This window comes from Crotalus tigris, unplaced genomic scaffold (assembly GCF_016545835.1).
Source record: "Crotalus tigris isolate CLP2741 ecotype Arizona unplaced genomic scaffold, ASM1654583v1 scf7180000018340.3345759, whole genome shotgun sequence".
Classification (NCBI taxonomy): Eukaryota; Metazoa; Chordata; class Lepidosauria; order Squamata; family Viperidae; genus Crotalus; species Crotalus tigris.
In genome coordinates, this window is record NW_024096953.1 from 2,830,879 (window position 1) to 2,973,207 (window position 142,329).

Here is a 142,329-nt window from a genome sequence, read left to right on the forward strand (position 1 = left end):
AAGCTCTCAGTGTACATACAAACAACAAAATGATAGGTCCTATATCATAGATCTTAGTTATAATTATTAATCATGCAACGGTTGTAAGTGTGAAAAATGGTCGTGTCACTTTTTTTCAGAGTGGTTACAACTTTGAACGGTCACTAAATGAACCATTCTTAAGTCGAGGACTACCTGTATCCCCACAGTCATGTGATCACAATTCAGGCAACCAGCATGTATTTCTGACCGTTACAGCATCCTGGGGTCGCCATTTGTGATCTTCCCAGCCAGCTTCCAACAAGGGGAAAAAAAAAAGACCAACGGGAGAAGCCAGCTTCACTGAAATGACCCTGTGATCCACAATGCCTGCAGTGATTCGCTTAACAACCCTGGCGAAAACGGTCGTAAAATTGGGCGCATCTCCCTGAATGGCCACCTTGCTCAGCAATGGAAATTCCAGCCGAGGACTCCCCGTCCTTCCTGGGTGCCAAAGCTCTCTTCCTTCCCGTTGCGTCAGACTGGCATTGGCAGTGCCGTCCTTTCCACAGGACCGGCATGTTGCTAAGAGATGCACATTCCAAGCGGCCCGTAGAATGATTGCAAAACCTTTCTGGTCTGTTCCTGAAAGCTGGGGACAAAGAGGTCATTGTTTGCCTGCTCAATTGCTTGGGAAAGAATGGACCCAAGTTTGTTTTTCAATGATTAATCCGCACCCTTGGCTGCCTTTGCCTCCCTAATCTTGCTACCGAGGTTAGTCCGCCTTTTGTAAGCCGGAGAGGCAATTAACTCAGTCAGGGTGTCCCGCCGGGAAGGATCAGGCGACTTCCAGGAAAGAGAAGAACGCCTAGCTCGTATCAGCGAGCCAAGCTGCAGGTGGCAAAGGCGATCGAGCCTCACTTCGGCTTTAGCCCAACCCTTAAGAAAGGTATAAAGTCACTTTCTCCGGGGATCATACAACACCACACAGCAACGAACAGGCTCCCAGAGGGGCCCCGACTTATGATCACACCTGAGCCCGTAAGTTCCATTGCTAAGCGAGAGAGTTAAGCGAACTTTGCCCCATTTTGTGACCTTTGTTGCCACAGCCGTTAAGTGGATCACTGCAGATGCTAAATTAGTCACACGATTGTTAAGTGATTTTTGGCTTCCCTGTTGTTTTTGCTTGTCAGGAGGTCGCAAAAGGGGATCGCGTGACCCTGGGAGGCTGCAACCGTCCAGGCTTCCAAATTTTGATCACGTGACCGTGAGGATGCTTGCAAAGGTCGTAAGTGTGAGGAACGGCCACAAGTTATCTTTTTCAGTGCCGCCATTTCTTTGAATGTTCACCTAAGGAATAGTTGTATGTCAAGGACTACCTCAATGCCATCACACTCTTTTTCCCCACTGTGCAAAAATGGAAGATGCATTTTGGAGCCCACACCTGTCCCCTCCCCACGTCCCAGAGCATCTAAAGCTCCTGGCTCCTCTCTTCAGCCACGGGAGGGCGTTACAGGGCACACTGGATGCCAAAACAACTAGACTGTTTTCTTCCCTTGTGCCATCACTCTGCTGAACACCTAATTCCCACAGTACTGTCTTCATCTAAGGTTATTTACTCATGTAGTATGGCTGTATTACTCTTATCCTTCTCTTTTGTTCTACCACCTTCTCTTATTGGTTTCATTATAACGACTACATTATTACTCTGCTGTTTTGCATGTACACGGAAAGCTTCTGCGCCGGAGATGATGATAATAATAATTAATAAAGTTGGAAGAGACCTTGGAGGTCATCTAGTCCAATCCCCTGCTCAGGCAGGAAACCCTATACCATTTCAGACAAATGGCTGTCCAATCTATAATAATAACAACAACAATAACAATAATAATAAAGTTGGAAGGGACTTTGGAGATCATCTAGTCTAGTGGTTCTCAACCTTTCTAATGCCGTGACCCCATAATACAGTTCCCCATGTTGTGGTGATCCCCAACCACTTATACATCACCAGGTGCCAGGGGCGTGGCCAAAGAAAAGGGGAAAAAATGGCGGATAGCCTTGTTTGGGGACCCCGTGAAATGGTCGTTCGACCCCAAATGGGGTCCCGACCCACAGGTTGAGAACCACTGATCTAGTCCAACCTCCTGCTCAGGCAGGAAACCCTATACCATTTCAGACAAATGGTTGTCCAGTCTCTTCTTCCAGTGATGGAGCACCCACAACTTCTGGAGGCAGGTTGTTCCACTGATTAATTGTTCTAACTCTCAGGAAATTTCTTTTTAGTTCTAGGTTACTTCTCTGTGTCTAATCACACCTGGTCAAATAAAGTATTCAATTCAATTCATATTTGAGCAAAGTGAGGCCCTCCTGTCCTGTAACACCTTCCTGCCTGTGAATAGACAGCAACGTTCTTCAGCTTTTCCTGCAGAAGTACAGCCTACATCTGTTGTGTCCAAGCCCCGAAGGAATCCTGAGGTCCACCAGCCGAGCCCTCCTCCTTCCGAGAAAATGCATTGGGTCCACCATCCAGATGCCTACCCCACTGATTGTGGCAAATCCAGCAGGAGTCAAAACCCCACAGCTCATCAGGGGCTGGGGGGCTTCTTACTGCATAGCCCACCCTTCCCATCAGAAAGACTTCTTGCCCACTATTTACAGACACTTGTGCACAAACGCGGTGGGTGTTCATCAAGTTACAATTTTATTTCTGTACAAGCCTCCTTCCTGAGCGACCACAGTCCCTCCCCCAGCCTTGCTTACACAGTAAACAAGCTGTTCAGTCCAAACTGATAAACCAAAAAAACAAACACACACAAAAAAACCCAAAACAAAACTACCTCGTCCCAAATCAAGCAAAATAGTAACACTGAGAAAGGCTGCGCTAGCAGGACCCTGGACATCTGGGTTACCCCTTCTGCCTTCCCCTGGGGTCCTGAGCATCTGCCCGCTTGAAATGGAGTGAAATATGCAAGGGGGGCATTTTTTTGGGGGGGGGAAGGCCGTGAGATTGGCAGAAAGGAGTCGAGCAGCATCCCTTGGGCTGCAAACCAAGATGCCCACTAAAACTGACCTCGATGCTCTGCTTAATTCAAAACTGGGGCGGCTGTCATTTAAAGTCGGCTTGGTGCTTTTTCAGAGCTTTGCGAGGGGCGGGGGATAAAAAGGGGAGGGAAATAAAACAGGGGAGGGGGATTTCTACCCAATGAAGGTTGTCTGGTTGCAAAACCATAAAGGTGCCTCTTAATTCCCAGCGCTTCAAATGTTCTTCGAATGTGGGCTGAAAGGTTGGCCGTGTGGGGTGGGACGGAGAATAAATAAGAGGATGAGGGAGTTTGCTGAGGCTGGTTAGCTGCCCCTCCAAGGCCATCGCTCCCAAACTGGCTCAAAAAACCCTCCAACGAGGTGCGTTTGGGCGACTCCCCGGCATGCACACCACGAGAACCAAAACGAAAACCGAACCCAAGCAATCCTCATTCCGGAAAGGCAGTGCAAACGGTCCAAAGCGTTCCTGAATGGCCTCCATCCCAGGACGAAGGAGGGAAATATCTACATGTGTGAATGGTGCAGTGAGGTAAAGCCGGGGTTGGGACAGCAGGAGAAGAAAGCCGAGGGAAAGGGTCAAATTTCTGCTGGTTGTGCCCTCGTGTCCCTTTTTGAAGGGCATTTGGATCCCCACTGAAATGCATCGTGTCTTTCGTCTGGAGGCATTAAGGCACGGTCGTGACAAGGAAACGGGTAGAACTTGACCCAGCGAGTCTCTGCTTTTGTGAATAAAGTCCATAAAATCCATCCACAGATGCTTCCAGTTTGTAAAAAAGAAGAAAAAAAGACACCAACAGCAGCCCCCACCTGACGCGAAGAGATAGGACTTGAAGTCCACGGTTCCTGCAGAGAAATCCCTTGCAACCCCTGTGGACAGTCGTGCAAGAGTTGTGCAAAAACTGTCCAGGAACTGACGCACCTCGCCTGGATCTAAGATGCAAAATCGGATTCCAGTAAACCTCATCTAGTTCTGCAACTTCCTGGATGAAGTGGGTGCCCGACTGGCATCGGACAGGGAGAAAACACCTCCGTGGCTCAGCTCCAACACCCCCAAGGGAACACAGGGGGAGAGGCAGGTTCCTGCTCCCCCCCAAAAGAGCAGCAGCTGTTTGTGGCTTACGGCACACCAAATGGTGAAAGAGGAGGAGTGTGCGCAGACGAGGAGAGAAAGGGAGAAGGAAAAGGGAGGGAAGGAAAACATAGGAAACCACCCCTGAGAACATTTTTGGAGCGACGTGGAACCTGCCCACCAAGGATGGTGTTTTCTTTCTGGTTTTCTCCATCTTTAGTCCCGTATGTGGGAGAAAGGTGTCCCCTTAAAGGCCAGCAACTTTAGTTAACGCTTTATTAGCATTTTCTCCCTCCCTCACTTTCTCTCTCTCTCTCTCTCTCTCTCTCTCTCTCTTTTTTTGCTTTTGCTTGTTTTTTAGGAAAAAAAGGGGGGGAAAACCCAACTTAGAAAAAAAATCCATCCAATCACCATTGTCCTGGGTCTGCACGTTCCCCACCCTCTCCCGAGCTGGTGCTTGGTTCGCGCCCTTCTTCCGGGATATTACAAGGATTCCTTTCCAGAGGGACCTGCGTGGTGGTGGTGGTGGTGGGGAGCGTGACCTGGAAGCTACATTCGGGAAGACGGGTTGGCCAGCTCGTAGAAGAGGAGATAGGCATCACTGCTGCGGAGGTGGCCCAGGGATATCGGCGTGACGCTGTGGGAGGAACAGAAAGCGAAACCGGCGTTAAGAGGAGGGTAGACCCATCTGGGATGGGGTGGGGTGTAAACAAAGAACAGAGGTAAGGAAAACTGGCAGGGGAAGACGCCTACTTTAATTTCTAACTGGTTCTGACCCACACTCCCTCCAGCCCTAAGGAGTAAAGATGGGGAGTACAGATAATCCTTGACTTATGACTACAATTCGGAGCAGATTTCTGCTCATACGTCACTGGGATCCTAAGTCCAGGCATCCATGTGATTGGACCTGATTCAAGGACAATTTTTCCGGTGGACCTTAAATGAATTACTGTGATTGTTAAGGGAATGCTTCGGTTGTAAGCATGAAGCCATTCTTCTGAATGGGTGGGTTTTGTTTTGCTGGAAATTGGTAAAATAGTCTCAAATCGTGGTCAGGTGACTGGAGGATGCTGCGACTGGTTGCAAAGATGGGCGTAGGTGTCATGAGACAATGTGCATGTGTGGGGCACATTTTACGATGGCCAGAAGTACTTTATGGGCTGTAAACCCATTCTGGGCTCACTGTAATTCCAAATGGTCGCTAAGCGACCAGTCGTAAACTGAGGACTACCTGAACGTTATACTGATTAGTTAAGAAAAGAAAAGAGAAAGGAAATGGAAGGAAAGAAAATGGAAGGAAAAGAAATGGAACATAAAGGAAAGGAAATGGAAAGGAAAGAAAAGGAAAGGGAAGATAAAGGAAAGGAAATGGAAGGTAAAGGAAAGGAAAAGAAATGGAAGATAAAGGAAAGGAAATGGAAAGGAAAGGAAAGGGAAGATAAAGGAAAGGAAATGGAAGATAAAGGAAAGGAAATGGAAGGAAAAGAAATGGAACACAAAGGAAAGGAAATGGAAAGGAAAGGGAAGATAAAGGAAAGGAAATGGAAGGAAAGGAAATGGAAGATAAAGGAAAGGAAATGGAAAGGAAAAGAAATGGAAGATAAAGGAAAGGAAATGGAAAGGAAATGGAAGGAAAGGAAATGGAAGATAAAGGAAAGGAAATGGAAAGGAAAAGAAATGGAAGATAAAGGAAAGGAAATGGAAAGGAAAGGGAAGGTAAAGGAAAGGAAAGGAAAGGGAAGGTAAAGGAAAGGAAAAGAAATGGAAGATAAAGGAAAGGAAATGGAAAGGAAAGGAAAGGGAAGGGAAGGTAAAGGAAATGGAAGGAAAAGAAATGGAAGGTAAAGGAAAAGAAATGGAAGGTAAAGGAAAGGAAATGGAAGGAAAAGAAATGGAAGATAACAAAAGGAAATAGAAGGAAAGGAAATGGGAGGAAAAGAAAGGAAATGGAAGGAAAGGAAAGGGAAGATAAAGGAAAGAAAATGGAAGGAAAAGAAATGGAAGGTAAAGGAAAGGAAATGGAAGGAAAGGAAACCTGGATTAGTAAGAGAGTTTGAGGACTAAAACTCTGCCTTTTGAAAGGGAGAATTTGTTTTCTGGGCTGAATGATGACAGGCAAACACAGAACCACATGCAGTCCTCAACTTACAGCCAGAATTGAGCTCAATATTTTTGTGGCTGAGCAAGATGGTTGACCTCTCCTGCTTGGGGAAAGAGTTGGGATCGTGGACGGAAAGGCCGGGTGCCTGCTTACCGTGAGTCGTTGAAGGCGTGCCATTCTCCGGAGACGGGACTCTTGCAGTAGGCCGTGTAGTGGCCACCCATCGTGGTCCCGCTGTGGTTGGAGATGGCGTAGAGGTTGTAGATCGCGTGATCTGAAAATGGAAGAAGCCAAATTGCAGTCTTGTGAGGCTTTCGTTCACCACTGGGTGTGCAAAAGCCTGAGGTGGCCTGGATCGGAAGCCTGCAATTGCACTCCCCAAATATCGCTAGCAGGATTTGCCCTGCTTTAATGTTCGTGGAAAGTCTGATTTTTGCAAAAAGATGAAATTAAAAAAAAAAATCCCTTCATCACAATCTTGGCTCCCAATAGGACTTTTGGAGGGAGAAGTTTTTAATCTTTATTTTTATCTCATTATTTTGTATTATTAATGTAGCCGCCCATTTCACAACGATGGTTCTGGAGAGGGTACCAGGGTGAAATATTGCTGCTCCCTCACAAATTTTGTAAGCCTTCCTCAAAACCGGTCGCTCAACTTCTTCATTTTTTCCTAAAACGTGGGAGGTGGGCGGAAGCCCTGAGAGAAAAGGACAGCCCCCATTTTTTTTTCAACAATTCTGAAAACTAGATTTAAATGGTGGCGCACGTATCGTCCACGTCAGTAGTTCTCAACCTTTCTAATGCTGCGACCCCATGATACAGTTCCCCATGTTGTGGTGACCCCCAACCACTTATACATCACCAGGTGCCAGGGGCGTGGCCAAAGAAAAGGGGGAAAAAATGGCGGACAGCCTTGTTTGGCGACCCCCGTGAAATGGTCGTTCGACCCCAAATGGGGTCCCGACCCATAGGTTGAGAACCACTGGTCCACGGGTTGTTTCATGGTGCAAGAGTCCCTCTTGGAGGGAACTGGCCTGTTGAGAAATGTGTAATACAAACAAATAACGAAATGGATCTCCCAGACTGGATCCACTCCTGCGGGGGGCTCATTTCAAACGTTTTCCAAAATTAACACCTCCTGAACAGGTCAAGGAAGTGAATCCCGCTTCAGGTTTCCTTTAAAATTCCAGGCAGAGGGTGGAATCAAACAACCAGGCTGTGTTTGTGTGCATTTGTTTAACTGGATTTGTGGGGAAGAAAGTTCAGAGGTCTGTCCTCAGTTACTCATCCTGCTTGGCCTGGATCAGGGGTCCCCAACTTCCGGGCTGTGGATCACCATCGGTCCACAGCCTTCCATGAACTGGTCTGTGCAAGCGAGCAAAGCCCCATACACACACGTGTGGGGGTGAGGCAGGGCTTGACACCACATCCCCCCCAGGTCCATGGAAAAACTCCCCTCCATGAAAGTGGTCTCTGGTGCCCAAAAGGTTGGGGGCTGCTGGCCTAGATGACCCCCCCCAACCACCTGGCTGGTTCTTCCAAAACCTACAGGAGATACTCACTGCAACTCTGGGAGGCAAATTCCCGTAGATCCAGATCCTTCAGCGGGAAATTGACGAAAGTGGTGAGTTTGCTGGATCGCATCCTGGCTTCGGAGAAACGTTTCAGGTCTGGGCGAGGAATTAAGGAAAAAGGGGGCGGGGCAAGCGGTTCAATGGAAGGATCTTTATTTATTTATTTTGTATTTTGTTATTTTTACAAATAATTCAAGGCAGCAAACATATCCAACACAACGTCCTCCTCCTATTTTCCCAATGAGAACCACCCTGTGAGGTGGGCTGGGCTGAGAGAGAGAAGGACTGATCCAAGGTCATCCAGTTGGCTTTCATGGCTAAGTCAGGACTTGAACGCATGATCTCCCGCTTTCTAGCCTTAGCTACAAGAAATGGAAAGCAAAAGGTTGAGGCTGTACTTTTCTTTTATATTCTACTGCATTGGAAAAAAAAAGCCCTGAGCATTCTCAAACCCAAGAGGACTAGGATCTTGAAATAATAGACTGTTCAAGCTAAGTCCTCCACTGGCTGGATTCTGGGTCCAGTAAAATTGTCTGCACCTGATGGATGCTGACAGAAACCCGTCACGTCACCGCTCATCTGCAGGTGAGGTCTCCTCACCAGGTAGCCTCCCATAGTAGTTGGATACGAGATGGGCGGCAAATCAATTTCATAATAAATAAGTCGGTCGGGCCACGTCCTCTGGCAAAAAGAAAGGATACGTAAAACCAGAATCTTGGGGAAGCGTTGGATGCTGAATTTCTTCATGCATTTCGTCCTCGCTTTGCAGTGGCTGCACGTCTGCAGGGACAAACAACAACCAGGGTTTAGGGGAGGACCTCTGAAGATGTGTGCGTGGGAGAGATATCGGACTTGTGGCACCAGTTGGGGGGAAAGAGTAGCAAGGATTGGCTAGATCAGCTGAAAGGGTCGGGTTAACCACAAGGGCGGCCAGTGGAAGACCAGCAGGGCCAAATTTGATTTCACAAAGAAAACCCCTTATTTTTAGAGGAAAACTGATATGGGCAGATTGATGGAAACCTTCAAGGCAGCCCTCCCATTATGGACTCAGCTCCTCCACAGGTCAAAAATCCTAAATTTAAGATTATCAACTAGGGGTGACATTTTATCAGTCTTCCAATAATGGAGGAGCTGCTATAAAGAAGAGGCAGTCAAGCTATTCTCCAAAGCACCAGAGGGCAGGACAAGAAGCAACGGATGGAAACTAATCCAGGAGAGAAGCAACTTGGAACTAAGGAGGAATTTTCTGACAGTTAGGACAATTAATCAGTGGAACAATTTGCTTTTAAAAGTTGTTCGTGCCTCATCACTGGAGGTTTTTAAGAGATTGGACAAGCATTTGTCTGAAATGGTATAGAGCAGTACTTCTCAACGTTTGTGTGACAGCGACCCCCGTCACACAAACGTTCTGCGCATGCGCCGGGCCGTGCGCATGGGGGCGGCCCCCCACGCGCGGCGCGCATGCGCCGGGCCACCCCCACGCGCAACGCGCATGCGCGACGCCCCCCACGCGCATGCGCGTGCACGGCGGCACCCCCATGTGCGACGCATATGCGCGGTGCTCCCCCATGCACGGCGCGCATGCGCGGCGGCGCCCCCATGCGCGGCGCGCGTGCACGGCACTGCGAAAAATGGCAGATTGCCGCCTTTGGCGACCCCCGAAAAATGGGCAATCGATCCCAAATGGGGTCGCGACCCATAGGTTGAGAACCGCTGGTATAGAGTCTCCTGCTTGAGCAGGAGGCTGGACTAGAAGACCTCCAAGGTCCCTTCCAAGTCTGTTTTTCTGTTATGTTCTGTTAAGCTTCACATGAGCCAGAGGCTGACATAGCCACCGCACGAAGCAACAGTTAAGAAGAAGAGTAGGCATGTCTGATGTTTCCCAACCCATTAATCTTGAAACGTAGATCCAGCTTTTGCAACAAGGTTTTCCAGAACCAAAGAAATAACTTCCAACGTTGGACTGGAAGACCTCCCAGGTTCCTTCCAACTTTATGATTCTTAAAATCATCATCATCATCATCACCACCATCTTGTGCAAAACTCCAAATCAGAAAATTTTAAAAAATCCACCCGGTGGCTGATTTTGAAATTGAGGACTCAGAAATATTTGGAATAAGAGACGTGAACTGGGTGCAGAAACCTGACTGATGAGTTTTTTTGCACTCCCCTCCCCATCTGGACTTACGGGTTTTTCGTCTCCATCCAGAACGTCCTCCTTGGTGAAGAGTCGCATGCAATCAATCAAATTCACCTCGCCGTAGCTTTTCTGCCGAAGGACGAAAAAGAGAGAGAGAGAGAGAAAGAAAGAAAGAGAGAGAGAGAGAGAGAGAGAGAGAGAGGGAGAGAGAGAGAGAAACCAAGGTCCAAGAGGTTAGGTTCCCAATACAAGAAGAGGCAGATCTGGGGGTCAAATGGGGGGGTCAAATAGGAGCCCCAGGGCGTGGAGGGTTACCTTGGCAATGGGCAGGGACAGGTCCCAGAAGGGATCAAAGGCGGTGGAGCAATAGCCACAAGAACTGCAGGTCAAGGAACTCTTCAGCTGCCCAACAAAGAGATCTAAAGAAAGAGAAGACGGGGAATATAAAGATGGGTGACCAAGCAGCTGGTACAGAGGGAAAAGATGGACCTTCTTCTGCCTGAATGCTTGCAGAGATGCTTCACGTCATCCAAGAACGAGAACAGAGGATCTGATCTCATGGCTGTGTCATCTCAATACCCTTAGTCACAAACCAGCCAACTTGCTTTTGACCTCATTTGTTGTGCAAGCTCAGGATAATGTTGTTCATTGATGCTTCTCTGCGTAGGAGTTACCCCCGGTCTAGTTACGTGGATAGGTATGATGTGCAACAGTGGCAGCAAAAGTCAGTGTTTTATTGTAAGTTTTAGAAAGAAGCTTCAAAGTCTTGACTGGGATTGGATCTCAACTCGATTTCTCAAGGCCTTTTGAGGCTTCTCTTCCCATGCCTAGATCTAAGCATGGTGGAGATCAGTTCCAAAATCAGCTGAGGAATTTCAGAGATTGTGAAATGCTCTTTGAACTTTGTGGCTCCTGATTCCCAACCTGGTGGGTTGCCAGTTTAATTGCTGGGAAGCAAACGTGTTAATTGCAGCCACAAATTTAACACAGCTTCTTCTGTGGCCTTGAATCACCAGGTAACTTAGAACTGAATGAACAAAGTTTGGTGGTTTGAAAGGTCAAAATGTTTTTCTAAAAAGTTAGCATGAGTTTAGTTTGTCAAATGGGGGGGGGGGTCCAGCGTTAGGAAGATTAATACAGTAAAAAGAGAAAAAGGTAATTTGAGTGGATTTGATAGCCAGGGTTAATTACTAAAATAAAAAATACCCACACTTCATTGCAATTGAAATGTTGCTTTGAAATACCTAAGGAAGTTTTTACAAAATGACATTGGATAAGTTCTGTTAACCATATTTAGTCAAGAGTTCTATAAATATCAACAGTTCAATGAACAAATTCAATGAAAATTGCTTTTCCTGGCTTTGATCCGAGAACATCAAGATCAAACCTGGCCTGGTATACAAATTTTAAAAGGAAACGAAACTGAAAGAAAGTGGCAAGCTTGAACAAAAAGGAACTATTCTTTAAACCAGTTTTTAAAGAGGTAGTTATGCTGATTAGGCTCATTAGGGTGTTTTTGAAGATTTAACCATCTTTGAAATCCACAAAGGACGCCGTTGATGGCCATGTCAATCTAAGCCAATATTTCTCAACCATGGCAACTTTAAGACATGTGGACTTCAACTCCCAGAATTCCCCGGCAGCACATCCTGGCCTTAAATTAGCTAGGGTTGAGTAACACAGATCTACAGCTAAGGGGAGCTGAGACTCTCCTGATAATTCTGTGAATCACCCCCAGTGCGTTTTGTCAATAAAAAAACCTGATGCTGCTAGTCCTTCTTATTCCTGTGTGACCAGCAACTCAATTGACAGAGAATTCCCAGGAGTGGGTGAAGGAAAGAAAGAGGCAGAGGGGCTGGTGGGGAGATCCTCTAGCCCAGTGGTTCTCAACCTGTGGGTCGGGACCCCATTTGGGGTCGAACGACCATTTCACGGGGGTCGCCAAACAATGCAGTCCGCCATTTTTTTCCCCCTTTTCCTTAGCTGTGCTACTCCCTTTTATTCTACTGGCTTTTGAAAGCCAATAGAATAGACTCTCTTGAATAGAGTCTAATTCTATTGGCTTTCAAAAGCCAATAGGAATTGTCCAGGCTGTCTCTGCCCTGCGGAGCCCGCCAAAAGTCCCATTCTGCAAACGGTGCTGCACCAGTTGAGTAGTCCTCGACTTACGACCGGTTGGGGGTCGCGGCATTAAAAAGGTTGAGAACCACTGCTCTAGTTGGAAATGGGGTTTGACCTTCCCCTCTCCTACAACAGACCTCTTTCTGAGACACTCCTCCAGACATGCTGTCCAAAGTCCAAATGGGTATTTCGGTCCAGAAAGTTAGCCAAACCACGATACATCTTAATTTGGTTTTTCTTAACCTTGGCAACTTGACGATGTCAAGGATTTAAGAATTCTGGCTGTGGGATTCTGGAAGGGGAAGTCCACCCCTCTTTAAAGCATGCCGACTAGGGAATCCTGGGAACTGAAGTCCACCCCTCTGAAAGTCGCCAAGGTTGAGGTGGACCTTTTGGCTCGGGTCCAGCAGCCCCCAAACTCCTTTTTGGGGGCTGCTGGGGGGGGGACTGCTCCACCAGATACTCACCCCCAATCCGGCTGTCTTCTCTTGCTAGGTATCTCATCCACATCTGCCTCCCCTTCTCGTCGTCCCTGCCAGAGACACGCAAGAGAGACGGTGAAGAGGTTTTCTCAGCTGAGATCCACATGGATGATTCTCCCAGAAGCCCCCGGGATGGAGGGAGGCTGCCCCAAAGACCATGGGCTTTGTAACCCCCCCCCTTGGCTATGACCTTTGCAAGGTCCCTGCTCTTTTTCAGCTAGCGGGTCGTGGGGAGTTCAGAATTAAATTAAATTAATTAAATTTTTCCACAGATCCTTATTCATACTTTGCTTTCTTCCTTTCTTAACTAATTTTCTGCAGGAGGAATGATTTGTGCCATTAGACCAGTGTTTCCCAAACTTGACAATTTTAAGGCATGTGGACTTCAACTCCCAGAATTCCACAGCCAGCATTGCTGGCTGTGGAATTCTGGGAGTTGAAGTCCACATGCCTTAAAATTGTCAAGTTTGGGAAACACTGCATTAGACGGAGGAGAAACAACGGAAGAAAAAACAGAAACGCCGCCATTGTTTTAGGTCAGGGGCATCAGCACCCAGTTGTCTCCAGCCCCCGCCCCCCAAAGCTTATCCCGGTGCTTTGCTTCTGCTGGGACTCACGGTAGATGGTCCAGGTTGTCACTGTGGCCTTTGGGACGGACCAGAACCCGGTTCACCTCACTGTGGAGCCCATCGAGAAGGAAACGCAGGAATTCCTGGGCGTCCTGCTGGCTGCGAGAGAGGAAGGACAGGGGTCAATCTAAGCCCCTGGAGTCAGGACTCAGCAAGGGAGCCGGGGAGAAGAAGCCTTGGGGAAGAAAAAAGCGACTCTCTCCTTCCCCCTCCTATCTTATGAGAGTCCTTCACTCTCAAGGGGGTGTGTTCATTTTTATTTGTTTCTTAAATATATAAGCCACCCATCTCACTATTCAAAGTGATTCTGGATGGTTAGGATAGATTACTGAGGAAGGAAACAGAATGGAAGGGAAGGGAGGGAAAGGGAAGTGAAAGGGAAGGAAAGGAAAGGGAAGGGAAGGGAAGAGAAGGAAAGGAAGGGAAAGGAAAGGGGAAGGGAAGGGAAGGAAAGGAAAAGAAAGGGAAGAGAAGGAAAGGAAGGGAAAGGAAAGGGGAAGGGAAGGGAAGGAAAAGGAAGGGAAGGGAAGAGAAGGGAAAGAAGGGAAAGGAAAGGAAAGGGAAGGAAAGGGAAGGGAAGGAAGGGAAAGGGGAAGGGAAGGAAAGGAAAAGGAAGGGAAGGGAAGAGAAGGGAAAGGGAAGGAAAGGGAAGGAAAAGGAAGGGAAGAAAAAGGAAAGGAAAGGAAAAAGGAAACTGATCAAACTAACTCTCTCTCTTCATCAGATTTGGAAAGATGGGGCACTGTGAAGCAGTGTTGGCTAGCTTTCGGTCTGCTAGAAGCATCCTTTATTCCCTACCAGCATGCTGAATGCCAAGGAATGGGAGTTGTAGTCCCAAAGATCTACAGAGCACTGGCTTGCTATGAAGGAATCCAGAGCTAGCAAATGCTAAAAGCACTACTACTGAGACTGAAGAAGAAGCAAGGGAGGAATGGCCACTCATGGAAAACAGAAGAGAAGGTACTAGATCCCACTCTTACTTGTATCCCACAAAGCGGGGAGCGTATCGTTGAATCTGCATCTTGAATTCGGAAGGACTCACGGATTCGTTGGGAGACGAGGTCCACAACATCTGGATGAGCTTGGCAAATTCTGGAAAGAGAGGGGGAAGCAAGGTGGTTGTAAACCCACAAGCACAGAAGAACCCAACTTGGCCATGAAGAACCAGATCTTATTCCATCCTTTCTAGACAAAGGTGGCTTCCTGTGGAGAGCCACAAGGTTTAGCTTACTTCCTAGCTGTGATCAACATTAAAGGAGACCTGTGGGGCCCTCGTGGCCAGCATCCATGTTGTTAACAACTGCCCAAAAGAGCAGGGAACTGAGAAAAAGAGGAGAGAAGAATTCAAGGGATTGAGGAGTCCTTGGTGCTCTCTGAGACTGGTTGTTTTCTTGCAGATGTTTCATGGCCCAAACTAGGTAACATAACTAGGACTAGCACTGATGATGTTACCTAGTTGGACAATGAAATGTCTGCAAGAAAACAACCAGGCTCAGAGAAAGCACCAAGGACCCTTCATTTCAACCCTGAGCTATAAATATTCTTTGATCTGAATTTTTTTATTAACTTTTATCAAAGTATAAAACTAATTCCCGACTCTCTTTAGCACAGTGGTTCTCAACCTATGGGTCGGGACCCCATTTGGGGTCGAACGACCATTTCATGGGGGTCGCCAAACAACACAGTCCGCCATTTTTCCCCCCTTTTCCTTAGCTGTGCTACTCCCTTTTATTCTATTGGCTTTTGAAAGCCAATAGAAGAGACTCTCTTGAATAGTCTAATTCTGTTGGCTTTCAAAAGCCAATAGGAATTGTTCAGGCTGTCTCTGTCCTGCTGAGCCCGCCAAAAGTCCCATTCTGCAAACGGTGCTGCACCAGTTGAGTAGTCCTCGACTTACAACCGGTTGAGTAGTCCTCGACTTACGACCGGTTGGGGGTCGCGGCATTAAAAAGGTTGAGAACCACTGCTTTAGCACAATAAAAGGTAACAACATTACAACCAGAACTTTTTGCTTTTGCTGTAAATATTCTTTATTGATTCAAGGGATCCTCCTCCTCCTCCCTCCCCCCCCCGCTTTTCCTTCCTTCTGAAAGTCATCTGATTCAGCTTTCTCCCCCTCCTTTCTAGCCCCCTCCCATGAAGTGTCTTCAGGAGAGGGAAGACCGATAGCTGCCTGCACTGTTCGCCATTGTGCACTTGTGCCCGGGCAAAACCTCGCCGCCTTTACCTGTCACGAGAGACATCTGCATGCGGCTGTTGTTGTTGAGATCGCGGACATATTGGCTCTGCAGGCAGTAATCTCGCAGCTCTTTGGTGTTGCTCAGGCACTGCAGGATGGAGTTCATAAAACACTACAAGGGGCAGGAAAGGGAGACGCAAATGAAGATCGCCAGGCCATCGTCCATTCCACCCCCCGTCCTTCCTCCAGGTGACATCCGCCCAGGTTCCTCCTCGCTAGAATTTTGGACCCCTTTGATGAGCTTGGCTCCAGGAACTGGTTTCAGAAAAAGAATTAGGCCCACCAGCCAGGCAGTGTGGAATGGGCAGCGCCAATCCTCTGGAGAGGAGCAGATTTGGAAAGTTTATCTGCTATGCAAGGTGTATTTCTTTACGCCCCCCGCAAACTAAAGGGGGTCGCTGACTATGACCTTCATTAAACTCTGTGTCAGGATGGACCCTGTATAAAAAATAAAATCTAGGCATCCCTCTGATTTCCTCCTTGGAAGATCAGGTTTTAGTTTAAAGAAACTTTAAAATATAAAATGGCAACGAGCCGTTACTATGGTGAAAAAATAATTAAAACGCCCAAGGAGAAGTAGAATGTTTTTTGTGGGTTTATTTTTTTCCTGCTCACCCACAGTGTTCCATTGCGTCTGTGATTGACTCATGCTATGATGCACTTGTGCACACAAGTCACACACAAACACACACACAGTTTGTCACTCCTGTGCAGAGATGCCCACCACTGGCTGGTGATGGGCTTTGTTGGTAGGCTTCTTAAAGTGAAGCTTTTAAGGTGGGGCTGTAAATGACTTTATGGAGCCCTCAGATCTTCCCTGCAAGGTCTTCCTCCATCCTTCAAGCCAGATCCCATCTTTGGGGTGCAGGTGGAGTAGCAACAATCACTACTACTACTACTACTACTACTGGCTCTGCTCCTTCTCTTCCTCCTCCATCAGCCACTGGGTGGGAGCAGATTATTTGGGGGGATGGTAGCAAGAAGGAAGTCAGACGCTGGTTCCTGTCTCTCTTCTTGCGGTTGGAACCCAGTAGATGTTTGCCCAAGAAGGAACTCCCTCCCTCCCTCCCATGGGCACCAAAGGGGAACCCACCTACACAGCCAATGCAAGCTCTAGAAGTGTGTGTGTTTGTGTGTGAACTTCAGTGCTCAATTCCCCCATGTTCATTTATTGTTTTATAAGATATCTTGACTCTCTCATTCCCAAAGAGCCTCTGATGGTAGAAGAGGCACATAAGGTTAGGTTACAGCCAAGGGAAGTGAGGTTAGCCATGTCAGATTTGTGGCATGAAAAGTTTGCTTTCTTTTTCTTTTCTCCTTTCCTTTCCTTTCCTCCCTCCCTCCCTCTTTTTTCCTTTTGTTTCCTTTCCTTCCCTTCCCTTTCTCTTCCCTCCCCTCCTCTCCCCAACTATATTGAGCCTAGTGGTGGGATTCAGCCAGTTCGCACCCCTTCGCAGAACCGGTAGCTAATTTTTTGTTGCCCAGGCCCAGAATGGACTTCCGGAAGTGGCATCCACACTGAGAAATGGCTTTTCATATGTTTGAATCCCACCACTGATTGAGCCTACTATGAGAAGGATAATTTACAGCAAATCTTCCTTGCTGAAAATGACAGAAAAGTGTGCTGATGTAGCTATCAAGGGAGGGTTCAGGGACCAGAAAAATTGTGTGCGTGTGTGTTGGAATGGAGAGGACTGGAGGCTTCCTGGCATTGCAGGCCACTACTTGCCTTTACCCTCTCTGGATGCAAATACATCTTCTTTGCCTTCGAGTTGTCACATCTGGGTGGGGCAGGGTGACACTGTTTTCTGAAATAGTTACACAACTCTTTTGGGGCTCTCCCCTTCCTTCTCTGCAAGTGAGAACAAACCTCCTCGCAGTGTCATCCGAGAAGCGGAAATGAGGTAAAACAGCCAGCGAAGGCAAGTCAGCTTCCTCAACCAGTCCCAACCAGCCCAGGTTGGAGAGCTTAGCTGCAGCTCTGGGAGGGAGGGAGGGAGGAAGGAAGGAGGGAAGGAAGGAATAAGGGAGGGAAGGAGGGAGGGAGGAAAGGAATGGAGGAAAGGAGGGAGACTTACGGTGTTCCCGAGGTTTCGGAGACCAGTCAGACCTTGTACCGTTTTTGAATTCTGTGGAGAAAGAAGAGGAAAAAGACCCATTTGTGAAAAGGCAACCTTCAGACAACCACTCAAAACTCCAGGCCAAAACCGCCACGGGGGTCCCACAAAAGGAGACGGGGAGAACGGAAGGCAAGGATTCCCACCCAGCTGAGATTAGGAAGACCCTGCCTTCCTTTATTTTCCCCAGAAGCCATTTGCAAGTATCCACTGTGATAAAATGCTGTTTGCATAAGTCCCTGGGGCTAGAGGATTCAAACTGCAGGCCCCACAAATCAAATCAGTCCCCTCCCAGTGGGTAACCATGCTGGCTGGGGAATTCTGGGAGTTGAAGTCCCAGATCTCTTAATGTGGCCAAGGTTGAGAAACATGGTCCTAGGGAACTAAACGCTCCTGAGAGCCATCATACTCCTTTTTCTGACACCCCTGTTTGCATCCCAGCTTCTTTCTTGCCAAATGCTGTTGCCGTCATGTTTCTAATCCTCTATTTCTTTCTTAAGGCAGAAACCATTTCCACAAATGATCAGGGAACCAACTGCTCTAGCCGATTTGTCAAAAAATAGCACATCTAGCAAAGCCATCTTTGGAATCAGTGCATTGAAAAACAAAAAGAAAAAAACCATACAGAGCAGCTTGCGAGAGACCTAGAGAAATCTGCCAATGCTCAGAGACTGGCATGAACTGCTCGCCCTTTGCCACAGGCTGGACTGGCCCCTTGGGCAAAGGACTGGCAGGGGGCAAAGTCTTGCTTTCCAAGCAGTTCTGGTGAGAGTCAGAATCATCAGCAGAAACACCGCAGGATCTTGGCGGTTTATTAGAGCCGGGACATAAATTCTTGGCACGGATGGATGCTTGGAAGAGGCCCAGCTGGCAGAGACCCAGAGGCCACTGTCCTTGCCCAGCCTCTCCTTGGCGTGGGGGGAGAGGAGAAACGGGGCAGGAAAGGCGGGGAGGGGAACCTGCACCAGGCAAGGCAGAACTTTGCACCCCTAAGAAGTGAGTCCTTTGCACACCCACACCCCACCCACAAACCCGCAACAGGAACACGGGTAATCTTCGATATACAAATGCAACCGAGCCCAAAATTGCTAAGCGAGAAGTTTGTTAAGTGACTTTTGCTCCATTTTACGACTTTTCTGGCCACAGTTGCTAAGTGAATCCCTGCAGTTGTAAAATGAGTCACACGGTTGTTAAGTGAGTGTGGCTTCCCCATTGACTTGGCTGGTTGGGAGGCCGTAAAAGGAGATCACGTGACCCTGGGGGGGGGGGAATGCTGCAACCATCATAAATAGGAACCCGTGGTCCAGCATCTGAATGGGGAGGCTGCCGCAGTCGTAAATGTGAAAAATGGTCATTAAATCACATTTTTTTCAGTGCTCTTATAACTTCGAACTGCCACTAAACAAATGGTTGTCAGTCGAGGATTGCAAGGATTGCAAGGAAAGGTAGGCTAGGCAAAGCCCAGATCGGAGGCTTCACCTGGTGAACTTCTGCCAGCTGCTACTTTTGAAAAGATCAAGGTGGGGCAGGGGGAAGATGGGGAGAGGGCATTGATTCTTCCTGTGATCTTTACTTCTGCAGGTACATCCGCTCTGCAGGCAAACGAGTAATGCAGAAAGGGAGAGTGTCCAGAAATGGTGAGAGAAACTGACCAGGGAAGAGAGACTGCATGGAGGGTGATTTTGAACACTGGCCGGGGAAAAAAAAGAATCCAGCATCATTCTGCATGTTTTCTGCTCTGCTTTCTGATGCAGAATTGGCAACTTAAAAAAAAAACAAACAAGAAAGAATAAAACGTGGGAAAATCCTAGAGCTGAATTCTTGTTTTGTTGGCCACGTGGTTTTGGTCTCTGGATAAGCAGGGACTGGGCTGTGGAGGGTGGAAAATGGGAACGCCAAATGGGAAGCCCACCAGCACTGAGCAGGACCCAGCTTCTTCCTTATGGAGCGCAGGATGCTTGGCTTCGCTTCAGCTTCAGGAGGGACAAACCTGGAGTTAACTAGGGCAAAGATCTTTGAATCTTGGATGAAGCACTTACAACACGGTTCGCTGGCTTCCAGAGACAGACTTTGACCTCCAACTTTCTTTCTGCCCTCTGGAAGCCGAGGCCAACCCTTGAGGACTAGCTGCTTCCCTCCTAGCCTGCCTTTTAACCTCCTGTCAAAGATTCAGATGCAGGAGACCCCCTGATGTGTATGTGTGTATGGGGGGCAGCTCCTTTTCGCCAGCCGGATTTTTCAGCCAAAGGCCAGATGGGGAGATCTACTCCTGCCATTTCCCCAGAAAGTTCTGGGGTTCCGGGGTCATCAAGCCCGGCTCTCGAGGGGTTCGTCTTGCTGCTGGCACCCCAGAAAGTGAGGTGACGGAGGCTGCTGCGCCAGTGGCTCCAAATAGCGCTTGACATGTGCGAGTGGGAGGAATCCAGCCTTCTCCTTGACGACTGCCCAAAATAGACCGTCTCCAAACAGCTCTCGCTTCCCTTTAATTGTGCACCGAGCGCTTTGAACAGCCCAGGTTCCTGTCAAGCGTGAAAAGGGAGGCAAGGGGACTCATGTCCTCCTCTTTCTCTTCTTCCTCTCCCCTCCTCCTCCTTTCCTCCTCCTCCTCCTCTCCTTCTTCCTCTTTTCTCCTCTTCCTCAGCCCCCCCTTCTCCTTCTCCTTCAGTGGGAGCACAGAAAAGGAATACACAAATTTGCACCCAGTGCCCACAACTCTCAACCAAAGCCAATCTCTTCCCAGCTCTTCTTCCCTCTTTTTCCAGCTTTTCCTCTCCCAGAAGCTAAGGTGGATGGGATGCAACCAGCAAGAGTTCAAGAAATGGGCCATCTGGATGGAGGTACAAGTCCCAGCCAGAGACCCCCCCCTCCCCAAAATCTGAACATCTTTTGAGTGAGAGTCTGCATCCTAGGTCAGTCTTTTCAAATTTAGCCGTTTGAAGAAGGGTGGATTTCCACCCCCAGAAATCCCGTCAGCATGCTGCTTAGGGAATTCTGGGAGTTGGAGTCCACCTATGTTAAAAGTTGGCAAATTTGAAAAAAACAAACAAACCCACGTCGTCTCTAGGTTATATCCCATGGCTGGAAAAAGCAGGCCGTTTTTTAAAAAGGTCCCTTATTTCAATGGATGCTACTTTGGGTGTGTTATTATCAGGGCTATTAAAAGCTACCCAGTGATGTGGCCAATACGATGGGATAATCAGGGGGTATTTTAGAGCCCTGGAGAGACCAGACTGGAAATCTTTATCATGACGTCCAGGGGGATGAACTCACTCTTGTTCCAGGCTAAGCTACTTATGCCGTGACAAGGATAAGATGGAGAGCAGGGGAGGCAAAATGTTAACGTAAAGGAAAACCGCTGCCTCCCTGGCATAAGGTGGATTAGAAACGTCAGTTCTTTGGGACAAAGGGATTTGGAGCTGTTTCAGGGACAGAAACAGTCCGTGGCTCTTTATGAATTGCGCCTGCAGTTGCAAAACAGGGAAAGCCCAAGACAGATGCTAACTGACCATGGAACTCAGGAACCGGTGCCAGCCACCGGTTAGATTTTCCTGAGTGACAAAAATTTGCAATATATTCTTGGGACCAGAAAATGCAATCTGCAAGAAGTAGAGTAGTCCTCATTTAGTGACCACACTGAGTGCCAAAAGGATATAACATATTCTTGGAAGCAGAAAATGCAATCGGCAAAAAGTACAGAAAGTCCTCATTTAGTCACTACAATTGGGACCAGCAATTTGGTCCTTAAGTGAATCTGTTGCTCGGTGAAACTGCAAGGGTGCTTTATCATCTGACTTGGGTTTTTCTTTCCTTTACAGACCTGTGAAGGTCATAAATGAGAGAACTGGTTGCCCTGTTAATTTTTCCTTACTGTTGTTAAGTGCAAATGGCCATTAAAGGAGGAGAGCTGCATGCTCGACTTCTGAACACAAGCAATCATTATGTGAAAAGCAGTAACTGGGGCAGGGGGGAATTCTAGAATAGAATAGAATAAAAAATATGGAATGGAATGGAATAGAATAGAACAAAATAGAATAAAAAATATGGAATGGAATGGAATAGAATAGAATAAAATAGAAAATATGGAATGGAATGGAATAGAATAGGAGCTGGAAGGGACCTTGGAGGTCTTCTAGTCCAGCCCCCTGCTCTAGCAGGAGAACCTATACCATCTCAGACAGGTGACTGTCCAGTCTCTTCTTAAAAACCTCCAGTGATGGAGCACCCACAATTTCTGTCAGGAAGTTTCTCCTTAATTCCAGGTTGCTTCTCTCTTTGATCAGCTTCCAACCATTGTTACTCATCCTTCCCTCTGGTGCTCTGGCGAACAACCTGCCCCCCTCTGCCTTGTGGCAGCCCCTCAGATAAAGGAACACTGCTATCATGTCTCCCCTATTTCTTTTCTTTAGACCAGCCAAACCCAAGTCCTTCAGCCATTCTTTGTATGTTTTGGTCTCCAGGCCTTTGATCATCTCAGTTGCTCTTCTCTGATTTTTTTCCAAACTCTCAACATCGTTTTTGTGATATGGTGACCAAAATTGGCTGCAGTATTCCAGGTGTGGTCTTACCAGCGTTTTATAAAGCGGTACTAATACTTCGTGTGATCTTGATTCTATGCCTCCGTTTATACAACCCAGGATTGTATTAGCTTTTTTGGCTGCTGCTGCACATGGCTGGCTCATGGTCAAGTGACCATCCACTAGGACCCCGAGGTCCTTCGATCTGCTGCACACGTGGCAGTGCTCAGAGGCTAGTCTTCTGCACGATTGTCCGGTTTGATACATTTCAGCTGGCTTGGGTGGTGGCTGCCTTTTTCCGAAAACCAATCTGGAGACGGAGGCCTTTTGAAGCCAGCACGGCCATGGCAAAGACTGGCAAAGGGTTGGAAGAGCTGGGCACTCCGCACCTGAAATGAACCCGCTGCTCCTGCTTTGCTTAATCCACCTCCTTCCCGAGAATTTCCCCGCCCGATGAAGTGGAGACAGAAATTCCTCAAGGAGAAACCGTGGAACTGAGCCCTGGCACATCTCTCTGGCATGCGGGACTTGTCAGCTCGCATTCTTCAGCTGTGGCTGGCATCAGGAACCTGCCCTTGCAAATCCCGCAGCGGGAGGGAAGTGAACGTGCACCTAGATACCTGGGAAGTCTTTCAGGCACGCCAGATGCCATCTCGTTTCGCACTCCAGCAAAAATAAAAACAGCCAAGCACCCTCATTTATTTATTTATGAGACTTATATACCGCTTTAAGTGCAAGCACTCTCTAAGCGATGTACACCAGTAAGCAATGTATATATATATATATATATATTTATATTGCCCCCAACAATCTGGGTCCTCATTTTACCTACCCCGGAAGGATGGAAGGCTGAGTCAACCTTGAGCCGGTGAGATTTGAACCGCTGACCTGCTGAACACAGTCAGCTAAAGTGGCCTGCAGTACTGCACTCTAACTGCTGCGCCACCTCGGCTACTGGCGATCTGGGCCACCCTGGGCAGTTGTGCCCTGCCTGCTTCTGAAAAAAATTCACCTCTAATAGCACAGGGATGGGTGCCTGAGCCACCCTGGAGAGCCTGGAGATGCTTGGGCACCAGGCGCTTTTTCTAAAGGATAATTCAGGAGCATCCTTTGCTAAAAGCAACTGGGGGGGGCTCTCCTTCCAAACGCCCTGCAGCCCACCCTCGTACTAAACACAGGCTCAAGGGTTAAAGGCAGTGTTTTTCAACCTGAGTGAGTTGAAGAGGTGTGGACTTCAGCTCCCAGAATTCCCCAGCCAGCATAGCTGGCTGGGGAATTCTGGGAGCTGAAGTCCAACTCGCCCAGGTTGAAAAACACTAGTTAAAAAGCTGCAGAAATCACTGCCGACCACTGTGCCACGTTTGATCACAATCACATGGGGATTTATCAACCCCTCCCTTCGCCCACCCACCCAAGTGTCAGGCATTGCCTTTTTCAGCAAATAAAGGCTCTAAGTGTGTGGGAGGTCCACAGAAGCTTGACAGCCCTCACTCAAGTTTCATCGGAGGTGGGAGAACTTTACAAAGAGAGCTGATGAAGGATGCACGATCATCTTGCCCTCCCCAGCCCCCCCCCCGCCACTCTCCTTCCCGAATCCTCTTTTGCTGCAACCGAAGACTCCAGTTTCTCTGCCATCCTGTCTGTCTTCCCTTAGAAACAGGCCAGGAGCAAGGAGGCGATTTCCTCTGAGGGGTCCTGGATGGTTTTTTTCTGAGCTCGGTTGTTTTCTTGCAGACATTGCATGACCCAGCTAGGGAACATCATCAGCGCTAGTAAGGAGTGGCGTTTGCTCTCACTTTATATTCCAGTGGCTTGCCTTGTCAATGTAGATGGGGGCTGGTCTTAGAGGGTCTTTGGTTGGGCTGTTTACTGTTGTTAGCTTATTTGGCAGCTTCTAGATTGGGATACTGTTTACCTCTTGATTGTTGGTCTGAATTAATCTTGGGAGTTAATCCATGCTCATCTGGGTGCTGATTGCTGGTGGGAGGTGTATGGGTCGTTTTTGTTCCCTTTTTGGCTTGTGGATTGTCTCATTTGCACAGTGTGTATAGAATGGAATGGAATGGAATGGGATAGGATAGAGCAGAGCTGGAAGGGACCTTGGAGGTCTTCTAGTCCAGTCCCCTGCTCAAGCAGGAGAACTGTCCTATACCATCTCAGACAGGTGATTGTCCAGTCTCTTGTTGAAAATTTCCAGTGATGGAGCACCCACGATTTCTGGGGGTAAGCTATTGTAAGATACTGTTTATGCCTATGTGTCTGTTGATGGCTAATTTGATCTCCTTTCTTTACTGTATCAAATGCTGCCCCACGTGAGCTCGCAAGCCTCCCAGACTCCACACTGACCTGGCTGTCCCTTCATTCCTCTTCCAGCCAGCTGCGATTGGAGCGTTCCAGACCCAGCCTCTTGTGCCAAGGAAGTGCCAAGTTTGCACGGGGCAAAGAGGCCGGCTGAGCTTTTTACATAACCAGGCTGGCTTCATTCAACTGGCAAACAAAGGCACCGGCCTACCCCCACCGCAGGTGCAGAAGACAGGCAGGTTACGTAAGAGCCGAGGTGCACCTGAAGGGCATGGATCCCACTGCGAGGCAGGTCGTAGATGCCCAAGGATATTGCAAGACAATCCCAGCTGGAAAAGCAGGAATCCTGACCTTCCATCTTTTCTCTCTAGAACTTAAAATTTCAACCATGCATTGCAACCCAACCTGCCACCACTCCTTGTGCCTTCAAATGCAGAATTCTCCCCCCTCCTCAATTATGCACAGGTTAACCTCTGCATGGGGGAGATGAAAGACTGATTTTCAGAGAAAGGAGGTCGTCTGAATGGAGGCCCCACCCAAAGGAACTGGGGTCATCTTCCCCCAAGATTGAAGATGTGTGTCCTGCTGGAAAATGACTCCTCTGGCTCCAGAGGACAAAAGAAGGGGGGGGGGACAACTGTCCTGAGCATGGAAAGGCCTTTGAGATAAGGAGGGGGGGGAGGAAGATTTAGACTTTGTATTTCCTGCCTCCCCTCCTCACTGGCTATCCTTACAAATTCCTCTCTTCTGCGGGAAAGAGGGGAAAACAAAGGGTCTTCAGCCCTTTTTGAGGCTTTTGGCAAATCTCCTGGGACCTCTGCATGTGTCTCTTGAATTCCTGGAGACAGGCTGGCTAGATGGAAGCCCCCCCCCCATTTTAATCTCTTGTTCTTACAATGGGAAAAAGCCAGCAAGCTGCTTTTAACCAAAGCTTTTAAGAGGCCCAGTTAATGCGTTGGTGACTCTTTCCCCCCACTCTGCATGCAAAGGGCTGTGTTCTTAACAACTGTTCCTCAATCCTTTTTTGCTTCTCTCTCTCTCTCTCCCCCTCCCTCCCTCCCATCCCCCCCTCTCTTTAAAATGAGGGCTTTTAAACACAGGCAGGGACATGAGTGACAAACTAACTGCCCTCCCCCCCTTGTGGTTTCAAGTGGGTGCAAGAATAAATGCTATATTCGGGTATTCTGAGATGGACCATTGATATATTGAAGGAACTATTGGAGAACTATACAAGAAATCAGAAGTTTAATTTAAATTTAATTAATTTAAGAAATTTAATTCAAAGGTATAAGCAAGTGCTGCTCACGACAGCTTATGCCTTTGAATTGAATTTTTCTGTCAGAAAAGGGGCTGGCAGTTTCCTGATCTTTTATGGAGCGCCAGAAAACCGTTGGGGTGCCCCCATCAAGACTGATTGGGATAAAAACAAGAGCACGTTGTAGCAAACGGCATCAACCACCAAAGGATCAACTAGTCCAGGGGTGTCTACTAGATAAGGTCCTAAAAGTCAAAATGCCATCAAAGCTTTTCTACGATGTGCATCCTGTGTGGAGTATCTCAGCTGAACCATTGTGGATGTTTTGCCCATACTTTGCAAACACCCCCGTTCCCACCTGTCCCTGGAAATGCTGGAAAAAACTAAACTCCCACTCTTCCATCACCCAACGTTGAGCTGCTCGCACTACAACCCCTATCATCCAAAGCAGGCCGCCTGGGCCCAGGGGAGTCCCAGCTCAGCCCGTTGGTCGCCCCCAATTTGAAAGCAGCTCTCTCAGGGCCTTCGCAAACCCCAGGTTGGGTTCACACGCACCTTGTTCAACCCGCTGGCTGAATTCCAGCCTAGCTAACGGGAACTAACCGAGATTCAAACCAAGCCACTTCAGCCCTTTCTCCCGCGGCCACCGCCGAGCCGGTCTCGGAGGGAGCCCGAAGATGCGCGTCCGGCCGCCCCGCGAAGCCGGCTTCAAAGTGCCGATCTCTCCAGCCCCTGCTTCCCCAACCCTGCGCCCTCCCAACCGGCCAGAGCACGCTCCTGCCGCGGTCAGCCGAGGAGCATGGGAGCTGTAATCCAAAGAGGGGGTGGGACGGGAGAGGTTTCCTCCACCACCACCACCCACCTCCCGCCCCGGGATCTGCCTTGAGTGCCGCCCCTTTGCCCCCCACCCAAGTCCCAGGCGATCCGGTGCCCCGGGCAAGGGGGCAGAGTGCTGGGGCAAGAGCCCGGGGGCATCTCCCCTCCCAGCCGGCCAGCCAGCCAGCCGCGACCGCCCCCTCGCCTACCTTCGCCTTGTGGACCATCAGCCCCACGAAGGTGGAGAGCAGCAGCGAGCCGGGCAAGGGCGGCCGGGGGCGCAGCTCCTTGTGCCCGCCGGGCGGCAGCGGCGAGGCGGGCAGGGTGACCGTGTAGGAGTTGCGCATGCTGCCGCCGCCGCCGCCGGCGGAGCCTCCGCTGCGGCTCTGGCGACGGGCGCCGGGCGAGGGGCGAGCGGGCTCCGGGCACAGCGGAGGGCTCCGGCTCGGGCTGGCAGCGGCGCGAAGGCGGCACCTGGATCGCCGCCGCCGCCGCCGCTCTGACCTCAAGCCCGGCGGGCGGGGCGGCGGGCGGGGCTCCCTCGGGGGAGGCGCCGACGGCCGAGCGCCCGGAGCCGCCCCGAGGGGGGAGCGCGAGGGACGGCCGGCCCGGCCTCCTCCCCTTGCGCGGGGCGGGCTCCGCTCCCGGCCCGGGGGGAGGGGGAACGGGGGGGTGGGCTAGAAAAACCGTCCCTCACGAAGCCCCCCGGAAATGGCCCTAGGGAGGAAAAAGGGGGAGGGCAGCGGCCCCCTCCCCAAATTCCTCCCCTCTCCCCGGCTGTTTTATCCTCTTTCTTTCTTTCTTTCTTTCTTTCTTTCTTTCTTTCTTTCTTTCTTTCTTTCTTTCTTTCTTTCTTTCTTTTTCTTTCTTTCTTTCTCTTTCTTTCTTTCTTTCTTTCTTTCTCTCTCTCTCTCTTTCTTTCTTTCTTCCTTTCTTCCTTTCTTCCTTTCTTCCTTCGCTTCCCTTCTCTTCCCTTCCTTCCTTCCTTCCTTCCTTCCTTCCTTCCTTCCTATTTTATCCTTCCATCCATTCTCTCTCTCTCTTTCTCTCTCTCTCTCTCTCTCTTTCTCACTCTCTCTCTCTGTGTTTATGTATCTGTCATCTATCAATCCTCTCCCCTCATCTATTGTGTTACAATCATTTGAGTGTTAGATTAGCATTTTAGAGGTCTTCCCCCCCCCCCAAATGAGAGACAACAATGCCAGTTTTCAGCCATTGCTCCAACCCTCGGATGCCCCCCCCCAGCACTGCAAAAAGAGGAAGGGGATGGGGGGGAGATTGGTTTTCCCGCCCTTAATTTTAACAACTGCTGAAGGCTACACCTGGTGAACCTTCTCAGGGAAATAGAAACTTACAACACACTCTTGTCTGAAAACTGTATTTCAAAGGCTGTTTTTTTTTTTTTTTATTAGGGAGTGGGGGAAGCTTTTTCTTTTGGTTTTCAAACCGGGCTGGCCCAAGAGGCTTTCCTGCCTGGGGTGAGCCCCCTCCCCTTCAGTCCCTAGGTTTTGTACTTAAAGCAAATCCTTTGGGGTCAGGAATGTGCAAAAGCCCCCAGGTTAGCCTTTCTCTTTACATATTCCTGGCAGAGAAAACTCAGTAGGGAGAAACTGCCACTTAAGCCCTTTTGCCCAAAGTCACTCTTTCCTTCTGCTTGGCAAGGTTGGCAGCCTGCAACCGGTGTAAAAACTCCAGCGGCAACTCAGCAGTGACACATAATTTAAAGCCAGACCGTAACGCTGAACAGAATTTTTACAAGCAGGTGCTGATGGGACGAGAACAACAGCCACAATAAGGACAATGATGACATAATGCAAGGATCCTGATTCATTTTAAGGACGTTTCTATGCTTTCCTAATATCCAACTGTAAAGCATGATGAAACGCCAGCCTTGCCACCCGGGTTCAAGACTGCGAGTACTGCAGAGTTGCAAACACCAAGAAAACCAGGAAAAGACTTCAGGATCAACCAACAAACTTTCAAAAGTCCTGTGTGAATTTTATCTACACATCAAATATTCACTTGTAACTAATATAACCTACAAATATGTTCTTGGAACTGAATCCAGTTGCTGGCAGGGGTGTTTGCTCTCAACTAAAGTTGGCAGGGGGTTGGACCCTAGGAAAAAATAATAGTTGGGTCTTGGTTTTGAACTGGGTTCAAATCCTACCCATCAAGAACCACCTGCATGCTGAAACAGTACCTCTGAGATTGTCCAGACTACTCTTCCCTTATCAAGCTATCTAATTAATAAACTGCCTATCTTTCTTTATCACCAATGCTGGGTGACATATATATATATATATATATATATATATATATATATATATATGTGTGTGTGTGTGTGTGTGTTTTCTGAGGTTTTTGCGGGTGTTTGTATGTAGGTCTTTGGTTGTTCGGGTTTTCTCCTGCGTAAAATTGGAAGTATCTTGGCGACGTTTCGACGAAGTCTCATTCGTCATCTTCAGGCTGGTGTTTTCAGCTTCGTGCTTCGAGCAGCAAGAAGCACGAAGCTGAAAACACCAGCCTGAAGATGACGAATGGGACTTCGTCGAAACGTCGCCAAGACACTTCCAATTTTACGCGGGAGAAAACCCGAACAACTAAAGACCTACATACAAACACCCGTGAAAACCTCAGAAAACATATATATATATATACATACACACACACACACATACTGTTTAAAGTTACAACGGCACTCACAAAAGTGACGACCATTTTTCATCCTTTCAAAACCGTGGCAGCATTCCCTGGGATCACATGATCAAAATTCAGACGCTTGGCAACTGGCATGTACTTAGGACGGTTGCAGCGTCCCGGGATCACATGTTCTCCTTTTGGGATCTTCTGACAAGCAAAGTCAATGTGACTAACTTAACAACTGCGGTGATTCATTTAACAACTCCAGCAAGAAAAGTCATAAAAACTCACCTAACAAATGTCTCACTTAGCAACAGCTATTTGGGAGTCAATTGTGGTCATAAGTCGAGGACTTCCTGTGTGTGTGTGTGTGTGTGTGTGTGTGTGTGTGTGTGTGTGTGTGGAGAGAGAGAGCTCAAAGCATGTACTATAACATCTGGAAGGAAAATAACACAAATGAACCGCTCACTTATTTTTAATAAATCAAGCCACATTCGTTCCTTTCTCTCTCCCCCCCTCCAGGCAAACCTCTTTGCACAGGCGCTGCAGAGAAAACTAAGTTTAGCTTAGCCGAGGCAGAGCTATTTTTGGCCGGGTTAAAAATAAATCCAAGGGGGGGGGGTGCAGAGTGCTGGTTGTTCCCCCTCCCAGCATTATTTATCGCCTGGAAGGCTAAGCCCTTGTTCCTCAGCATGCTCCTATCACTCCCTTTAATGCTCCCTGGGAGCCCAGAGACAAAAGCACACCAAAGAGGCAGAGCCAGAGGTGGGAGGCGCACTGGAGGCGCATGACCTCATGTGTGCATGCACAAGCAGGGCCCAGAAGTGGTGCGTCATTGAGTTGCATGCAGCCATTCAACCAGCGTCAGGAAAGGGGGCTGACACTTATGTTGTTGCGTCTTCAGTGCAGCTCCATGTGGCTCGCAAATGTGTGTACGCGTGCAACTGGAACGCAACTGCAACCCACACGGAGCTGTGAGTTCAGAAACACACAGGTTCGTGAGAAGGGCTGGTAGTCCTCAACTTACAACCATTTGTTTAGTGATTGTTCGAAGTCACAACTGCACTGAACAAAGTGACTTATGAGTATCGGTTTATAACATTCATTTCAGAACTTGGTTCTAGGGCCTAGGCCAGGGGTTCTCAACCTTGGCAACTTTAAGACTTGTGGACTTCAACTAGGCAATGCCCCAAATGATTCATTTTGTCCTGGAGTAGGGGTGGGCAACTATGGACCCTTTACGCCCTGTGGACTTCAACTCCCAGAATTCGTGAGCCAGCCGTGCTAGGGGAGGGGAGGAATTCTGGGAATTGAGCCATCCTGGGTCAGGAATTCCGGGAGTTGAAGTTCACAGGTCATAAAGGGGTCATACTTGCCAACCCTTGCCTTGGAGGATGCCTTTGAGAAGCTCAGAAGCTCAGGGCCTAAACTGTCCTGATCCTGTAATTACCCTTCCTTGGGGTCCACTGTTTACAGATATACTATTCTTGCACAGGGAGGCTCTTGTGTTCTTTGCTATCATTGGCAGTCCTCCCTCAATGAACGTGTGGCTGATCCTCCAAATATATTTGCCTGGGCACGATGGACATCGGAAGGCACCAACTCTTGCATCTAGATATTGGGAGTGTTTGGTCTTCTGAACTCAAAACCCTTTTCCGTTTGGCCAAAACTCAAGATTTCTCCTCTAAGCGCAGCCAGGGCTGCTTCCGGCCACTGGGGAAGGGACACGTCCTGGGGAGACTCAGGATTCCTGGAAGCAAACTTAAGAGATGAAGCCTGAGGCCAGTCAAGCAACTCTTCTCAAACGCACACAGGCTCCAAGCATGGGCTTACTTGCTCTTTCAACATCCCCCCCCCAAAGTCAATCTAAGCCCCCCCAGGGCTTCATCTGTTGCAAGTGAAAAGAATTGGAAACAGAGGGCAAATCTGCATAGGCTGCAGACAGCACAAGCGGCTACTTGATTGCAAGGGGTTCCACACAGAGGGAAATGCAGAAGCTTTGATGGGTCTAGAACAGGGGTCCCCAACCCCTGGGCTGTGGTCCACCACCGGGCCATGGCCATGGCCTGTTCAAAACCAGGCCATGCAAGCTGTGGGCCGGCGTGCACACCCGTGTATGCACATGTGTGCCAGTCTGCAGCTTATTCGGGCTGGTTCTCCTCCCCCCATGCCGGGTGGCCCAGCCATAAAGGTTGGGGACCGGCTGGTCTAGAAGGTGGGTAATGGGATGGAGACCTGGGGGAGGGAAGGGGGGGCAGAAGACATGCAGAGTGCCCTTCCCCCACCCACCCCTGGGCATTTCACCCTGGCCCTCTGAAATTCTGGCAGTGCAACTAGCCAGCAATCATCTCAATGATAGCATCTGAACCCATTCTCCTTTATGCTAATTGCCCCTCTTGATCTACCCAACCTTGGATGACCTCCGAATGGAGTATTGCACAACCTGTCCCCCAGCCTAATTCACCTTGGGGGGGGGGCTCTGCTGCTTTTTCTTAAGGCAGCCTTCCCCCCCCCCCCGTAAACCTCCTGCTTGTGGCTTTTGAATTGTGCTTGGGGTCCAAGACAGACTCTCCCCAACTGGGGACTCCAAAGCCCAAAGAGGGTCGTCTTTATACTACTGTTGCTTTTGAGTGAGGTTGAGTGGGTGGGGGGCTGTTTAGTTCTTGTGGCCCTGTGTCTAGAGAAGGAGCTCCATTTTTCTGATGGAAAGGAAGGAGAGAAGATGCAGGATTAAGAAACTGGGGTCCGGGCTGGTGGGAAGGCAGCCCCTCGGAAGACAGGCACATCTGTGGGCAGCCCCTGGCTCCAGATGGCCTCTGCTAGAAACAGGATGCTGGTTTGGTGTGATCCAGCAGACTTTTCTTCAAGGGGCCCTTGGCGCTCTCTGAGTTTGGTTGTTTTCTTGCAGGCGTTTCATGACCCTACTAGGTAACATCATGGGTGCTAGAAGGGAGTGGGGTTTGCAGAGAGGAGGAGGAGGAGGAGGAGGAGGAGGAGGAAGGCATCTATGTGGTCCTTGAACTTGGTTGTTTTCTTGCAGGCATTTCATGACCCTACTAGGTCTAGTTTGAGTTTGCAAGAAAACAACCAAGCTCAGAGAGCGCCAAAGACCCCTCATTTCAACCCTGGGCTATAAGCACAGGTAGTCCTCGACTTATGAGCACAATTGAGTCCAAAATTTCTGTTGCTAAGTGAGATGTTTGTTAAGTCAATTTTTGCCCCACTCTACAACTTTTCTTGCCACCCCCGTGAGGTGAATCCCTGCACTTGTTCACTTAGTCAGCCGGTGGTTAAGTGACTTCGGCTTCCCCGCGGACTTTGCTTTGTCCGAAGGTCGCCAAAGGGGATCACGTGACCCGGGGTCACTGCGACCATGATAAATACAGTACGAGTCGGTTGCCAACATCTGAATTTTGACCCTGGGGCTGCAGGGATGCTGCAAACCTGGTCCATCGTGAAAAACGGTTGTAAGTCGCTTTTTTCAGTGCTGTTGAAACTTTGAATGGTCACTAAATGAACTGTTGTACGTCCAGAACCGCCCGTATCCTCTTTTATGGAGGTACCTCTAGCCTGGATCTTCCTCTTCCCAGCACGCCAGGCGAAAGGGCAAGCGCAATGCGGAAGTCATGGGATGCCCCACTGCTGTTGGCTGGCCAGCCCTCCTCCCTGTTAAAGGCAGTGAGGTTGCAGGCAAATAGACTGGCCCCCAGCAAGGGAGGGGTTGAATAGCCAGAGATCGAAATCCTTACTCTACTATCACCGCCATCAGCCCCCTCCCAAAATGCAGGCCATTTCCCCAGATATCTGCCTTGCAATTTTCCTTTGAAGTCCTAGAAACTATTTGGGGAGGGGGTTTGATGGCCTGAGGTGGGTGGGGGCCCTGGGTGGACAATAGAAGCAGGAGTCACTAAAGGCCAGTGGTGGGATTCAGATAGGTGAACAACCGGTTCTGCGTGGATGCCGCTTCTGGAAGTCCGTTCTGGGCCTGGGCAACAAAAAATTAGCAGAAGTGGTGCGGACCGGCTGAATCCCACCCCTGCTTTGGAGGCCCTGTAGACCAACATTTCTCACCCTGGGCAATTTTTAAGACTCGAGGACTTCAACTCCCAGAATTCTACAAGCAGCCCTGCCCTGGTCGAGTGATCAAATTTTGTTTGGCAACCGGGCTCAGTTTTACGGCAATTTGCAGAATTCTGCGCTCACTTGACTGTGATTTTTCCAACGCTTTTTGGTGGTTTCTGCTGTTTTCTTATGGTTTCTGGCAGAAAACACGATGGGTGAAAATGCGTTTGCTTGACAAACCGTGGTGTTTGCTTTAATGACCGTGATGATTTACGACTGTAATTCTATACTTAATTATAGTCGTAAGTTGAGGACTATCCATACCCAAGCCTGTTCCATCAAACTAAAGATTTCTGGGTGGACGTCCGTGGGAAACTAAGGTCGAAAGCAATCACGCAGACGCTCAAATCACCGGAGCTTTGCGTCTTAATTAAGAGTTCCAGGAATTTTCTTTCTTTCGTTCGTTCGTTTTCTTTTTTTTTTCTTAACTAATAAGTTCTGCAAATTGAAAAAGTTTGAGAACATTGGACTGGTTTGAACTTTGTCTCATCTTACAAATCCTCCTTTCAGTAATCCTTAGGAGACCACTAAGTCAGGCTCACGGCACTCCGAGGAGTTATACCTTAACTATTAATAGAGACGGAGGCTTCCCGATTTTGCAAATTAGGAACAGATAAAGAATCGCGATGGTGACAAACGCAGCAGACAGAGGCAAGGCTAGTTGTCCACGGTGCTCTTCTCCCAATTTGTCCTTTTGGAGGGGAATTTGATAGACGCTCATGGAGAACGAGAGCATGTTGGGAAAGCCAAGGGAACAATATTTCCTGTGCACCATTTTTATTTGCATTTTTAATCCCACCTTTATTACGTTATAAGTAACTCAAAGTGGGGAACATACATAGTACTCCTTCCTCCTTTATTTTACCCACAACAACAATTCTATGAGATTGGTTGGGGTGTGAGAGACGGACGGGCCCCCAGCTGACTTGGTGCCTAAGGCGGAACTAGAATTCACTGTCTCCTGGTGACTGGCCCAAAGTCACCCACACCTTTCACGCCTAAGGCAGGACTAGAACTCGTTGTCTCTTGGTGTCTGGCCCAAAGTCTTCCAGCTGACTTGGTGCCTAAGGCAGAACTAGAACTCGCTGTCTCCTGGTGACTGGGCCAAAGTCACCCACACCTTTCACGCCTAAGGCAGGACTAGAAATCCTAGCCTCCTAATGATTGGTCCAAAGGGCAGGATACAAATAAATAAAAATAAATAAATAAACTGACTGGGTCGGCTTTCACACCTAAGGCAGGACTAGAACTCCCTGTCTCCTGGTTTCTAGCCCGGCAAGTTAACCACTACTGGCTCTCAATGATGCAGGAATTGGGAAGTGTGGCGGGATAGTGGGAACAAGCAGAAGTAAAAGCCGTTTAAAAACTTCCATTAAAATAGGTGGCCAATTCAGACTGGGAAAGAGAAGGTTGTGAGGCCAGCAAAGCCAGAGGGGGCAAGGATCAGGCATGGAGGGAGACATGTCTGGGATGGGGAGAAAAGGGAGGGAAGGGAAGCAGGGCAGCCTTTCCTTAAATCTGGCATGTGCCACAGTGTCCAAAGGGCTTCGGCATCCCTTTGGCAGCCATCATCTTCATTAGGAAAAGTCTTGGGTTTTTCAGCTCTGCTCTTGCTTTTGGGGGAAAGGGGGGTGAGCAGTTGTGAGGGATGCAGGGGAAAATGGATACCTTGAGCTTTGCACTCTCACTTCAGTTCCCCCCCCCAAAGACCCTCCCTCAAACTGGATGTGCAAAGTGCAAATTTCAACCCGTCCAAAACGATGCACCCCTGACTTAAAAAGTCATGTCTGGCTCAAGCAACTGGGGCGCCAAGCTCTGATTTCCTCTGAACCGGATGATTGCATTAATCCGGGTTGTCCCAAACAACACCAGAGCTTCAGAAGGCTTTGGTTGATGCAACCTGCTGCAAAGCAGGAATTTTTTGGGGGGGGGAGGGGGAAGAGGAGTCCTGCCCCTCCTTAACAGAAAGACTGCAGTGGGTTCCTTTTTCAGAGGAAGGTTGCTCGTGCATAGCCAGAGGCAAACTTCCTTTGCAAAAAAATGTAAATGCCAATAACCGATTAATAGAATAGCAGAATCAGAAGGGACCTTGGAGGTCTTCTAGTCCAACCCAGGCAGGAAATCCTAAGCCATTTCAGACCAATGACTGTCCAATCTTTTCTTAAAAACTTCCACTGTTGGAACACCCACAACTTCTGGAGGCAAGTATATATGGCCTTCTTCAATTTGAAGAGACACTTGTGTGGCAGGCTGAGGCAAAGAGGCAGTCCCAGAACCAGCAAAATCTGGGAGCTGGACAGGGGACAGATTGTATCTGGCCTCAGGGTGGAAGGGACTGCCACTCTTGAATTGGCCTTTTCAGCCACGCCAGATGCTACTTTAGGACCTCTTTCCAGAGCACGATACCATAGTCTCTCGAGACTGAAGGATGCCAATGATTTATGTGTTTCTCTCTCTCGCTCTCTCTGTGTGTATGTGTGTGTGAAAACAAATATATATATGTTTTCGTAGATATTCACGGGTATAGGTATGCAGGTCTTGGTGTATTCAGGTCTTTTCCCGGTTAAGATTGAGAGTATCTTGGCGATGTTTCAACCTGAAGATGACGAGTGGGACCTCGTCGAAACGTCGCTAAGATACTCTCAATCTTACACGGGAAAAGATCTCAATACACCAAGACCTGCATAGGTTGCCTACCCCTGTTATAGTTAAATATGATATAGCTAGTCCTGGACTTACAACTGTTCACTTAGTGACTGTTTGATGTTACAATGGCACTAAAAAAAGGCGACATGATTGGGCATTGCACCTGGGACGGGGGCAGCCTTCTCATGGTCAGGTGATCCAAGTTTGGATACCTGACAACCGGTGTGTATTTACAACAGTTGCAAAATCCAGTGGTGTGTGTGTGTGTGTGTGTGTGTGTGTGAGAGAGAGCGAGAGAGAGAGAGACACGTGATCGCCATTTCTGACCTTCCCAGCTGACCTCTGAAAGCAAAGTCCATGGGGAAAAGTCAGATTCACCTAACGACGCTGCGATTTGCTTAATGACTGCGGTGATTCCCTTCACAGCCGTGGCAAAAATGGTTACAAAATGAGAGGTGGTTCGCTTAACGACCAGCCTACTTAGCTATGGAAATTCTAGCCCTCATTGGGGGTCAAAGGTTTTGGCTGTGAAAATTACCTGGGCTGCTCCCTATTTTGGCTTAACACGGTGGGGCAGATGGGGCCTCAAAAAGAAAGGGGGGGGCAGAGACTACCCCCCAGGATACACACAAGTTGTGGGATTCAAATAGGTGAACAACCGGTTCTCTGTGTGGATGCCGCTTCCAGAAGTCCATTCTGGGCCTGGGCAACAAAAAATTAGCTACCGGTTCTGCTGAACGGGTGCGAACCGGCTGAATCCCACCACTGTATCTATTTCTTTCTGTCTATCTCTCTATCTGTCTGTCTGTCTGTCTGTCTGTCTGTCTGTCTGTCTATCCATCCATCCATCCATCCATCCATCCATCCATCCATCCATCCATCCATCCATCCATCCATCCATCCAGTGGTGGAATTCAAACGTGTGAACAGCTGGTTCTCTGTGTGGATGTCGCTTCCAGAAGTCCATTCTGGGCCTGGGCCACAAAAAATGAGCTACCTTTTCTGCCGAAGTGGTGCGAACCGGCTGAATCCCACCACTGATACACACCCATCCTTGGGGGGGGGGGAGTGCAGGGAAATGAAACCAGCCCCTTCCTTCAGTTCTCCACCCCTCCCCACCCCCCAGGAAATTGCTTGTTTCATCAGCAGTGAAAGAGTCAACCTGTCAGATGTTCTGTTTCCCTGCCTCTCAGTCCTTGGCACTAGTCCCCGGTTTTTATGCAACCGATATGATCACTTCATACTCACTAGGGAACATGCACAGGAGCACACAAACACACCCGCCTGTGTACACCCGCACACCAGCTCGTTATGTCAATAACCCTAAGAGAAGTTTAGAGAAGGCTGTGGCCCTGCAGGGGCTCGTCACAGAGGGGGACACCTGGTGGGCCCCTCTCTCTGTGTCTCTCTTTCTCTCGGCTTTCAAGATGTTCCTCCGCCAGGTGTGACCCCCCCAAAAAGTGACAGGTTGGAACTGCAGTTGGAAAGGCTGAGAACAGGCCAGATTTAGGCTCAGCATCCTGCCCAAAGGGGACATCTGTGCCCAGTGCATGTTTCCACTTCACCCTTTCCTCAACCTGGCATGGGGACTTCGGGAGTGGCTGTTCTCCCCATCTCCTGTCAAGTCCTTCAGGTTGCCAAGCTAGAGAGAAGTTCCCTGAGGTTTCAGCAAAGCAATAGCAATAGCACTTAGACTTATATACTGCTTCACAGCCTTCTCTAAGTGGTTTACAGAGTCAGCCTGTTGCCCCCCAACAATCTGGGTCCTCATTTTACCAACCTCGGAAGGATGGAACGCTGAGTCAACCCTGAGCTGGTGAGGATCGAACTGCCAAACAGCTGGCAGTCAGCAGAAGTAGCCTGCAGTACTGCATTCTAACCGCTGCACCACCAGGGCTCACCCTTCCTTCCTTCCTTCCTTCCTTCCTTCCTTCCTTCCTTCCTTCCTTCCTTCCTTCCTTCCTTCCTTCCTTCCTTCCTTCCTTCCTTCCTTCCTTCGGACTTAGCAATAGCCCTTAGACTTATATACCGCTTCACAGTGCTTTACAGCCCTCTCTAAGCAGTTTACAGAGTCAGCCTATTGCCCCCAACATTCTGAGTCCTAAGGAGGGAAGACTGAGTCAACCTTGAGTCGGTGACAATCGAACTGCCGAACTGCTGGCAGCCGGCAGTTAGCAGAAAACAAAGTAGCCTGCAGTACTGCATTCTAACCACTGCGCCAGCATGGAAGACAAAATGACCCAGTGACGGAACCAGATTGGATCCTGCATCATTCAGGTTTTCTTAAGAACACTGAGAGCCCCAGGCCATTCAGGATGCTGGTGGCAGCATTGACAGCCGGTGACCAGCATTTAATCATGCCTGACCTCACCTGGACACAGCAAAATTAGGCCACTGGGCCATGGACTTGTTGACCCAGGTACCACGGCCATTCCACCTGGCAGTGCTCCGGAGGAGATGAAGGCATTCCGTGCCCGGAGCGTGGCAAGGGTGTGTTGGAAAAAAACCCCAGGTGTGCTTGGAATGGATGGAAAACAGGAGGTTACAGAGTGCAACGTAGTCAAGAACCAAACAGAGCTGGGAGAATTTGGATTTTCAAGTTTCACAGCAGCCGAGGTTGCCGAGGCTTCTTGCCCAGCAAGGAGCAGGAAACCAAATGGTGGGTGAACTGCCAATTAACCTCCTGCCCCCTTTTAAAAATAATCTGCTAAGCAGATTTAGCAATTTAGCAAACAGAGGGCAACTTGGGTACGAGAAGAGAGGTCGTAGGTTGTGTGAAGGCTGTCCCTGGGTTAAGATAACATCTGGACTCCGTGTTGCTACAAAAAGAGAAATCTCTTTCTGTATTGATTTGGGTTCAACTCACCTTTCAGTAGTGGGTTGCAGCAAATGGGGGCTCATCCTCCCCTCCCCCATTTCCCTGATTCCATGGAAAATGCACAGCCCCCCCCCAACCCAGTTCAAATTCTGGAGTCTCTTACCGGATTCTCCTTGCTCAGGATGTCTGTCTGGCTGTCAGTCCACTCCCACTGCTGAACAGAGCAACGGCTAGTGGGGCGCAGGGTGGGGGTGATGACTTCCGGGGTGGAACCGTGCAAGCCAGGGCCCGGGGAGCGCCCCCCTTTGCGGCTGTAGGACTCCAGGTAGTCCTGGACATAATCCGAGTGTCTGCTGGACGGGTAAAATCCTTGGATGCTACAGAGCTCTTGTCGGGGGCGGGTGACGAAGGGGCTGCGGGTTGAGGTGGAGGGATAGGGGTCCGAGGACAGGTGCATGGAGGAGAGGTCCCGGGCCAAGTCGGAATGGCTGCTGGATTTCTTGCGTCCCAGCGGGGTGGAGCCATAGCTGGTCGAGGGCCCGTTTGCAAAGGAGTAGGTAGCCCCTCCACTAAGCCCTCCAGAGGGCCGGACGGGGACCCGACTGTACCCGGGGCTCAGCCTGGTGCCCGAGTCCGGACGCTGGAGCAGCCTTCCGCCCCCATCAAAGTTCAAGGAAGAGGAGGAGGTGGCCCCTGACGTCCGCAGGTGGGTAGAAGTCAAATAGCTGGAAGGAGTGGTGGGCTTGTAGTTGAGCTTCTCTTTGTCTGAGTAGGAGGAAGAGAGCTTGGAAGAGTAGGAGGAATAGGTGGCATAGCTGGTGGAGGCTTTGCTGCAAGGCAAGGTGTCCGAGTAGCGGGGAGAGTCCACGTAGCGCTTCAAGGTGGAAGAGAGCTGGGACATCCTGAGGGAGGGGGCGCTGGGGGAGATGCGGGTGGCATTGACTGCAAGAGAGCAAAAGCAGGAACCAGTTAGCTGGAGGGCTGGCATGAAGGGGGTCCTTGCCCCCCTTCAGGATCAGTAGAAAGACAAGACCCAATGGCCTTCCAACAATGGTTGGCCAACCGATTATTCATGTCACACCATTGACTGAATCCATGAAGTCAACTGGGAACATCTGCTAGTCAACCAGGCATGATCTAGGAAGCCTAGAAGGGTTGACTCTGGTCAGTTCTTGGAAGGAGAAGTGTCTGGCATGGGAGGACCATGGCTGCTGGCTGGACTGGGAGACCAACCCTTCCCTTCCCCCAAGTTGATTCAACCCACCACTGTATCATACCCAGAAAATGTGAATGTGTCTACAAAAGTCGCCAGAAGTTGGGCTCAACTTCAAGCAGGCATGACCTGAATCCAAAATCTGGATTTCAAAAGTCTTGAGATAGAAAGAGGCGGCTTCAAAATCCAGACGATTGCCAAGAAAACCACATAGAATGTGTCCAGATAATTTTCTTGGAGGCTACAATCATATCTAGTGGGGCATCTTCATCCAGGATGGTATTTTGACTTTCAATTCATTCTACTTCAATGGTCTTCCACTCAAACCACAATTGCTATTACGACTAGTGTTATTACTTTTACTGCTATCACGATCATCATTGTTATCTAAACAGAAAAATGCCATCAACAGAATGAAAAATAAGTTAAATAGAGGTTGAATAGGGAGAAAAAAACTGGATAACAAAATAACACAGCTGGAAGGTACTTTGGAGGTCTTCTATTATAGCCCTCTGCTCAGGCAGGAAGCTCTACACCAGAGCTCCCCAACCTTTTGGACACCAGGGACCGGTTCCGTGGAGAGAGATTTTGAAGGATTGAAGGGGGTGTGCTTTTGTGATATCTCACAGATGGGGCTTTGCTTGTTTGTGTGGACCAGTTGCTGGCATGCTGTGGCCTGGTAACCAGACCACAGACCAGGGGTTGGGGATCCCTGCCCTACACCACTTCAGACAAATGGCTGTCCAATCATTTCTTTAAAATTTCCAGTGCTGGAGCACCCACAACTTCTGGAGGCAAATTGTTTCACTGATTTAATCACTGATATGGTGATTAAGTTAAATGTGAAAAAAAGAAGGAAAAAAGGGAGGGAGGGAGGGAAGGAGGGAGGGAGGGAAGGAGGGAGGGAAAGAGGGAGGGAGAGAGAGAGAGAGAGATCCATATAATAACCATTGGCATTGATAGCAAGTTAACCTACTCTTTCAGCTAATGAAATCTTGACCAAATATACGCATTTTGCTCCACCTTCTCATTTCTGGAACACGCAAGACTTTTCCAAAATAGATAACAAACCCATTTCCTGAATATGTTTGTTAGTATCAAGAAGGTAAATGTCTTCCCATTTACATAAAACCATCCTCTCTGTCATGCCCCACTTGTTCAACCCTTCAGTTCTTTGATTCTATGAGTGCTCCATTTCAACCCACCTGTCCCCCCCCCCAAATATTCTGTGCCATCCTTCCCGATGCATCGTGTTTCCATCATTTTAACCCGGCTTGGCCTCCCATGATGAGGATTGTAGCCCCACATCTGAAGACTGATGACCTTGAAAAAAATCCCACTCTTTAAAAAAAGAAAAAGAATTGGAAGTGTCAGGAGACAAGAAGGTGATTTGTGCCTCCTGCTGGTAAAATGTCATTTTGCAAAAGAAAACAGGTAATTTAAGAATTATAAAGTAACTATACAGGCTTGGTTCACACAAGTTCAGCCAAAGTGGGTCAAAGAAGCAAAAACTTCTTTTAAATTATTGTATGCATGACATGAAGCCACCACTCCCAGTTGGTTTAGCTGGTGCTGACCTTCATGCACACCACGTTCTTTCTAAGTTCTAAATGTATCAAATCGGTGAGGATCCAAGCGATGTTTGCCCTTTTACAGTTGACAGATGGAAATTTTGCCAATACATGGGTTTTCTAAATGTCCTTTAAATTTTTGTTTTGCACATACTTAGACTAGATTTGGCATTTTTGTCCACCTACTGAGTCCTTCCAAAGGACCTGGGATAGGTAGATGTTGTTGTTTGATGGTCATGGTGCAGGATGTAAGCTGTTCCAATTAAAGCTGCTTTTTGCAGTGGATTGATAATGATTTTGTCAGTGCCAATGGTATTCAAGGGATGGTCAAGATCTTTTGGGACTGCACACCAATAGATATAGGTGCCATCTTTGCTACTTTTTGCCACCATGATTCCACTTCTATTTGCAGGTCTTTGTGATTTTCCCCCAATTCTTTCTCTTCTCTTCTCTTCTCTTCTCTTCTCTTCTCTTCTCTTCTCTTCTCTTCTCTTCTTTTCTGCTGTCTCCAGGTACTGCAACATCCACTGATTATTATTATTTAAAAATATCATTTAGTCTTTCCTCAGACACAACCCACAACTCTAGGGATACAAAGGAGAAGTGTAAGTTGAAAGGTTGGAAGAAAGGCAGAGGGGTATGTTTACTTTCCATGACAATTCTGGAATAACTCTAAAGCTCAGAGAGTAGAATAGAGTTGGAGGGGACCTGGGAGGTCTTCTAGTCCAATCCCCTGCTTGAGCAGGAGACCCTATACTATTTGAGACAAATGAGACAGTCTCTTCTTGAAAGCCTCCAGTGATGGAGCACCCACAACTTCTGGAGGCGAGCTGTTCCACTGGTTGATTGTTCTCACTGTCAGGAAGTTTCTCCTTAATTCCAGGTTGCTTCCTTCTTTGATCAGTTTCCAACCATTGTTTCTTGTCCTGCCCTCTGGTGCTTTGGAGAATAGTTTGACCCCCTTGTCTTTGTAGGAGCCCCTCAGATATTGGAAGACTGCTATCATGTCTCCCCTAGTCCTTCTTTTCATTAGACTAGGCACACCCAATTCCTGCAAATGTTCTTCGTAGGTCAGACTCTGTGCTTTTTAAAAAGCCTGGATTTTACACCATCCTTTCCCAACCAAATCTCCAGATGTGCTGGGACCAGATCTTTTCTCCTCCAGCTTCTCTGCTATTTAACCCTTGTACAACCCCAGTGAAAACTGGGAGAGAAAAACTCCACCATCTGGATTCCTACCTGCCCTCCAATTCTTTAACGAAACCAAGCGGGGACGGAAGATGTTAATTCTTGCATGGAAGATCTGGGAACAGCCTGTTCTCCAGGGAGGAGTCCTCTTTCAACACACCATTGACACCTGGAGAGAAGCTTTCTCCAGCTCACCTGCTCGGGATGCCTTCCAAGCAGCTCACCTTCTCACGTGACCCTTTGCTGCCGCGCGTGCTTCTCTCGGGTCACTAAGTGCTAGCACAAGAGAGGCTGCCCAGGTCTCGTGGGAGCCTGTCACTGCAGCGGTGGCACATGATAGCCTGGGGCACACAGGGTCCAGCTCAGGAATCTCCGACATCTCTCCAACCCCAGGGCTGTAATGTTCTTCTGTACACAATAAGTGACACACAAAGGCTGCCTTCTAGTGGCCTTTGGAAAGCAACACACTCCTTCTTGCAAGGTTCCTCTGCTCAACCTGAGCTCTTCAAGAATCAAGAAGCCAGCTGGCTAGCTTCTTTATTTTCCAAACAAGACTGAAATAAGGGCACAACACCCCCTTGGTCCTTTTTCACAAGGCCTTTTGGTGTGCCTGAAATACAACTTGTACCTGATGTTCTTCTGCTTCTGATGGGTTGGGTGAATGTGTCCTCCTGGAGCCCTGAGGGGACTTTCCACTCTACCCTCTCTGGTTTTTTTTTTTTTCTTGAAACGCAACCATTCATGTTTATCCATCCATCCTCCATCCATCCTTTACCCATCCTTTCTATTCATCCCTTCCACTATCCATCCATTCTTCTATCCATCCATCTTTCATACAAGAGCTCAAAGCAGCCTACACAGCCCTGGGTCTTCCTACTTTTCCCCACAGAACAAACCTACGAAGTAGGTTGGGCTGAGAGACTGTGACTTCTGCTGCGTTGGATGAATCCTTCTTGCTGCAGCCCAGATGGGACTTTCCATCTTGCCCTTCACTGACATTTCTCTATTTTCTTGAAACTCAATCCTTCAATGTAACCAGAAAAGCAAAATTCCTCTCCAGGCAGGGTTGACTTGCCAAGGCTCCACGAGCCCAGCTGGTCACTTTTCTTGGCAACCAACTAGAAGTAGTGGACCACCTCTTCTTCTTGGGACCCTCTGTTAGCTTTGGGATGCTCCAACAGTCCCATTCAAGATCCTCCTTACTCAGTTAGAGCCATGGTGTCCTACAAGGTCCCTCGCCTGTCCTGCTTCTGTCTCTGGTTCAAGACCAAGGTCTTGACCAACAAGGCCATTTTTCCTAGATTTCATCTATTCAAGTCATCCATACCGATGTTTATGCTACCAAGTCGCCCTCTTTGTGTACAATAAGAGGGCAGTTTCAAGATGGCACCTTGATTCACAAAAAATGTCTCTTATGTATCCTGACTTACAGCCTAAATGTTGGAGATGTGGCTGTTTGGATGCCACTTATTATCATATTTGGTGGTCGTGTAAAAATATAAAAGCTTTTTGCATTAAGATATGGTGGAATATTCAAAGAATTTTTAGAAAGAGGGTAAAATTTACCCCGCAATTATTTTTGTTAGGTATTGTTATTGATTGTGATGCTAAGGAGGTTATATTGATGTTGAATTTGATCACAGCCGCAAGGCTGTTAGTAGGGCAATATTGGAAGAAGGAATCTTTGCCTACTTTGCAAGAGTGGTTTTTTAAAGTTTCATATTTGGCGGAAATGGCAAAGATTTCGGCTTTTTTAAAGGAGCAATCGCAAGAGAAATTTTTTGCTGTATGGGAAAAATGGATAAATTTCATACAACATAAATTGGATATAAAAATATCATTTAGCCTTTTTATAATTTGTATATAATTTTTGATATTTTATAGATTGTACTTTTTTCTTTTTTTTCCCCTTTTTTCCTTTTTTTTCTCCTTTTCTTTTCTTCTTTCTCCTTTCTTTCTTCTTTTTTTATTTTTTTTTCTTTTCAAGTATCTTTTCTTTTTAATGCTTATGTCATATATATTTTATTATTAACTATTTTATAAGTTGTTAAAATTTGTTTAAAATTTTAATTAAGCCTATATTCAGTTCTGGGAAGCTCGGGGGGGGGGATTGGAGGGGGTGGTTTGGGAGGGGTTGGCTGAGGGTTTTTTTGTTTTGTTGTTGTTGTTTTTTGTTATTTGTAAAAAAATTTAAAAAACTTTCAATAAAAAATAGTTAAAGACTAAGAGGGCAGTTTCAAGACCGGAAGTCCTGATGTTTGTAGAAACACCACAAACTTCTTGGGGGAGGGAAACTCCATGAGAACACCCTTCTGAGTGTTCACCCTCTGGGTGAAATCCTCTCTCAAAATTCAGTGAGGTGGGAGGTGCCACTGGGTTCACACACAAGGCCAACCCCCAGATGTGCTTTGTTTGGCTTTGTGCTTGCACACCTGTGTGAGTGTGCATCTTTTAAACCTAAGCCCAGCTTAGCATCCTAAGTGACTCAAGGTCAGGGGAGTCCAGGAGAAGCTAGGATAAGATCATGCCTTCCATGACATCAATTGTCATCTGCCTGATGCACCTCACATCATCCACCCAGTCCTGTGAGGCCTGTGACAGCACTCTTCTTTGCCTCCTTCCCCCTCCAGAGCCCTGGTTCCCCTAGACAAGGATCATGGAATTGGTTGCTCTCCACGCATCCCTCACCACGGTGGGTGACCAGCAGAGATTGTGGGAGGGAAATATTTCAGAAAAAATGGAGGAGGGCAGTGATCCCCCTTCCTTCAAGCAGTGATGGTGTTACTTAGTTGGATTATGAACCATCTGCAAGACCAATCAAGGAGAATATTTGTAACTCAGGGTTGAAATGAGGGGTCCTTGTGCTCTGTGAGCTTGGTGGTTTTCTTGTAGCATTTCATGACCCAACTAGGTCACATCATCAGTGCTATCAGTGCAGAATGGATGATATTACCTAGTTTGATAATGAAACCTGCAAGAAAACCACCAAGCTCAGAGATCCTCAAGGACCCTGCAGTCTTCCTCCTCTTCCTCCTCCTCCTCCTCCTCCTCCTCCTCCCCCCTTCTCTCCACAAACCCTTCTAGCACTGATGATGTTCCCTAGTTAGGTCCTGAAATGTCTGCAAGGAAACCACTCAGCTCAGAGAGCACCAAGAACCCCACAGCTCAACTCTGAGCTATAAAGATTCTCTTCTCGTGGTGCAAAAAGGACATTCAACCCAACCAAACACTCCCCAGTTGATCAGAGGTCTCAGACTACACCTTCTGAGGTCTTGTGTGAAGCTGGAAAGGATGGTGTCTACAGTCCAGCATCGTAGAAACGCTGCTCTTGAATTTCCAGCCAGAATGCTCGTGTTTCCTTATGAATCATTGATGCCAGGAGCTTGTGATTGCCACTGCTCCAGAAAAAGGCATTTTTTGTCGCCTATGTTCAATTCGGGGCTCCGTAGAAAACGGGTGATGGGTCTCAAAGCAGAGGAGGAGGATTGTCGAGAAACTTTGCAAGCTTTTTTCCTTCCTAAAGATCCTTTGCAACTTGAGAAGATTTCTTACACGGACGAATTGGCACATAAAATGCCATGGAAACTGCTTTTCATTCTGGGCCTTCCTAGCTTCTCTGGGCACTGAAACTTTTCAAAGCATGTTGAGATTGTTGGCCTGTTGATTTCTGGCAGCCATTTGCTCGTTACTCTGCTTAGAGTCAGTATTCTTAGTTGTAAAATGGGAATATGTGTAAATGTAAGTGTATATATATATTGCTGCTCAAAGCACGAAGCTGAAAACACCAGCCTGAAGATGACGAATGGGACTTCGTCGAAACGTTGCCAAGACACTTCCAATTTTACGTGGGAGAAAACCCGAACAACCAAAGACCTACATACAAATTACCTGCGAAATATATATATATATATATATATATATATATATATATATATATATATATATATGTGTGTGTGTGTGTGTGTGTGTGTGTGTGTGTGTGTGTGTGTGTGTGTGTATGTGTGTGTGTGTGTGTGTATCTATCTATCTATCTATCTATCTATCTCCAAATTTCTTTTTCTGACAAAGAGTTAAAGAATTAAAATGGAAGACTAAGATGGCCATTTCGAGCAAAGCAAAAGAAATTGTAAAAAAAGTAGAACTGTAGTATAGCAGTCAAAATGCCAAGGTGTAGTCAATCAAGCCGGTCTGTCTGAAAAACTTCCTGTACACACACGCACGCACGCACGCACGCACGCACATCAATAGTGCCCATCTCAACTGTATGACTCTGGGTGGCTCACAAACAATAGGAGGACAAAATAAAAGCACTAAAACAATAGAAAACAAGCAATTTCAGAACAATAAAAGCCACGCCACAAAATCCAGAGCGGGGTTAGCCTAACATTCATCAATAACAGTCAATACAGCCACTGACAGGCTCTACCACACCCTAGGTGCCTACATCTGATGGCACACCCACCATTGTTTGTGTGTATGTATGTGTGCGTGTGCGTATATCAAGATGGAGTGAGGAAGGGAAGAAAAGAAGGAAGGAAAGAAGAAAAAGATAGAGAAGGGAGAAAGAAGTGGGAGAAAGAAGGGAGGGAGGGAGGGAGGGAGGGAGAAGGAAGGGATGGAGGGAAGAAATAGAGGGAGGAGAAGAGAAGAGGAGAGGAGAGGAGAGGAGAGAAGAAAGCAGGCACCTTAAACTTAGAAGAAAGCATAGAAGAAAGAGAAGAAAAGTGGCAGACATGAAATGGTGAGACGAAAAGAATTCAGATCTTCCCAAAACAGGCGATCCATTTTAGGCTAACCCAGCTAGAAGCTGCCCTCCTGGACATGCGAGCAGATCCCCCCAGACCACCTTACTTTCCTCCTACGTATCTTGCATCAGCTCTGGAGATACCCATCCCAACACTCTTGGACCTCCTTTGGGCTTGGGCTAAAGCTTAACTGCCACCCACCCCCTCCAAGCAAGTTAAACAATCAGAAAGCCCCCAAACGCAGAAAGCAGCTGGAGAAGGCCCTCCCCTCCCCTTCGGACTGCAACCAAGCCCCTGCCCCCTCTGCCAAGCTCTCCCCCAAGGCGGCACAGAGCGTGCCGGCCCGGGCGGGCGGGAGAGACCCCGTTCAGCCAAGTTCAGCCAGCCAGAAATCTTCCGCGTGGCAGTCCAGCCAAGGGACCCTCCTGAGACCAGCCACAGGCCCCGCAGAGCTTACCTGACCCCCCTCCAGCCCCCAGGCAGGGCTGCTTCCCCCAGCCTCTGCACCCCGAGAGAGGTTTTCCACCAGCCCTGCCGGGACGACGTGCCAGCCGGCCCAAGGGGACGTTGCCAGCCCCGGAGAAGGTCGGTCTCTTTGGCTAGCAGCTGCTTGGCTGCCCTCCTCTCCTCCAGCCTGGTTTCCTGAGGCTCGCGTGGAGGAGTTTGGCCAGTTGCTGAGGAAACAGCCCTTTCAGGGTGACTGGCCATAGGTTGAGGGTTGGCTGGGTGCCCTGGCCAGGCTCCAGCTGGCCCTCGGCAGGCGGTGTTGGAGAAACAAGCAAGGGTTGCAGGAAAGAGGCTCTCTGGTGGCAGCGGACAGGGGAGATGAGATGGCCTGCAAACAGAGCCTCCTTCCCGGGTGGGGCAGTGGGAGCATCTGTCAGGGGGAAGGAAGAATCTGTGGGAAGCACTGAACCCCCCAAATGGGAACTGCCCTGCCCATCCATGGCACGCTGGCTAGAGAGAGGCAGAGTCCCAGAGAGGCTATTCCTTCACGTGCGTCATGATGCCATAATGCAAATCATGTCACTTGTGCCGGAATGTTATGGGGTGTGGAGAGCACGGGCCCTCCATCCCTGGGGATGCTCTAAAGCAGTGGTTCTCAACCTGTGGGTCGGGACCCCATTTGGGGTGGAACGACCATTTCACGGGGGTCGCCAAACAACGCAGTATGCCATTTTTCCCCCTTTTCCTTAGCTGTGCTACTCCCTTTTATTCTATTGGCTTTTGAAAGCCAATAGAATAGACTCTCTTGAATAGAGTCTAATGCTATTGGCTTTCCAAAGCCAATAGGAATTGTCCAGGCTGTCTCTGCCCTACTGAGCCCGCCAAAAGTCCCATTCTGCAAACGGTGCTGCACCGGTTGAGTAGTCCTCGACTTATGACCGGTTGGGGGTCGCGGCATTAAAAAGGTTGAGAACCACTGCTCTAAAGAGAGGGACCACGATAGCCAGCAAAGCATTGTGGGGAAGTTCTGCTCTTTGGGATTGACTGGACCTTCTCTGAGAGCCGAGATTTTTCCAGCAAAACAGTTCCGTGTTTATAACCATAGTTTATATTATTTTTAATCCATTGTAAGCTGCACAGAGCTGCTCTCAGTGGCGAGATGAGTGAGTATTAATAAATAAATATTTTTTTTTAAAAAAGGAGGGATACAGGGAGTCACCTCTTTCAATGCTGGATCAAATGTGGGAGTTCGGTGCTAAAATATTTTGCCAAAGAAAAGAGGATTTAAGCATGTCTTCTCCCCTGAGACTCATTGTTGCCTCTGGGTAAAATTTCCATCATAAATGGAGTTGGGCTCAGTCATCTTTTCTCCCAAATGCACTTGGGAAAATGAGACTAAAGCAGCATTATTCCATTTTTTACTCTTCTTCCAAGATCATTAGTTAACACGATGAAGACTGATGATCAAATTCATCCACTAAAGCAGTATTTCTCAACCTTGGCTATTTTAAGGCATGTGGACTTCAACTCCCAGAATTCCACAGCCAGCATTGCTGGCTGTGGAATTCTGGGAGTTGAAGTCCACATGCCTTAAAATTGTCAAGGTTGAGAAACACTGCACTAAAGCAATGTTTCTCAACCCTGGCCGTTTTAAGATGGGTGGACTTCAACTCCCAGAATTTTGCTGGCTGGGGAATTCTGGGAGTTGAAGTCCATTCATCTTCAGGTTGGAATATTGGGAGTTGAAGTTAAAGTGTTCAAGCAATAAGAGAGTTGGACGGGACCTTGGAGGTCTTCTAGTCCAGCCCACTACTCAAGCAGGAAACCCTATACCATTTCAGACAAATAGTTATCCAATCTCTTCTTTAAAAAGGTTGAAAACACCAGACTAAAACCTCTGGAGTGAATTTAATTCACAGACTCTTTCTGTCCAAAAATCAGTGCTGCACCCAAATGTCTGCCAATTAACACAACAGCCTGAAATGTCCCTTTCACACTTTGGAAGGGCTCTTTCAAGGCTAACCTCCTGAGTCTAGTCCATATTGGAAATGAACCAGCCACACCTGTGATTGGTATGGCCTGTTTCTAAGATCAAAGCACATGCAGTTAAAGACTGTTTCAAAATGGGGACGCTTCAACCTCACCCTTTCTGCTCAACTGAAGCAGAGTCAAAAAATGTCTGTTGCAATCTGAACTCACAATATTAGTGCGGCTTGCCTGCCTCTGCTCTGGAGTGTGAAAAGAACCATTTGTTCATCATTTCCAACCTTGCCACGTATGGAAGAGTGGGGCTCCAACTCCTGTTTGTTTGGCTGAGATGACGGAATTTGGTCCATCTGGGAAGGTCCAGATGGAAGAAGGTTACATCAGAACCTCACCAGGGTCTACTCAGGGTATTCTCCAGCCACCCTGTTCATTCCAACCAATCAGTTCCTCTGTTTCTTGCACCCCTGTCCTGCCCATCTGCGGGAGCTAGGCTGAGTCAACCAGCTTTCAAGTGGCCTTAAGGTCTACATTCCCAAACATGATCCCACTGAACATCACAGGAAGAGCATGGTAGCCCCCTTCGTACTTAGGAAAGGCATCATAAAATATGAGTCATGTAATTACTTGCTTGTTTTATAGTTATTTGTATTTATAATTATTACTTGCTTAATTAGTTGGTTATAAAATGTGCTTATTGGAAAGGAAAAGCTACTGTACCAGACTCCTGGTTTTTAGCCAAGATGGATTAAAGTGGCTCTCTCCCTACACCGTTAGCAAACTTAGGATGTCTTCTAAGTTCAAGAATTGAGTGTTGGGTGTTCCATCAAAAGTCATTCAATATGAAACACTATTGACGAAAGACACTCTACATTGGACAGAACGTGCTATGCCAGGACCAAAGCAATCGTATTATGGTTTAGCGTATCACCACAAGCCAACCAGGGTTGGATACCACAGCCAATGTAGGACGGATGCACAAACCAGTATGCTTCCAGGCCCTGTGCAATTGTGAGAAGACAAACTCTAAGTTCTTTGCTTTGTTCTTCACAACCTGTCCTGACAACCTGACAACCTCTTCCTCCAGAATGCAAAGGCTCCTCAAAATAACAAACCACGTCTTAGCCCAACGCTCTCCAAATCTGCCTAAATTACCCCAAATTCAGTAAAAATGGTTTTTCCTGTGGGTAACAACATGCGAACTCACTACCCATCACAACAGGGGCATTTGAACAGACTTAAAGGTTGTGACATGTACTAAAATAGACTTGAAAATCTCCCAAAGTATCCCTAAGAAGAAGAAACTCGATGAAATTACCAACAGTAACTTGTTGAAATGACACGGAGATCACTCAAGGCTGCTGTTTTTTTATAATTCAGGTAGCCCTCAAGTTATGACATTCCTTCAGAAACCGTTCAAAGGTATGACGGTGTTGAAGGAAGGGACTTAACAACCAGTCCTCAAAGTTTGATAAGACTTTGGGATAAGCAAAAAGTTTTGGTAAAGAAGGAAAAAGTTAAGCATTGTTTCTCCCCCTCCACCATGAGGTAGACCAAATCGGTGGGTTCTGGCCTTTTTTTGGCGGTCTCAAAATTGCCTTACTTACCGCTGGAGGACATACCTTCTATGTTGGCTTGAGAAGCGGCTTCTTCACAGAAGAGTTTGGAGTTTGCTTGTAACCCATCCTTAGCCAAGCCACTCAAATACATGTTGCACACACAATTAGCACAGCAGGATATAATTAAGTGGGATGGAATTCAGCATGAGTAACCAAGCCGCCACCTCAGAAGGTCACGCCAACAGGTCATTTGTGAAGCAATGCTCACCAAATGCTTGTAAATAGAAGCAGGAGCCGATCCCTCATTTGCAATGCCTGTTGTGCACGAATGCATTAGCACAAAATGTGCTGTGGTGGCTTGGTAGAGGCAGGAAGACAGACAGAAAGACACAGAGAACATTGGGCCTGCCTCTCTTTCACCAAGACCATCAATCCTCAGCTGATCATAGGATCACGCTAAGACACCCTGAACCAGTCTAGCTTTGCCTCCTTAGAAGAGACTGGGGAATTCTGGGAGTTGAAGTCCACACAACCTTCAAGTTGTGTAGGTTGAGATAGACTGGCTTTTAGAGGGTTGAGGTCCCTACCTTTACAAAGAACCTTATAAAGGGTGTTGTGCAAAGGCAGCCCTTCAAATCAGAAGCTGGAGGAAACAGAACGAAGCAGAACGAAAGAAGAGTCGTAAGATACAAGGACAATATGTGTTTTGCACAAGGAGACCCCACTTTTACTACCCAGAGTAGTGGCAGAGATGTGGTCAGAATGTAGGCTTCTCTGTATTCCTTTTCTGCCCTCTAGTAGCTGTTCAGATTGTTGCAATCTGCTCCCCCAAACCTGCCAAAGGACCCATCTCTTGATCCTATTTCCTTTGGATAAATAGATTCCAATTTCCAATTGGAAATTGGATGCACAACCGAACATCCCCACAATGGTGGGCTTTGGCCAGCTTCATCTCTGGCAAGGCTGACCTCTCAAGACCAGCTCCAAACAAGCCCATAAAACCTGTAGTTCTCCCCCCACGTCCCCCAGCCCAGAGAGGATGCTCACCGTTTGTGTCTGCCACTTCTACGAGAGCTTTGTTCCTTGTGATGTTAGAAGCAAAGTGGCATCATCTCACAATGAGTGCCTGGGGCTGTGGGAGACACACAGAGAGCCAGATGAATCACTCTCACACACACAAACATGGGACACACCCGTGGGAACTCAGGTGCAGGCAAGAAGGGAGGGACTTTGGTGAAGGGAGAGCACAGCGTGGCATGGAGAGACAGCCTGGGGCATGGGGAGAAGACCGCTTCAGCTGCAGAAGCTGGTGTGTCTTCTTTCTCTCGGGCCTGGCCTGCATCGGAGGCATTTCTGGAGTATGCGGTGCCTTCAAAGGGCTCCAGAGAGGTTGCGGTTTGTAGGGACGCAGCTGACTCCTTGCAGGACCAAGGTGGGGCTGCCGAAACGACCCAGAAAGAGAGGACGCGGCTCAACAAGGATGCCGGAAAAGGAAGGGCCTGGAGGGAATCCAGCCACACAAGACGGACCTCAAATCATGCTGCATCCCTCCCAGGATTGGCACAGCGGTTAAAGGAGCCGGACTAGGTGCCATTCGCTGGGCGTGAAAGCCAGCTGGGTGACTTGGGGCCAGCCCTTCTGTCTCGGGCCAGATTGAGAAGTGGAAAAAACTTCCTGGAAGGATGGCAAGCCACTTTGGAAGAGGTTGCCCACTCAACTGTAGGGCTTAGTTCATGGGACCGCCAGGAACCCCTGCTCGACAACACGACAATGTTGCTTCCCAAAATGTATCTTTTTTTTTTCATTCTTCCACTTAGCTTTTAGTTTTTTTGGGGAAAAAACCCAGCTCATAACAAACAACGGGTTCCTTTAGTGACCATTGTGTTTGCTTAATGACCACAGCGTTCGCTTAATGACTGCCACATTTATTTAATGCTCACCGCAAAAAATGGTCATAAATTAACGCTCACTGCAAAAAAAAGTAATAAAATTGGGCACAGTTACATGATGACCCACTTATTGACCTCCACAAGTTACAATGATAATTGAACCTGTAGCGGCAGGCTCCATTATGGTTGTAAGTTGAGCACTCCTACAATGCAGCTGTGATCTCACACAATGTAGGGAGCTCATCACACGGTTCTAGATGCTCAGAGTCACCTCAAGCCATAAAATGGCGGTAAATAAATGGACGACAACAATAACAATAATGCAGGAACTCACGAGAGAACCCCCAAAGCAGGACTTTGCAACTGTCCCTGTCATTAGGGGCAGTTCTAGCAAGGGGGCCAAGAAGCCAAACACCAGGCAAAGCCATTGAAGCTCGCTTCCCACCTCAGCCATATGCAAAAGGTGACCAAGAAGTTTCTAGTCCTCTACAGCTGGAGATCCTGGCTTTTGCTTCCCGCTGCAACTGGGCGCATTCGGCCCAGTGTGCTGAAGTTACACAACCTCGCATTCGTAGTTGTTTTGCAAGACCAGTCAAACCTCCGACTTTTTCCTCGCCGCCAGTGATTTAGGGTCAAGCAAGTCCGTAACTGGATCACCGAGAGATCTATTTTTAGTTCCAAGCAGCTGAGGTGGGTCTCAGGTTGGACCAGGCCAAAGGGCCGGGCTGGAGAGAGGGAGGGGGAACCACAGCTGCTTCTCCTGCCAAATTTCTCCAGCATAAACAATCCTCCCCTGATCCTTGGCTTCCTTTTTCGTATTACAGTGAAAAAGGTGGCTTGGATGCCCAGATGGAAGAACGGAGAGGAATCCCTCCTCCTGCTCTACATCACCAGGACCCTCCCTTTATGGGTTATGAACATGGACAGGATGACCAGGCTGGGCTCCCACGACCATCTTTGCCCTCTAGCCAGACGATGCCGACTGAGGATAACTGAAGTTGCAGTCCAAGATAATAAAGGGGGTGGGTTGGTGGAGCGGGGCGGATGAGGTCAGAGCCGGTCAAACAATTCTAGAATATGGAAGGAGGATGGAAGAGCTGAGGATCTTGCCAACCGCAGTTCCCATGAGTCTCTGGGAGAAGCTATGACAGTTAGATTGCTATAAAACTGATTTTATGCCTTATTGTAATAGTGCACAAGAAAAACCTTGGGAGAGAAGACGAAGAGAGGGGCTGCCTAGAGAAGGGGCAGATAAGAGGGGGCACAGCCCACAGTTGGATAATAAGTGGGGCAAGAGGCTCAGAAGAGACCCCCCCAACTTCTAGGTGTGTAAAGGAGATCTGAGGAGAATTGTACTTTCAGACTTGCAAGAGTCCAGTAAAGGAGAATATTTATAGCTCAGGGTTGAAATGAGGGATACTCGGTGTTCTCTGAGCTTGGTGGTTTTCCTACAGACATTTCATGACCCAGCTAGGTAACATCATCAGTGCTAGAAGGAACTGTATATAAACACAGAGCAACTGATGAAGTTACCTAGTTTGGATTATGAAATATCTGCAAGAAACGTCAGAGAACATTGAGGATCCCTCTTTGCAAGATTAATGTCACCTTACAATAAAGTAGAATTGGCTCAACTTGATTGTGTTCCCTGTGTGGTCTACCTGGAAAGACTGACCTCCATCTCCAACACCTGGTTCTAGATCAGCATGGTGAATTTTTGGGAAGCACCTGCACTTGGCCCATACCTAAAAGATCTGTTGTTTCACTGCACGTCACACGATGGAAGGTAAAGGGTTTAAATCCTGTGGCTTTGTAAGTCATTCCAACCCTTCTGAATAATTTTATGCAGCCAGGGGCAATAATCTGCAGGTTCCAGGGAAGGAAGGAAGGAAGGAAGGAAGGAAGGAAGGAAGGAAGGAAGGAAGGAAGGAAGGAAGAAGATGGGAATGGGAAGGAAGGAAGAAAGGAAGGAAGGAAGGAGATGGGAATGGGAAAGGAGGGAGGGAGGGAGGGGAAAAACAAGACCCAAGCAACTTACAGAGGGGGACAGGTGTATCTGCCAGATGTCAAAAAAGTCAAGTTGGCAACTATAATGATGCAATCAAAATTCCACTGATTTTTTTAAGCGCATCATGTATGCACAATATTCTTGTGCTGGATAATAAGAATCACTGTCAAATTGGCCAAAACGAAAGGCTTCTGTTTTGCAGGTATTTGTTTCCTAATAGCATTTTTCCCCTTTTTAAAATATTTACATATCTTGTCATATAGGCCATCTTTACCCTTTATTTTCTTCCTTTTTAAAATTTACTTGACGTGCTGGAATCAACACACATGAAAACGCTGCAGTACTGGCAGCCTTCAGTCTAATGAACTCCTGCCCCAGACTTGTAATTGGAAAGTGAGACTCTTGTTCCTCAGAATTCTGAGTCTTATGTGTGATGCAATCTTTTGTTTTTTTTTACTGGAAATTATGCAAATCAAATTTTGTTTTTTCTCTGCCTCCAAATATGTGGCCTCTCTGAACCTGTTCAAGGTACCTTCTTCTCCTCTGCTTCCTTGTTCCCTTCTTCGTACACCTCTGTTATTCCATATTTTATGTTCTGTTTGTCAGCTGAACTGGGGAATTTGTCTCCATAAACTTGAAAAATGATTTTTTTTTTGCAGAAATATGACCCACATCTATCAGATTACAGGTAGTCCTCAACAACTGAGCCCAACATTTCTGTCGCAAAGGGAGACAATTAAGTGTTTTGTCCTGTTTTATGACCTTCCTTGCCACCGTTGATAAATGTGTCGCTGCAGTTAAGTTAGTCATAAGGTCGTTAAGTGGATCTGGCTTCCCCATTGACTTTGCTTGTCAGAAGGTTGCAAAAAGGGGCATCACGTGACACCCCCCGGGACGCTGCAACCATCATAAATATGAGCCAGTTGCCAAGTGTCTGAATTTTGATCATATGACCCTGGGACACTGCCATGGTCATAAATACGAGTCAGTTGCCAAGCCTTCAAATTTTGATCAGGTGACCACGGGAAGGCTGCCACGGTCATAAGTCTGAAAAATATTCCTAAGGCAGGTTTTTCAGTGTTGTTGTAACTTTGAACGGTCACTAAATGAATTGTTGTAAGTCGAGGACCGCCTGTACACAACCGGGCTGCAGGAAAATGAGGACTAGTGCCTTACAACCATGATGAGCATAACGGCATAAGCCTTGTTCGTAACAGCAGTGTCAGAAGGGAAAATAAATATTCGGCATGGGAACCACTAATCTGGGACTTCTAATAGACAGAGAGAAGCAGAAAAATGGGTGAGAATTTGGGGAGCTGAAACCCACAAATCTTAAAGAGCCGAGTTGAAAAACGCTGCTCTAACTCCTGCATATCTGAGAGGAAATGTCTATGACAGGGGAAGGCAACCTTGGCTCTTTTATGACTCATGGACTTCAACTCCCAGAATTCCTGAGCCAGCTCTGCTGGGAGTTGAAGTCCATGAGTCATAAAAGAGCCAAGGTTGCCTACCCCTGGTATGGAGATTCTCCAGGTGACGGTTGTCGCAAAGGTGCATTTTTGCAAGAGGCAACTGGACTTTCTTTGTTTTTTCTTTGAAGACATTTCGCTTCTCATCCAAGAAGCTTCTTCAGCTCTGGGGGAATGGAAGGATTTATACTCCTTGCAGACAGCTGGTCATTGGCATTCTTGTTTAGAGAGTCGTTGAGGCCATTTGGAGACTTACCTGTGTCCTCAGTGTCCCCTGAGTGTGTGTGTGAGGGGGGGAAATGGGTGTGGAGCCTCCCATTCCCTGCCATCTGGTCAGAGCTGAAGAAGCTTCTTAGATGAGAAGCAAAACGTCTTCAAAGAAAAAACAAGAAAATCCAATTGCCTCCTGAAAAAGAGCACTTTGGGACCTTTGAAAGGATACATAGCCAGCTCATACAGAACAAGGCAATTTTGTGTGTGCGTGTGTGCGTGTCACAAGTAGAAAGAACTAAACCAGAGCTACAATAAGTGGATATTTGGTTTACAAATCCTACAGTAGCCTCAAATGCACTTTGATTTCACTCCCTGGTTGCTAACCTTGACCCTTTGTGTGGCTGGACCTGCCTAAACGCTCAGATTTCCAAGGGATAGTTTGGCCTATTCTTTAGCTGGGTTCACCCAATACATCCTCCTCCTGGCTGCTGAATTAACTCATGCGAGCGGTTTGCAAAACACGACACAACACAATGACCTTTAAGGGGCTGGGCTCGGACAATGCATTACATTTCAAGGAAAGCAAACAAGCTGAAAACCGATTTCTGTTTGCCCCACAGAGAGAACTCTGCGTGATTTTGTTCAGCACATAGGACAAAGCTGGGAGTTCGTGACGTCTTGCACCCTCTGGAAACTCCTCATTTGTGTCTGGGGAGTTTCTCTCACCCAGGAGATCGGGGTCAGGACAGCAAACATCCCAGACACTGACCATCATCGCAATTCAGCTCATGCACGGCCTCTCCAGAACAAACTACCTTTTCTCCAGCCACAAAGAGAACCTGAACTTGAAGCCCAAGAGAATTTGTTTTGCAATTCTCCAGCTGGTATTTTTTTTGTCCAGGGCTGCTGCCTCTTCCTTCTTCTCCATTTTCATGGAGCTTCAAACAAGGCTCCAGACCAGCTTCGCTAATCGCCCAGCTTCCTGCAAACTACCCCAACACCTCCCTCCCCGCCTATTCTCAGAAGTGAATTTGACAAGCTGCTTCCTCTCCCCTTCCCCACAGCTTGCCAGGATTTGGGGGAAAAAGAGCTCTACAATCCCCACACCTGGGCCTCGCTTTTGCAGAAAGTGCTTCCCCAGCAAAATGGTCCCACTCGGTTTGGGAGAAGGAAGGCAGGAGGAAAGGAGCTGAGTCAGTAGAATTGACTGGAAATCTTTTTCAAGCTGTACTAGCTGTACTAATCTGAGGATGCTCAAAGGAAGGACCTTGGCTGTGGGGAAAGGAGGGATGGGGGGGGGTCAACAGAACAACCCCCACTTTTTTCTGATCTGCTGAACCCTCAATAGACCAAATTTTGCTCACATCTCTCCAGCCACTTATCTGCTCCCAAATATATCCCCAGAATATCCCACATTACAAAAAAGACGTTGAGACTTTGAAAAAAAAAAGTGCAGAGAAGAGCAACTATGATGATTAAAGGCCTGGAGACTGAAACATAGGAAGAACGGCTGCAGGATTTGGGTATAGCCGGTCTTGAGAAAAGTAGGACTGGGGGGGGGGGGACATGATAGCAGTATTCCAGTATTTGAAAGGCTGCCACAAAGATGAGGGGGTCAACTTCTTTTCCAAAGCAGTAGAAAGCAAGACAAGAAACAACGGAAAGAAACTAATCAAGGAGAAAAGCAACCTGGAACTAAGGAGAAACTTCCTAACAGTGAGGACAATCAACCAATGGAACAACTTGCTCTCAGAAGTTGTGGGTGCTCCATCACTGGAGGTTTTTAAGAAGAAACTGGAAAGCCATTTGTCTGGAATGGTATAGGTTCTGCTGCTTGAGTAGGGGGCTGGACTAGAAGACCTCCAAGGTCCCCTTCCAACTCTATTCTGATTGATTGGTTGAAAGATATCTTACGCAGGTTTACATCAAACTTTTCAAGATTCACACACTCACGTGCTGTCCTTCACACTCTGCACACATCCTTCAGGAATGTTGATTGCAAGTCCTTCACCCCCAGTCAGCATATTCATCAGGAAATTTGACTCGGGATGATGGGAGTGATAGTCCAATATATTCTCAGTGGAGCCAAATCTTTGTGGATGGAAGATCTTGAATGATCCAGTGTTTCCAACACTCTTGCTCTTCTCTTCAAACAAGGATCAAATTAACCAAGGTTTGGTCCATGATTGGGGCACCCAAAGTCCCAAAGAAGACCAGCAGAGCTCATCTATGAGAACTGACTTGCAGTTAGGAGACATAATGAAAACTCCTTAATTGCACAACATCATAGTTTCAGTTTTGAAACTCTGAGCACCTTAGACAAGCCAAATCCAGGAACGCTACAGAATTCCTGGAAGCCTGGAGCTCAGACAAAGCAGCTGTCAACAGGCACATAGAGAGATAAACAACCTCTACATACCACTGAAAAGAAACAATCAAAAAGTCAAAAAGAAAACAAAAGGACCAAAATACCTCACCAGAAACCAATACAAAGATAAGGAGATTATCACCAAGAACTCTAGACCAACAACCAAGCTGTAAACAACATTGCAATCAAGAAACTACCAACTCAGACAAACAATCAAACAATAAACAACAGCCTATTCAAGGAACTAGCAAGCAGAAACCCACACTGACAGAGCAAGCTATTGTGTATAAACAGAGAACAAACTCCACTCCCTTCTAGTGCTGATGATGTTACCTAATTGGGCAATGAAACATCTGCAAGAAAATAGCCAAGCTTCAAGAACACCCAGGGCTTCATAGAAAGAGAAACCCAGATAAGCAGGGATTAACACCAGACAAATAATCAAGCAAAAACCAGTGCCCTAATCAAGGAACTAGCAAGGAAAAAAAAAAACAGACTCCCACCAACGCTTCTGGAGCAAGCAACTATATATAAAATGGGAGAAAACCTCACTCCTTTCTAGCACTGATGATGTCACCAAGTTGGATCACGAAACGTCTGCAAGAAAACAACCAGGCTCAGAGAGCACCAAGGACTCCACAGCCCCAAATTTGCCAGCCTGGTATAGTTGAAAACCCCAAGCTAAATTAGTCTTGGCTCCATAGCCCGTTTGGGTCTGATAATTCATACCTGACTAAGAACAAGATTCCCCCCTCCACTTTTACTCAACCCAATGGAAACAGTCACGTTTTGAGACCCTCCAGTTTTCCCAATCCCTGCTAGGCCGTCACACCCTTTTTGTGTGCCCCACTATGGTTTGCACCCACCTGTGTGTAGAGCGACAGGCCCACGGAGCCGTGGCATGAAACTGAAGCCTGGGATGGGTGGACAGAAGGCTCAGATCAGCCTTGGCAAGCTGCTTTTTCTGCAGAGGGGAGGGGGAGAGAAATAGGGGAGGGGGGGTCAGAAAGAAGAGAAATGATTAAAAGGTGGCAGGGCCAGTCTGTCGGAGGAGGGCAGGGCTGGTGGTGATGGGGTGGGTAGGGGGATCTACCGAGCAGACTCTCCCAGGCAGAAAATGAAGTAGATTGGAAGGAGCCCGGGTGCTGTTTCAGCCTGGACGAGAGAGATCCACGGCTCAGGTTACTCACTGGATAAATATAGAGCTTTATCTGACCTCCCGGGATGGCGGGGGCAATGCTCACATTCCAGCATTGGAGGACTTAAAGGGGCAGGAGAGGAGGATCCCACCCAGCAGGCCCAGCCGGGTGGATCCCCTATGCAGATGGAGAGAGGCAAGGGGAAGAAACTGGAGATCTGGGGAAAAAAAGGGGGTGGGTAGGTGGGAATAGGGGGATACCTCAGATAGGAAATTAAGGCAGGCACTGCCATTTTTCTAATAATGCAGTGGTTCTCAACTTAGGCAGCTTGAAGCTGTATGAAGCTTGAAGCTGTATAGCTGGCTGGGGAATTCTGGGAGTTGAAGTCCATGCAGCTTCAAGGTGTGTGGGTTGAGAAACACTACCTTAATCCATAATGACTAGAAACCTGGAGGTTAAAAAAAAAAAAGAAAGCTGGCATTTACAATATGTGGCACCCCCCCCCCAAATCCATAGTAAATTTTGGCGTGCACTAAAAAAAGAAGCAACGTGAAATCCCAATGGCAATTATCTCTGCAATCTCCAACTGCTGTGTTCACATCGCGAGAATGAGGAAATGGGACGGGCAAGAATTGCACCACCTGGATTAAGCTGCGTTACCGTTTGGATAAGATCTCTTGGCCTCGGTGTGCCGTTTATGAAATGGGTACTCAAGAAGCAGCCGTGCTTTGCAAAGTGATTAAAAAAAAAAAAAAATGGGAGAAGGAAGCAGCCTGGGCTGTTCTGAACACCAGTAGGAATAAGGAAACAAAAAAACTCCTCCCAGAATTGCTGCTGATTGCAAATCCTGTCCCTTTCTTTGTTTCTTCTCAGCAGGTAAAAGAACCAGGAATTTAAAAAAAAGGCTTAACTTGTCCCCAGTCCAAAAAGGAGAAGCACATTTAGCCTTTCTCCTGCTTGAGCAGGGGGCTGGAGTAGATGATCTCCCAGATCCATTCCAGCTTCTCTTCTCTTCTCTTCTCTTCTCTTCTCTTCTCTTCTCTTCTCTTCTCTTCTATTCTATTCTATTCTATTCTATTCTATTCCCATCGTCATCCCCATCTATTCTATTCTATTCTATTCTATTCTATTCTATTCTATTCTATTCTATTCTATTCTATTCTATTCTATTCCCATCGTCATCCCCATCTATTCTATTCTATTCTATTCTATTCTATTCTATTCTATTCTATTCTATTCTATTCTATTCTATTCTATTCCCATCGTCATCCCCATCTATTCTATTCTATTCTATTCTATTCTATTCTATTCTATTCTATTCTATTCTATTCTATTCTATTCTATTCTATTCTAACTTATGTTGCGTCTAGGAGAACAGGGTTATAACTTTTCACGTGCAGTGTCCCTAATCCAGGAGGGAGAACCAGGTGTAGCCTTTAAGAACCAGGTGTAGCTTTGGTGTTAAAAACACACACACACACACACCAAGAGCTGTGGTGGCGCAGTGATTAGAATGCAGCATTGCAGGCTAATTCTGCCCACTGCCAGCAGTTCGATCCTGACCGGCTCAAGGTTGACTTAGCCTTCCATCCTTCCGAGGGTGGTAAAATGAGGACTCAGATTGTTGGGGGGAGGAGCAATAGGCTGACTCTGTAAACCACTTAGAGAGGACTGTAAAGCACTGTGAAGCGGGATATAAGTCTATGTGCTATTGCTATTTGCAGTATCCCCACTTCAGAAAGGAGAACCAGGTTTACCGTTTAATTTGTGGTGTGCCCAGTCTGGGAAGGGGGACTAGATTTGTCCTTTTACCTGTGTTCAGGAAGGAGAACCAGGTGTAGCCTTTTTGTGGCGTCCCCAGTTCAGAAGGGACAACCAGTTTAAGCTAACCTGAACCAAGGAATTTAAAAACTGGCTGGAACCACGTGAAAAAAACAAACAAAAGGGAGAATATAATTGATTTCACTTTAATTCTCTTCTATTCAGTTAACTACAGCTAACGAATCCCAGATACTTTAAAAAAAGTGTGCTGGTCACTTCAAAACTTACCGCTGAGTACCTGGAAGGGGGGGAGAGTTTAAGCCCATGCAGTGTTGCTCCCTAGTTTTTACCACTTGGGTGCATTTCCAGAAGGGGTGCAAATCCCCCTCCTGCCTTCCCCCCAAACATTTCCCGGGACAGATCTCTAAATATGCCCCACAAACACAAGATCACAGAATCTCGTGTGTCACTCAGGGCTGACTGGCTGCGATGACCAAGCCACTTCTCTGCTCCAGGCCACAATCCTGAGGTGGTGACTCAGCCCAGAATGATGGCTTGGAGCTTGGGGCAAAATGAGATCATCTTTTCCAGTTACCCATCCCCCCCCCTCTGACATAGCAGCCCCTCCTTATATGAGTCCTTTAGGATTGGGCGGCATATAAATAAAATTAAATAAATAAATAAATATGTAACAGGAGAGGAACACACAGTCTGTCCCGAAGGAAGAGTTCTGTTTGAAAGAGACCCCAACCCCAACCCAGTTTAGGTCAACTGTGAATTTTTGCCTCTCTCTGGGCATACATGTCTGTCTGTGAATGCAAAGACTGCATTCACAGAACACAGTATTTATCTCAACTGGGAATTTATGTCTCTTTGCATCTCTCTCTCTCTCTCTCTCTCTCTTTGTGTGTTTGTGTAGAAAGCATTTTCTGCTCTATTTGGTCTCTAAGGACTGTTCCCAACAACAAGAGCCACAAGAAACCTCACTCAGAGGCTGTGATCACCGGACACACCCACTGCACCTTCTCCAGCCGTTGGACAAACAAGCGTGTTGTGGGAATGCACAGCCAACTTCTACCTAAACCTAAACTAATTTGACTTTCAGTTTGTGCTTAAGCACTCGGGCCCCTGGGTCCCAGGTTGGAGCCTGGGGTCAAAGGAAGAAGCCTGGAATATAGGACCACAGGGCTCCTGAGCAGGTGCAGAGGGCACTGGAAAAACCCGGGTATCTGAACGGTCCAACAGCCTGCCTGCTCCCCCCTTGGCTAACCCTGGTCCCACATCTGGTCCCTTCTATCTAGATACACTGGAGCCCATCTCTTCCCCTGGCCTCAAACGGACTCCAGAAAGAGGGAGTCTTCTAGAACCGGAGCATCTCCTTGACTCAACAAAGTTTCCTAAAAACTTGGTCCAACAATTCCCCCCCCCCCCAAAACACACACCATCACCATCATCATTGCAAGTCCCCCTCCCCCCCCCGCACCAGACTTCCCAGCCAGCCATGCCAGGACTACAACTCCCATCACCCCCCCATCCCCAGATAGGCTTTGGCTGCGGGCCAGATCGCCCACTCTCACCCTTCTGGGCTTCTCGCCCCCCCCGCCCCCCGCCCTCCGCGTCCTCCTTGCTTCGCGAGACCGAACCCACCCGGGGCGATGCGCGCGGGACTCCCACGCCGCTCCAGGGCGGGGCGGGGGCGGGGCGACGGTTTGGGGAGGGGGCGAGGCCGAGGCACCACCAGCCTCCGGGTCCTCCCCCCCCCGGGCACCTCCGAGCCGCGCTCAGCCTCCTCCCTGCGGACCTCCGCGGCCCGGGGCGCCCCTGCCCGGGGCGAAGCAGAGCGCCCGGCTGCTGCCCGGCTCCGGGGCGGGGAAGGGGCGCGCCCTTCACTCACCTGGCCGTCTCCGGGGGGGACGAGCCGAACGCGGCGGGCTCCATGGAGCCCCTAGTCCGCCGCCGCCGCCTGATGTCACAATCCGGCCGCGGGTGACGCAGCGCCGGTGGTCCGCGGGCGGCCGGCAAAGCCGGAGCGGAGCCCTCGGGAAAGCCAGCCGCGCTCTGCACGCGCCCAGAGGGCTCGTCGGCCGCCCAGAAGGCTCGTCGGGAGGGTCACCTGGTGGTGCACCGTCCGCTATCGATCTGGGAGACCCCGGAACGGGTCAGACCCCTCCCCACCCTTTCCATCTGGGTCGGCAGCCCCAGCCGAAAGGAGCCGGTGGTGGGGAGGGGGTCTAGCGCAGCTCCTGGGCGCTGCCGGCGGAGCGGGGTCCAGCGGGGACCTGGGGGGGGGGAGCTGCTGGAAAAACAAGTTGGGGGGCTAGTCTGGAGCCCGGCCTGCTGACTGCCTGCTTGGAGGGACGGTGGGACGGCCGCAGCTGCTTCTCTGACCCCGGATTGTGGCAGGGTCCCGATGTGGGTGAGGCTGGGGTCGTCCGGAGGAGCTGCCCCATGAAATGACGGATAGAATCGGAGTTCTGAAAGTTTTTCCAAAAGGAGAAAAAGCCGCTTCTCTTCTTTGGGCCTCGATTTAAAATAAAACCCGACATGTTGGAAAGTGCGGAATATCCTGATGATATTACCTAGCTGGGTTGCGAAACGTCTGAAAGAAGAAAACCAAGCTCAGAGTTGCAGCAGGAAGGCCACAGACGTTCCTTTCCTTGGTGCTGTGGACCTGGGATGGTTATTGTGATTTTAGGCTTGCTTGTTGGGTGATGGTGACCCTGTTTTTACTCCTTGTATGTGCACTGCATTAGCTGTGTGCGATGGCAGAAGTCAACACATGAAATATTTGCAAATGGGCAAGAAGGCTGTACTAAGACATCAACAATGTTGAATTCCCCCCCATTTGCTGCAAGTTACACTGTAATTAAGAGCTACCCTTGAAACTGCTCTTTTCCTTCTCCTTCCCCTCTACTCTTCCTTGGATGAGCTGTTTTTAGACAGAAGCCCAACACCCACTGTTTCATTGGTAGCAAACCTGTGATACTCCAAGCAACATTTCACTAGAGCAGTGGTTCTCAACCTTTTTAATGCCACGACCGCCAACCGGTCGTAAGTTGAGGACTACTCAACCGGTCGTAAGTCGAGGACTACTCAACTGGTGCAGCACCGTTTGCAGAATGGGAGTTTTGGTGGGCTCAGCAGGGCAGAGGCAGCCTGGACAATTCCTATTGGCTTTTGAAAGCCAATAGAATTACACTCTATGCAAGAGAGTCTATTCTATTGGCTTTCAAAAGCCAATAGAATAAAAAGGAGTAGCACAGCTAAGGAAAAGGGGAAAAAAATGGCGGACTGCGTTGTTTGGCGACCCCCGTGAAATGGTCGTTCGACCCCAAATGGGGTCCCGACCCACAGGTTGAGAACCACTGCACTAGAGAATAGTGTAAACAAATTCTTAAACTGGTTAAGAATCTCCTTTCCTTAATTAGCTGCAGTCAGCAACAGCCAGCCAAATAAATCATCCTTCAAAGAAAGAGAGAGAGAAAAAGACACAAGCAAAGGAATTCTACAATCTAAGGATTTATTTGTGCAGATTGGGGGGCTTTTTCGCCCCTTGGTTGTCTTTGACAAGAAGCTGTGGAAAACACTCTACAAATGTTCACGGAAGGAGACTAGGATGAAGCAGGAGGAATGAGCTGCTGAATTTGCAGGAAAATCAAGAGCGAGAGAGGAAAGCAGGGATTAGCAATATTTGAGCAATAAAATCCTGAAAATGGAAAGAAGCAAAAGCGGTTGGCTTAGATGGAAAAGCAAAAGCCGGATGGGGAAGGGGTGGAGAAAGAGGCAGGGCAATCCAAAAACATCCAGAGTCACAGGTGTGAGTTGGACAGCTTTACAGATCAAATCAAAGTATCCTACAGACCATCCATTTGGCACCCTCCATCCATTCGCTTAAGCTCTGCCTGCAATTTTAACCTCACCAAGCAATCAGGAGCCCTTCTGTGGCTGGGAATAAAACTTGCGATGAATATTTCCATCTGATTTAATTTTGTATCTTGCTTTGTTTACCCTGTCTATTAAGAGTAGGTCCTTCCTTCCTTCCTTCCTTCCTTCCTTCCTTCCTTCCTTCCTTCCTTCCTTCCTTTCCTTTCCTTTCCTTTCCTTTCCTTTCCTTTCCTTTCCTTTCCTTTCCTTTGAAAAAAATCAGTAACATACATTGGCTTAAAGTGAATTATTTTTACCTTCAATTGTGAGGGACCCCAAATATCGCAAACTTTTTAAAAAAGTTATCTTTGATGTATAAAAGTTTGGCCTTAACAATCTGGTACTTAGTTTTGGGAAGGCTGCAAAGGAAGGTATTTCAAATTTTCAAATATTAAACCTCCATTTTTATCAGCAGACTGGTTGCTTAATTTGTGCCAGTCATTTCCTGTTTTAAAAGTATACAACCCCCAACTTCAATTATCTGATTGTTTTGGTTCTCTCCCCCCCCCCAATCTGAATGAAACCCTCTGCTGTTTGAAGGCAATTGGTGCTTTTCCACGAACCTTCAGAAATCTTATCCTCTAATAATGCTTCCGGCTCCACCAGTTTGAAGGAAGGAGAAAAAAACATGCAGAAAACTTGCTACACCCAGCACCATGTAAGATAACTAACTGCAGTTAGAGTGCAGTACTGCAGGCCACTTTAGCTGACTGTGTTCAGCAGGTCACCAGTTCAAATCTCACCGGCTCAAGGTTGACTCAGCCTTCCATCCTTCCGAGGTAGGTCAAATGAGGACCCAGATTGTTGGGGGCAATGTAAAATATATATATACATTGCTTACTGGTGTACACCGCCTAGAGAGTGCTTGCACTTAAAGCGGTATATAAGTCTCATAAATAAATAAATAAAGACAAGCTGGGTGTTACTGAAGGGAAGAGCCCCAATTTGCAAGCCCAGCTCTTAATTTCTGGAGAACATTTTAACCTCGCATCACCCATTGCTTGCAAGCCTTCTGCATTCCACCTTTCCAGATCCTCACAACCAGTGCTTTTTTTGTAAAAAAAAAAAAAAAAAAAGATGCCGGAATTCACACACATCATACAACCCGCCTTGCCTACCCTACAAGGTTCCATCCAAAAAAGGTGCCAGAACTCCGTTCTGGGCGTTTTGTGAGAAAAAAAGCCCTGCTCACAATTAAAAATGGCTTCAATCCACAGAGAAACAGCCATTTAAATACATTCCAAATTAAACTCTGAAGCGACTTGCATACAAATGTCTTCTTAGCAAAATAGAGCCAGTAAGTTAGGAACATTTAGCAAGCATATTTTTTTTTGGGGGGGGGGTTATTCTTCCACATGCAAAGAAACAGATCAGGTTATACTTCCCCATGCTTTGATTTGATCACAATTAGTTTTGACTTTTTAAGCCCAATTTTTCAGCCCTCTGATATGCATTCTTATTCAGAAGTTAACCTTATGTTTCTTCATACCACAGACTAACATAGGTCTCCTGATGTGTAACTGAGCCTCATTTTTCTGGCATTAAACTTGTAATTTAGGGCTCCAAACTTCCTGGTAATGTGGCATTCTTGCCGCATTTGAGCATGTTTACCTGCTTTTTGTGAGATGGGTGGCCATATAAATGTGATGAATAAAAACATGCTGGGTTACCTTACTGGAGCTAAATAAATCACTATCTTTGTTATAATTGTGGGACACAAAGGGGCGGGTGTCTAAGAATGCATGTGGAACCCCGTTTTTTACAGGAATGGACCAGGAGCTGCTGGTTGACCTTGACTCACACAATCCTCTCGCAAATTCTTGGAGAGCAGCCAATCTCTTCAGCCCCCTCCACCTTGCGGACCAAAAATGCAAGCCACAGGAAAACGACGGAAAGTATGCTTTGTCAGACAGTCATTAGCCACCAGTTCCTGCCTTGCCAGCATCTGGCTGTAGAAAATCAAATAAATAAACAGAAATAAATCTGAGAAGGGCACTGGTTTTCTTGCGATGGGGGAGTGGTGACCCCTTTTATGTCCTCTGCAAGCCACATGATTGTTTTGGTCACATGAAAAGAATAACGGAGTAACAGAGTTGGAAGGGACCTTAGAGGTCTTCTAGTCCAACCCTCTGCTCAAGCAGGAAACCCTATAACATTTGACACATGGTTGTCCAAAGATGCACAGACTTTCCTTCCAGCCATAAACAGCTCTTCCCAAAAGGCCAGATTGAGCCAGACAAACTAAGATGATCGATCCGGAGTATTCTTTTCAAAAAAAACAAGGATCAATTATTTTTTCTCTTTTGTAATCTGGTAGCTACCTCTTTGACCACATCCTGGTCAATACGAGGCTTCTGCCATCCAGGTGGGCCCTGCGTAGCCACCCAAAACTGGGTTGCACTGTTTACTGCACAGCTCAGCAGCACAATTTTAACCTCTGTTTGGAAAACGTAGCGTGCATTTAAGGTATAATTTAAGAAAAGGAGCGATCCCTGGTTCCTTCTTCAATGCAGCCCGAGACAAAGTTCTCCAACTCCTGCTATGGTTCAGCTTTGCAGCCCACCCCCAAGAAGCCCTTGGGCCTCATAAATGGAACCTTCTTCCCATCCTCTCCCTGTCCCAGGGGTCCTTTTGCCCAAAATGAAAAGAAGAAACGGAAGCTATAGCATCCCAAACCCCGTAGGAGTCTGAGTTTTTCTTTTGTGTCTCCTACCCAGCAGTTCTTGGAAGACCAGAGGGAAAAGGAACCCAGAAGAGGAAACTGGAAAAGGCAACAACCCCCCCCCATGGCCCCCACTCTGCTTTTGGGAGGGGGGGATTGAAGAGGGTCGAGTGAGGAAGCGGGGTGGCGAAAGCAGAGGGAGGGAGGGAGGGAGGGAGGGAAGGAAAGCAAGGCAAGGGGATGGACTATATGGTCATGCTCCCGTTTCCCCACCCCTGCAAGGCATTGCTTGCACATTATGGCATGATGAGTTTGGGTCTAAGCGCAAATCAGTCACTCCCAGCAGCTATATGGCTAAAGAGAGAGAGAGAGAGAGAGAGAGAGAGAGAGGAGGGAGAGAGGGAGGGGAGGGAGAGAGAGAGAGAGAGAGAGAGAGAGAGAGAGAGAGAGAGAGAGAGAGAGAGAGAGAGAGAGAGAGAGAGAGAGAGAGAAGATTAAGAGAAAACCGTTCTGCCTTTCAGCTCAAATCCATAGTCCACACCGGCCTCCTTTTTCCAAAACCTCCAGGAAGAGGCCCACGTTCCCTGGATAGGTTTAGACTTGTGTGACAGGCTGTCCTTCCTTCCTTCCTTCCTTCCTTCCTTCCTTCCTTCCTTCCTTCCTTCCTTCCTTCCTTCCTTCCTTCCTTCCTTCCTTCCTTCCTTTCCCCCCCAACCTCCCGGTGCCCCTCTCCCCCCACGCTGCTTTTCTTCTCCCTTCAAAGCGACACAAAATCCACAGCTTGCAGCAATGGGAGCGACAGGAGGAGCAGCAGGAGCCAGGAGGTGTTCTGGATGAAGACGCTGATCCCGGCGCATCTCGCCAACTGGGCTGTAAGGGGAAAGAACAGAACAGAGTCACAGAGTCGGAAGGGAGCTTGGAGGCCTTCTAGTCCTACCCCCTGCTCAAGCAGGAGACCCCACCCCATTCCAGACAAAGGGCATCCACTCTCTTCTTGAAAACCTCCCATGATGGAGCACCCACAACGTCTGAGGAAAGCCGTTCTACTAAGTGGTTAAGGATGGCTGCAAAAAATGTCAAAAAAGTCAGTTCAGCCACGTGAAGATCTTCTTAATGACCGGCATGACTTAATTCCTGCCTCAATTATGATAGTAAGATGAGGACTACCTACAGGTAACATTATTAGTGCAACAAGTGTGGGGTTTGCTCCCTGTTTATATACAGTAGCTTGCCCCGTCCATATTGGTGGGATTGTGGTTTTCTCCTTGGCAATTGCCTGGTCTTTCTACCTAGAAGAATCCCTTTCCTCCTGGGTCACCTATCCCAGTGTTCACTCTTTCTGCCAGATGTTTCTCCTACTATCCGACTCAACCTTCCTGTAACTTCCACCCACCTTCTGCCCTCTAGAAGGATAGAGCCTAACCTGGCCCTACATACTTGGGGGTCTCTTCCCTCTTCTCTAAGAGAAGCAGTGGCAGAACTTGAGGGGGGAGTCAAAAGAGGGATCAGCCTAGAATCTCTACGTAGTCACAAGGGAACAAAGTCCAACATCCCTCAGTTCATTCTTATCGAACTCCAAACATGTGCTTCCCCTTAGCTGAGAAGACTCCTATGCACAGGCTGTTTAGCAATAAACCAGTTTCATTGGACCTTCAGCCGTGGACCTGGTTTTTCACCCACCCCCCCGACATCTGCTCACCTTTGACCACAGTGATGTCCCTGGACTGCATGTCTTCATAATCATTGATGATCTTCAACTTGCAGGTGTAGACTCCCTCATCGCTGGTTGTGAAGCCATTGAGGTACAGGCACACAAGGTTGTTGTTGGCAGTGATGTTGGTCCGAAGCTTGTAAGGAGCACTGGCCACACTGGAGTTGCCGGCCACCACTGTTCCATCACCGCTGCCCTTGAACAGGCGGAATTCGTAGGATAGAGGATTGGTAGTTTTCCGTTCGTAGGCACAGTCTATCCGCAGGGTTTGATTGCTCAAACAAGCCGTTAGTCTTTTGATTCGTTGGCCATGGCTGACTTGGAGCACTAAGGAAGGGAATAAGAGAAAAACAAAGTTGGAAGAGACCTTGGAGGACTTCTAGTCCAACCCCCTACCCAGGCAGGAAACCCTACATCTATACCATTTCAGTCTCTTCTTCAAAACTTCCAGTGTTGGAGCATCCATAACTTCTGGAGGCAAGTTGTTCCACTGACTAATATGGTAGTTCTAACTGTCAGGAAATTTATCCTTAGTTCTAAGTTGGTTCTCAACTTGATTAGTTTCCATCTGTTGCTTCTTGTCCTGCCCTCAGGGGCTTTGGAGAATAGGTTTTTCTTTGGGGCAGCCCCTTAGATATTAGAACACTTGTTATCATGTTATCCCTAGTCTATCTCTTCATTAAACCAGTCGAGATAATGTCATCACCTTGGATTGAGTGAGTGGTAGGGTGACTGCAGTATAGAATCCAACCATTGGTTAATCAACCCTTTAACCAGATTCAAGGGTCAAAACAACTTTAACCCAAGTATCATCCAACATCTGGCTAGTATTGAAGTAGCAACGGAAAAGAATATTTGTAGCTCAGGGTTGAACTGTGGGGTCCTTGGTGCTCTCTGAGCCTGCTTGTTTTCTTGTAGACATTTCATGATCCAACTAGGTAATGCCATCAGTACTGGAAGGAAGTGGGGTGTGCAGAGAGGAGGAGGGGGAGGAGGAGGATGACTATGGGGTCCTTGGTGCTCTCTGAGCTTGATTGTTTTCTTGCAGACGTTTCATGACCCAACTAGGTAATGCCATCAGCAATGAAGATGTTACCTAGTTGGGTCATGACACAACTGCAAGAAAACAACCAAGCTCAGAGAGCACGAAGACCCCAAAGTATCTAAGTGTTAAAACCCCTTTTAAGAATTGGTCCAAAGAAATCAGAGGCAACCTTGATTAAATGAGGCCATGTGTTAAAAAAAATCCACAGCCTCCATTAAAAATAATTACCTACTGATCCCAATGACAAACTGGAGACTTTAACAAATGAAGAGTGGTTTCCTTATTACTCTCACAGGGGAAAGGAACATCTGTACACATTCACACGTACCTCATATCCCCTAAAAAGAGGGCATAACACATCTTTCTCTTCTCCAGAGAGCCAACTCATGTGCAGATCAGAACCCCTTCACTGACTGGGGGGGAAATATGCTAACAATCTTAATTTCTATGCAAATAGAAAAACCCAGAGGTTTGGTTTTTTGTTTTTAAGGTCAGCTCTACATCAGGCTCAATTCCTAGCAGAATCCAGATGTAGAGCATGAAGGGCTCAAAAGAAAAAAAATTAATACACAAGTTAAAAAAAAGGGGAATATTAGACAATACAGAGAAAGAGGCCTTGTAGCGTTTCTCAACCTTGGCAACTTGAAGAGGTCTGGACTTCAACTCCCAGAATTCCCCAGCCAGCACATGCTGGCTGGGGAATTCTGGGAGTTGAAGTCCAGGCCTGTCCTATTGCCCAGGTTGAGGAACACTGTCATAAACACATTGTGGTAAAAATGACAGGCAGCGAAGCGCAATTACAGGGGGAGGAGTAGGAGGAGATGTGGCTGTTTTTCTTTTCCCCTGAAGGAGTTGAGAAAAAGCTGCTGCCCCAGAATTGAACAGACAAACTTTCCTTCGCTAAATCTTTGCTCCACGCAGGGGAGAGATTTTTCTCAAAAAGGAAGGAAGCGCTCGGCGTATTTTCTTTCTACTTTCAGGGCGGATGCAAAGTGCGAACAAAGCGGCATCTTCAACACAATCCCTGCTGAAGCTCCATATGGGCAGTCCCCGATTGACACTTTGTGACTGTTTGAAGTTACCGCGGCACTGGAAAAAGCTGACGACCGCTGCAGCGTTCCCCACGGTCACGTGATCAAAATTTGGATGCTTGGCAACCGACTCGTACTTATGACGGTTGCCGTATCCTGGGGTGTGTGTGTCAGGCAATCACGAGCAAAGTCAATGGGGAAGCCAAATTCACTTAATGACCGGGTTGCTAACATTAACAGCTGCAGCGATTCACTTAACTGGGGGCAAGAAAGGTGGTAAAATGAGGGCAAAACTCACTTAAAAGCTATCTCGCTTAACAACAGAAACGTCTGGCCCAATTGCCGTCGTAAGTCGAGGACCAGGTTATCAAAACAGAGATGGAAGTGAGTGACGATAGCTAGAAAGGTCATTTTTGGGAAATGGATACGCTTAATCCAGACAGTTGCCTCCTGGGGCCACCAGGTGGCAGCACCTGGCAGCATCTCCTTTTACCTGCCAAAAGCAGAGTGAGGCTGATGGTTGATCTCAGCATCTTCCTGGGTGGGTGAGTTGTGGGGTGGGGGCAGGGGCGCCTGGCACACGGCAGCGTCTGTGGAGCGAAATCTAGGAACAGAAGCAGCAGATACTTCAGGAGACAGAGGTGCCAAGGGACTAGCAAAGCTGGCAATGCCACCTTGCCCAAAGCAGAATTTAAAAAAAAATAAATGGTCAAAGCAGCTTCTCGGCCATGACCGGATGGCATCACCCACCAGAAGAGGCTCTTTGCTAGCAAGGGAGTCCTGTCCTCTTTTCTCAGGCTTCTAACATTCTCCTTTCTGCAGGTTTTTGTCAGCGCCGGGCATCGTGCCAGCCAGCCACCCACCCGTGGGAGAGAAAAGAAAGATGACTCACAAGCCAGTCTCTGAAGTCGCAGAAGAATTTTATGATCTCCTGCAGTTAAAAACAAAACAAAACAAAAAAAAAACAGATCAGACCCAGCAACGAATTCTAGGAATTGGGGAGCTGGGAGAGGATGCCTGTCAGCTCCTTTGCTAGCCTGAATTGGCAATTACTCGGGCAGGGAGGCAAAAGGGAGACTGCAGAGAAGGAGGAGGCTGGAAACAGACTGCAGATCTCAGTGAATTTAGCTATTTAGGAAAGACTAAGGGCTTGTCTAGAAATTCTTTCCAGAGGAAAACTCCTTAAATTCTCCTGTAATTTGTGGTTAACGGGCAGTGAAAAAGCCAAGGGTCTGATGCGGTGCAGCTGCCTCCCGATTCCGGGGCTGGTCTTTCTCAGCAGAGGCTGCGATCCAGAAGTCTGGCTGGGATGGAGAAGGGGGCACAGGGTGCGCCCCTCCCACGCCCGCCCTATCGGGGGAGCAGGCGGCGGGCAGGACGGCCTTGGGCGAGAGAGCTTGTCCTGCGGATCCAAGGTCGCCCTTCTCCTCCTCGTCTCCAACAGAGGTGGGTCGGAGGGTCCCCTATGCCAGTGTTTCCCAAACTTGACAATTTTAAGGCATGAGGACTTCAACTCCCAGAATTCCACAGCCAGCAACGCTGGCTGTGGAATTCTGGGAGTTGAAGTCCACATGCCTTAAAATTGCCAAGTTTGGGAAACACTGCCCTATGCGGAGCTCCTCCTTCCCGCCCCCCCCCCGTCTCGCGCCCATCTAGGCCGGCCTTAAAAGGGGACACTGCAGCCCGCCTGCTCCCTCGGTCAAAGAAGCCCCGTCGGCGCAGCGCAACGCGGCGGGTCCTGCGGCACTCCCGGGCCGAGCACGTGCGCGCTTTTTGCACAATCCGGGCCCGCCAAAGGCAGCAGGAGACCGGCAGCCCTGCGCGCTGGCGCTGCGGCAATGGTCTGCTTTGCGCAAAGCCGCCTCTACGCCGCAGGGCCCGGTCGGGATCCGCCCTGCAGCCCCTCGCCCCACCTGGCCTCGCCGCTTTCCTCCTCTCCCCCCCCCCCCGAGGGGCTCTGGCAGGCCCCCTTCCCCGCCTGAGCGCCCGCCGTCTGCAGGGTCGCTCGCTTCCTGCAGCTCCATCACCCTGGACAGCTCCTGCCCGCCTCGCTTCCCGACGCTTTCCCACTCCAGCCTGGCGGGTTGGGACTGAAGGGGACCCTCCAGAGTCAACCTTGGCCATTTTAAGGCATGTGGACTTCAGCTCCCAGAATTCCACAGCCAGCGTTGCTGGCTGTGGAATTCTGGGAGTTGAAGTCCACATGCCTTAAAATGGCCAAGGTTGAGAAACACTGCTCCAGACGGAGGGATCTGGGGGGAGGTTTGGAGAGGGAGGCTGTGAAAGCCCCCCGGGGGATGAAAAGAGACGGGCCAGCCTGCTCCGCCCTGCCCGGCTCTTTGCACCTCTCCTCGCCCCTTCTCCAGCATCATCTTTCCCCCGGCTTCCCGGACGCGCCCTGTTTGAGGGTGGTTGCCCCTCTCCTCGTCCGTAAGAGCGGACCTTGGTCGCCTGGGGATGATGGAGGCTGGAGTCTCTCCATCCCCTCCGGCCACTCCTGGGGGGGCGCCGGGTTGGGGGTGCCTGCCCGGGATGGGCTGGATTGCGCCCTTACTAGCCAGAGACGCCTCCGTCTGCGCCCCCCCCCCGTCCCTTCATTGCGCCTCTGCTGATTCCCAGCCGGAGAAAGAGGAGCGGAGAAGCCGAAGCTGCCTGCCTGCTGCACCCCGAGGATCCCCTCCCCGCCCCGCAGCCGCGCGCCCCGTTACCTGCGGCCCGAGCCACGTCCGGGCGCCAGAACCGCTCTCCCGGTCTGGCGCAGGCTGGGGCGGCTGCACGAGGTGCCTCTGCGAAGGGGCGGGCTTCCCAACAGGTCCCACCCCTTCGGACAACCTCCCCGCCTCTGCGGTACCCAGGCGGAGAGCCTGCAGCAGCCCGAGGGTGGGAGGGGGGGGTGAAGGTGGGGGCTCTGCGCGTGCACCAAGGCAGAGTTTGTGTGTGGGGGGGTCTCGGGTAGCTCTGCAAGGGCAGCTTGGAAGTTTGGGAGCTGATGCGAGTCGGGGAGGGGGTGTCTGTAAGACGCCCGCAGGGCTCCTTCTCCAGGCGTTTATTTTGGGGGGGCAGTTGAGGGTCAGGGACTTCGTGCCCCCAGGAGAGACCATTTTTCTCGGGGGAGGGGGAGGAAACGCCATTTCATTTTAATGCAAAATAATTTTAATGTGAATTAAAATTTCATTTTACTGTATGCTCATTTAAAGTGACAATAAACCTATTCTGTTCTGTTCCATTTCGTTCTGTTCCATTCCGTTCCATTCCGTTCCATCCCATCCCATCCCATCCCATCCCATCCCATCCCATCCCATTCTCTCTGACTGTGCATTTTCACACCTGCAGTAGCAGCCCTCCGGGAGCGGATTCGGGCCTCTTGCCAAGCAGGACTGATGGGCAAGAGCAAGATTCCTGTCTAGCCCTGCCCAGCCTGGCCTGTCAGTTGGGGTTGGGGAGGGGCCTGGTTGGGGGATTATTCCCGCCCTCTCTTGTGACAGAAAGACTGCAGATTTTGCAAAGAGAATTGGGGAAGGGATCAGACTTATTAACTAAGCTTGAATTATCTGGATGCAGCCATCCAGCAGGCGGTGCCTTGCGGTAGGTTAGGTGTGGCCAACAGCATCAGATTCCAGGAAGGATGGGCTAAATGCTGGACTGAGAGGGGGCAACCTGGGTGCTGTAATCCCAGAGACCCTCAAGATCAGGGTTTCCCAACCTTGGCCACTTTAAGGCAGGTGGACTTCAACTCCCAGAATTCCCCAGCCAGCTGTGCCTCTTTAAGATCAGCAAGGTTGAGAAACACAGGGCAGTTTTCTCAACCTTGGTCACTTGAAATGGGTGGACTTCAACTCCCAGAATTCCCCGGCCAGCAGAGTTGAAGTCATCTTAAGGTGACTACAGTTGGGAAACCCTGCTCTAGGAAATCCATTCCCCTGTCCTGAATCTGCATGGCCCGCCCCCTCCCACAGGGTGTACCCCTCAACCCCAGCCAGAAGTAGGTGAGGGCTGTCGTGGTGCTCCTAGTTCAGGGGTGTCAAACTGCCGGCCCACAGGCCGGTTTCATCATACTGAAGCCGCGCCCACCCCATTGCAAATGGCAAAACTGGCCCGATATGTTGCAGGACGTCACGTGACATCGCGAGTTTGACATGTCTGTCCTAGTTTATTTACTTATTTATGAGACTTATATACCGCTTTAAGTGCAAGCACTCTCTAAGCGGTGTACACCAGTAAGCAATGTATATATATATATATATTTACATTGCCCCCAACAATCTGGGTCCTCATTTTACCTACCCCGGAAGGATGGAAGGCTGAGTCAACCTTGAGCCGGTGAGATTTGAACCGCTGACCTGCTGAACACAGTCAGCTAAAGCGGCCTGCAGTACTGCACTCTAACTGCTGCGCCACCTTGGTTCTTAGTTGGATGGCCTTTGCCAAAGCAGGAAATTGGATCCAGGCTGGTCCAAGGCCTGATCCAAGCCTCAGGGCCCAAGAACAGTTTCAAGGTGAGGAACATCTCCAGAAGAACCACACAACCCCTAGAGCTATGTGTGTTTGTGTGTGTGTGGAATTGGAGATCTGGAAGGAGAGATGAAGATGGTTGAAGCTTCAAGCTATTAGTAGTCCTTGACTTACGATCAAAGTCTCAGTTGTGAAGTGAGACAGTTGCTAAGTAAATTTTGCCCCATTTTACGACCTTTCCTGCCACCGTTGTTAAGTGAAATCCCTGCGGTTGTTAACAACCCAGTTGTTAAGTGAATCTGGCTTCCTCATTGACTTTGCTTGTCGGAAGGTCGTAAAAAGGGATCAAGTGATCCTGGGATGCAGCGACCGTCATAAATACGAACCAGTTGCCAAGTGTCTGAATGTTGATCCCGTGACCTTGAGGATGCTGCAATGGTTGTGAAAGATGGCCGTGAGTCCCTTTTTTCAGGGACGTTGTAACTTCCATCACTAAATGAACTGTTGTAAGTTGTGGGCTACTTGTACTAAGACCATCTTCTGCTGAGTTCCTGGGATTGCCAGTGGGAAGGAGGTGCCGTTAATTGCCAAAACTTTGCTGTTTGGGGAGGCTGGGGGGGGTGCTTGAGATTTTGGGGACAACCCACCACCCTTTCTGGGCTGGGAGAGAGAAAGATGCTTCAGTCTGATGGCTTTGGTCACCTCAGGGGTCACTTCAAGGATTATTTTGAATTGGCTGTTTTACAAGCCCTTGTAAATCTGGAGGTCTGTGCTGAAAGCTTGACTTTCCCAGATTCATCTCAGGAAAAGAGAGGCATTAAAAAAAACAAAAACAAAACAAACATTATTTTTTATTGCAGCCTAGCTCAGACACTGGGCAAAACCAGACTCTTCCGTTGGAACGGACATTTCTGCCTTGAGACGGACGCCGCCTTCTTTGCGGAACAAATCCCGTTTTTTAAGATCCTTCTGGAAAGGGGTGGGGTGGGGGGGAGGGAGGGAGAGTTAAGCAGAGGCTGGGTGTCCCCCTTTACAGGGGTAGGCAATGCAGCTGTGCTGACTCAGGAATTCTGGGAGTTGAAGTCCACGAGTCATAAAAGAGCGGAGGTTGCCTACCCCTGCGCCTTGTACAAAGGACCACCTACTCCGACCTGGTGCCCGTTGGAGATCTCCAATTCCCAGGGGTTTCCTCTCCTGATCAGACGCCGCTGGGCTCAGCCAGCTGCCTTTCCTTGGTGCAAAAGGTTATAAAGTGGGCGCGGCTCACTTAAGGACCATCATAAGTCAAGGACTATCTGTAGGCAAATCAGGAATGAAAGTCTTTTAGAGGGAGTCTTTACTGTTGATGCCCTCAATTTGCCCTTCTTTGTTATTTATTATCTTTAAAGCCTCCCGTGATGGGCGGGGCCATCAGATTTATAGGGATCCCTGATTGCTTGGCATCATTAAAGCCATTGATCCAGGAGGGAAAAATTGCGTGCGTGCGTGTGTGTGTGTGTGTGTGTGTGTGTGTGTGTGTATGGAGGGGAAAACCAGTTGGAAGACAGAACAGTTTGAACAGGATTCAGTGGAGACAAAGCAAAGGTTTGCCTGCCACGATTTCAGGCAGTTTATTTATTTATTTATGAGACTTATATACCGCTTTAAGTGCAAGCACTCTCTAAGCGGTGTACACCAGTAAGCAATGTATCTATATATTTACATTGCCCCCAACAATCTGGGTCCTCATTTTACCTACCCCGGAAGGATGGAAGGCTGAGTCAACCTTGAGCTGGTGAGATTTGAACCGCTGACCTGCTGAACACAGTCAGCTAAAGTGGCCTGCAGTACTGCATTCTAACTGCTGTGCCACCTCGGCTCTTCTCAATGTTCTTCTCGAAGTTCTCAATGTACGACCGCAACATTTCTGTTGCTAAGTGAGACAGTTGTTAAGTGAGTTTTTGCCCCATTTTTACAAGCTTTGTTGCCACGGCTGTTAAGCGAATCACGGCTGTTAAGCAGGTGTTCAGTTAGTAACATGGTTGTGAAGTGAATTTCGTTTCCCCACTGACTTTGCTTGTGAGATGGTCGCCAAAGGGGATCATGTGACTCTGGACAACCCAACCGTCATAAATACGAGTCAGTTGCCAAGTGTCTGAATTTTGATCATGTGACTCTGGGGATGCTACAACAGTCATAAGTGTGAAACACTCAGTGACTCCTAAGTCACTTTTTTAGTGCTGTTGTAACTTCGAATGTCACTAAATGAATTATACGTCAAGGACCACCTGTATTGGTTGAAATCTCAATGTTGGAAGCCGAGACTGCATGGAACATTCCGACTAGTGAATTTGTAGTTTGGTGGAAGGGACACCACCCACCTTTTTCATGTATAGAGGGCATTTCTGGACATCTGTGCACAAAACAGACGGAGAAATCCAAATTCTATTAAAGCGTGCCAGCTGGATTATAGAGGCTACCAGAATGTTGGAAAGGCCACCCTTGGAATACTGCATCCAGTGTTAGTTGCCGTGATATAAAAAAAATATAAAAGATATATTGAGACTCTAGAACAGGAGTGTCAAACTGCTGGTCAGCGGGCCCGGTGCGTCACTGGGAAACCGCGCCCACCCCATTGCCGGCAATGGGGAAAAAGCTCCGATACGTTGCACGACGTCATGTGACGTTGCGAGTTTGACATGTCTGTTCTAGAAAGAGTACAGAGAAGAGCAACAAAGAGAATCAGGAGGCTGGAGGCTAAAACATATAAGGAACGGTTGCTGGAATTGGGTATGTCCAGTTCAGGGGTAGGCAACCTTGGCTCTTTTGTGACTGGCTCAGGAATTCTGGGAGTTGAAGTCCACAAGTCATAAAACAGCCAAGGTTGCCTACCCCTGGTCCAGTTTAATGAAGAGAAAGACGAGGGGGGACGGGATAGCAGTCTTCCAATATCTAAGGCATAGGTGTCAAACTTGCCACATCAGGAGATGTGTTGCGATGTATTGTGATGTTTTTTTGCATTTCCAGAGCTGGGGTGGGTGCGGTCTCCATTTGATGCAACCCAGCCCGCAGGCTGGCAGTTTGACACCCCAGATCTCAGGGGCTGCCACAAAGAAGAGGGAGTCAAGCTATTCTCCAAAGCGCCTGAAGGCAGGACAAGAAACAACGGATGGAAACTGACCAAGGAGAGGAGCAACCTAGAACTACGGAGAAACTTCCTGACAGTGAGAACAATTTAATCAGTGGAACAACCTGCCTCCAGAAGCTGTGGATGTTCCGACACTGGAGATTTTAAAGAAGAGACTGGACAGCCATTTGTCTAGAATGGTATAGGGTTTCCTCTTTGGGCAGAGGGTTGGACTAAATGACCTCCAAGGTCCCTTCCAACTCTTGTTATTCTCTTATTCTGTAATCCTTCAGAGTCAAGGCTGGTCTGAAAATAATTTGGCTTATTAAAATCAGAAGCCAATTCCTTTCTGAGCAGATGGAGAAATTTTAAGAGCTGGGAGTGTCTCCCGGCCTCCTCCCCAGACGGTATTTTGGAGACTGATGGGCAGAATAAGAAGCGCCAAGTAGGTAGGACAAACTGGGGCATCTCTCTAAGGGAAGGAAACGGCGTCTTTTATGGAACGTCATCTCATAAATGTGCTAACATTTAATGGAACGCACAGACTCCGACTCATCAGTTGTGCTATTTGCATTTTTTTTAAAAAAATGAAAAATAAAAGACAGATTATTTGCCAAGCATTCAGGCTAGCCAAAGGAGTGAAATCAGCCCAGAACTTTGCAATTTATCTAAACATTACTTCTGCATGGGAAAGTGGATTTCGAGGGAGGGAGGGAGGGAGGGAGGGAGGGAGGGAGAGAGAGAGAGAGAGAGAGAGAGAGAGAGAGAGAGAGAGAGAGAGAGAGAGAGAGAGATGTCATTTGCAGGGCACATCTGACATCTAGTGGCTGCTTTGGGGAAAGGCAGCCCCACATCTTTTTTTTTTTTTTATTTAAAAAAGAGATTCTGAAATAAGATGTGAGATGGAATAAAACTAGGGAGCCCTGGACTTGCGACGTAATGGTGGCTGTCCATCATGGTCATGAGAGTCATGTGTCCAACCCAATTTTATGCTTTTTTTTTTTGCACTGGTAATTAAGCGAAAGCAGTGGGTGTAAAATGGCAGATGTTAAACCAAAACCCTGAAACTCCCTATGAAGCTTTAAACTAAAGACACCTGACGATCACTGTATAACTCGCTAACTGAAATTATGAACAATAATGGATTAAATCAGCACTGAAAATCTAATTAATCGTAAAAGGTGAGATATCAACTTCACGTATGTAGAAAATCTAAATTTGGAGTATGGCACAAATCCATGGATCAAATCATAGCCTCGGAATGATTTCCAATTGGACCTGAACTTCACGTTGCATTTTTTTGTTATCTACACCACGATCATGTTTTGCCTTTCCCCCCTCGTTTTAGTGATTTTTTTTTTAATCATTCAGTTTGCATTGATAGCAATTTTAGAAGCTGCCCAGCAATGTTAAGGGAAGGAAGGACTCAGGAGTTTTGTAAATAAAACCTAACACAGGAAGTCCTCTCCCCCCATTGCCTTTGGCTGTCAAAAGCTGGTTAGGGCAGGCTGCAGTGCTGTAAGGTTGCCAAGCACCCACATTTTGATCACATGCCTGTGGGAAAGCTGGAACAATCAGAAGGGTGAGGGCTGGACCAATGTCCCTTTCCCCAGGGCTGTTGTGACTCTGAATGGTCACTAAGCAAATGTTTGTGAGTTGCGAACAGCCTATAATTCAGCAACTCTCTGTATTTCATGGAGAGCAAAAACCTTATTCAGTCTTGCAGATTTGAGAGGATTTGAGAATTCCACTGGAGGAAACACGGCAGATGCAAAACTAGGGGAGACTCGATCACACATGCACCCCGGTGGCGGCAAAATAAAGAGATTTATTCAATATTTGGAGGAATTTACCACCTGCCTTTTGCAAGCAGCAATATTTAGTGCTTAGGGCAATGGACCATCTAAATGCAACTCTTCCCTGTGGTCACAGCCAAATGGGCAGAAATCCCTCTGAGTAAATCAAGACCAAAGACTTGAGAAGCAGCCCAAGATCTGTAAGCAGGAATGAGTTCAACTGTCACCGTGCCATAAACCCTTCGAGGCATCCCGAATTTTTCCCTGCTTCCTTGAAAGGGGGACACAGAAGAGCCTTCTCCACAAAGCCAGTTCAATTTTTTCCACCCCTAAAGCTGTAAATCAATGTTGCTCAATCCTAAACTGCCTTAACAAAAAACGTTGAAAAAAATTAAAATCATCCATTGTAAACAAAACCAAACCCACAGCAGATAAAAAGATTAACAGATAAAATCATGGAGGCAAGATGGCAAAGAAGGGAGCTGGACACATGGGGGGGGGGGAAAGGTGGTATTGAATTTTAATTGTCAACCACCTCCAGTATGAAGCTCCTTCAATGGGTCCCCAAGCCATCTGGCAAAGCCAGGTCTTCAGGCTCTTACAAAATATCGGGGGGGGGGGAGCCAATCTCACATCACTGAAGTCTCCTTGAGTAAACCTCAATTTCCCAGGTCCCTTAGGTTCCCTCTGCCTTTTGATACTGAACACCCCACTGGCCCTTTCAACTGGTTGCAACAATGAAGCCCAGAGTCCCAGGTAAAAGGGATTAGAGGGGAAGGGTTGTGTGCTGATTCTTGTGCAACCACCTGCTCTTCCAAGCAAGTCTCTGATCATGTGCTCAGTGGTTTTGCCAAGCATCTCAGGAGCTGCAGAGAAGCCCAGCATCTCCTTGGAAGAGTGTTAGAAATGGTCTCCAAGCCTCCTTTGCAAAAAATGAAGAGATGAAAGAGAGTCCCTGAAAAGTGAAACAGTTTATCATTGCATCGCTTTGTTGTAGACCCTCATCCAAGAAAGCAGAAGAAAGCACTATGAGATTCTTCAGTGTGTTGAAAACTTGGTAGCCTGCTTCTCCTTGGCTTCTGGACTGCATTGGCTCATGGAGACATCAGCTATATGGGTTCAGCTCAGGGCAATGTCAACAATCACACTTGTCTGGAATGAGAGAGAAAGGGTGGACATATCCTGAAGAACGAAACCAAGAAGAAGTGAAGCCTCAAAGGAAGAAACGTGAAGTCCACCAGCCCTGGCACCGTTCCAGCCCAGGTTCCAGAATTCTTCAGAAGATCTTCTTCAGAAGTTCTGAAGATCTCCTTCAGCCCAGAAGAAGACCCCACAAAGGGCTTTTGATAAGGCTTTCTGACTTTTAACATGCCTCATGGCTGAAGGTCAAAAGATTTTTTTGGGGGGGGGGCAACTCATATTTTCAGGATACAAAATTTCCACTCACACTATAGCTGGGTTTTTTTTTTCTCGCCCTTTAATAGTGATTTCCGTGCATTGGGTCTCAACCAAATTAGCCGAAGGGAGCTGCGTTGGTTCTTAATATATTTGACTTTTTATTTTAATATTTCAGTTCCTAGTAAAATTGCACAGATATCCCAAGCCTTTTTTTAAGCTGATTTTTTTAAAAAAGTCTTCATTTCAGAACATCCATCCATGTTTTTCTCTGTAAGGATATAATCACTAACCTTGGATATATATTTCTTAAATCAATACTAACACATGCCAATACTTCTGAAATAAAATGTTCTTTCTAAATAACTTTCCTGGAGTTTAAACTATTCATTCAAGTGAACATTCTCAATGCTTTGAGATCTGCTAAAAAAGAGAATTTGAATGAATGTAACTGAGCAGTACCAGAACGTTGTGTGTGTGTATGTGTTTAATGTTTTGACATTTATCCTTGTTAGCATGAATAATGAATTAGCACTTTTTGAGACCATATGTCTCTTTAGATTCACGGAGACCAAGCATGCTGTCTTTAAATATATGGAATGTTTTTATCATGGTTTTGGTAAATTATGTAATAATCCGTGTGACGTTTCTAAATCACTGCAACTTGGAAAAGGGGCTGAATGTCTTGACCTGTTCACTGAAGAAGAAAATCTTGTAATGTTCCATGGGTTTTAAGCATCTTTTTACAATGATTTTTTTTCCAAGTGCCCTTAAAAAAAATCCGTGTCTGAATTGTGTCGGGCCAGATTAGTAATTTTTCTCTACTAATTTTGCTCTAGAGCTCCTGTTCGGTGTCTTTGTATGTGTAGGGGGGGCTGCTGTGTGCAATGGAGCAAGGAAAATCCTTGGGGTTACCATGGGGAGCTCAGGACTTGTTTGTGTGTGTTGGGGAAACTTCTGAGAAAGTTTAATGTGCCAATCAAGGAGAATAATAATAATCAAGGAGAGAAGCAACCTAGAACTAAGGAGAAACTTCCTGACAGTGAGAACAATTAATCAGTGGAACAGCCTGCCTCCAGAAGCAGTAAATGCTCCAACACTGGAAGTTTTAAAGAAGAGACTGGACAGCCATTTGTCTGAAATGGTGTAGGGTTTCCTGCCTGAGCAGGGGGTTGGACTGGATGACCTCCAAGGTCCGTTCCAACTTTACTACTATTACATATTACAATACCTGTAGCTCAGGGTTGAAACGAGGGTTCCTTGGGGCTCTCTGAGATTGCTTGTTTTCTTGCAGATGTTTCATTACCAAACTAGGGAAACTTATCAGTGCTAAGCTCAGTTACCTGGTTTGGATAATGAAACATCTGCAAAGGAAATAACCAAGCTTGGACCAAGATCTCCTCAAAATGATGTTCCTACCTTTCACCAGCAGAGGGCACTGTTGCCCTGCTAAAAAACACAGAGAAAAAAAAAAGGTCATAAAAGCGAACCCGACAGAAATCCGGCCAAAAGGACCATGTTGCACATCCCGTTCTACCAGGATTCACACCCGCTCCCAGAAATCCAGCCACACCACAGTTTGCCAGCATTTCCAGGGAGGGCAAAGGAAAAGCTTCTGTTGATTCTCAGTCAGGTGCTGGGAAGGGAGCTGCAATTCAACCCTTCGAGAACGAAGCAGCGGGACGTTAATAGAGCCAAGTCCTCACCTTACGGCTGAAGGTTCAACGACCATTCAAAGTTACGGCAGCATTGAAAAAAGGGAGTTGCGGTTGGTCCTTATGATCATCGCAGCCTCTCTACATTCGTCACCTGATCCCAAACCTGGGTGCTTGGCAGCCAGCATGTGTTTCACCGCTGAACCCCCCAATTTGCTCACAACCTTATGAAAATGGCCGTGTCAGGTGGAGCCCCCCACACCAATGGTGGGGAGCGGGGAGATGGGCCCATTCCCCAGAGGCTGGCAACACTGCGGCCTTTTCCTTCTCTGATGCAAAAGCCTCTGGTGAAGGAAAGGAAAGCAGAAGCAAAACGCTGCAGGTATTTTAAACAAGGCTTTGTGGAAAAGCACAATTGTGAAACTGATCCCTTCCAGTTTGGCCACTTGGGCAAGAGAACGCCCTGAGTTTTATTGCTGGGTGGCAGAGTGAAAATGTTTCAAGATGCTGTCTAGGAAACATAATTTAGGAAAGGCTTCCTGAATTGTTCCTGTTTTTCTTTTGAAAAAGATCCTTCCTCCCTCCCTCCCTCCCTCCCTCCCTCCCTCCCTCCTCTTTTTAATCTTCCTTCCTGCCTCCCCCACCCTCCCTCCTTTTTCCTTCCTTCCTTCCTTCCTTCCTTCCTTCCTTCCTTCCTTCCTTCCTTCCTTCCTTCCTTCCTTCCTTCCTCCCTCCCTCCCTCCCTCCCTCCCTCCCTCCCTCCTTTTTTCAATCTTCCTCCCTCCCTGCAAAACAGTCTGCTTTGACTCTTTGCAATTCTGGTGGTTGTTGTTTTTTTCCACTTGTACTTTGGGATGTTTATTTCTTTTCCTGCATCCCGTTTGGGGATGACTTTGAATGAAAGATGAGCCAAGCCTGGTTATCAGCAAAAAGGTGGAGGCGATCAGCAGCGCCTTCCTTCTCTCGGGAGGGGCGGGTGGGGTGGCTAGTGGCACCCTCTACTACGCGGGAGAAGGTGGCCAGGGGAACAGTGGGGGAGGCAGATGTTAATCAGCCCCTATTTGAGATTTCACAGCCTGCATCCTGAAACCTGCGTTCTAATTCCCCAGCTAGTGCAAGATTTACACTTTCAATTTTATGTCTCGTCAGTTAATGGGCCATTACTGTCAGTGGGATCAGCGGCAAGAAGTTAAATTTGGCTAGATTTATGATTAAGAGGCAGCCCAAGGCACAACAAGGGAAGCCCAAGGAAGCTGAGGGGAGAACCCCTGGATGACAAATGGATCTCGGAGACATTGGGCCAAGAACAAAGAAGAGGAAGCAAGGGAGAAGGGTCATGGCAAGGACAGTTCCTTCTGGGGTGGGGGTGGGACATCATTTGGGGTGGCCAGTTCCCCAGAGCCTCCGAGGGGAAGGAGGGGGTGCCTTGGATCTGGAGTGGAATCCTAGCTTTCTCCAAGTGAAGCCATTCCCGGATTCTTAAGGAGGAAGAGGAGTTGGTTAAGGAGCTGTGCAGATCCAAGGATTTCCCCTGGATCAAATGCATTGTGCTTGAGAGGAACCGATCTCTAGAATGAGATCTTTCTGAAATGAACAACCAGGGAGATATTGCCAGGTGCACCAAGTATGGTGACTTGGGCCAGTTCAAAATCCAGTGTCCATGTCCACAGCTTGGTGGTCAGTGGCGACGAGGATTCCCACTTATTTAGTAGGCCCACCCAGCCTCTTCACTTAGCGCGTCACTCAATGTTTTGTGGAGCTAATTCACACTGAGCGGGTTGAATGTGCTGTGTGAACATAACCCTGGGAAACCAAGGAGATCGGCGACCTGGGAGCTGAGAATTATGATGCCAGTTTGGTCCAGTTGTTAAAGCGGCAGGCTAGGAACCAGGGGACAGTGAGTTTTAGTTCTGTCTTAGATGTGAAAGCTGGTTGGGTGGGTTTGGGCAAATCACCAGGAGACGATGAGTTTTAGTTCTGTCTTAGATATGAAAACCAGCTGGGTGACTTTGGGTCAATCACCAGGAGATGGTGAGTTCTAGTCCTGCCTTAGCCATGAAAACCAGCTAGGTGATTTAGGCTAGTCCAGGGGTAGGCCACCTTGGCTCTTTTATGACTCGTGGACTTCAACTCCCAGAATTCCTAAGCCAGCATGGCTCAGCATGGAAATCTTCTCTCTTTCCCCTCATCATAGCTGGCTGAGAAATTCTGGGAATTGAAGTCCACGAGTCATAAAAGAGCCAAGGTTGCCTACCCCTGGGCTGGTCCCTCCCTCCCTCCCTCCCTTTCTCTCAGTCCAACCCACCTCACAGTGTTGTTGTTATGGGGAAAATAGGAGGAGGAAGGTGTTGCTAGATATGTTCGCTGCTTCGAGTTATTTGTAAAATAAATAAATAAAAGCTCCTTGTCTTGTGTTGGAGGTACATCACCGCCTTCAGGAATCGGGAAGACTAGCTTTTTTCTATGATCCAGAAAAAACAAAAGTCCCCAGTTCTGCCTTTTTTCTGCCTTTTCCTACCTGCACACTAAACATTTCTCCCGTTGCTTGGAGTTGTTGTATTAAAATCTGGCTGGAGGGAGGTCCATCAACCTCAATAACATTTCCGATGTGAGGGTTTACAGGTGGTCCCTGAACCTGCCCTGAAGACCTCGGAGCAGGCTAAGTGAGACAAGGCAAAGAGACGGAGGTTTAAGGTTTTCTTGTTTTTTGTTTTACGAACAATAGAGTCCTTTATTTTGGGTGACTCTCAGGTGGTGAACAAAAGCTGCAAATGAGGGTTTGGGAAGAGGGCTAAAGCATGACGAGGCCCAGGTGGCGAGGTCCTTGAACCTTCAATCAGAGGAGAACAGGGGACATTTGGGGGCCAAAGCCACTTTTCATGTCACTGAATGCTGCAGGGCCGGGGAGGGAAAAAAAAGCAAACCCTAATCTCACCATACCCGGTTACATGTTTTGCTTCTCTGCCCTTTTATTCTTAAATGAAAGAAACAATCCGAGATAAATGACAATTAATTTGCTCGAACAGCCTAGCCGAGATAGCTTTTTTCCGGTTAGCATTATCCCTTCCCCCCCTTCCCCCCAAGAAGTTTCTGCTATTTTGCTATCAATGGAGTTCTGTAACAGCAGCCCCGTGTGCTCTGGGCATTGGGCAGAACGCTGTGCCAAGGCTGTGGCCATCCATCACTGCTGGATTCAGACGGGTTGATAGAAAAAGACCTCTTTGCTGCTGGAGATTTATCTTTGGGCAAGGCGTTCTTGTGTCTGTAAAAGGAACACAGAATCTTTCTTGCAGGCCTCTGCTCCATTTGGCAGTATTATGGTAGCAGGAACAATAACAGAATCACAGAACTGGAAGGGACCTTGGAGGTCTTCCAGTCCAACCCCTTGCTTAATCAGGAGATCATTACAGAAACATAGACTAACAGAGTGGGAAGGGACCTTGAAGGTCATCTAGTCCAATCCCCTGCTCAGGCAGGAAACCCTATAGTACCATTTCAGACAAATGGCTGTCCAGTCTCTTCTTAAAAACTTCCAGTTTTGGAGCATTCACAGCTTCTGGAGGCAAGTTGTTCCACTGATTAATTGTTCTAACTCTCAGAAAATTTCTCTTTAGTTCTAGGTTGCTTCTCTCTTTGGTTAATTTCCATGCGTTGCTTCTTGTCCTGCCTTCAGGCACTTTGGAGAAGAGCTTGACTCCCTCTTCTTTGGGGCAGCCCCTGAGATACTGGAACGCTGCTATCATGTCCCCCCTTGTCCTTCTCTTCGTTAAACTAGACATACCCAATTCCAGCAACCATTCCTTATATGTTTTAGCCTCCAATCCCCTAATCATCTTTATTGCTCTTCTCTGTACTTTTTCTAGAGTCTCAACATTTTTTTTTTATAATATAGTAACCAAAACTGGATGCAGGATTCCAAGGATGGCCTTGCGAAGCCTTTGCCATATCTAGTCTGAACATCTGTCTGATTGTGTGAGCAACTATCAAAATCATTCCGTTATGCCAACACAGGAATATTTTCATGAACGGAACAGGAGAAACTGCCAAATGAGCATGTAATGGAGGAGGGAGGAGTTGGGGGGGGAAGGGGAGGGAGAGGTTTGTGACAAGTTTGACAAGACACAGTCTCGGGACTAGGCTGCTTGCATCAAAAAGACAAATATGGCTGGATAGAATAAATGTGTTAAACAGGGTGACAAACAGCTTGGTTGGCTGACAGTTTCTATATTTATTCTATGCAAATGGGCCTGGGTGTTAATTTATTTAATTAGAAGATGCGCAGGGGTGCCACAAGAGGTGGCTATAGATCTTGGCTAGAGAGTGATAAACATTTTCTCCCTGGAGGGCACCAGGAGATCAGGAAAAAAAAAATCTCAGTTTTTCCTCTCGCTTTTGCTCTGATGAGGAGGTGAAGGGAAGAGCCAGGACTGTGGAAGGCAGAGATCGAATGCAAAAAAAAAACATCTTGCTGGGTTAGACAAATGCCCCTCAAAATAACAGAATGACATTTAAGAGAAACAAATGCAAAATTCTCCCCTTACAAATCAGGCAGAGGGAGATCCCTGATTTGGGTAATTGCACTTGTGAAAAAGCTTTGGAAGAGGAACACGCCACTGATTGCAAACTCAACTCCAGTCAGCAGTGTGATGGGGTGACCCCGCCCCCAAAAAAAGGCAAAGGCAATTTTAGGTGGCATCAAGAGGTCATTTCCAAAAGATAGGAAGACATAGTCCCCTTTATTCTACCTTGATCACACTCATTTCCCGTCAAGGATTGTATGCCCAAAGTTGCCTTATCGGGGAGATGGGGGGCATATAAATTTGATAGATAGATAGATAGATAGATAGATAGATAGATAGATAGATAGATAGATAGATAGATAGGTAGGTAGGTAGGTAGGTAGATAGGTAGGAGATAGATATGGTAGGTAGGTAGGTAGGTAGATAGTAGGCAGGCAGGCAGACAGACAGACAGACAGACAGGCAGACAGCTAGCTTAGCACCTGCCTAGAATTAAATCAGGGTCAAAAGAATTCAAGGAGGTTGGCTATATAGAGATTCTGGGCTGATCTCTTTTTTGATTGCACCCCCAGGTACTGCTTCTCCTACTGATAGATACATAGATGATGGAAGATAGAGATAGATATATAGATATATAGATATATGGATAGATAGATAGATAGATAGATAGATAGATAGATAGATAGATAGATAGATAGATAGATAGATAGATAGATAGAGTGGGTGGGTGGGAAGGGTGGATGGATAGATGGATGGATGGATGATAGAACCTGGTTAGCATGCCTGGAGTTAGATAAGGGTCAATGGAATTCCAGGGAAGTTGGATTTAGTTTGCTTGTGGCCATGTAGGGATTCTGGGATGATCCCTCTTTTGACTCCCCCCTCAGGTGCTGCCACTCCTTCCCCCACTGGGAGCCGTTCTCCAATCAAACACAATCTTAATCCACAAGCTGGCTGCATTCTCCCACTTGAATTGGCCACCATTATGCTTTGAAGCAGTCGAATCCCACTTGATCTTTTTCAGCCCCCTGTTTAAATTGTTCGCTATATATATCCTTGTTCAACACTTGGAGCCCAGGACCGTTATCCCCTGCCTTGAGATCTCCCTGGAAGGGCAGGAAGAGTGCTAAAGAGATGCTCGTGTAAACAAAATAAAAATAAATGTCCCTTTACTTGCAGGATGTCGGCTGAGTATCTGCACAAAGTCTTACAACGAACTTACCAGCTGGCTTGGCAGGGGGGAAAGTCACCCTCGCAAAAACGACTCCCTTGGTGTGTTTTCTGCAAGCGGCGAGTTGTGTATTTTGGGAGAAGTTCCTAAGACCAATACGGCTTTGGCTTAGTGGTCCAGCTGCGTCATGGGATTTGTAGTCTTAGGGTTACCTGTACCGTGGTCCTGACCTGGACAGCCTCGAGTGACTGATCTAGTTTGGGGAAATCCTGTTTGGCACAAACGGAGCAGAGCCCTCAGCCAAGCTGGAGGGCTTGTACAGGGAGTCCTTGACTTAAAAGTATTCATTTAGTGACCGCTCAAAGTTACGACGATGCCGAAAAGAGGGATTTATGACCGTTCCCTGCACTGACAACCATTGCATCATTCCCAAAGTTACGTGATCGAAATTCAAACAGTTGGCAACTGGCAGGTACTTATGTCGGTTGCAGCGTCCTGGGGTTGTGTAATTCCCACTTGCGAGTCTACCCAGCTGGCTTCCAACAAGCAAAGTCTGTGGGCGAAGCTGGATTCTCTTAACAAGTTGCGATTCCTGTAACAACTGCAACGTTCGCTTATTGACATGGCAAAAAGGTTGTAGAATTGGACATGTTTTGCTGAACAACTGCCTTGCTTAGCAACAGAGGTTCTGCTCCCAGCTCTTATCGTAAGTTGAGGACTACAGGTAGTCTTCCTCTTACGACCACAATTGGGTGCCAAATCTCTGTTGCTAAGTGACAGAATTTCTGTTGTTAAGCGAACTTTGCCCCCACTTACGACCTTTCTTGCTGCAGTGGTTAAGTGGGTCACTGCAGTTTGTTGAGTTAGTGGCCAGCTGTTAAGTGAACCTGGCTTCCCCATTGACTTTGGTGGTCAGAAGGTCACAGAAGGGGATCACGTGACCCTGGGACACGGTGACCGTCATAAATATGAGACAGTTAGATTGGCTGAATGGCTGCAGAAGCTGATGGAGTTGGCAGAGATGGCAAAATGGAGTGTTTTGATTAAAGGAAAGAATGCAAGTACTTTCGTTTCTACATGGACTACACATGTCTGGACTTTGTGCCTGAGGCGGGAAAAAAAAAATGAAACTTTGATTTTGGGTTTCACTGATTAGATTGATTTGTTGTTACTGAAATGGCTAGTTTTTACTAGTGTGAAAAAGTAAATGTCGAGGCTCGACGTTAATGCCCTATTCCAGAGGTCCCCAACCCTTTGGGCACCAGGGATTCATTACGCAGCGAGAGCTTTTTTCCACGTGTGGTTTTGTGTGCTGCCTGCATTGTGCAGATGGGGCTTTGTTTGTTTGTGTGGACCAGTTGCTGGCCTGCTGTGGCCCACTACCGGTCCACAGACTGGGGATTGGGGACCCCTGCCCTATTCTACTGCAAAAGGGGAAGTTGGAAGTCAATCTCTTTTTTTCCTTTTATCTCTCTTTCCCTCACTTTCTTCTCCCTTTTTCCTCCCCAAGGTGTCCTACTATTTGCTTGGTATTTTGTATTTTACTTTACATCTGAATAAAATGTTTCAAACAAACAAACAAACAAATAAATAAGACCCAGTTGCCAAGGGCCTGACTTTTGATCACGTGACCATGGGGATGGTGCAATGGTCATAAGTGTGAAAAATGCTCCTAAGTCACTTTTTTTCATTGCCGTTGTAACTTCAAACGGTCACTAAATGAATTCAAGGACTACTTCTGGTAGAGAAAGCCCCTGGCACAGGGCTAGGCTGCTGGAGAGGCAGAGTCCTGAAGACTCTGAGCCATGGAAACTCACAGGCCGATGCATTCTTCTTAAAACAGCAACGGCCAATAAAATGTATTTACACCGACATTCTTACAACGAGGTCGGCAACCGGGATACCACATTTCCTAGGATAATGCAAGCATTCGTAGCGAGCTGCGGGCTCTTGATCTTCATTCTAATTTGATCTTCATTCCCCAGCATCTCCGAGGTGGCCTGGGTTTCATTTGATGCTCTTGCTTTTTAATGAAGGAATATATAGTTGTGCTTCGATTAATTAATTAGCTGCTTTTTGCCATTTGCGGCCCCATCTTTTATTCATGCTCCTGTGTGCCGAAACGAGATGCTGCCGTAATAAAATGCAAGGCTAATATAAATCTATTCCCCCCTCAGACAAAATTGTAGTGGCGTGCCCGGGGGAAATTGAGGCTCAGGTTCTGCGTGATGGAACCACCGATTTTTTTTTCTAGAAAGCTGATGAAAAGGATGGGTTTCTGGTTCCTGGTTTCCAATTCCTAGCCCCCCCCCCCAGAAGCAGGTGACCTCCCCATATCTCTGGGCTCGGTCACTTTTCCTGCTGATGCTGTTAACTCTGGAGACCCCAGGCAGATGGCTGGTGACCTCACAAGGTCAGGACCTAGTGTAGACTCATGGTGTAAGAACCATCAAATACCCATCAAAAGAAAGCAATGACATTTATGGGAGACAGTTGGTCCAGGTGACAAGAAGACCCTGCAGAAAAACAACATCACTAAAGAAAACCCATCAATATCAAGATCCTAAAAGATGACAACGTTGAATCTTGAATAAATATCTGCCTGGGCTTGTTTAGTGTTCTGGACTGAATTTTTATAAAGCTGGCTCAACCAACTGTGACTAAACTTGAAGAAAGTCCCACTGACTTTTTGAAGTTCAGCCACGGTTAGTTGGTGCAACAACTCCATTTAAATTCAGTCCGGCATCAAAGCTGGTTAGAGTTCTGTTGGGAGACCCTTAGGAAGACCCAGGTCCGTAGGGTCATTCCCTCAAAGGGCAAGGTCAACCCAAGAATACCACATGGACTCGTCGATAAAAACAAGCAGAGTCAAACTTGAGTCAATGTTCACAAGAGCCAACCCAACCGTTGCATGAACCAGGCCACTGCATGAAGCCATGATATGGTTGATTGGTCTGGGTGTCATGTGTGACAGTATGTAAAGATAAGTATCCTGGTTTTTCAACCCAGATTTAGAATTTAGGGGTGGGAATCCAGCACTGATAACTAGTAGGCGGGGGCTGAATCCAAAGAAGGTGATTAGTGGTCACTTTTAGTTCTAATAAATACTCTAAAGTTGCATCTCTTCTGAGAGAGCAGCAGTTTTTTTTTTTTTTTTAAATAAAATCTCTTTTGGGCTTTTCGACTCATAGTGCTCATGCAGAAATTGTTTTGGCTGTAAACGGTTACACCGGATTATAGATTCAGTGAAAATTAAAGGTGAAGAGGAACTGAAGGGAGGGCTAACATCAGTGCAGTGTTTGTATGAGCAATATTTATTTGCCCGACGATGGATAGAAAATTCGGGGTCTGGCACAGCAACGTCAAATTTAGGTTTTGATTAAACGGAGTGGCGGGAGGTTGAAAGAATTCACGGGTGTGACTGCAGACAGTTTCCTGCGATCAGCATCCCCCCCCCCCGCAGCCTCTTTAGATACATCTAAATTAAATGTCAGATTTGCATATCGTTTTTGCATTTGAGGCCCTTATGAGAGGGCAGCCAAGAACAAGCGAGGAAGGGCAACAAGGAAGAGGTGATAGAAAGAGCTTGGAAACAGTCCAGAAAGTGTAGACTGATAAACTGGTTTGCAAGAAATAAACCTGAATTGAATATTTTAGCCCTCATTCCAATGAGATGGTAATTTTTCTGCATCGTCCTGCCTGCTTCTTCAAGGTGCATGTTTTCCTTTGTACTGGATGCTTTGGGTACTTTTGCCACCATCTTTATTCCCTGGAAGGAAAAATAGTAATTTGTTTCCGTAAGATTACAAAATCCGTGCTGCAGTGAAATCAGGGTGATGCAGAATGTGGTATGAAGGCTTCTTAAAATGAAAAAAAAAAAAAACCTAGCAAAACTATATTTATTAAGTGCAATAGAGCAAGTAGCCCTTGATTTATGACTGCAATTAGGACCAGAATTTCTGTGGCTAAGCAGGATGGTGGCTAAGTGAGCTGTACTAATTTTATGACCTTTTTTTTTGTCCCAGTTGTTAAATGAATCACTTAAGTGGGGCTAGAACTCGCTTTCTTCTGGTGATTGATTCAAAGACACCCAATTGGCTTTCATGCCTAAGGCGAAACTTTGGGCCAATCATCAGGAGACTGTGAGTTCTAGTTCCACTTTAGGCATGTTGGCTCATTGTCTCCTGGTGATTGGCCCAAAGTCACCCAGTCAGTTCACATGCCTAAGGTGACTGGTGACTGGCCCAAAGTCATCCAGCCATCTTTCATGCCTAAGGCAAAACTAGAACTCCCCGTAGCCTAGTGATTGCTCCATTCAAGGGGAGGGTTTAATTTAGGGAGACTTTAATCGAAAAAATGGCAACAAATGCAAAAAAAAAAAGAGAGAGAAAAGTCAGAAATTTTGAGACGCTCCTTCAGAGTGTCAAGCCTCAAGCTGTAGCTTTCTCATGCCCAGATCTGGCCCTGCGGGATGGGTGTGATGACCCGTCCATCTTTGAACTGACTGTTCAAAGGAATGTTTGAGCCTGCATTGGATCTTGGTTGAAAACAGTGGTGTATCTCCAGGTTCCGGGCTGCAGGCTGGCACCGAGCTCGTCTTACGGCTGGGGCCTCCCTCCTTGATCATTTCAGTCCCAAAATAGCCCCATCGATGCGAAGCGAAGGAACGCTGGGCTGGTGCCAACAAACTCGCTCGATTCATTTGCTTCTCTTTTTATTAGCCAGAGCTTGCATTAAACAGCTTACAGATCAGAGAATAAATCTATTCAGCAGCTACTGTAAGTATTTTCTGGCAAGGAAATGAATAGCAGGGCTTCAGCCTCCTTGCCAATCTGAGCCGGGGCATGTGCGGAAGACCCACAGCTGCCACCCGTCCAATTCTGGTGGGTGAGCCAGTGGCACCGCTGGCCTCTTCTGTCTCACTTGCAAGAGGACAAGAGAAGTTCTCCCCTCTTCACCTTCACACCTGCCAGCAAAGGGGGCTGAACAAAAGGAGAACCCAAGCTGTCTCTTGGAAGGAGCACCATTTGGGTAAGCCATGGATGTATGTAGAACACAGGACATAGATTCATAGGGCTGGAAGGGACCATGGAGGTCTTCTAGTCCAACCCCCTTATATTAGTATAAGGCAGGAGAACTTATACCATCCCAGGAAAGGAACATAATTTTGAAGGAATCTCTTGGAGAGCTTCACATAATGCCCAAATCCCTAACTGACCAACCCGGTGGTGTTGGCATAACACATCAAACCGCCGTTAAATCAACCACATTCTACCATGTCTTGCAAGGCCACTTAGCGGCTGGGTTCACACAAGACCCCGAATGACCAACAAGCCCAAAGCATTTGAAGCTGGTGTGTGGTACAAATCCAGTGGAGTTAATCAGGTTGCATGCAGCTGGAGTAAACCTGGTCAAATCCGGACCGAGAATTCACTGGATTTTTGCCCCTGATCCTGGCAATGTTTCTCATGCAAACAGTTTCAGGGGTACCATAGAAATGGGATTCTCTTATCTCACTGATCCTCAGCTGTGGCAACCATAGGAGGTGTGGTCTTCAACTCCCAGAATTGTGGCTTGGTTGAGAAGGTCAAGAAACAGTGGCTTAACTCAAGGGAAACAAGATGGGTTCTTGGGGAGCTGGTGGTTGAACAAAGGTCAGGTTTGGGTGGGCTGCCTTTGTTTCCCCAGGAGAGATCTGGGTTTTTTTTCCCCCTCTGCCCTCCTCCTCCTTTCCACGCTCATCTGAATGCTGGCTTCACAACAACACTGGGGGGAAACTCTCCACTAATCCCTCTTGCAAGTCGCCCTAATGAGGATCGCGCTGAACAAGTAATTGCTTTCATTCCTTTCAGGCCACATTTCGGTCATTAAGAGAAGAATCACAGCTTAGCTAGTCCACCACTGCCAGAGCTCTGAATAGCTCAGGGGACCGACTCTTTGTGGCGACAGTCTCTTGCAACTCTTGTCAAAGCAAGAGGCGAGAACTCTTTGATCTCTGCTACACGCAAGTGCCCACGGACTAGGGTTCAGATCATGCGGCCAGTCAAGCGGAATGGAGATGGACAGGAAAGATGGAGAGAGATCCAGCAGCTGCATTGGCAAAATAATTTGGTTCATCACAGAGACTAGTTAATCATTTTAATTCATCACGGAAAGACAGATTGGTGCAGAGGTGAAGGTTCTGACCTACAGACCAGGAGGTTGTGAGTTCTAGTTCTGCTTTAGGTATGAAACAAGCTGGGCGACTTTGAGCCAAACACCAGGAGACAGCAAGTTCTAGCCCCACCTTAGGCATGAAAGCTGAATGGGTTACTTTGGGCCAATCACTAAGAGATAGCGAGTTCTAATTCTGCTTTAGGTATGAAACAAGCTGGGTGACTTTGAGTCAAACACCAGGAGACGGCGAGTTCTAGTCCTGCTTTAGGCATGATAGCCAAATGGGTGGCTTTGGGCCAGTCATTCTCTCTCTGCTCAACCCACCTCCCAGGGTCATTGTGGGGAAAATAGGAGGAGGCAGGAGTAATAGGTACATTCATCACCTTGAATTGTTTATAAAAATAATAAAGGTGGATTATAAACAAACAAATACATTTAACAGGAGACCAACGTTCTTCCTGTATCACCTTGTCTCTCCATCGTGAAACACGAGGAAGTGAAGATGGGATGGCAGGGTCCAGTCCACACCCAACCCTGACCCCTAACCTTTGACCTTCAGCGCAATCCTTCTGCACTGTGCCATCTTCAAAAGGGGGGGGGAAACCCCTGAACATTTTTTAAAAAAAGAATACCTATCGCTCGACAAATTTTACCCGGAAGGCTGCTGCAGACTTTCCTGAGTTTTCATTTGCTTATTAATATATTCCGCTCTTCCACCGACCAGATAACGCCGCCTGCCCCTCCGTTCGGGTGTTATCTTTCAGGTGGAAAAACAGAAGGGCCACCGGGGCATAAATTAAAATGGCAGAGAAGGCTGATCAAGGGAGCTGCAGCCGGGAGGCAAAACTGCCCCGCTTTTCAAGAGCTTGGTGTACACTGAAGTCCTCAGCTTACCACCATCCATTTAGTGACTGTTAAAACTGACCATGGCACTGAAAAAAGTGACTTATGACTTATGTCGCAGCACCCCCAGTGATCAGAATTTGGGTGCTTGGCAACAGATATACACATACACATATTGTTGTTAGTTTAGAAGTCGTGTCCGATCCATTGTGATCCCGTTCCTCCAGGTCTTCCTGTCCTCTACCATCTTCTGTAGTCCATTTAAATTCACACCTACTGCTTCAGTGACTCCATCCAGCCACCTCATTCTCTGTCGTCCCCTTCTTCTCTTGCCCTCCATCTTTCCCAGCATTAGGCCCTTCTCCAGTGAGTCCTTCCTTCTCATTAGGTGGCCAAAGTACTTGAGCTTCAACTTCAGGATTTGGCCTTCTAAAGAGCAGTCGGGGTTGATCTCCTCTAGGACTGACCGGTTTGATCGCCTTGCAGTCCAGGGGACTCGCAGGAGTCTTCTCCAGCACTATAGTACATACAGTATATATATTTATGATGGTTGCAGGGCCACGTGATCCCCTCTTGCGAACTTCCCAGCTGGCTTCCATCAATGGGGAGAGGTAGATTCACTTAATGACCACATGATCCACTCACCTCCTGCAGTGATGCGCTTAACAACTGTGGCAACAAAGGTCGTAAGTGGGGACACCTGTGGTTGCAACTTTTTTTTAAGCTGGATAGTGTTTGAATCCTCTTTGGGGTGGGACACCCGTGTTGGCAGCTTCAGGGCTTGTGGCTGCTCCATTGCTATAGGCTTTGAAGAAAAGATGGGACAGCCATTTGTCTGGGATGGTATAAGGACTCCTGCCTTGGGCAGAGGGTTGGACTAGATGACCTCCGAGCTCCCTTCCAGCCCTAGGATTCTAAGGCAACTGTTCTGTTCGGCAGCTCCAGATTTTTGGTGCTCTTTTCCCCTCTTCAATGACTCCTTCCCGTGAAGTTCTCCCTCCTTGGGAAAGGGAGATCAATCCCATCTCTGGGTCCAGCTTCTCCCCACTTTAGCCTGGTGGGGCTGGAACTTCCCCCCCCCCCTTCTTCCCAGCCACTCCTCCCCAGGGTCCCTCTGGGCTCGTTTCCTGATGGTTTCCAAAAATGATAACAGTCACGAGGAAAAATCCGGGATGGCAGCTCATTACCTGCGAACATAAAAATTAAAAATAGACCTGACTCGCCAGGCTCTTGTCAGGAGGAAAGGCAGCATTTTATGGCCCCTTTTAAATTGCTAAATAAATAATCTTTCCAGGATGATCTTAAATAATTTCTTGAAAGAGCCGCGGGGGCAGAGGGAGGGCAGCCCGGAGGACTTAATGGCTCTCCGTCTAAATAGGCCATACATCTCCCCGTTGGCCTCTCCGGCCACAGAGAAAACCTTCCCTCCGCAATTTCACAGGTCATCCTCGACTTACAACCACAACTGGACCCAGAATTTCCATCGCTGAACAAGACAGTTGTTAAGTAAGTTTTGCCTCACTGTACAGCCTTCCCTGCCACAGCTGTTAAGTGAACCACTGCAGCTATTAGTAACATGGTTGTTAAATCAACCTGGCTTCCCCATTTGACGTTACTCCTCAAAAGGGGATCCCAGAACCCTGGGACACTGCAAAGGTCACAAATACAGATAGTCCTCTAGTTACGACAACCGAGCCCAGAATTTATGTTGCTAAGTGAAAAATCTGTTCAGTGAGTTTTGTCCCATTTTATGACTTTCCTTGCCCCATTGGTTACCTGAATCCCTGCAGTTAGTCACACATGGACGTTAAGTGAATCCGGCTCCCCCATTGACTTCGCTTGTCAGGAGGTCACAAAAGGGGACCATGGGAACACCCCCCCCCAGGATACTGCAACGGTCGTAAGTGTGAACCAGTTGGCATCTGAATGTAAATCACGTGACCGCGGGGAGGCTGCAATGGTCGTAAATGTGAAAACTGGCCATACTTCATTTTTTTCCGGTGCCATTGTGACTTTGAACGGTCACTAAATGAACCGTTGAGGACTACCTGCATTGAAGGGAGAAAAGGCTGAAATTAAAAAAAAAAAAAAAGCTATCCCAATTTTTGGAGCTTGTTTAAACATCTGGTCCAAAATAAGAAAAGAGTCTTCCTTTCACAAAAATGGCTAACTTTGGATTGGACTCCACCCAGTGATTTCCTCCCCCCCACATGTGAATCCTGGTGTCCTCCAAAACCTTGATTCAAACCAAACCAGCCAGTTCCTGGAGCTTTGCTCTTCCTACAGGACTCCAGCTGTGGTTTCTACGAGGCAACGTCACAAAAGTCAATAGAACAACCGGGATGGCGGCGCGGCTCTGCTCATTTTCATGTCCCTTGCTTGGAGCTTTGATTGCACCGTTTTAGCTGTCATTGTGACATTTTTTGGAGTTTATTTTTAACTGACAGATTCTGCAGCTCGAAAAAGTTTGGAAGAGTCCCAGTCTGGGAGAAGCTACGTGGTGTGGCGCTGTGTCCCTGGACAAGGATTCTGGAGGCCCATCTGGCCACATCTGGTTTCCTGGTCTGAAATGGTATAGGATTTCCTGCCTGGGCTGAGGGGAGGGTTGGACTAGAAGACCTCCAAGGTCCCTTCCAACTATGTTATTCTATATTCTCTTCTTTAGTGAAAGCTCCAGAGGTGGCCAAAAAGAGCTGTTACTATCAGGTAGCGATCCACCATGCAAAACAAAAGTGCTACAAAAACTAACAAACTCCAGGTGGCAGAAGACCACGGCCAGCCCCCCCCCCCACGCATATGTATTGAGCAGAGAGAGAAGGGAGCCGGTGGCAGTTAGCTAGCAAAGGTTTTCACACACTTACACACACACACACACCATGTAACTTGCTCACAGCACCAAATGTTTCCACTCACCAGGTCTTATGTGTGAGAACCTGCGTAAATTAATCTGGCTTTTATCCAAAGCGACATCTCTGCTTTTTGGGTGAGAAGATTAACTTTTCAAGGGCTTTGCTGGCTGGTGAACCAGATTGGGGAAAAAACAGGGCTGGTGTTTTTGCTGTTGAAAATAAATCCGTGTATTTACAACCGTTTGTTGAGCGAAGGTTCGGAGTTACGGCGGCATTGAAAAAAGTGATTTTTCAACTGGTTTTCTCACCTGTGTGACCGTCACAGTATCCCCATCGTCACGGGAACAAAGTCCCAGGAGCTGAGCAACTGGCATTTACATTTGTGACCGTTGCAGCACCCCAAGGTCACGTGCTCCCCGTTTGTCACCTTCCCAACTGGCTTCTGACGAGCAAAGTCAAATAGGGGAATCTGGATTCCCTTAACGGCGGTGTGATTCCCTTAACAACCAGGGCCAAAAAAGCCAAATTTCCAATGGAAATTCTGATCCCTGGTCGTAAGTCAAGGACTACCTGTTAAGAACGTCCTTAGGGGAGGAAGTTATGATTCCTCAGTTTTTGCTTTGTTTATCACTTGATAGGAAATTGTGGTTGGTGGTTTTTTTTTGCATAGGATGTTTTAATCTCCCAGCGGGTGTGATTGGGCTAATTACAGAAAAGTTGCAACTTCAGACTTATTCAGCAATGTTTCGCCAAGGAGATGTGCAGAAGGTTATTCTGGAGAGGAACGATAGAAAAGGGTTTCTAAAAAAAGATAAATAAAGTGGTAACTTTATTTCCCGCCCTTGTTCAGGGTTCCTTCTGAAAGCAAATTGTCCAAGGATCTCTGATGAAAACATCTATGTTTAAACGACTACCGTTTACGAAGAATTAAAGTGAGGAGGCAGGATTTTAAAACAAGAGACGTGCCGTTTAAAATCTAATTTCTCAGTCTGGCCTACCTCGCAGGCTTCTTGTAAGGGTAACCTGACATAACCCCACATCCCTTGCGGTTAATTCTTGGCATGGAGGACAAGAGACCCAAACCAATAAAGATATAAACAGAATTACATCCTGGATGTCAGCTGGCTGGTTACTCAGACCGACCCTGCTTCCTTGAAAGCTTTTAGACTCTAATGTTGGTGGAAGAAAGGCAGGTTCCTTGATGGGGAGAGAGAGAAGCTGCTTTTGCGGTGGGAATCACGCTGTGTTGGGGAGAAAGAAAGATTCGAAAATAGTGTACATTATTTGAAATGGTCCTTGGCTTTCTCAACGTTTGGAAAGCAAGTGTCATCCAGAGTCATTGAGGCAGCAGCTGGCTTGGGAAGCTACCGCATTAACACAGCCTGACCTTGGATATATCCAGATGTTTAATGGCATCTTGCAAACCTCTGGAAAGCCAAGAAAGTGCATTTGAGTTGCTTAATGTGCTATTTCCTCTGTGCTGCCTCCTTTTCCAGAAATGGCTGATTGCTTTTTAATGGTAGGAAACAGCCTTCAAGTCAGCTTTGTCCTCTTCTCCAACAAAGACACCCTCCCTGCCTCTCCCCCATGTCCTTTCCCCAATTCTGACTTTGCTTGGGAGTGGGTGGGAGATCATTTTAACCCCTCCCCTGAACTGGTCTCTCCTTGCAGGAAAACAGGAACCCCCCCCATCTCTTCCCTGGTGGTGCCAGTCCAATACGGGGAGTCCTCAACTGACAGTCATTTGTTTCACAACCGTTTAAAGTTACGAGAAGAATTTTTCAACAGTGCTGAAAAAAGTAACTCAGGACTGGTCCCCACTTTTACGACAGTCATAGTGTCCCTGCAGCCATGTGATCAAAATTCATGTGCTTGGCAACTGGCATGTATTTGTGATGGTTGCAGCATCCCGGGGTCACTTGGCTCCTATTTGGGACCTTCTCATTAAGCTGGCTTGCTTAATGACCACAGCTAAAAGGTTGTAAAATATGACTTATTTAATGACTGCATCACTTAGCAGCAGTAATTCCAGTCCCAGTTGTGGTTATAAGTCACAAGGACTATCTATAAGGAGTATCTATAACAGGTGGCACATAGAGCCCTCTCTGTGGGCACGCGCGCCCTCCCCCCAGTCCCAGGCCTTCAGCTGGGTTTTATAAAACCTTTTCGCTTTAGGCCTCTGCCGCCGTGTGCAAAAAAAAAAAAAAAGGTTCAATCAATCAATCAATTTCAACTTCTTGCGGGGGGGGGGAAAGATCTCGCAAAGTTGGAATTGATTAATTGAACTTTTTAGTCCCCACCCAGTCTGCTGTTACCACCACAGCCATGCCCACCCAATGGGCCACACCCACCCAATGGGCCACACCCACCCAATGGGCCATGCCCACCCAGCACCCAATGATACATAAGTGGGTTTTGGGTTGCAGTTTGGCCACTCGGTCTTTAAAAGGTTTGCCATCACTGATCTATAATGTTGCCTTGATGTCCTTGGTTGGATGAATCATTAAGGCTTGATGACCTTTGCATGGCCCCAAGCATGCATAAGACCGATCTAATTCCTCTCTCATGCTCTGTGAATACAGGAGTGAAACTAAACTTTTTCATAGAAAAATCACTCTTGACTTTTCTGACTTTTGTTAACTGAAACATCTCTTCATGTCTGGACAGCTGATGACTTGACCTGGAATCCATGAATGTTACTCATTGGCTAGCGTTGAGGGCAGGAGGGGTAAACTGAGGACCACGCCATCTGAAGTGCCCATCTCTTGTTTCTTTCTGGTCCTTGTGATTCACCTCCAGTCACTCCGAAATAGCCTCTAGGTTGTTCCTTGCCAAATGTCTATGGAGATTCTCCATCATCCAACTCAGGGTTGTCACAAAGGTGCTTTCCCAAGGCCAACTGGACTTTCTTGGGGTTTTTTTCCTTGAAAACTTTACACTTCTCATGAAAAAGCCAATTTCATGGGAGCCTGGAGTTAGAAGGGGCAATGATGGCACCCACATAAAATAGACAAAGCTCTTTTGATTGCATCCAATTGCAGCACCATTTCTAGACTTGCTATGGGGCCTCCAAAATGTCCCCTCCCATCTGAGGTAGCTCTTTTTTCTTTGACCTGTATCTGCATTTCTCTTGGGCATTCAGTCTTTGGGACAGGAGGACCAAGAGATCTCCTAAAAATGGACACTGAAAGCAAGCCAACATTGCAGGATTAATGTGTCTGTTCTATTTCTTTCTGGCTGGACTTTGACAAAGGAGGTTGTGCTCTCACCACGAGATCTTCAATCTTCACATTCATGGAGGATAAGAGGTTCCTCTGCACTTCCCCATTTGTTGGTGGCCAGGAGCTTCCTTCTCTAAAAGCAAATGAGAGATCTTTGCAGCAGATTGACTGCTCCCCCCTCCCCTGGAAGACGGATCCGTAGTCCCACTCCGAAGCGAAAGGGATGATGGGAAGGAAGGGTAGCCATTGGTATAATGGGTCATTGTTTGGGATTTTAATTAGCTGCAGCTTGTTAGCTGAATAAATGCAAATGAGCTTTCATATTTTATGTACAGTTGGAGAGGTCTTCCCCCCTCCCCCATACCTTTTCTTGCCTTTTCTTTTTAATTAATTTCTCCCTTTTGTTTGCTCTCCAAATAGTGCATTATGAACCCATGGTGGTCTGCTCTAACACGAAGGCGAAGAGCAGACAATGGAGGCTAATGTGGTGGGCTTAGGGGGGTGGGGCGGGCGTGGGTGCTTAGGCACAATGGGACCACGAATGGGGTCTTGTAAAGAATAGGGTTATCTTGCCCAGGCAGACACCTCCACAGCACAATTCCTCGGGCATCTGAGGTGACTCCCCCAGACCTTCCTGGCAGATGGATGACCGTTTTGGCTCCAGGAGTCATCCAGACACCCAACCTTATCTCAGAAGGGCACAGCGGGGGAATTAATCCAACTGTCTGTCTCTCAAATGTTATCTTGAGAAGACCAAAGGCCACCTGGTAGGCCGGAGACTTGTCAAAGGTTGACCTTTGGCCTGAAATCTGCTTGCTCTTCCAGGATAAGCTGAAGCATGAAGGCCCTCACCCCCCAAGACTTGAAACTCAGGCAGTTCCAAAAGTGATGGGGCCTGCTTTGGAGATAAACCAGCCTGACTGAGAGGGTGGGGTAAGGTGGGGTGCGGGTTTGAATCTTACTTTCTAAGCTGCCCTTAGTTTGCAAAGAGTCTAAGATTTGATTCATGGATCAGACCAAGCTATGGATTTATTGAATAATAAACCAGTTTGATCTTGAGGTTAAGGCACTAGGCTAGAAACCGGGAGACTGGGAGGTCTAGTCCTGCCTTAGGCATGAAAGCGGAATGGGTGACTTTGGGCCAATCACCAGGGGACTGGGAGTTCTAGTCCCACCTTAGGCATGAAAGTTGAACTTTGGGCGAATCACCAGGAGACTGAGAGTTCTAGTCCTGCTTTAGGAATGAAAGCTAGCTAGGTGACTTTGGGCCAATTGCCAGGAGACTGAGAGTTCTAGTCCTGCTTTAGGCATGAAAGCTAGCTAGGTGACTTTGGGCCAATCGCCAGGAGGCTGGGAGTTCTAGTCCCTAGAGTTCTTGCGGGTAAACACCTGCCTAATCAATGGAACCCCCAAGAACTCTCCCACTAAGACTGACAGGGCAAGCCATAGTGTAGAAAGAGAGCAGACTCTCTCCCTTCTGGCACCGATGATGTTACCGAGTTGGGTCATGAAACATCTTGCAGGAAAACAGCCAGGCTCACGGAGGATCAAGGACTCCACAGCCATTCTCTCTCTCTCTGGCATTCACCCCCCTCCAAAAAAAAATCTTGATTTTAAAGATTTTAAAATCAAGTCGGTTAGGGCCACTTCCCTTCCGTCCACTAAAAGTGGAAGAGTTTAGTAAATGATACTCTTAGCTGCACAAATCTAAAGCAGAGACTCTCTTGGAGAATCAATCCCTGGTGTTTGAGAAACAAAAGTGTATTTTGTATTTTTTGGAAAAAGGCAGAATCTTTCTTTGGTTTAAATCATGCCTCTTTTTTTTTTCATTTTTCCTGTCACCGGGGGCCTTTGTAGCATAAAATGTCTCGCCCAGGTTTTCCAGGCAAACTCGCTTTGCATAAATGAGTCTGAAGCGCAGAGAGTTTTGCAGCCAGCCAGGTTTCAAGTTTGATCATCTGCTGCCTTTTGGCTGAAGGGAGCCCGTGATGGGCCAGACGGGAAGAGAAGAGCCCAGGGTCCCCCTGGGACATGGCTTCCTCTCCTCCCCACTTGTAGCTGTACTTTTTCAGCCACAGAAACCTGTCTAGAGCAGATGGTATTTGCTTTCTTGCCTAATGCCAGCATTTAGTATCATCTGGAGCTGGAGACGCAGGTATGTGCCAGGGTGCGCTGCTTAAGAATGGAGGGACCGCAGACGAGCTGGGAAGAGTTGGGCTGAAAGGTTTGCTTGCCGAGGTGCAGAGATTAAGGAAAGGGCTGGGAATCCAGCATCCCCCCAGAGCTGGGAGGGCGACACAATGGCTGAGTGGTTAAGACACTGGGCTTGTCAGCTGTTTGTGACCCGAGCGCCACATGATGGGGTGAGCTCCCATTCCTTGCTCCAGCTCCTGCCAACCTAGCAGTTCTAAAGCATGCAAATGCGAGTAGATAAATAGGTACCACTCCGATGGGAAGGTAACAGCGCTCTGTGTTTCGCCGCATGTTCCATGCTGCAATGTGATATCGTGCTGGCCACATGACTGCAGAAACGTCTTTGATCAGTGCCAGCTCAATGGCCTAGAAATGGAGATGAGCACCACCCTGTAAAGTTGGTCACTTCTAGCAGAGCAAAACCTTTACTTTTATCTTTACCTTGGGACCTGGGATGCTTATCCTGCAAGAGAAATTTGTACTCCAGCTTCAGACTTTTCGTGGTTTTATTCTAAAAGGCTTCAGCAGACTCTTTAAACCTCCATGTTCCTTATTTGTCATAGGAATAATGTTGCTTTAAATTTCTTTCTTTCTTTTTTTTTTTTTTTTTGCTGTGGCTGGTTTGCAAGCTGTTTTTCACACAAGCCTCAGCTTCACTGTTTGCAGCTTGGGTTTCGTTTCTAATCCATTAGAAGATTGGGGTAAAGATGTCTTAAAATAAATAGAGAATGAAATTAATTACTTAATAACATGGGGCAGCTCCCCAGAGTTGTTACATATGGTGAGTTTATGTAAACAAACTTCTCTGAGCAAACCGGAAGTGCCATAAAAGGCAATGCTTCCTTTTTTTTTTTAAAAAAATATTTATTTGTAGGTGTCTGGCTGTGACAGATTTGAAACAGAATCTTTTTCTCCTGGCTTAACCCATCATGCTGAGCTAAGGCTGGTTTTACCCATGGTTTACTGAAAAGCCATAATGGTTTGTATGATCTATAACACTCAGCTGGAAAACATGATTTACAAACCTGTTTCACATGACCTACTAAATCTCAACCAAACTGATGTTCTTACCACTTAGCTGGAGGTGCGATTTGAGCAAGCAGCTCACAGCTTTCCTTTTCTTCTTTTTGAAGATGTTATAAACTCAACCTGGGACCTTCTGCTTCTGAATAAAAGGTTCCAAGAGTTGAGGGTGAGAAAAGTCTCAATCATTGTTTAAATACCGTAACCAAAAATGAATAAGTTTCTTTGCTTCAGTGGTGGAAGATGAAACCATCAGCTTCTCCATTATAATTTTTCAGTGGATTGATTGACTGTATCCTTCACTTTTCACGGTGGGTTGGAGGTGGCAAGTCCCAGAAACACTGGTTAGTTTTACAAATTGCACCAAACCACGATTTGCTTCATGGTGGTGTATTGAACACACCAATTAAATGGTTTTCAAATGTGCTAAGCCAGCAACCACGGTTTACAAATGTTCATGTTTGAGTTCCCGACGTCTACCTAGATAAAACCACAGAAACCCCAAGATATCTAACTGCAACATGCAAATCTACTGTAGGTTTGCGTGGTCCTTGGTGCTCTCTGAGTTTGCTTGGTTTCTTAGTTCTTTCCTTGGTTGCTTTTTTGCAGATATTTCAGTACCCAACTAGGTAACACCATCAATGGGTTTTCCTTTCTATTTATATACTGAGTGGTTATTTAGTTGGGTAATGAAATGACTGCAAGAAAACAACCAAGCTCAGAGAGCACCAAGGACTCTACAGACCTCTTCCTCCTCCTCCTCCTTTCTGTAAACTGCACTCCCTTCTAGCATGGATGATATTACCCAGTTAGAGTCATAAAACATCTGCAAGAAAACATCTAAGCTCAGAGAGCATTAAGGACCCCACATTTTAGCCCTGAGCTACAAATATTCTTTTCTATTGAAACTTATGGTTTTTTTTAACTCTCTTTGTAATATATCCATGTCTTTTAGACTGAGAAAAAGAGAATCAACACCCCTTGATTGAACATACTTTTCAGACCAGGTTAAAAAGATCCTTTCACCAAGGCAGAAGAGCAGACAAGGTCTTTCTTGTGAAATTCACATTTTAAAATATTACCTTCTGCTTCCAAAAGGCCACTTTTCTTACCCCTAAATCTCTGTGTGTTGGCTTTGCCCACTTCCTCAGCTTTCCATAGCTGAACTGCAAAGATTCAGATGACCACAAGATGGTGGTAAAGGCTCTTATGGCTTTTCTGTACCTCTCTGCTGCCTCCTAGAGATTCTCTGTGTTTTATCTGGTCATGTGGAAGTGAATGCAGGAAGTGCCAAAACCTTTTCCCAAAACCACTCAGCGTATTTCCCATATTGTCATTCTGGTTTTGCCTACTTTTTATTAAAAAGATACTTTTGATGTAACCAGCTTACATTTGATAAATTGCATTGATCAAGGGAAAAAATACAAATAAGAAAAGAACCAAGGCATGGCTCAGGGTGGTTAATTCCGTGGTCATGATGAGGCCCCAAAGGATTCTGGGAATTGTGGTCTAAGAGCTCCGTGATGGCGGCCTTAACCTTTTCTCACCATGCTGAGATTTCATGGGAGTAGACGGTTGATTAATCCCTAAGGGTCAGTGCAAAGCTATTGCCTTCAGCTTTCTTTTTCTTTTTTTTCCTGGTCGCCGGCTCTGCTTTCTGGCTCCAAGGGTGCCCACAGACACACAGCCACATGCATGAGGCATAAATTGCAATTGATGGGATGTGCAGCTGTGAGCATAATTTTCCTGGACTCGCCATCTGTCAATCAGCCGAACAATGCCTTTCTAATGAAATGGCAACATGATCACTCCTGCCCTTGTGGTCTAAAAGGGAAAGTGCTGGTGGTTTTCATTCCCTCCCAGAGAGGAAAGGCAGGGAAAGGGGAAAGGACAGAAAAGAGGACAAGGAGGAGAAAAAGGAGGAGAAAAAGGAGGAGAAAAAGGAGGAGAAAGAGGAGAAAGAGGAGAGGAAGAAGAAGAAGAGGAGGAGGAAGAGGAGGAGGAGGAGGAAGAGGAGGAGGAGGAGGGGAGGAGGAGGAGGAGAAGGAGGAAGGAGAAAAAGGAGGAGAAAAAGGAGGAGAAAGGAGAAAGAGGAGAGGAAGAAGAAGAGGAGGAGGAGGGGGAAGAGGAGGAGGAGAAGGAGGAAGGAGAAAAAGGAGGAGAAAGAGGAGAGGAAGAAGAAGAGGAGGAGGAAGAGGAGGAGGAGGAGGAAGAGGAGGAGGAGGAGGGGAGGAGGAGGAGGAGAAGGAGGAAGGAGAAAAAGGAGGAGAAAAAGGAGGAGAAAGAGGAGAAAGAGGAGAGGAAGAAGAAGAGGAAGAGGAGGAGGGGAGGAGAAGGAGAAAAAGGAGGAGAAAAAGGAGGGGAAAAAGGAGGAGAAAGAGAAGAAAGAGGAGAGGAAGAAGAAGGAGGAAGAGGAGGAGGATGGGAGGAGGAGGAGGAGAAGGAGGAAGGAGAAAAAGGAGGAGAAAGAGGAGAAAGAGGAGAGGAAGAAGAAGAGGAGGAAGGGGAGGAGGAGGAGGAAGAGGAGGAGGAGGTGAGGAGGAGGAGGAGAAGGAGGAAGGAGAAAAAGGAGGAGAAAGGAGAAAGGAGAGGAAGAAGAAGAGGAGGAGGAGGAGGAGGAAGAGGAGGAGGAGGGGAGGAGGAAGAGAAAGAGGAGAAAGGAGAGGAAGAAGAAGAGGAGGAGGAAGAGGAGGAGGGGAGGAGGAGGAGGAGAAGGAGGAAGGAGAAAAAGGAGGAGAAAGAGGAGAGGAGAGGAAGAAGAGGAAGAGGAGGAGATGATTGGGTAGATGGTGAGGACCGAATTCTATGCCCTCTATATTTAGGCCCTTACAGAAGCCTACTGATTCAGCCTCCTAAGAGAGGGTTAGGATGAAGGTTCTGCCTCCAAAAAAGAGAAAAAGCAAAATAATTGGGAACTCCTCTAGTTAGGGACACAGAGAGTGACAGGCTATGGCGTCCTGGGGTCACGTGATCACTTTCTGCAAACTTCTGACAAGCCAAGTCAATGGGGGGGGGGGAGTCAGATTCACATTTAACAACCACGTCACTAACTCAACAACTGCAGAGATTCACTGAACAATTGTGGCAAGAAAAATCGTAAAATGGGGTGTCTTGCTCCTTTAGGTGTCTTGCTTTGCAATGGAAATTTTGCACTCAATTGTGGTCATAAGTCAAGGACTACCTGTATTCGCTTAATGATACCCCCCCCCAAATGTCAAAGAAATCATGATCTGTCATTTGAGGCCACAACTTATAACCACTACGATTTATTGATTATTATTTATAACAACAATCCGTAATTCCAGATTCAGCTAAGGTCATAAGGGGAGGACTATCCGTACTGCTTTTTTCCCTGCTATTTTTCTTCCTCTTTCATTTCCACCTCTCCCCCTCCCTTCCTTTTTCCTCCCAACCCCTAAATTTTTATTATTCCTCTCATCTCAGATCTAGATTGCTGGAGACTTCCCCCCCCCCTTTCCTGCTCTGCCTGTGCCTTAGAAAAGCTCATGAAAAATGACCAAGGTTCAACTTTTTGCCATTGTTGAAAATATTTTAAATGCACTTCTGGAGAGAATTAAAAAAAAAAAAAAAAGAGGGAACAACTTTTTTTTTTTTTTTTAAAAAAAAGATAGAATGCAGGAAATAGAAAAAGAAAAAGCAATTTTCTCTTTTAAACTGCTGGCTGATTTGAAATAGATACACCAGGCGGAGGAGGATAAATTGAAGGAACCGGGACAAAACTTTAGTTTTTTTTTTTTTAAAAAAAGGGCTCGGGAAAAGGCAATAAAAAAAAAAAGAATGTGTTGTGGCTTTATCTTGTTTCATCTCCTGTAAAACAATATTCATCCTCTTTATGGGAGGGCTACCCATAATCTGTCGCTGTATCTATGTCTGGCATTAAAAATATGGAGAGGCACACGGTTCACAGCAGTTCTCTTGAAGAAGGCCAAGCGATCCGAGATTAAAAAAAAGGCAGACTTGTTTTTCTGAATTTTCCTTCACCTCTTGAAAAGATCATCAGGGTAACTCCGAGAGGGTCTCCCCATTCTCAGATCTCTTGTTTTCACAGGGGCCATCACAAAATTGAACCTTTTAAATATTGTTTGTGGCTCACACACTACACCCGGAGGGATGGTGGGACACGTGCCTCTTCAATCTTGCAGAAGGCGTCATCTGCATAGGATGGCTCAGGATCTTGATGGACAGGTAAAGTCCTTGACTTGCAATCCTCGTTTAGTGACTGTTCAAAGTTACAACAGCCCTGAAAAAGGGGACAAGCAATCCTCGCATCTACGACCATCACAGTACCCCTACAATCACCTAATCCAGGGCTTCCCAACCCTGGGTCACCCCTCGTCTTTTTCATTAAACTGGACATACTGAATTCCAGCAACCGTTCCTTATGTTTTAGCCTCCAGTCCCCTAATCATCTTTGTTGCTCTTCTTTGTACTCTTTCTAGAGTTTCAACATCTTTTTTACATCATGGTGACCAAAACTGGATGCAGTATTCCAAGTGTGGCCTTACCAGGGCATTGTAAAATGGTATTAATACTTCCTCCTGGGGAGGAAAGCTATGGCAAATCTAGACAGCATTCTAAAAAGCAGAGACATCACCCTGCCAACAAAAGTGCGTATAGTCCAGGCCATGGTTTTCCCAGTTGCAATGTATGGCTGTGAAAGTTGGACCATAAGAAAGGCTGAGCGCCAAAGAATGGAGGCCTTTGAACTATGGTGCTGGAGAAGACTCCTGCGAGTCCCTTGGACTGCAAGGCGTTCAAACCGGTCAGTCCTAGAAGAGATCAACCCCGACTGCTCTTTAGAAGGCCAGATCCTGAAGTTGAAACTCAAGTACTTTGGCCACCTAATGAGAAGGAAGGACTCACTGGAGAAGGGCCTAATGCTGGGAAAGATGGAGGGCAAGAGAAGAACGGAACAACAGAGAATGAGGTGGTTGGATGGAGTCCCTGAAGCAGTAGGCGTGAGCTTAAATAGACTCCAGAAGATGGTAGACGACAGGAAGACCTGGAGGAATGTTGTCCATAGGGTCGCGATGGGTCAGACACGACTTCACAATTAACAACAAGAACAACAACATTAATACTTCACATGATCTTGATTTCTATCCCTCTGTTAATGCAGCCTATAGACACACGGAGAGTGGAAGACTTTTTCCCTGAAAGCAAGTTTTCCATTTGCAAGGGATGCTGATTGCTCAGGAAATCTCACTTTGGAATCACATCTCCAGCGAGACATGATGGACTGGCTGCTCCAGAAGAGAGGCATCAGCTGTGCAGTTGTAAATGAACAGGAGCTCGAGATGCACAACCCCCCCCCCCGTGCTTCCTCTTGCTGGGGTGACTGTTATTCTGTCCCTTTCCCCCATTATCTAGGGGAGACATGATAGCAGTTTTCCAATATCTGAGGGGCTCCTACAAAGACGAGGGGTTCAAACTATTTTCCAAAGCACCAAAAGGCAAGACGAGAAACAATGGATGGAAACTAACCAAGGAGAGAAGCAACCTAGAACTAAGAAGAAACTTCCCGACAGTGAGAGAAATCAATCAATGGAATAACTTGCCTTCAGAAGTTGTGGGTGCTCCATCATTGGAGGCTTTCGAAAAGAGACCATTTGTCTAAAATGGTATAGGGTCTCCTGCTCATGCAGGGGATTGGACTAGAAGACCTCCAAGGTCCCTTCCAACTCTATTATTTGACATTCTATGTCTTACTGGGTAGAAGACTAGCTCAGCATCCTTCTAGCTGAACATTCAGCAGAAGGCCTGAAACAAACAGACTATAAAAAACAAGAGAAGCCCAGAATCTCTCTTCCTTTCCAGCCAAATTTGCATGCGGGCGGGAGAGATGGCTGCTGCCAAGGAAGTCAGAACTTTAATTAGTTAGAAAATGAAAACAAAATGGTCTCATTTAGCGCCGGCTTCTTTGTTGATTGCTTCCGGCTTGCACACCGCCATGCGTGCCTGGAAAGCTGCACAACAATTAAAATCTCGCTTGACTAAAGGCGACTCATCTTAAATACAGGGAGCTAGTTTTGGCGACACAAAAGGGTGGAAGGATTGGAAAAAAAGCATCAGGCTCTTTTGAGACGTAGCAGCGTCAGGAAGATCAGAGGCACTTTGGCACCAGAGGAGATTTGGAAAACTGGGGGGATCAGAGTTCCCATGGAGAAATACCACGGTTAAAAATGAGTTGGACTTCAGCCTTGCAGATTTGGGTTGTATGGGCTTAATTTTAATTGTCTCTGGGTATTGCTTCTTTTAGCTTTCTGGAGTACCCTACTGAGTGTTCCTGAATTAAAATCAGATTCAATAAAGACTTTCCCTTTGCAGGAGCAAATTAGCAATAGCATTTAGACTTATACACCACTTCATTGTGCTTTACAGCCCTCTCTAAGCAGTTTACAGAGTCAGCCTCTTGCCCCCCAACAATCTGGGTCCTCATTTTACTGACCTCGGAAGGATGGAAGGCTGAGTCAACCTTGAGCTGGTGAGAATTGAACTCCTGGAAGTCGGCAGAATTTGCTTGTAATTCTAACCACTATGCACTATGGAAGGAAGGAAGGACAATAACAATAGAGTTATAGTGCTTTACAGCCCTCTCTAAGCAGCTTACAGAATCAGCATAGTTGCCCCCTAGGTTCTCATTTTACCAACCTCAGAAGGACAGAAGGCTGAGCCAGCCTTGAGCTGGTGAGAATCGAACTCCTGGCTATGGGCAGAATTCGCCTCCAATCCTGCATTTTAACCAGCGCACCATCACAGCTCCTATCATGGAAATTAATAACCCTGAGTTGTTGTTTTTTTAAAGAGAGTCTTCTGTCTTGTTGATTTGCTACATGGACAGGAACAGCTTTGTTGGACTGCCTTAAAACAGAAGTGAAGCAGGACCATTTTTTTTTTCAAATTGGTTTGACTGGTTGGATTGAATGGAACTGATTTCCCCAGCCAAACCATGATTTGGACTGGATTTTGCCTGATTTGTGCAGGTCCACGGGATCCTCCCAGCCCAACTGACCTCAGAGAGTGGTTGTGCAAATAAAATCAGGGAGAGCCGCAGGTGCCACAGTAAATGTGGACCGGGCACCAGAAGATGGATGGTTGCATTTGGCATTCATATCTGCTCTCTCGTTTTGCCACAAAGGCCCGCCCCCTCCCTGGCATCCGTTATTCTCCAGATCCTCATTCTGCTCCTAGGTTGGCTTTGCTGTTGGACTTGGGGGTTGGACACCCCTTTGGGGTTCTTCCAACTCCTGGCTTGACAAGATAGAATAGAAATAGACCATGCTGTTGTTCAGGGAAATAACTACACGAGGAGGAGTGACTGAGCCAAACCCTTGCTGATTTCTCAGCTGGATACCCTAAGCCAGCCTGGCAGAGGATTGAGGGATTGGGTGAGCCAAGAAGTCCTTTTGGGTCTCCCATTAAACCATAATGACAGGTAATGGATGTCTTTAATAAGACTTTATTTCCAGATGCCGTCTGCTGCACAAGGGCTTGCCAAACACCAGGGAGCTTTGGACTTCATCTTCCATGGTTTGCTAATTTATGAAGAGCCTCGGAGGCAACTCATCCCAGGCCGTCCTGTGGAATGGATGCATTGGGTGGCCTTTGTGACTCAGCCAGGGGGTTCCTGACCTCCCAGCATCTTTTGCAGATCCTCCAGGAGTGGAAGTGATTTTGGCTCAGCCATTCGTTTCAGCAAGGTGAAGAAGGGCCTGGAGCTGAAATCTGTTTGTCCTCCTCAACAGATATTGGAGGTGACAATAAAGGAAGGCGAGAGCCTAGATTCAGCAGAGGAATCTGGAAAGAATTTAATGGGAGGCTACCTGTAAGGAGTCAACCTTACCCTTCTTCAGTTCTATCAGTGAATAAGGAACATCTTTTTGGAGGGCAAGCTTCCTGGCCTGCAGAGGCTCAGTGGAAAGATCAGAATAGCTGGGGCAATAAACGGGGAATAAGTTTGGTCTAGGGCAGGGATAGGCAACCTTGCCTCTTTTATGACTCGTGGACAGGAATTCTAGGAGTTGAAGTCCACGAGTCATAAAAGAGCCAAGGTTGCCTGCCCCTGGTCTAGGGGTAAGGTACCAGGCTAAAAACCAGGAGACAGTAAGTTCTGGTCCAAGCGTAGGCATGAAAGTAAACTGTGTGACTTTGGGCCAGTCACCAGGAGATAGTGAATTCTAGTGCTGTCTTAGGAACAAAAAAAAAATGGCTGGGTGGCTTTGGGCCACTTACCATTTGTTTAGCAGCCAAAGTGACTTATGCTCCTTGCAGATATGACCACTGCAGCATCCTTATGGTCAAGTGATCAAATTTTAGGTGTGTGGCAATCAGCATGTATAATTTATATGGTTGCAGTGTCCAGATGTTGTGTGATCAACATTTGTGACCTTCTCAGCTGGCTTCCAGCAAGCAAAGTCAATGGGGGAAACTAGAGTCACTTCATAACTGCACAATTCACTTAACTGCAGTGATTCTAAGAGCCATGATGGCACAGTGGTTAGAATGCTCACTGCCAGCAGTTCGATTCTCATTGGCTCAAGGTTGACTCAGCCTTCCATCCTTCTGAAGTCAGTGAAATGAAGACCCAGATTGTTGGGGGCAACATGCTGACTCTGTAAACCATTTAGAGGGAGCTGTAAAGCAGTATAAGTCTATTGTTATTGCCCTTCCTTCCTTCCTTCCTTCCTTCCTTCCTTCCTTCCTTCCTTCCTTCCTTCCTTCCTTCCTCCCTCCCTCCCTCCCTCCCTTCATTCATTCATTCATTCCATGGTTCACAGTGATTAGAAGGCAGTATTGCAGGCTAACTCTGCCCACAGCCAGCAGTTCGATCTTGACCAGGTCAAAGGTTGACTCAGCCTTCCATCCTTCCGAGGTTGGTAAAATGAGGACCTGGATTGTTGGGGGGCAACAGGCTGACTCTGTAAACCACTTAGAGAGGGCTGTAAAGCACTGTGAAGCGGTATATACGTCAAAGTGCTCTTGCTGTTGCTGTTCACTTAACAATCATGGCAATGAAGGTCCTACAATTGGGCAGGACTCACTTAAGAACCACCTTGCTTAGCAATGGAAATTCTGCTCCCCATTCTGCTCAAAAGTTGAGAACTCCCTATACACTCCATAGCTCTTTATTTATATCCTATCCAAGCAACGAATTTTCCCTCTGAAATCAACCAGGATGGAATCACTGTTCTGAGCTATTGGGGAGGAATATCGACCTTTGAAGCAAGCGAGGGAGGAAGAGGAGCAGTGCTCACTTAATTAATACGGGGAGTGCAAGAAAGAAGATGGAGTAATTTTATGCATTGCTAGTCTGATTCCTCCATCGAGGGACAGTTCGTTTCTGAGCTAATTCTTCCCGCTTCTCAAGAGGGAAAGCTGAGAGCAGGGAAGAAAGGGAAATTCACAACTGAGCAACCAAATTAAGAGGGAAAGAGGTGGGAGAGCCATTTTTAACATCCTGCTGGCACTTCCCCCCCCATCTTCCTGACAATGGGACCAGAGCAGGGCCTCTAAAGCAGTGGTTCTCAACCTTTTTAATGCCGCGACCCCAACCAGTTGTAAGTCGAGGACTACCCAACCGGTTGTAAGTCAAGGACTACCCAACCGGTCGTAAGTCGAGGACTTTCCCTGCCCGGGAGCGCCATGCATGCGTGGTGCCACCCCCTGTGCTGGCCGAGGCGTAGCTAGCAAGGGGCAGTGATGGCGCAGGGCGACCACCGGCTGGGCCACCAGCTGACCCAGCCCAAGGGAGGTAAGGCACCTGCCAGGCCCCACGCGCGCCAGCAACCCTCCCTGCGCCCGCCGGCCTTCCACCTCCCACCCCTGGCCCTCTTTTACTTACATTTTTAGTAGTTGCTCAGCAGGGAGGGGTGGAAACTTCCAGACAGCTCGCCTTCACTGCAGACAACTTGCAGCACCGTTTGCAGAATGGGACTTTTGGCGGGCTCAGCAGAGCAGAGACAGCCTAGACAATTCTTATTGGTTTTTGAAAGCCAATAGAATTAGACTCTATTTAAGAGAGTCTATTCTATTGGCTTTCAAAAGCCAATAGAATAAAAGGGAGTAGCATAGCTAAGGAAAAGGGGGAAAAAATGGCAGACTGTGTTGTTTGGCGACCCCCGTGAAATGGTCGTTCGACCCCAAATGGGGTCCCGACCCACAGGTTGAGAACCGCTGCTCTAAAGCAAAACTCTTCAAATTTGGCAGCTTTTAAGACCTGTGGACTTCAGCTTGCAGAATGCTGGCTGGGGAATTCTGGGAGTTGAAGTCCACAGGTCTTAAAGTTGCCACTTTGGAGAGCCCTGCTTCAAAGCATGCAATTCCTTGGGGTGGCTGGAGAGTAACAGGTGGAGCCTCACAGTGTCAGTGCCACAGTTATTGTGACCCAAAGCAGGTATTGGCCAATGATTTATTGCAGGGACTTACTCTGAGCTGCTTGGTTGGGGAAGAGAGTGTGCAAATATCAGCTCCCCTGAGTGTTTGTGGTGAGCAGGAGTATCTCCCAGGTAACCAGAAGAGGAAGCTGTACAAAGCAACCTCCTGTTTCTGCTTTTCAGGCCATGCAAAGTTCACCCAGAGTTAATGGGGGGGCTCTGGATCTCCATTTATTTTCGAGGCAAAGTGAAGCTGCCGGCCGGTGTGAGGGGCAGGGTTGCAAAGTGCCACCCCTGCTGATCGCCGTCCTTTCGGTGGTCCCTCCAGTCTCGAGAGAGGTCTGTGTATGCACAAACATTCTGGTCAAGATTGCGCAGCGTCAGGAAGCTCTTTGCCGTGGCACAACAGACAGCGGATTTACTTTGATAGGGAAAATAGCTGACTTCTCTTATACGAAACGTCTGGAAGAGGCGAAGCCGATCCACCTTGCACAGCTCTAGAAACCTGACGTCATTTTGAGCAATTGCTCTCCAGGGTCCTGAAAGCAAAATTCCTGAAAGCCAAAACGGGATTGTGTCCTGTTTCAGTGTTGTTCTTTGTTGTATATTGTAGGAAGGAAGGAAGGAAGGAAGGAAGGAAGGAAGGGAGGGAGGGAGGGAGGGAGGGAGGAAGGAAGGAAGGAAGGAAGGAAGGAAGGAAGGAAGGAAGGAAGGAAGGAAGGAAGGAAGGAAGGAAATTGCTCCATTCATTAAAGAAGGAGGCCTGCTTTCTGTACCTTAATTTTTTATGCTGGTCTGCTTCTAAGGTACAATTTCTGCAGGTGAGATGGGAACCTGCCGAAGAGGCCCAGATGTATGGGGAGCTTTCTTTCCCAGAAAAAACAGAGAGCTTCACCTCTGCTTGTTTGTTTTATGAAAACTCAACTCCACGTTTGAATAATGTCTGGAAGAAAAATGGCTGATGCCCTTTTTAAATTTAAGATCCAGTCTTACATGTTATTTATTTTATAATATACTAATGCTGTCTGACGCACAAGGCGTCCCCAGGCAGCGCATATAATTTTAGAAACAAACAAACAAAAAATACCTAGAACAAGAAATGCAATAAAGAGGGAAAAAAACCCCATAAAACAAGACAATTGGAAACATGCAGTGAGACACTAGTGGCACTTATTGGATGATCTTAATGTATTTTTTTTTTGAACAAAAAACAACCGCAATAAAACACAACATGGCAGCTCTCCCCTATTAGCCAGAAGCCTGGGACCAAAGCCAGGATTTTAGGCCTTTTGGGGACCCCCCCCCGAGAGTGGGGTCTGCAGGGCGTATGGAGTCCTGCCTCCTCTTTTGCAGCCCCACCTCTTCAGAGTAGCTTCTCCCAGAGAGTAGACTCTCCTCCATTCTGTGGGGCATTGATGGAGCCATTCCAGCTTCTCCTTGGAAGAAAGTCCTGGGAGGCGATTGAGGGGAAGGTAGACCCCTCAGCCCAGGTGGGGTTTGGCTGTATTCGTTCTTGGCGGCCTTGGCTGCTTTTCTTACCCCTTCCGAGGTTCTCATTTTGTGCTGGGGTTTGTCATCCCATCATAGCATTTTTTTTTTTTTTTTGCCTTTGAGCTCTTTCCCTGGAAGAAGAAGGATATGCTGGAAGGAAATAAAGAAGTAAAATAAAAGAGGACCAGGCTCAGACGGGCTTTAATGGGAGGTTTAGCTCTGGGAGATTAAATCTGGAAAACCTGGCAGGTCCCTTCCTTCCTTCCTTCCTTCCTTCCTTCCTTCCTTCCTTCCTTCCTTCCTTCCTTCCTTCCTTCCTTCCCTCCCTCCCCTCCCCTCTCCCTTCCCTTCCCCTCCCTTTCTCCCTTTCTCCTTCCCTTCCCTCTTTCCCCTCCCCTCCCCTTCATTTGGCTTGGAAGGGGTCGTTTCTTTCTTCTTTCATGAAGAGATCTGAGGAGACATCTTGGCAAAATGCAGCAGTGAAAGCGGGAGCTGATTTGGGAGGCAACATTTCTCTGCAAAGCAGCAACTCACGGGTGGCCTTTGCAAGATCCATTCTTATCAAGATTTTTGACAAGGCACTTGGCCCCCCACCCCTTCCTGGAGGATTCCTTTGATCCTGCAGGGCCAGCAATTTGTTTTTTTATTTTACTTGTTTCTGGGATCAGTGCCTAGGTCACAGTAAAAGATAAAATAAAATGGATATATTGCAGCTGCAAACTCAGAAACGGGCCTGGAGCATCCTTGGTCAGCAAAAGGTCAGTTTCTAAGACAGAACAAATGATAAAACAGCAGGAATGACTTTCTTTTTATATGAGTCGAGGTCAGAATATTAATTTCAGCAGGACCAGGATTTATCCTAAGTAACGGCAGGAACTGTAAATATGCCATTCATCTTTGCTGTCCCATGTTTTGCACTGTCACTTTTCTGGCTGACTGTGTCTTCTTTCTTCTGGGCCGCCAATTTTATATCAAATGATGTCACTCAAGTCTGGTGAAAGCAACTGAGAGTCATAGCAAGTGAAGAGAAACATTTTAATAGTAAAGATAAAATAAAACAAATTAAAGAAACAATAAAATAAATAAACAATAACATAAAACAAATTAAATGAACAATAAAATAGAATAAATAAAATAATAAAATAAACAATAAAATAAAATAAATAAAATAATAAAATGAAATGAAATAATAAACTAAATTGAACTGAACTAAACTAAACTAAACTAAACTAAACTGAACTGAACTGAACTGAACTGAACTGAACTGAACTAAACTAAACTAAACTAAACTAATAAAATAAATAAAATAATTAAAGCATTGGGGAGAATGGACCAAATTCAATGATCAGTCTTCTGTTTAGATTTTGTATGAGAGCTCTGGGTTACTTTATTTATTTATTTATTAAATTTATATTATAGCCATTTCACTATCCAGTGACTGTTATTCCAATTCATGCTCAGCAAAAAAAGTTTAAAAAAATGCATTCTGATCTTCTCCATACACCAAGCTAATACTGTCCCACCAACAAATTCCTAAATGCAAAAATTCTCAGTCTCTCCTACATTATTATTGTTTATTTAAAAAATATTTTGCATCAGGACAATATTCTCACGCTAAGCAAAGAAACATTATTGTGTGTGGAACCGAACTGAAGTCTGAAGAAAACCACTTTGACCTCCTGGTCAGTCAATTGCAAATGTTCTTTTGGCCTCTGCTTTCAACAGCCCAGCTTTCCTTCCAGAGATTTCTTTGAGGGTTTTGAAGAAGGGGGATGATTTCCAAATTGTTGGGGATCTACTCTGCCCTCCAATTTGAAAAATGGAAAAGGGAGTGGGAGGACTGGTTCCAAGGTTGTGTTGAGTACGCCACAATGAATTACAACATTCTTGCTGGTCTGTATTATTACTGGGTTTTAGCATGTAATTCCAAAATTGAGCTCCCACATTAATCTTTGTACTTGGTAAACTCTAGTTATATGATGGTTTAATGTATTGCCTGAAGCTAGCCCATTGGGCTTTCTTCAACAATTTTTAACTGTAAGCTGCCCAGAATATTTTAATTGTAAGCAAGTTGCACTGCAGAGTAAGTTAGGCAGCATATAAATCTGATGAGTGAATGAGTGAATGAAACAAAGCAGAGTTAATTCAGCCCTGGTTGAAGATGGCACCTGAACCTGAATCTCTATGCAGGCAACCTTCAAATGTTGGATTTGCTTAGACAGGATGGACTTTTTTGTGTCCCTCTTGCAACCCCTCCCCCAATTCCACCCTGGAGCAATTCATTTCTTACCTCACTTCTTTCTCTCTCCCGCACTTTATCTAGGAGGCTGTGCAAATTAGCAGTTCTGAGTGTGCAGCAAATTGCCAGTTGGATCGCTTCTGTATCTCTAACGTGCCTATATTTATCCTTTATGCCTCCAGAGTTTTTCCGGAATACAGAAAGTTAAAAATCTATCCCAGTGATTGCAAATCGAACTCTATAAACCGAGAACGGCAACGCTGTGGAAGAAGAAAGATTTGGGAGAATATTAAATGGTTCTACTTTCCTTGATTGGGTGTGAAGGCAGTTTACAGCTGGCTGCACATTTGTTACATCTCAAGCTGAGAAAAAGTCACAACCTTCAGCTCAGGCAGACTGAATTCTGGGCTAAAATGAATTAAGTGGGTAGATGGCCTCAAAGAAGTTACATCTTTGTCCTTCCAGCTGGAGCGGGTGTGAACCGTGAGTTGCTACATTGCCTGTTTTGTAGAGAAATACAACCTATGTACTAATCTGCTAGTAGGGATATGCTCAGCTGGGATGAGAAATCTTTTTTTACTAGATCCAGTATGGGGAATGAGTAAGTGCCATGAAGAAAAGAACAACCTATTCTCCAAAGCATCTGAAGGCAGGACAAGAAGCAATGGATGGGAGCTAGCCAAGGAGAGAACCAACCTAGAAGTAAGGAGAAATTTCCTGCCAGTTACAACAATTTATCAGTGGAATAGCTTGCCTCCATAAGTTGTAGGTGCTCCATCACTGGAGGTTTTTAAGAAAAGACTGGACCACCACTTTTCTGAAATGGTCTAGGGTCTCCTGCTTGAGCAGGGGGTTGGATTAGAAAACCTCCAAGGTCCTTTCCAGCTCTGTTATTCTGTAAACTATGGCTCCTTAGGGCTTGTGGACTTCAACTCCCAGAATTCCTAAGTCAGTCAGGAGTCATATAGGGGCCATAGTTGCCCACTTCTGAGTTAAGATGTTGGGCTAGGGAGAAAGGACTGACCCACATCCTCCAGGGAGCCCCCATGGCTGAGGAAAACTAGCATCTAGCTCTCCCCAGTTGTGGTCCACCATATTTACCACCACAGCCAGCATGCAGAGTGACTTTCAGAAAACACACCTTTCACTGACAGAATTGGGAGCTCACAGAGAGGCGAGCTACTGTAAGTGATGTGCCTGGGTGTGGAGCAATCACACTTCTCCTTTAATGTTCTCCAGCTTGAGGTGATAGCTAGCTAAGACTAAAATAAGAGCTGAACGGCTTGTGCAAACAGCCTTCCTTTCTGACAGCTTGGCTGTGTCTCGAAATCGGCATCGGAGGATTAAAATTCCTCATCTCCACCTGCACGCTGCTCTCTCCAGCTGAGGTCTGTCAACCAAATTATTTGAAGAAGGAGACCCAGGGGAAGCTTATTTTTCCATTCCAAAGCAGGAGATCAGTTGGCAAGGAGGCTCTTTCTTGGATTTGCTAGAACTGGAGGAAGAGCTTTCTCCTCTCTCTTTCTCCAGAAGGAAGACTGTTCTGAGAGGGTTGGGTTTCCACAGGTGATCCTCCTTCTTTCATGTCCCATCACCATTCTTGGTGTGCAGACAGGGAGGCAACGGTGGTCCAAGAATCAAGGAAAGGCCTGAACACCAGGCAGTCCAGGTGGGCTTGTGCAGCCAAGGTGGAGCATTTAAGATTCATTTGCAAGAAGCACTCAGTTGCTCTCCCAAGGGACATTTTAGAAAAGAAGCAAATATTTCCTGATACCGTTTTCATCACATTTTGGCCCTCACGGCCATCCGGTAGGGCTGAAGCTGGACTGATTCTAATATGAAGGGGGAATGGCGAAAGGCCTCAGGCTGGGACATCGAATTGTTCCTCAGTCCAACGCAACAAAAACTGGGTTTCTTGCTAGTCGTGATGAGATTCTAAACTTCCACAGACTCAGCTTGGTGAGGTGACTGAGAAAAGAAAATGGAATAAAAGATTCTCTCTTCCCCTCCCATTGCTTTTCGTGGCAAGGTTCAGATGCCATGCAAAACCACTATGTGGTTAGCAGAATGCATGATCTCAGTCACTGCACTTCAAATACTACGGCTAATGGCTTAGCATGACCTCACAGCCTGGTCTCTGGGCTGCTTCTCCTTCTCTATCTCATCTCCCCTCCCTGGCACTGGATAACAAAAGGCAGTAACCCGGGAACAACGTGGCCTGCAGGGACAGGATCTGCCAGACTGGCTTCAACATGTCTCCGTATGAATGAGTCCTAGGTAGAGTATTAGTCGCCTTTCCTTTCAAAAAGGGTTGGGGGCCAGGGATCACATTTTGGAGGCCGTGTTCATCGATCTCAAAAGACATTGTGTACTTTTCTGGTTCTCTATAGCCTGCAGTTCCCCAACAAGATAGGCACTGTGGATGAAATGTGTTAACAAAAGGAATAGGAAGAAATCCTCAGGACCCACAATTCACTTGTAAAATTTGTGGCCCCAAAATATGTGACATTGGCTGTGGAGTTGCAGTGACTTAAGAGAGGGACGAAAGAAAGTCACCCACCTGGCTTTCACTCCTAAGTTGGGACTAGAACTCACAGTCTCCTGGTGATTTACCCAAAGTCACCTAGCCACTCTCTCGCCTAAGGTGGGATTGGGACTCACAGTCTCCTATAGGTTGGCCCAAAGTTCATGACCATCTTTCATGTCTTAGATGGGACTAGAACTCACAGTCCTGGTTTCTAGGCTGGCACCTTCGCCACTAGACCAAACTGGCTCTCAATTATCCATCCCAATTCTACAGAACAGCTGAAGACCGGTGTGAGCACGTGATGCCTCTCTCACACTCTTTTGGTGATAGTGAGCAAATGACAGAAAGTCTACCTCAACTGGTGCAGCACCGCTTGCAGAACGGGACTTTTGGCGGGCTCAGCGGGGCAGAGACAACCTGGACAATTCCTATTGGCTTTTGAAAGCCAATAGAATTAGGCTCTATTCAAGAGAGTCTATTTTATTGGCTTTCCAAAGCCAATAGAATAAAAGGGAGTAGCACAGCTAAGGAAAAGGGGGGAAAAATGGCGGACTGCGTTGTTTGGCGACCCCCGTGATATGGTCGTTCGACCCCAAATGTGGTCGCGACCCACAGGATGAGAACCGCTGGTCTACTCCATCCTTTCCTGGGGAGCAGAATGTCATCCTAGAAAGAAAGAAAAAAATAAGCCCAGCTGTTCAGCAAAGGAACGGTTCCGAGAGAGCCTCCGAGCCTCCTGGGCACGTGGAAAGGGCCCTCAGCTCTCGTCCAGCATCTTCCCAAGCAGCTCTAATATCGTTTGCCAAAATGAAAATCCTCAGCTTCGGAATCAATTGATGGCAAGAAGCTTTTTAAAAAGCATTAGGCACGGGGAGGCATAATTAAAACCCGATAAGAGAAGATTGAAAACGATGACGAGGTCTGGCGGAGGAGCTCTAATCTCTGGGCTTCTCCAAGACGCTTTTGCAATAAAATCACCAGCCTCTGGCAGCTGCACAAAAGAAAATTGGCAGGGGGAAAAATGTGTTTTTTTTCTCCTTGCTGGGTCCCATTTACATGTTCATAATAGAGGTTCTGAAGCCCCTAATGAGAAGGAATGCGCATGGTGGGAAGGTGACAATTAAGACACAAGCAGAAGCTTCTGCTCACACTCATAAGGAGTGTGTGTATGGGGGGGATATTAATTACATCAAAGGAACAGGCAGGCCAGGACCGTTTGAGGGGCTTTGGATACTTACGGGGCTCCTGATGGTGCCTAAACTCTACCCTCCCTTCCTCCCTTTTCTTTCCTTCCTGAGCTAGGCCAAAAATTTCACTTCCTAATTTGCAGCCCTGAGGGGGAAAGGATGGAAAGGAAAAACAAGGCTGTGAAAGAAAAAAAAAAGGCACATTTTGGGCAGGGAGGGTGTTAAAAGATTTGGCAGAGGATTTGAAACAACGCAGGGGAGAAAAATTTATACAGCTGGGCCTGAAGTAAAGATTTGAATAGAGAAGAAAAGAGGCGGATTGGGCAAGCAAAACGTTGTGTAAATGGTGCACAATTTATTTTTCAAAGAACCCGAAGGCAGGACAAGAAGCAATGGATGGAAACTAATCAAGGAGAGAAGCAACCTGGAATTAAGGAGAAATTTCCTAACAGTGAGGACAATTAACCAGTGGAACGGCTTGCCTCCAGAAGTTGTGGGTGTTTCCTCACTGGAGCCTTTTAAGAAGAGACTGGACAGTCTGAAATGGTATAGGGCAGTGGTTCTCAACCTTTTTAATGCCGCGACCCCCACCGGTCGTAAGTTGAGGACTACTCAACCGGTTGTAAGTCGAGGACTACTCAACTGGTGCAGCACCGTTTGCAGACTGGGGCTTTTGGTGGGCTCAGCAGGGCAGAGACAGCCTGGACAATTCCTATTGGCTTTTGAAAGCCAATAGAATTAGGCTCTATTCAAGAGAGTCTCTTCTATTGGCTTTCAAAAGCCAGTAGAATAAAAGGGAGTAGCACAGCTAAGGAAAAGGGGGAAAAAATGGCGGATTGCATTGTTTGGCGACCCCCGTGAAATGGTCGTTCGACCCCAAATGGGGTCCCAACCCCACAGGTTGAGAACCACTGGTATAGGATCTGCTGCTTGAGCAGGGGGCTGGACTAGAAGATCTCCAAGGTCTCTTCCAGCTCTATTCTGATTCTTGTTTGGTACTGAGAGTCTGTTGGGGGGGGGGGTTCAAATGAGATACGTTGGCATGGTCTCTCAGTTGCCACCTTCATCATCTGGGAAGTTAGGCCTGTAGTGGGCCATAAAATTCCACATTTGGGTAAGGAAGGTACCCCAACTGACTTGCTTTTCCGTTGAACTTCACTCTTGACTCTGCCATCCGATGATCATCTTGCCACAGGAGCTGGCGGCACTGGGGAGGGGGGCAAAGGATGCTAGTATATATTTTACCAGGAAACGCAGATAAGATCAGTTCGAAAAGTTAGCACCGTCCTGAGCAAACCCATGTGCTCCAAATCCATTGACAATGTCCATTTTCCTCTCCATGTTCATGGAACCCTAACCCTAAATGGAATTGCCCCTCCCAGGGGATTTCCCCATGTGTTTTACCAGGAAATGCAGAAATGCACCCTCCGAATCCATTGGCGAACTCCATTTTGCTCTCTGAATTCATGGGGAAGTAACCCTAACCTAAGTGGATTTGCCCCCTTCCTCCAATGGGATTTTCCCATGTATTTTACGGTCAGAAATCAAGGACTGCTTTCCATGGGTTAGAAAGAATTCCAGAAGCCATGAGAGAAATCGACAGGGTCTTCAAAACAGCAAAACAAAAGAGTTTGGAGAAAACAAAGCTGAATTGCTTCGGTTCTGGATAAGAAAGGTTTGCCTTTGAAAATAAGCAGGATGGTTCCATTTTGATGAAAGCAGCTTCTGAAGTTTGCTTTAAGAGCAGCTTGGAAAAAAATCACGACTTGCAAAAAAACCCCTTTCAAAGAAATCTGCCAGTCTCCACTGCCACCCAGTAAGTGTTCATTCCTAAATTCAAATCAGTGTCAGAATTTTGTTACTTGCTACCCTTGTTTTTCCCAATCTCTCCAAAGTTCATTTTTAAAACTGAGCTTGAACCCCTTTAGCTTGAGGTTCAGCACCATGCGTTGGAGCAGCAAAGCACGGGAAAAGAAGGGATCCGTTGGAAGGGATCCACTACCTAACACCTGGATCAACCTCGCCAAGTTCCATCTGTTTTCCCCTTCTTGGACGCAGCCCGTCAGGTGATGCCAACACCAGCCTCTGCTAGAGCTACAGTATCAAAATTTAATGTCTTCTTGATGAAGCAATTAAAAGGAGGAATACACACTTTGATATGCAGCCCAAAGGAGAAGCTTGAATATTTAATAGCGCTCCCGGCTTTAAAAGTCCCAAACAAATATGTGCAACAGGAGAGGCAAGTGACAGCTTTATTTTAATCATAAGAGGAGGAAAATGAGAAGAGGGAAGAGAGAAAATAATAAAGGAGCACAGCTTGGTAAAAGAGACAGAGGCAGGCTCATTAGAACAAAGCAGCAGCAGCAGTGTGGCGTCAGAAGGGGACTGTGCCAGGGTACAACTGAGCTGTTTTCCCACACTAGGAAGCCCCTAGAGGGAGAGGGGAGAGGCTGATGCTCACTTGATGCCACAGAGATCTGTTTCAATGGAGCAATTTTAAATAGAAGGTAGCTCAGCAGAGTTGCAAGGAGATGGCTGCCTTGCAGAGACAGACACTGCCAGGCCTTTATAAATAGCACAAAGGGAACGTTTGCTCTCATTCCCCAACCTACAAAACCAGCCCATGCCAACAGATAGAAATAGCAATAACATTTAGACTTGTATACCACTGCGTAGCTCTTTACAGCACTCTCTGATTTACAATGTCAGCATTATTTGCATGTTGCCCCCAATGCTCTGACTCCTCATTTTACCGACCTCAGAAGGATGGAAGGCTGAATCAACCTGGAGCCCGTCAGGATCGAACTCCTGGCAGTGAGCAGTGAGTTAGCCTGCAATACTGCATTCTAACCGCTGCGCCACCAGGGCTCTTAGTTGGCTATCAGATATTAGGATGTTAGATAGCAATAGCATTTAGACTTATATACTGCTTCATTGTGCTTTACAGCCCTTTCTAAGTGGTTTACAGAGTCAGTCTGTTGCCCCCCAACAATCTGGGTCCTCATTTTACTGTCCTGGGAAGGATGGAAGGCTGAGTCAACCTTGAGCCCATCAGGATCAAACTCCAGGGTGTGAGCAGAGTTTGCCTGCAATACTGCATTCTAATCACCGTGCACCCACAGGGCTCATGCACAGAGGAAGATGATGGCCACCTTCGTTAGGCTGAGTTAAAATTCAGCCCTAAATTGGGGGTGGGTAATATGCTCACTCATGGCCTCAGCTCTGCAAGAGTGGAGGGGGTCTCTTTCCACAGGTAGAAGATTGCTTTTAAATTGATGGGACATGTTTATTTATTTATTAGAGGTTTATACCACCTTTACTACTTTAGACGTAACTCAAGAAGTTGAAGTTATATCCAACCCACCTCTCTCCTCCTATGCTCCCCACATCAACAACCCTGGGGTGGGCTGGGAGAGATGGACTGGCTCAAAGTCACCTCAATGGCTTTCAGGCCTAAGGTAGGACTAGAACTCACAGTCTTCTGGTGTTTGGCCCAAAGCTTTCATGCCTAAGGCAGTACTAGAACTTGCCATTTCCTGGTGAGTGAGTCCAAACTCACCTACAGCTGGCTTTCATGCCTAAGGTGAGATGAGAACTCACAATCTCCTGATTTCTAGGCCAGCACCTTCACCACTACCCCAAATGTGTTGTGGAGAACGATTGTGTGAACCTAGCCAATTCTGATTTATTCCACAAACCATGATTCAGTAAGATGTAAATGCCAACTATTAGTCCAGGGGTAGTCAACCTTGGCTCTTTTATGACTCGTAGACTTCAATTCCCAGAATTCCTGAGCCAGCCACGCTAAGGGGAAAGGGAGGTTTCCAAGCTGAGCCATGCTGGCTCAGAAATTCTGGGAGTTGAAGTCCACGAGTCATAAAGCGGCCTAGGCCTAGGCCAGGGCTAGGCAACCTTGGCTCTTTTATGAGTCGTGGACTTCAACTCCCAGAATTCCTGAGCCAGCCACGCTAAGGGGAAAGGGAGGTTTCCAAGCTGAGCCATGCTGGCTCAGGAATTCTGGGAGTTGAAGTCCACGAGTCATAAAAGAGCCAAGGTTGCCTACCCCTGTATTAGTCAAACTGGCTGCATAACAGCCAATCTCCACTTTCAGAGGCAGAATCCTCTTGAAGAAACCGGTATCTGGGATTACTGGTGAACCCTGACAGAAGAGTAGAAGAAACTGACCCAGCTCAGCTTATGTTGTTCTCTTCTTTGGTACATATAGTAGCCCAACGCTATTCTGGTCTTCTGCACAAGCTCCAGAAAATTCCTCATTTAGAAAGCTATTGTTCCCGGCTTTAAATTTTTGAGAAGATACCGAGCAGGTGGGTTGAGTTTTCAGGGAAGCCAGGAAGATGAGAAAAGGCTGGGACAGCTACACATAGAACTGGAGCCATTTAGCCAGAGGAATGGAAAAGATCAAGGAACAGAGTGACACGAATTTCCAAACACCGAAAAGGCTCTTCATAAAAATGATGGAGTGGAATCCTTCACCGCTGTCATAAAAAAGGAGAAGAGGGAAGAGGGTTTAATTCATCGTTCAGAGACAAATGTTGAGAGAGAAAGACACATACATTTTTTTAACTTTTCAGAATGCTGGGATAAAGGGACAGTATGCCAAGGAGAAGTCAAAGAGTTGAGATGCTGTTGGACAAAGGTCCTTCAGAAACACCAGGAGGAACTTTTTTCATCTTCAGGAAGGGTTTCTCTCAAAGGCTGTGATTGTTTCTAAAACACATGACCTCAAAATATGCTTAGCTTTGTCCATTTTAATGCTGGATGTTCAACTTTGCAGCAGCTGCCTTCACTAAGGATTTAACATGCTTGGCACCAAATCTTGAGTTCTAGTTTGTTCAACAAATCACAGTTGGCTGGGTTCACAACCCACTGAGCCAAAACCAAGGACCCTTGAGGAGGTGGTGTCATTGAGCAAAACTCTTACTATTTCTAAGAATTAAGCATGCAAAAAAAGACTCTTTGAAGTCATCCTTATCTCCTGGTGGCTTCTTGGACATGTCCATGTAGCTTCTTCACAGTAGCATGGTGTGATTTGCCATTATCTTCTTTTTGGTTTATGTTTAAAAGAAAGCCCAGTCTAGTTTATAATTCTAGGATTTCTCAGTCCCTCATCCAAGGACTAACCAGCTCTTAGCCTGTTTAGTTTTTCAAGATCAACCAAGTTTGGCTAGATGTCACCATCTAGTCAGACTTGCAAAATCATAGCCTCCAAATTCATCCTTCCAAGCATCAGAAAGATGAAACATTTGAACGTGTTCTTCTTGAAAAAGAAAGTAAAAACAGAAGAGTTATTCCCTTCCTCAAGATCAGTGGTTCTCAACCTGTGGGTCGGGACCCCATTTGGGGTCGAACGACCATTTCACGGGGGTCGCCAAACAACGCAGTCCGCCATTTTTCCCCCCTTTTCCTTAGCTGTGCTACTCCCTTTTAGTCTGTTGGCTTTTGAAAGCCAATAGAAGAGACTCTCTTGAATAGAGTCTAATTCTATTGGCTTTCAAAAGCCAATACGAATTGTCCAGGCTGTCCCTGCCCTGCTGAGCCCGCCAAAAGTCCCATTCTGCAAACGGTGCTGCACCAGTTGAGTAGTCTTCAACTTACGACCAGTTGAGTAGTCCTCGACTTACGACCGGTTGGGGGTCGCGGCATTAAAAAGGTTGAGAACCACTGCTCAAGATGTTTCGCTTCTTTCTCCCCCCCCATTTCCTTTGTGTGTGCATAATGAATTGTAAGGAAACACACTGAGAGGTGTCAGCACAATTTCTGTTACACATAATTTCTTAATAAAAAGGTTACAAGCAAATGTGTCACAATTAATCAGGCTTTCATGCCCTACATCAGAACAGGTGCATTGCAAAGCTCCGGGAGATAAATCTAAAGCTTGTCAGAAGTCACCAAGGGGTTCCAGGTTGGTGTGGAACAATCCAAAGGACACTCAGCACTGCCTCCCTGATGATGCTTTTCACACTTTCGAGGGATTGACGCTACAAGCAAAAGATGGCTGCTAACTTTTCAAGACTGTTGAGCACCATAGCTGTCTCTGTAATGTGAAATTAGTAACCATCGAAGTAGAAATCTATGAAGATTCTCAAGTCATCCAGGTCATGGTTGTCCCAAAGGTGCTTTTTTTCAGGAGGTAACTGGACTTTCTTTGTTTTTCCTTGAAGACATTTTGCTTCTCATCCAAGAAGCTTCTTCAGGTCTGACTGGATGGTGGGGAATGGAAGGGAACAGAAGAAAAAAAAGCACCTTTGGGATGTTGTCGTAGAAAATGGTGCCCTTCAGATGTTCATGGTAGTGGTGGTGATTGGTTTATCTCCTGACTGAAGAGGGTTGCATCATATAAACACAGAAAAATATTTATTTGTTTAGCTATTACATTCAGAGAGATTATTGGTCAAGCTGTTTCCCTTTCCTTTACTGTTTCCTTCCTCTTTTGTCTCATCTTCCCTGATCAGTTTCATGGCTAATGATGTTTATTTTATTATTTATTCTACAAATTTATATACCTGTGTTTTCCCGAAAATAAGACTGGGTCTTATATTAATTTTTGCTCCAAAAGACTCATTAGGGCTTATTTTCCAGTTAAGTCTTATTTTTAGGAAAATATGGTAATAAATATTATAAGCACCCTAAAAACCGTGGTAGGGTTTATTTTCTGGTTAGGTCTTATTTTCAGGGAAACAGGGTAGCTGGCCAACTCACCCACTTCCAGGGTTCATAAATTCCTAGCTCAGGAAGTTTTGCAAGTCGAGATTTTCCGAACAAGGGGAGGAAGAAAAATGTGAAGGAACAGGTACTCTTGGACTTGTCATCCTGTATGACAAGGGAATAGGAGATACGATAGAAGGATGCTGAAGCAGCTGGTGGAGTGCGTTCAAGTTAGCACAAGTACTATTTCTTAGTGAAGAAGAGGCAGCTGCTAGCCTAAGGGCTTACTCTACTGTGTTTTCTGTCCATCTTTTCATATAGGCTTTGATACCCAAGGACACCCTTATTATGCAACATCGGGTTTTCTTCTCCTTAAGGGGATCACTGTTGCACCAGGTTCACCCTACGCTGAAGGAGTGAGAGAGAAGAGGAGACCCAGAAGAAGTATTTCTGCTAATTTGCAGGAGGTGGGGAAATTTCTAAAGTTGAAGGACTCCAAGAACCCTTGACAGGATGTAATGTCCAATCTTGGCCTTAATTCCATCTATGGGTCACTTTTGCTTTTCAATCTGGAGAGCAGATGGTTGAAGAGGCTCACCTTGTACAAAGTTAAATCAGCTAATATTTTCTGAAAATGTCTATAAAAGAAGATTGGATAAATGCAGAGGAGAGGGCAGAGTTGAACCTACTTGCTTAGTAGCTAGCTTGATTTAAATAATATTTTCCAAGTATTAGAACATCAGAAGAGCTTTTGGACTGAATCAGGCTCACTTCATGAACATTTGATATCACAATGTGGTCAACCAAGAGCACTCACAAATGTGGCAGTCTCCTTCATTGTTGGCCTTTATCAGTTGGTATTCAAGGAAGGCTCTTTATGATCGGAATTATTACAAGTAGTAACCATTAATAGCCTGGTCCTTCCTCAAGTGTTGCATCTACCTAGGAAGCCATCTCAATTGGAGGCTCCCAGACCTTCTAACGGCCTCAAAATCCATGATTTGTGTATGGAGTTAGGAATATTATGGAGATAAGTTGATATAAAGAACTACAATCCATATATCCCACACCTACCATAAGAGGACATCTAAAAATAATGACATCACTATAAACAGCTATGGCACATGAGGACAGCAATGGTGCAGACCTGGCCATTTTAAGAGAGCCAGCTGGCTTCAGATCTGATAAAATGAGAGCTACAGAACAGTCATCCAATCTGCCTTCCATTTTCATTAAAATGTATTGTAGAGGAGACAGATGTCTCTGTAATAAGAATGGTACTGAAATATGTAATCACCCAGTTCCAATTTTCCCATTTCTCAAGGGCAAGTGTGCTCAGGAGAAGATATATTGCAGCCCTTGCCCTCCAGAAGACCCCCAAGGTGGGACATTAAATTGCATCAATGTCAACACTTTTTGCTTCTTCAAGACTGTGAAGCTAACAAAAGGAGTAAGTCTTGTCCTATAATCTTCGAGGCTTAGATGTCTCAACTATGCACTCCTCCCCCACTTTCTAACTGACCTGCTCCTTCCTAGAAGCTGCTTTAGTTCCTAATAATTTCCAAATGGGTATAGGAGAATGCGAATATATCACATAGGTGCCCACAAAGAAGAGGGGGTCAACCTATTCTCCAAAGCACCTGAAGGCAGGACAAGAAGCAATGGATGAAAACCAATCAAGGAAGGAACCAATCTAGAAATAAGGAGAAATTGCAGGATAGTTAGAGCAATTAACCAGCTTGCCCCAAGAAGTTGCGGGTGCTCCATCCCTGGAGGTTTTTAAGAAGAGATTGGACAACCATTTGTCTGAAATAATATAGGGTCTCCTACTTGAGCAGAAATTGGACTAGAAGACCTTCAAGGTCCCTTCCAACTCTGTTGTTCTGTTATCTGGCTTGATCACTATATGAATATAAGCAGAGATGACCTGCTTGCATACAGAACTTGGTTAATATAATTCTTCAGGCTTGTTTGCTTCTGGAACAAGTGTATCAGAAAGTGGACATACTTAAAGCTATTTTCATCCCAAATAATGAGAAAAAGCAAATAACACGATTTTCTCAGTGCCCAGAAAAAAAAATCCAGCATAATTCTTATAAGGGACTATATTTAGTATTCTAGAATTGTCTGTATGAAATTAGTAAGCCGCTTAATCTCACTCCTGGTGTATCACTCTGAGTGAAATTGTGCAGAAGAAAGAAAGAGATTAAAATGCAAAACACCCCACTGTATTCAGTTTTTTTTAAAAAAATGTATTTTAAATCCCCATTCCAATCCTCTTTTTCTTCTGATTTTACAAGTGTGTTTTTCACAAATTATTTTGTACAAGCATGCCTGCATCTTTCACAAAGGATCTGAGTGACACATGTAGAGAGAATAATTTCAATTTTTCATAAATCTTCAAAATGAATACTTTAAATTTGAGGCAAAGACAAAACATTCTTACACCTTTAATTTCCACTCTGTGAAGTATAATGGAAAAAGCTGATTATTTTTAATTCTTCCCTTTAATAATGCAGCAACAGAGTGATTTAAGACTGGCGTATGATAATTACCTTTCCAATTTCCCTCCCCCTTAGCAAATGGAGTTTTAATAGAAATAGGAGCTCAGGTGCTGGAATTAATTCCAATGGGCTACTATCTGGTCACCCTCTGCATCATTTGTGCAAATTATTTATCCATAACATGGTGCACTTCACTTCTCCCAGGGATCCCTGGACGAGTGTGAGTGTGCAACATGTCACAAGGGAAATCACTACACTGCCAGACAGAAGCCAGTGAAGAGGAACTAGCAAATCAGAGAAATATCAACCTTGCAGTTAAGATATTTACTCATGGAAAATCGAGGGAAGAATTGGTGGATTATGCACGCCTCAATACATATATTATCACACCTGAGAGACATGTTGTGACTCAGAGGAATCCCTGCTTCTAAACTGGAGTGTGTTGGTTAAGTGTGGGGTTGGGGGACACACTAATTATTCCCAGCTTGATTTCCTTAAGCCTGCCTTAATGAGCAAATTAAATTTGCTAGGGTTATGCAAGTTGCTAAGTCATAAACTATGGCTGACAAACCACAAAGGTTGGGTTTACATAACATGCTGAACCACAGTTAGCATGATCTGTTAAGGTCACTTTTGTTTTAGAGTGTGGTGTCCAGTTACTCTTCCTTAGTCTAGCCCAGGGGTTGGCAACCTTAAACACTCAAAGAGCCACTTGGACCCCTTTCCCAGAGAAAAGAAAACACTGGGAGCCGCAAACCTTGTGCGCAGGGGGGGGGAGCTTGATTGAAGAGTTTAATTAAAAAGAAATAGAGGCTGCTGTGCATGAGTTCTCTCTCTTTCTCTCTCTCTCTCTTTCTCTTTCTCTCTCTCTCTCTCCCTCCCTCCCTCCCTCCCTCTCTCTCTCCCTCCTCTCTCTCCCTCTCTCCGATCTTCTGCTCACCTGGCAAGCTGGCTTCATGCTGTTCTACAACAAGCTGACACCCAAGCTGCTGCTTTCTGCTTCCTGCTGTTTCCTGCTTCCTGCTGAGATGCAGCAAAGGCAGGAGCCCCGCCTAATAAGCTTGTCAGCTTGTCCGAGAACAGTGTGAGGTCACACTCTTTTTTACACACACACAAACACACACACACACACACACACACACACACACAGAGAGAGAGAGAGAGAGAAGAGAGAGAAGCCACATGCGGCTCTGGAGCTGTGGGTTGGCGACCTGATTAACAACCAGTGGAACATCTTGCCTTCATCACTGAAAGTTTTTAAGAAGAGATTAGCCAGTCATTTGTCTGAAATAGTATAGGGTTTCCTGCTTGATCAGGGAGTTGGACGAGAAGACCTCCAAGGTCCCTTCCAACTCTTGTTATTCTGTTATTCCTACAGAAAATTCATGGATTGTCTTTGGTGCAGTCAATCTCTCTCAGCCCAGGCTACCTTTCAGAGTTGTTAAGGGGAAAAAATAATGAGAATTCTTCCCCCTATGCCAGTGGTGGCGAACCTATGGCATGGGTGCCAGAGGCAGCACTCAGAGCCCTCTCTGTGGGCACGCACGCCATTGCCCCAGTCCTAGGCCTTCAGCTGGGTTTTATAAAACCTTTTTGCTTTAGGCTTCTGCCGTCATGTACAAAAGAAAAAGGTTCAATCAATCAGTCAATTTCAACTTCTCACGGGAAAAAAAAAAAAGATCTTGCAAAGTTGGAATTGATTGATTGAACTTTTTAGTCCCACCCAGTCTGCTGTTACTACCGCAGCCATGGGTGGGCAGCCATGCCCACCCAATGGGCCACACCCACCTGCACCCGATGATGCATAAGTGGGTTTTGGGTTGCAATTTGGGCACTCGGTCTCTAAAAGGTTGACCATCACTGCCCTATGCTGTATGTATGCTGTCTTCAACTCTTTAAAGGTGGTTATAATGCAGTAATGAATTGAAGAAATGCTTACTGGTAATAAGGGAGCTGTCCAATGTTCTGAAAAGGTTTGCCTCTAAGCTCATCAGAAAAGTCCCAAAGATGCTTTTTCACGAGGCTACTGGACTTCCTTGTTTTTCTTTGAAGATGTTTCACTTCTCATCCAAGAAGCTTCTTCAACTCAGACTGGATGGTGGGGATCACCATCCCACCATCCAGTCAGAGCTGAAGAAGCTTCATGGATGAGAAACGAAACGTCTTCAAAGGAAAAAAAAATCCAGTTACCTCATGAAAAAGCATCTTTGGGATAACTATGACCTGGATGACTGAGAATCTCCATAGACGTTCAGCAGAAAAGTAATAACTTTCATTTTTGGCCCCCAAGGAGATGAAAAATTGGTTGAAATTCTCATGGATGGAGCTTGTACATCTGTATGTCTTCTCCCACATCTTTGAAACAAATCATGGAACTAACCCACATTCTGGGTTTGCAGAATATATACCCCAAAGCTAACACAGTTAGCTTTATAGAGATTTGAACCAAGGCTGACACTGATGAACCTCAGTGGAAATAACTTGCCTGGTTAAGAAAACTGCAACTGAGTTACAAAGTGATTGAAGACTTTCCTTTTCTTCCTCTGTTCCATTATACATTCTATAGACTCACTAGCTCTGACAAAATCTTGAGCAGAAGACTCAAGGAGCTTTCACTGCCTGGAGAACCTTCAAATCGAGAGCTGGAAGCACCCCAGGAGGTTTACAAGGTCAGCAACAAGGGCCCTCTCTCCACTTTGCAATAATGAAGGAAGCTGAAGCAAAATAATTTCAAAATAAAGTATGTTCCCCCCAAAAAAGCAGAATTCAGGAAGACAGGTTTCAGCCTTTAGACCACACGGCCATTACTCAGTTTTAAGAAATGGGTGCAAACTTGTGAAATTCCTATATGGGAAACAAAACAGATGATTGGCTTTAGATCTACCAAAGACCTAAAGCTGGGTGTCCAACCTTGACAACTTTAAGCTTTGTGGACTTCAGCTCCCAGAATTCCTCAGCCAGAATTTTGGGAGTTGAAGTCCACAGGTCTTGAAGTTGAGCGGAGGTGGCGCAGCAGTTAGAGTGCAGTACTGCAGGCCACTTTAGCTGACTGTGTTCAGCAGGTCAGCGGTTCAAATCTCACCGGCTCAAGGTTGACTCAGCCTTCCATCCTTCCGGGGTAGGTAAAATGAGGACCCAGATTGTTGGGGGCAATGTAAATATATATATATACATTGCTTACTGGTGTACACCGCTTAGAAAGTGCTTGCACTTAAAGCGGTATATAAGTCTCATAAATAAATAAATAAGTTGCCAAGATTGGAAAGCCCTGATTTAAAAGTTCTGAAGCTTACATAGCTGAAAGGGAGGCAGCCTGAACCATGGTGGATGTAATATCTAAAACATAAACCATGGTTGTTCCCTGGGCTGGCCTACTTTGACTTCTCTCATTGCACCTGCTACTTATTTCTTTTGATTCTGCCTCGGTAAAGCAATTGGGGGCTAATTTTTTTTATCAGAATTAAATGCAAGTAGCCCAGTTTCTAATTAAGTGCTGGAAATGGGGGGAGGGAGAGAAACTTTCAGCCACTTCAGATTTGATTCTCCACAAGTGCAGGCTAATGATTCCTTTTGAAATGTCAAGCGGTTTGCATCCTGCTTCCTTTTATAAATCATTTCCATGGTGCTGACTTGGGCAACAGAAGGACCGGCGGATTTACCCTGCCTCTGCTTCATAAGATCTTGCTTCCCTAGCATCCAAGTGAGGCATTGGAAGGAGAAGAGAAGCTATGCTTTCTATTATTGCTTTATTTATATCGCAACTCTATTATTTTTCCAAATAACTCAATGCGATGTACATATCCAACACATCTTCTATTTTCCCATAACAACAACCCTGTGTGATGGAGTGGACCCAAAGTCAATCAGCTGGCTTTCGTGCTTAAGGTGGGACTAGAACTCACCAACTCCTATTAATTGGCTCAAAGTCATCCCGCTGACTTTCATGCCTAAGGTGAGACTAGAACTCCCAATCTGGAGACTGACCCAAAGACACCCAGCCAGCTTTCCTGGCTAAGGCAGGACTAGAACTCCCAGTCTCCTAGTGATTGGCCCAAAGCCACCCTGTTGGCTTTCATGCCTAAGGCAAGACTAGAACTCCCTGACTTCTGGTGACTGGCCCCAAATCACTCAGCTGGCTTTACTAGCTAAGGCAGGACTTAGGGTTAGGTTCCTGAATGAAAAGAATTGGATCCTCCCTGTTTTTGGGAGACAAGGAATGGCAGCTTCATTGTTCATACAAAAATCAGTTAAGAGCCCAGTCTTTCTCTCTGTATCATGTATGGGTGTGATTATAGGTGTGTTCCCACTGTGGCAAAAGGGGATTTCTTAAGAATCCAGGGCATCTTATTCCTATGCAATTCACTGCATTACCAAAGAGGCAATCATATTTTCTCCCAATCTAACGTCCCTGGGAGTGATAGCATGTTATCATGTCCCATTGCTCCAGAGGTTCTGCAGCTGCACAAATGCTCCAAGCAACTTCTTGCTGCTTCTAAACAGCAACCCTGGGGCCACCTCTGAGAACTAAAGATTTTTTAAAAAATCCATACACGAATGTGAAAATGGGAGAGAATGGATTTGCACACATGAGAAAACAAAAGAAATTGGATTTAAGCTACCAGAGAATTCTCTTTCCCCCCCACAAAAAATAGCTCTGTGGGGATGTGGAGAGACAGTTATCACCTGGTAGGCTAAAGTGGTACAGCCAAACAAGAAAAATATGATTTGATGGATGCTGTTCTACCTTTTTTCAAATTAAACTTGGTAGGGATAGAACTGGTTTGAAGTGTCAAACCCTGGGTATTTCATAAATGAATGGATGAGGTAGAGTAGAATGAAATGAACTCTAGGAGGATGTAAAAAAGAAGAGAAAAGCTAGGGCCATGTCAGGCTAGTTTTCATGAAGACCCTGAAGCTGTATTTGGATTATACCACTTCGAATATAGGTGAAAATCTATTTGGCTGAAAGCCTTCAGTAGTACAATAAGCTCTCTGGCTATAATGTTTAATATGGAGAAGGAAAAAAGGATCTTCTAAAATGATAGCTTTGTGTAGGGAGACTGAGTTATTGTCCTGATACTGTGTGAAATTATGAGTTGCAGAATCTTAGGTGCTCTCTGAAGCTTGGTTGTTTTCTTGTAGACTTTTCATTACCCAGCTAGGTAACGTCATCAGTGCTAGAAGGGGGGAGGCTTTGCGCTCTATTTATATACTAGTGGCTTACTCTGGTAATGTTACCTAGTTGGATTAATGAGATGTATGCAAGAAAACAACCAAGCTCAGAGAGTATCAAGGACTGCACAGTCCTCCTTCTTCCCTTCTAACACTGATGATGTTACCTAGTTGGGTAATGAAATGCCTGCAAGAAAACAAGGTCAGAGGGCATCAAGGATCCCACAGATCTCCTTCTCCCCCTCCCCCCTCCCCCCTCCTCCCCCTCCCCTCCTCCCCCTCCTCCCTTCTAGCACTGATGATGTTACCTAGCTGGCTAATGAAACATCTTACAAGAAAGCAACCTGCTCAGAAAGCACCTCCACAATTCAGCCCTGAACTTCAAAGATTTTCTTCTATTGGTCCAGTTATGAAATTATGCAGTGTTGTTCTCCACAAGATTTGGCACTTTAACTTTAGAACAGTGTTCTTTAAACTTGGCAACTTTAAGATGAGTGGACTTCAATTTCCAGAATTCCCCAGCCAGATTAACTTCAATGCCCAGAAGGAATCTTAAAAGGAATCACGGATGATGGACATCGTCAACCAGGAAGGATCTGTAGCTATCTGTAGCTATCTGCTGTTGGACTTGATGGTCGCCTACTTGAACCAGCAGGAGCTTCTCTCATCTTTTCCCCAGAAAAAACATAGCCCTGCCTCTTTTTTCGATTTAGCATATTTAATTTGCCTTCAGTGGCTCTGAAGGAAAGACACTGGAAAGGCAGAAACTCTCCTTATTGTAAGTGACAGGAGCTGATCCCACTCTGCCACCTACTAATAGTTCTGTAGCTGCCTTCTCAGTTAAGGTATTATACATCATTTCCTAGTGAGCTCAAGAAAAATATTCCATTGGCCAAATCATCAACTCCTTCTGTAAACACAAAAGCAGCTTTCTGACTCAGCCAATGAACTGGCAAGCCATCAAATCGTGGTTCAGAGAAGTCAATGTTTCTCTTGCATGGTGGTGAGCCTGGCACTTATGCTCACCTGAATGGGGATTGACAAGATCCGAGACACAAGCAGCAAATATTTGCATACAGATATTTCTAACTTGTGAAAAATGGATCTAGTTCCTGTTTTTAAAACCGAGCTATAACCCACACTGAAGTTGCCAAAGCCATCAAAAATACATCGCAATTAAAAGAAAAAAAAGAGCCATCTCAGCTGAGGTCCCATCGTTTGGTTTTAAATATTTTTGACAGTGTCAAGTTCATTTCCAGTTTTAGGTATTTGGGGATTTCTTGCAAAAAGCAGGCTTATGTATATTAATCCCACCCAACTAGATTCTGATTGTTGGAATAAACCCAGGCAACCATTATTATTATTTAATAAATTTATATGCTGCCCCTCTCACTGATAAGGCAATCCTGGATTGCTCCATGAATCAATTCTTCCTTCCTTCCGCCTTCCTTCCTTCCTTCCTTCCTTCCTTCCTTCCTTCCTTCCTTCCTTCCTTCCTTCCTTCCTTCCTTCCTTCCTTCCTTCCTTCCTTCCATCAGAACCCCCAAAGGGAACACTCAAGAGGGCTCACCACAATTCTGAAACTAGACACCATCTCAATCCAGATATTGGAGTGATCTGATCCAAGGCAGCATCTCAACTTGGGAAAGGGGCTGTCTTGACCTGCATCCCTTGACTTAACTCAAACAAACTGACTGCTCCCCTTCCCCAGAAAGGGTCTTCTACACACCTGCAGGGCATGCATACCCCACGTTTAGCATCTGGATCAAAGGAGCACAGCTGCTCTAATCCAGCACTTCAAAGGGAAACTTCTCTTTGATTTGACACTTCACTTTGAAGCAGTTCTTCGACTGAAGCCACTTCAGATGGGAGCACAGCTTCAAACTTGGTACCACTTTATTAGAGCCAATTAAACAACAGAACGGCCAGCCGAGTCCTTACAGACCAAAAGCACCAGCCTGAGAAACGAAAGAGAAAATCAATTTATCAATAAGCCACAAAGGACTAAACGTCAGAAGCAGAGGGAGAAAGAAGGAGTTTGATTCTTCCTCTGAGTCCAAAAAGAGCTTTCTGGCAAAGGCACCCACAATCTGGAGCCACAAGAGATAAGGCTGGCATTTATAGAAGGTTTCAGATTAAACTCTCAGAGTCTCTGCTTTAAAAAAAATCCCAGATGGTAGAGTTGTCTGAATTCTTGAACACCATTCTGGCAGCCATAGTAGATAATATTGTCTACTATAACCATAGACAAATACATTTAATGAATAAATAAATACCAATAGAAGGGAATCTTTGTGGTTCACGGTTGAACTGCGGGGGTCCTTAGTACTCTTTGAGCTTGGTTGTTTTTTTGCAGACCCAACTAAGTAACATCATCAGAGCTTGAAGGGAGGGGGGTTGTGGAGTAGAGGAGAGGAGAGAAGGAGGACTGTGGTGCTCTGTGAGCTTAGTTGTTTTCTTGCAGGTGTTTCTTTATCCAACTAAGTAATATCATCAGTGCTAGAAGAGAGTGGGGTAAACAGAGCACAAATCCTACTCCCTTCTAACACTGATGATGTTATCCAGTTGGGTAATGAAATGCCTGCAAGAAAACAACTAAGCTCAGAGAGCACCAAGGACCCAAATAAATACATATTGGTGTTGAAAGAACACTGCTGCCTTCCTCTGGTGCTATAACCTTCTCATTCCTACCCACTCCCTCAAACCTGTGTCAGACGATTCACAAGTAGAACAATCCTCCCTCCCTCCCTCCCTCCCTCCCTCCCTCCCTCCCTTCCTTCCTTTCTTCCCCTTCATCCCATCTATTTACCTCCCTGGTTCTACAAGGAAACCCATTTTTGCTCATTTAAGCAGGCCTCCCCCCCTCACCTCGTAGTGTAATGAGGTTTATTGAGTGGCTGGTGCATTGACTGCCTCCTGCATTTTTCATGCGCCTGTTCTCCAGAGGCCAGTGCAGGCGGGCTAATCAAACAACAACAGAGCAGGCAGCTTTTCCCTGGCTCTCTCCTTAGTGCATTCCTACTGATAATTCTCCTTCTAGCTACTTGACTCAACTGGCAGGTCCAGGAAGTGGTGACTGGTGGCAGTTTTAATGGAGAGGCAGCCCATGGGGGTCGGGTCTCCAGGAGCAGACACCCTCTAATTGGTCAACTTCTCTGCCATGTGCAGTGAGGGCTAGGGCCTTGAAATCCTTTTCAGTCCCAGCGAGAGAGGAAATTGTATCGCCCTGCTCTTTCTGCCCATGGCCTCTTTTTCT

General features: G+C 46.9%; 2 protein-coding genes across 6 annotated transcripts; both read right to left on the minus strand.

Annotated features, from left to right (window-relative positions):
* Positions 1-2,636: 2,636 nt before the first annotated feature.
* USP2 (ubiquitin specific peptidase 2) lies at positions 2,637-60,204 on the minus strand. 4 transcript variants are annotated; one of them, XM_039350630.1, is made up of 14 exons: positions 60,107-60,204; positions 52,341-52,425; positions 38,751-39,529; positions 17,434-17,484; positions 15,344-15,467; positions 14,097-14,208; positions 13,105-13,215; positions 12,473-12,537; positions 10,200-10,303; positions 9,933-10,013; positions 8,446-8,524; positions 7,733-7,840; positions 6,324-6,444; positions 2,637-4,706 (listed from the first exon to the last, which is right to left on the minus strand). In XM_039350630.1, exons 3-14 carry the CDS (start codon positions 39,486-39,488, stop codon positions 4,619-4,621), a joined length of 1,782 nt encoding a protein of 593 aa, XP_039206564.1. In that variant the 5' UTR covers positions 39,489-39,529; positions 52,341-52,425; positions 60,107-60,204; the 3' UTR covers positions 2,637-4,618. The 4 variants fall into 4 exon arrangements, with proteins under 4 accessions (XP_039206564.1, XP_039206563.1, XP_039206565.1 ...); XM_039350629.1 differs by lacking the exon at positions 52,341-52,425; XM_039350631.1 differs by lacking the exons at positions 52,341-52,425; positions 60,107-60,204 and adding an exon at positions 47,762-48,049.
* Positions 60,205-69,170: 8,966 nt separating this feature from the next.
* On the minus strand, positions 69,171-75,337 carry THY1 (Thy-1 cell surface antigen). 2 transcript variants are annotated; one of them, XM_039350640.1, is made up of 5 exons: positions 75,222-75,337; positions 73,406-73,444; positions 73,007-73,117; positions 70,426-70,764; positions 69,171-69,596 (listed from the first exon to the last, which is right to left on the minus strand). In XM_039350640.1, the coding sequence occupies exons 3-5, from the start codon at positions 73,044-73,046 to the stop codon at positions 69,484-69,486; spliced, it is 492 nt and encodes a 163-aa protein (XP_039206574.1). In that variant the 5' UTR covers positions 73,047-73,117; positions 73,406-73,444; positions 75,222-75,337; the 3' UTR covers positions 69,171-69,483. The 2 variants fall into 2 exon arrangements, with proteins under 2 accessions (XP_039206574.1, XP_039206573.1); XM_039350639.1 differs by having other exon boundaries at positions 73,264-73,444; positions 75,222-75,332.
* Between the last annotated feature and the right edge of the window lie 66,992 nt (positions 75,338-142,329).

Coding starts and splice junctions, on each gene's coding strand:
- USP2 (XM_039350629.1), bottom strand. CDS start 60,143: ATGCCACGGCTCCGTGGGCCTGTCGCTCTACACACAG. Junction 17,485..38,750: donor TCCTGAGCAAGGAGAATCCG/GTAAGAGACTCC, acceptor CTTTCTCCACAG/AATTCAAAAACGGTACAAGG. Junction 6,445..7,732: donor ATTTGCCTCCCAGAGTTGCA/GTGAGTATCTCC, acceptor TTCCATTTTCAG/ATCACGCGATCTACAACCTC.
- THY1 (XM_039350640.1), bottom strand. CDS start 73,046: ATGCTGAGATCAACCATCAGCCTCACTCTGCTTTTGGCAG. Junction 70,765..73,006: donor CCTCACTCTGCTTTTGGCAG/GTAAAAGGAGAT, acceptor TCCCTTCCTTAG/TGCTCCAAGTCAGCCATGGC. Junction 69,597..70,425: donor GGACATCACTGTGGTCAAAG/GTGAGCAGATGT, acceptor TTCCCCTTACAG/CCCAGTTGGCGAGATGCGCC.